The sequence below is a fragment of the Taudactylus pleione genome, unplaced genomic scaffold, assembly GCF_031769625.1.
Source record: "Taudactylus pleione unplaced genomic scaffold, aTauple2 ptg000102l, whole genome shotgun sequence".
NCBI lineage: Eukaryota > Metazoa > Chordata > Amphibia > Anura > Myobatrachidae > Taudactylus > Taudactylus pleione.
In genome coordinates this window covers 4,010,690-4,130,000 of record NW_028284504.1, presented here as the reverse complement: position 1 = coordinate 4,130,000, position 119,311 = coordinate 4,010,690, and the positions used below count along the sequence as shown (strand labels likewise).

The following is a 119,311-nucleotide window of genomic DNA, read 5'->3' as shown; positions in this document are numbered from 1 at the left end:
AAATGAAATGTGAAATAAAAGTAATAATATACTTATTCTGAAGTCTCAGTACAGTTCTACAATTTTGTTCTTTACTGTCTGGTAGCTGCCCTGATAAAAGCCAGCTTTAAGGCCAAATATTCATGAGCATGACATTATTGCAAGCTGCAGGTAACCAACTTGCACTCATACCTATTACAAAATTATATTTTTCATTGGCCTTAACTCTGCGGAGAAGCATAAAAATCACATTATTGGATCAGTGCAGCAGCTTGGGGTATTCCTAAAGGGCGGCCAGTAGGTTAAACAATGGCTGATTTAGTGATGCTGGAATAAAAACCTCACCATCCACTCAGAGTAACCTTCTGCATTATCTATGTGACTGCACTGTGTTCACTCTGATAACACCAGCCAAACTGATTTGCACTCACTCTACCACCTGAGAATAGCTAAAAGGGGATTGTTACACTCATCATGTGGGCTACAGAGACCTTTTTGGTAGATGCCAGTTGCCCATTACTGGTCAATCCTTTGTTATGGTGCTAAAAGGTTGTAAAACATTGCAGCTGGTAGGAACACAACTCCTGCATCCTAAGTTAAGTGAAATTACTAGTGAATTGATTGTCCTACATTCTCATGAATATTTGTTTAGCCCACAAAATGGCCTCCCCTGTATCTGTTTCATGTACCCAGTTTTGCATAGTCAATAATAGAGAGGGATGTACCATCATAGCTATTCTAGGACACTGAGATGGGACAGGGCAAAGTATTATCCAAACTATAAGAGGGCACTGCCTACTGTTCCTTGGATAGGGGAATAGTGTCCCTTGTGGGCATAGGTTGGTGTGCATATTATACAGGGTCTACACATTTATACACATGTCCATCGGTTATGGCTAACATTTGCTTGGTCTTAAAAGGTAACTCCACGTTTTTATTTTATAAATCTACATTCAATGTTTGAGAAGATGATTTGCTAATTATTAACTTTTACGCTGCCATCTGGTGGAAGAATAAACATTTACTTCCAACCTATTTAATTGTGAGCTGGAGATTTTTAGCTTACATTTATAAATTCAGTTTAAAACGACAGTAGTCTGCGCTCACGTTCCCCTCCCTCCCTTATTCACTGCAGTACTACTTGGCAAACGGCCAAGATCATTAGTGAAACAAAACTAATAACTTTAAATGTTTTTTTTTTTTTTTCTTTTTCAGCTATAAGACTGCAAACACATGAATAAAGAATGTTTGCAAATTATCTTATCGACTGAAGGATATGGATTCAAAAATAAGTGGATTTCACCTTTTAAGAAGACCTAAAAACATTTAGTCATTTAGCCTTTGGAGGCAATTGTGTGGCTTTCACATAATACCTTACTTTTGCCAAGCAAGAAACATGGCTGCTTCCAGACTGTTCTGCTCATGATTTACAGAACTTTTATGCAGACATAAACCTCACTTCTAAATAAAAGTCAATGTTTTAATTGTATTCTGTATCATCTTTTCTATGGTTTTCCTGTGTGTTTCTTAAACTGGGAACACACTTGGCCAATTCTCATCCAATCCGACTTGTGACCAACCAGGAAATGGACCTCAGATTGTGACCAACCAGTTCAGCAGATGCAGACTAAAGATCTGTTGCAAAATGGGACAGGTGTGTATGCATAGATTTGGTGCATCTACAACTGAGGTCTCCAGTAGGTTTGTGTCAATAGTCTGGTTGGGAGTTGCATCCCTGTAGGACTGGACGTGTGTACCCAGCTTTGCTAGCTCCATCCATATCTTAACATAATCACCCTTTTGTGTCATCATAGGCCTTGATCCAGTCACCTGGTGTTAATGCACAACCAGCTTTCAGTTGTTGTGAAAAAGGGCCTGTTTAAACTATAGCAGTTTTATTTTCTCCTCAGAGTGAGGGGCACATGTGCACTTGAGGTCTGACTTATTTTTATTAAACATTTTCCTGCTTCTACATTAAACTGTTTGAGTCGCAGTGGCTTGAACAGATTGGCTTGATCTTTATTATAGCTTCACTCTTCTACCTACTTACTACTAGTAGTTCTAACAATAAAGTGATGGCAGTCAGCGCTCTCAGAGAAGGGAAATTAATTGCCACTAGCTGCACCCCCGGGAAGTATCCCTACTTCCTTAACAAGAATAAATACAAAAACAAGAGGGGGAAAGTGCTCTGTGGTAATGGAATATGTGAATGAAATTGTAATGTATACATAGTCATGATGAACTATAGTGTCTATTATAACCTATTCGTATTTAAATCTCTAGATATTCTGTTACAAGTCCCTCTCTAGGTGAGCAGGGTGACGTCAGGTAGGCAAAACCTTGAGGCTGGGAATTGAATGCTGGTCTCTTAGATAGTCTTTTTTTTTAAACAGACGACGTATGGGGATAAGTTGGTTAAACCACAAAGGATAGGTTAGTCTTGTATAAATAAATAATGTAAGTCTCTAAATATATATCAGGTCGGCAATATCTTTAGGCTGAGTTTTCTAAGAGCAAAATGATGTGAGTCTATAATATGCAACAGGTCGGCAATAACTTCAGGCAGAGTTTTCTATGAGCAAAATGTAGATGTTGTGCAAATCAAGATGCTGTAGGTGCCGCCTTCGTCATAGCTGAGACCACCTCGGGAACAAGGAACGCAGTATCAGTATTTTTCTGACACTATATTGCAGTCTAGTTAAGGTGGAATTTACTTACCCAGTTAAGGTGTCTGCTGGTTCATCTCCTCCTTGCGTCCCAGTCAGCTGAGTGGATGTGAATGAAGGGCCCAATATGTGCAGCACGGACACTGACTCAGTGTGACTTCCTTTAAACAGTTGATTTAATGTAGATTCTAATACATAGAGAAATTCACCCCTAATCCATTGGTGACTGATTAACATAAAATTAGGATTTTGGTACTTACCGATAAATCCCTTTCTCCGATTCCACAGGGGACACTGGAGCCTCAGTACAATGGGGTATAGGAGTGTGTTAATCGGGAGATGGCACCTTTAAATAAAAAACTACTGGTAGCTAGCTCCTCCCCCTCTATACACCCCCCCAGGTCAGTCTAAAAACAACTGTGCCTGAGGGGAGCTGGAAAGTAAGGAGAAGGAGACAGAAAAGCTACATTAATCACATATACATAAGAAACCAAACATACATGAAAACAAGAACAGTTCAGTCAGACATTAAAACGCAAGCCAGCGTCTGAACCTGTAAAACAGTAACTATGCAGGTAGAACAGCGTAGGGTGGGTGTCCAGTGTCCCCTGTGGAATCGGAGAAAGGGATTTATCGGTAAGTACCAAAATCCTAATTTCTCCTTCATCCACCAGGGGACACTGGAGCCTCAGTATAATGGGGATGTCCCAGAGCTTACATCCCGGGTGGGAGATGCTGAGAGCCCTGCAACACCGCACGGCCAAACTCTGAAGCGGAGGCCGCAAAAGTATCAAAACGATAGAATTGTAGGAAGGTATGCGTGCCTGACCAAGTGGCTGCTCTATAAAGCTGGTTTAAAGAAACCCCGCAAGCAGCCGCCCCCATGAAGGACCTACCGAGCGCGTAGAATGCGCCGTAATAGGACCCAGTGGTTGTTTGGAAGCCACCACGTATGCTTGCCTGATAGTGAAGCAAATCCATCTAGAAATGGTCTGTTTGGAGGCCGGCCAACCTGGACGGGCCACATCAAACCGAATAAACAAAGCATTGGTTTTACGGAGGGAGGCAGTCCTGTCAACATAAATCCGGAGTGCTCTAACTACATCCAGGGATTTTGAATTGGAAGTCATCCTTAAAAACCAGAACCACGATAGACTGGTTTATATGAAAGGCTGTCACCACTTTGGGGAGAAAAACCCTTTGAGTACGCAGCTCCGCCCTATCTACATGGAAAATAAGGTAAGGAGGGCGGCAGGATAAAGCACTGAGTTCTGACACATGCCTTGCTGAAGCGAGTGCCAACAGCAGAACCACCTTCCAGGTTAAGTACTTTATCTCCACTCTCTGTAATGGCTCAAAAGTATCAGACTGGAGGAAGGCCAACACCAAATCTAAATCCCATGGTGCCGTGGGAGGCACAAAAGGGGGTTGAATCCTCACAACTCCTTGGAGAAAAGTCTGTATATCCGGAAGCAAAGCCATTTTTCTCTGAAAGAAAATGGACAACGCGGATACCTGTACCTTTAATGAACCAAGACGAAGACCTGCTGTGAGACCAGCCTGAAGAAAAAGGAGACGTGATACCTTAAAGACTGACAGAGGAGAATTACGTCTCTCACACCAAGCAACATATGTCTTTCATATGTGGTAGTAATGTTGAGAAGTGACTTCTTTCCTAGCCCGTATCATTGTGGGAATCACACTAGACGGAATACCCTTTTTCCTGAGGACGGCCCTTTCAGTAGCCAGGCCGTCAAATGAAGCCGCCTTAAGTCGCGATAAACAGGCCCTGAAGAAGGAGGTCGTCCTGAAAAGGCAGTGGCCACGGCTCGTCTATTAACAGATTCTGTATCTGGGAGTACCACGCTCGTCTGGGCCAATCTGGTGCTATCAAGAGCACCTTGATCCCTTCTCACTTGATTCTTTGAAGCAAGCGCGGAATGAGCGGAAACGGAGGGAATAGGTAGATGTAATGAAGCTTCCATGGAGCAGTCAGTGCGTCCACTGCAGCTGCCCGTGGGTCCCTTGTTCCGGAGTAGTAAACTGGTGGTGGTTTAACCTTGACGCCATAAGGTCGGCTTGAGGACAGCCCCACCTCAGAGTTAGTTGCTGGAACACCTGAGGATTGAGTGACCATTCCCTGGATGAACGTCCTGCCGACTGAGGTAGTCGGCCTCCCAGTTTTCTACTCCTGGGATGAAGATTGCAGAAATCGCTACTGCGAATTCCTTTGCCCAAAGCAGAATCCTGGTTACCTCCCTCATGGCGGCTCTGCTTTTTGTGCTGCCCTGCCTGTTTATATACGCCACTGCAGTGGCGTTGTCCGACTGGACTCTGAGTGCCTAACCCTCCAGCAGCGGATGCGCCAGCTGGAGAGCATAAAATACCGCTCTCAACTCTAGGATATTTATAGGCAATCTGGCTTCCTGCTGCGTCCAGTGCCCCTGAAAATGCTTTCCCAGAGTCACTGCTCCTCAGCCCCTCAGACTTGCGTCCGTGGTGAGGAGGGTCCAATCCCACACCGCAAACCTTTTCCCCGCCAGCAGGTGGGAAGGGTTCAACCACCAAATGAGAGATGTTCGAGTCTGAGGTGCCAGGAGAACTCTCTGATGGAGAAAGAGGTGGGATCCTGACCACTGGGAGAGGAGATCCAGTTGAAAAGGACGGGCGTGAAATCTTGCATACTGAATCGCCTCAAAGGCCGCTACCATCTTCCCAAGAAGGTGGATACAGAGATGTACAGACACTCGGCGATGTTGTAAGACCAGGCGCACCATATGCTGAATGGAGGCAGCTTTGTCTTAAGGCAGGAAAACTCTTTGTTGCACTGTGTCCAGTATTATTCCCAGGAATAGTAAACGCTTTATAGGGATCAGGGAGGACTTTTGAAATTTAATATCCAACCGTGTTGCAGGAGAATGCTCTGAGTTAAGCAAATGTCCCTAATCAATAGATCGTCTAAGTATGGAACAATAACGACCCCCTGACCATGCAGTAGGGCCATCATTGCCGCCATAACTTTTGTGAATACTCTTGGAGCTGATGAAAGTCTGAAAGGTAGGGCCTGGAATTGAAAATGCGAGTCTAGGACCGCAAAACGAAGGAAGGCCTGATGTGGGGGCCAGATGGGGATGTGGAGATAAGCATCCTTTATGTCTAAGGACACCAGAAACTCGTTCCTGTCGAGACCCGCTATAACGGATTGGATAGATTCCATCTTGAATTTGAAAACTCGAAGATGAGGGTTTAAATCCTTGAGATTGAGTATGGGTCTCATGGAGCCGTCCGGTTTGGGCACCACGAACAGGCTGGAATAAAACCCTTGACCTCTCTGGTGGGCGGAACATTCACCATTACCTGAGACAATAACAGCTTTTGTATTGCCTCCTGAATTTCTCATTTTTCTGCAACCAGAGGTAAACCCGTTTTGAAAAAACGAGAAGGAGGTTGGACCCTGAAGTCCAATTTCAGGCCGTGAATAATGATGTTCCTGACCCAGGCGTACTGGCAAGACTGGATCCAAATCTCCTTGAAACGTAAAAGGCGCGCCCCAACCCTGGGATCCCCCAAATGAGAAGGAAGGACGTCATGCGGCAGGCTTGGCAGCTGCCTTGTCCTGCTGAGTGTTGGAGGCGGCTGATGCCGAAGCTCTACCTCGACCTCTGGAGAAGGCCAGACCTCCTCTGGAACGCCCTCTAAATCTTCCAGAGGCACGAAAGGAGGGACCTGCTAAAGGTCTTCTAGTAGGAGGAGGAGCTGCAGATGGTAGGTAAGTGGATTTCCCACCTGTAGCTTGTGAGATCCACTTATCTAACTCCGATCCGAAAAGTACCTCCCCAGTAAAAGGAAGGGCCTTTACCGCTCTCTTGGACTCTGCATCTGCCTGCCATTGATGCAGCCACAGAGCCCTTCTAGTAGATATAGCTAATGCTGAAGATCTGGCGGATAGATTTCAAATGTCCTTAGACGCTTCTCCGAGGAATGCAGCCGACTCTGCAATCTGTTCGGCTAACTGAATTAAGTTGTCAGTTTGCGTACCTGTCTTAATCCCCTCTGTCAGCTGCAGTGCCCAGGCTTCAATGGCCTTATTTACCCAACAACTAACTAGTGCCGGACACATCAAAACCCCTGCAACTGTATATAAGGATTTTAATGTGTGTTCCATCTTCCTATCCGGGAAGCACCGTTTTCCTTTAGGGAAACCGCGCCAGGCATCGGAAGCACCGTTTTCTTGGAAAGACGGGCTACTGACTGGTCCACTGCTGGAGGAGTTTCACATATTATTATCCCTTTCCACGTGACAGTAGGAGATTAAGACAGATATTTCTTAGAAATTTGAAATTTTTTGTCTGGGTGTTTCCATGCGGAAGAAAGAATCTCATCCAGCTCTTCCGCTGCTGGAAAAGTAACAGACTGTTTAAATCTTTTACTGAAAATAGATGTTTTTTCAGTAACCTCTAAATCCTCTACATGTAACACCTGGCGTACTGCTGTAATTAAAGCATCCACACCCTGAGATGCAGGTTCGGGGTCCTCAGGAATGTAAGTTTCCTCTTCCTGAACCTCGCCCTCTTCAGTGTCCTGCAACTCCTCTTCCTCTGATTCATCCCAGCGTAAGGGGTTATGAATCAATCTCTTACTAAGGACCTGAGCAGGAGAAGAAGCAGGTGGAGCCTGGGCCATTGCTTTTGAAAGTCCCTCAACAGATCTGGCCAGAGAGCGAGCCCAATCTGGTTCAGCTGCTGTTTGTCTCAGGCTCTCCCTGTCCTTGCGAGCTGCTTCCAGCTCTGATGACAGATTTGATATAACTGAAGTCAATTGATCAGACCACATAGGCTGAACTACACGGTCAGTATTTTGAGGCATAGAGACACATTTATCACACAGTAAGGAAGTATTAGACTGTCCCTGTGTGAATTTCTCACCACAAGTCTTGCAAGAAAAAGACATTTGGGCAGCTTTAGACCCCTTGGTAGACATGTCTATAGTACAGACACCACACCCACACACACAGAGAAAAGGACAGAAAGAACTGCAATAACAGATTCTACAATCACACTACACAGAGACCCTGCTGAAAGGGGCACAGAGGGAGATAAACTATGATCTTTGCAGCGCTAACAGAATAGTGCTGATAACAAGAATAAAAGTGCAAGTGCTGATACACAGAGTACTAGCCTGACTCCTGACACAGCTCTCTCTCCACCCTGTAGTGCGTGTAAAATGGCCACCAGTGTCCTTCTGGAAGCGCTGAGGCTGCTGGGAGGCAGGAGCAGAAGGAAAAATTAGGCTCCGCCCCCCGCTATGGCGCTCTCAGCGCTAGCGGAGCGCACTGTGGATGCCTGCCTAAACACTTGTCTGCTAACCAGAGAGCCAGGGAACACTAACCTTAGCCCTGCCTGTGCTGCCGGCGGCGGGCATGTGCTACGGGGTCCCGCGACGTGCACTGCATGCATCGCGTCTTTGGGCACCCCAGAGACTGAGGTCTCTGTAGCAGGAGACCCCAGCGCAAACCGCATGCAGCAGCGGTGAGGTCTCCCCGGCAGCTCCCTCGGCGCAGACAGGCAGGGGCAGTAGGCTGCCCGTCTGTCCTCTTACTGATAGAGATAATTTTTCAGAGCCCTAAGGAGGCTTATGTCCATCTCCCAGGGCACATTTTTTAGACTGACCTGGGGGGGGGGGGGTATAGAGGGGGAGGAGCTAGCTACCAGTAGTTTTTTATTTAAAGGTGCCAGCTCCCGGTTAACACACTCCTATACCCCATTGTACTGAGGCTCCAGTGTCCCCTGGTGGATGAAAGAGAAAACATAGGCAGGTAGGTAAATGACCCAATGCGTTTTGTCCCTCCTAGGGACTTTTTCAAGGGCAAATGTTCACTGTTCTGCTCTTACCGTCTTAAATAATGGGTCTCTTCATTAATTATGCCTCAATGTGCAGTGCTGCGTCGTACTTCCGGGTTCCGTGGGACATGCATGCTCGTCTGATTGTTTTGTGCACGTCTATGTTGTAGACATCAGTGCAGATAGCGGAGCCCATATTACATTGATTAAGTGCAAGACAGCTTTGCCTGATTCACACTGGACGGGACATATGACTTATGCCCACAATGATGTCTGTACAACCCCGTGCACAAGACGATCAGATGCACGCATTGCGCATGCGCTTCCCACGGAAACCGGAAGTAAAGTAATGCTGGTATTGTTTATACATAAAATAAGTATTTGTCATTCCTTTTTGGAAATTTATCACAGCACTCATAACCAGACATCCCATGTCACTTAGCTCAATATGCTTTTTACTACCAGCCAGATTAGATTATTTGTAGGTTTATCAACTAGTCTAATCTATGTGGTCTGGACAGCGAGTTACCATTTAGTGCACAACTGGATAAAACCCAAAAGCCCTTTAGCATCTGAAATACTGAACAGAATGTGGCTTATTTCTAAAATGAATTATTTCACCAGCCTTCTAAACAAAACTGGACAAATTTTACAACGTATGAGCCCCTTGGTACATTCCTAGTGGAATAAATAAGTGTACCAGAACTATAAACTGTCGGTTCATAGTCCTTCACATTCACTGGCCCAAGGACTTACTTTCTCTCTCCTGCGCCTCAGCCATCTACAGTGAATCCGGAAAGTTTTCACAACGCTTTGCTTTTTCCGCATTTTGTTGTTACAGCCTTATTCCAAAATGGAATAAATTAAATTTTTGTCCTCTACACACAATACCCCATAATGATAACTTGTAAAAAGATTTTTTTTTTTAGATTTTTGCAAACATAATAAAAAACAACTAAGAAATCACATGTACATAAGTATTCACAGCCTTTGCGCGATACAGTTTCGCCCATTCCTCTTTGCAGCACCTCTCAAGCTCCATCAGGTTGGATTGGAAGCATCGGTGCACAGCCATTTTCAGATCTCTCCAGAGATGTTCAATCAGATATAAGGCTGGGCTCTGGCTGGGCCACTCAAGGACATTCACAGAGTTGTCCTGAAGCCACTTTTCATGCAGGTTTTCATCCAGGATGTGTCTGTACATTTCTGCATTCATCTTTCCCTCTATCCTGACTAGTCTCCCAGTTCCTGCCACTGAAAAACATCCCCACAGCATGATGCTGCCATCACCATGCTTCACTGTAGGGATGGTATTGGCCTGGTGACGAGCGGTGCCTGGTTTCCTCCAAACAACGCCTGGCATTCACGCCAAAGAGTTCAATCTTTGTCTCATCAGACCAGAGAATTTTGTTTCTTATGGTCTGAGAGTCCTTCAGGTGCATTTTGGCAAACTCCAGGCGGGCTGCCATGTGCTTTTTACTAAAGTTTGGCTTCCATCTGGCCACTCTACCATACAGGCCCGATTGGTGGATTGCTGCAGAGATGGTTGTGCTTTTGGAAGTTTCTCCTCTCTCTAAAGATGAATGCTATAGCTCTGACAGAGTGACCATCGGGTTCTTGGTCACCTCCCTGACTAAGGCCCTTCTCCCCCGATCGCTCAGTTTAGACGGCCAGCCAACTCTAGGAAGAGTCCTGGTGGTTCTGAACGTCTTCCATTTACAGATGATGGAGGCCATGTGCTCATTGGGACCTTCAAAGCAGCAGATATTTTTCTGTACCCTTCCCCAGATTTGAGCCTCGAGACAATCCTGTCTCGGAGGTCTACAGACAATTCCTTTGACTTCGTTCTTGGCTTGTGCTCTGACATGCACTGTCAAGTGTGGGACCTTATATATACTGGACATGATTTTGAAAGGCATACACCAATCAACTGAATTTACCACAGGTGGACTCCAATTAAGCTGTAGGAACATCTCAAGGATGATAAGTGGAAACAGGATGCACCAGAGCTCAATTTTGAGCTTCATGGCAAAGGCTGTGAATACTTATGTACATGTGATTTCTTAGGTTGTTTTTTTTTCATTAAATTTGAATTGATGTTCTACAATTGCAGAGTAACCAGCTCAGTTGTGCCTTCTACAGGGGATAGCATATGCTAGTTATAGATTTATGCAGTGTATATGTATGGGTTATTAGCAAGCTTAGGGAGTTGTTTACAACCTATTAGCAATTCAGCATCTCTATAGCCAACCCCCTGTAACCGCCCAAAACATTTCTAATACACTTCTTGATGCATGTGTCTTAATCCATACTGCAACTCTGTACGAACATCATCGGGATGCATGTGCAGTGTAACTCAGACACCTGCGCAGATGAAAAGCAATGCACAAGTAAAAAATAAAACGCATTGGCCCCCACAGGAAAAAAACAATCACAGTAAGCAATTAAACATTGTTCAAAATGGGAGACTCCCCCCTGCGGTGGATTCCCATGTTATGCAATTAATTAAGAGCGCTACATTGCCTATCCCTACAGTATCCTCTCTGAAGGACCCGCCTCTTGAAAAAGCCACCTAGTGCAGGGAAACGCGTCGAGGATACGGATCAGTGTCAAGCTCAATGGGGAAACCCAACCTACCTATACAGGTAATCGCACAATACATCACCGCTAGGTCTGCGGGACTTACACCTTGCGGACTGCGGCTCGTGAGCCTTGTGAGGAGAGGTATCATACCTTTGTGTTTGGGGGAATATTCACATATTTTGTTGACTCGCTGATATTCCCTGAAGGAGTTAAGTCATCTCCACGATATATCAGGATTTTGTGAGTACGGAGAGGGCTGAAGCTCTCGGAGTTATGCTGAGAACGTTATAAGCTAATACACTGTGGATAAATGTTAAAGAGCTGATTTTGTCAGAGATACGCTGAGAACAGCTGAAATTGCAACATATTGCTACACATTGTTTACTTTATATCTGGCTATTTGGATACAATTACCCATTTGAAATCAGTTGGATGTGTTAATACTGCAAAAATCACACTCACATAAGTACATCATCTCTGGAGATCTTTAGGGACAGAAATTTTTTTTCTATTTTTATTGATTGGAGATATCACCTTGATGCTTGCCATGTGTTAATTTTTTTATGTGCTCTTTATGTGTGTTTAATATATGCTCTTATTTAAAACTGTATTATTTTATCCCAAATTTGTGAATTTTATATGAGATATTGGGCATGTATTGCTGATTATGGATTATTAAAAATATCAAATCCTCTGCTGTGATCTATTAGCGCAAACTACTCTTTTGTTTTTGTTCAAAATGGGAGACTCCCCCTGCGGTGGATTCCCATGTTATGCAATTAATTAAGAGCGCTACATTGCCTATCCCTACAGTATGCTCTTTGAAGGACCCTACGGATAGAAAAGTTGAATCATACCTTAAATCGATATACTCTCTTTCAGGGGCTGTTGCTCGTCTGACCATGCTGGCTAAAGCAATAGAGAGCTGGGCTGACGCACTTGAAGATTCTTTTCCCTCAGACGCATGTAGGGATCAGATGTCTTTCATAGCTCACATACGTGATACAGCTTCCTATATTCGAGAAGCGACATTGGATGCCAGTCTCCTAACTTCTAGAGTTTCGGCCACGGCGGTGTCTGCCCACCATACCCTGTGGCTACGCTCATGGAAGGCCGATGCGGATTCTAAGAAGGGCTTAGAAGTATTTCCCTACAATGGGGAATTCTTGTTTGGCCCAGACCTTGACAAGATTATAACCACATTGGCGGCATCAAAAACCGCATTTCTGCCTTCAGCATCTACTATTACAAAGCCTTGGTCTACATCTTTTAGATCCTTTCATCCTCAAGGAAAGCCTAAAGGTCAGCCCTTTCCTAGGCAGTCTGCTTTCACTGGGGCTGCCAAGCTCAGGACCAAGCAGGCCTGGACCACCAGATGCCCTGCTTCAAAATCCGAGAACAAGCCTTCAGCCTGACTGGACGGGCCTCCACCTGGGGGACCCCAGAGTAGGAGGCCGACTTCTTCAGTCAAACCTCTCCAATCTCTTTCTGGTTCAGAAGCCGAATGGGTCTGATCGGCCTATCCTCAACCTCAAATCCCTGAACAAATTCCTCAGGGTACCCAGGTTCAGGTTGGAAAGCCTATGCTCTATCATCCTAGCTATGGACCCTGGGGACTATGTTATTTCTGGATATTCAGGATGTTTACCTACATGTACCTATAGCGCCCTCTCATCAGCGATATTTTTGGTTTGCTATACTACCAACTTCCAATTCAGGCTCTGCCCTTTGGACTAGCCACTGCTCCACGGGTATTTACCAAAATTATGGCTTTAATGGCGGCCCACCTGCATGGTCAGGGTGTCCCACCTGCATGGTCAGGGTGCTATCATATCTGGATGACCTCCTGCACTTAGCAGGATCCCCGGAGGTGCCTCAACACCATTTGCAGTTAACCATTGCTTTCCTTCAAAAGCACGGATGGTTAATCAACTGGAAAAAGTCCTCCCTGAATCCTTCACAAAGAATGATTTATCTGGGAGTTCAGCTAGATTCTCAGAATCAGAATTTTTCTGACATCAGACAAGATCTCCACACTTCAACTAAGAGTGAGCAGATTCCTCCACAGTCGCCGAGTGTCAGTCCACTCTGCAATGCAGGTGTTACGACCTGGCTAGTTTTTCACCTTTTGCCTTGAGACTTACCCCTGTCAACTGTCCCGTGGATCTGTATGTGTAATATTCCTGGGAGATCTGCTCTGAATATGCTGGCTACAACACTTCTGTGTGTGCATTTGGACTGTGCTCTCCTTTCCACATCACCTGAGTCCTTTCCTGTCTGTGAACACTGCTAGTCTTGACTGGAATCGCAGGTGTAGTTCTAACTCTCAATACTTCAGATATCCCAGACCAGTTCATCTAGTAATCCTGCTAATAGCTATACCTGGCATATCCAGAAATCCTGCTGGTTCCCAGACCAGTTAATTCAGCAATCCTGCTAATAGCAATACCTGGCATATCCAGAAATCCTGCTGGTTCCCATACCAGTTCAATCAGCAGGGTGGAGATGTGACAAACTGGTTTAATGCTCTACCTGTTCCTCACAAAATTGAGCTGACATGTTTTAAAGTGCACAGCTCAGTCTCAATTGGTCTACTAAGTAAACACTGTTTGTGAAAAACCTCTGTCATGCCTGGTGCTGTTTGCTAGTCTTGAACATCCAGACTCCTGTAATTATCGGAGGTATCTGCTTGATGTGCTCCCGATAGTGTTGCACCTGTCGCTGTGTGATTCATGCACCTCTGACAATAAAGGTCATATACATGGAAAGTCCCTGTCTCCTGCCCGCTGGAGTCCCCTTTTCTAAACAGAAACATGAAGTTAAAGCATATATAAAAAACAACCCACATTATATAGTCTTGCTTCCAAAACCAAAAATATTTAAAATGGTAATTTTTTTAAGACCAAATATTCTAAGTTATTATAATAATATTAGAATGTAAGATTAGGAATATGAGCAAAAAAGTATGAAAATCCTTAAAACAAGCAGGAAAAAAAGAGGAAAGCAAATTCTCAAATGTAAATGCTGCATATTTCCTCCTACATGTCAGCAGTTTGATGTGATAAGATGACAGTTGGAGTGGATGCCTGTGATGTCACCACACATTCTTCTGATTGTTACATCACACTGATCATTGAATGAGGAACCAGACTCATCTCATCCTATCCTCCCAGCCAGAAGTGGCCTTCTTATTCATCTCCATGCACCATCTCTAAAGAAGACACCTACCACGAGAGCTACACCTACTGTCCAAATGTTATCTAGGCCCTGGTGGTACGCATGCACCAGCCAAAACCTGGGTATTTATGTGTGAAAGTGGTATTATATACATGGTTCACTTTACTTCTGGTTAAATAAGGTCTTCCTTGCACCTCTGTGTTTGAATGGGGAAAGACTGATCACCATATAGTCCTGGGCCCCGGACCACCCACACACGCACGCGCACACTTTTTTGCAATCTGCCACTCATTTCACCCAGAATACAGTGCTCTGGTTTCCCCGGCCAAAGCATTATCCCTGACCGCTAGTCAGTCCAGGTCGGTGATCCCTGGGGAGTTGAGGACCCCCCAATAAGGGGTTCCCCTCTCCAGGGCACCTCAGGCCTAGACTGATAGCCCGGGGCTATCCCCGGCACCCTATGCCCATGGGTGCCGGGTTGATAGTGTTAGTGTAAAAATAAAGTTTGCATATTGTCTTTAGTTGTAGAACCACATGTACCAGCAAACATTCCCTGCATGCTGGTATGTGGAGAACCACAAATACATTAACGGGCATTACGGGCCCGCTGGCACTTGTAGTTCCACAACTAAAGAAATACGTAAATAAACAAACATACACCGTGAAAGTAAAATTTTAATAAAACATACATGCACACTCACACATACTCACCTAGTATCCGAAGCAATCCATAGGGGTGTACCTGAAAAAAAAACATACTCACCTCTCCTATGCGTAGATCGGTCCACTTCTCCAAGTAGGCAGTCCAGGGGTTAAAATAAGAAAACGCAAAAATCCCGATCCATGCCGGACTGAGCAAAGGTATGTATGTACACATACTTTTGCTCCGCGTAAATGACCGGGGCACACGTGTGCCCTGTCAGTGAAGGGGCCGCCAGCCAATCAGGGAGCATCTCCGTCGGAACAGCTCCCTGATTAGCTGAATGCGGCCAGCCTGTGACTCCCATAGACTTCTATGGTGGGAACCGCTACATCGTAGCCGCAAGATTAATTGAAGTTAATCTTGTGGTTACATCAATGATACAATGTCGCAAGAGTTGTGAAAAATTGCGAGTTTAGCACCAAAACAGACACCCTATTACATTTGGCCCATGGTATATATGGTGCAATTTTTCAGGGACCAAATACTAGCGTGTGTAAATTTTATAGGAATTTTCCTTAATGTTGGTATTGATGGAAGCTTTAGATACCCATTGTCTAATATCTGAGTAATGCATAAACTTTCAAATGGGTTAGGTTTCCTTAGTTTACTCGCCTCACTCTCTGACCGTATAAAGTCGGTAACTTGCAGGTACTGTACTCTAAGGGCCGAATTAAATTCTCCGGTGATAAAATTGGCTGATTTCGCAGTCAATTATCGCACCTGCGATAATTAGTGTAAATTAGGCGAAAAGTTTTCACCATCTCAGACCAGGTGAAGAAAAATGCAAAATCCTTATTTTTGCCTAAAAACTTGGGGATTTCTTTCAGAACCCTTTGGACCGCCCCAATGCTAAATTTTCCCCTCAAAAATATTAATTTGCGTAATTTGGTGAAAAACAACTGGTCTGATTTTGGGTGAAAAAAAATAAAAATATGAAAATTGGGTTTAATGTATTGGATCAGGTATTTCGGGGGGCTATATGGATGCGTCATGTGTTTTAAACATTGCACATGGTTGCAACAGACTTTTTTTAGTGTGTGCTTTTGCGACACGAAAATATACTTGCACCCATTTTAACGTACCCCCAATTTATGTGAAACCGTAATTTCCCGGAAAAAAAATAGCTTTCTATAATTTCTTCACATTTTTGTCACATACGCAAATTACTGCCAACCGACGCAATTTATGTCCCCAAAATTATTTTATTACAGCCAATCATACACTTCGATGTGTGTCAGCCATTTTTTGGGGGTACAGACACAATTTCCTGTATGTCCTGAGGGAGCTAAGTCACCAGAAATTTGTAAAAACCTGGTTATACCAGCAGCGGCACAAGGGTGAATGTATGAAGTTATACACCCTAACGAGAAATTAGTCAGTGGGGAGGGGTAGGGCGCTAGATGTAGCTTTTTATTAACTCTGTCCCAGACCTTTAGGCTAGAACACAGGGAACTTCTCTAACCGAGGCTGGCCTGAAATGTGTAAGAAGCCACAAGAGGAAACCTACCAACTGTGTGCTGACCAAGTAATTCTTGAGGGATACCCATTTTATACACCCTACGCCCATGTGCCAGCACAATATTGACTTAGTTGGGTGGCAATTAAATAACACTCGAAAATAGGAAGGCCCAGACCCCCATTAAAAGCCGATTTAGCCAAGCTAGTTCTCTGTTGTCTGGGCTTCTTATTTGACCAAATGAATGCGCAACACAGAGATTGAACTGTGCGAAAGAAGAAAACCAGGACAACTATAGGAACTGTTTGGAACAGGTAGAGCAACCTGGGCAGTATATTACTTTTGACAGAATTCATTCTACCAGTCCAACATATATAGAGGGGAGTCCATCGCAAAAAATCTTCCTTTATGCATCTGAATATGGGAATGAAACTGGCTGTATATAATTGATAATATGTTTTCATGATCTTTATTCCTAGATATCTGATTGATTGTGGAAGCCAAATTAAATGAAAATTAAGTTCCAAAAGTTTCAATGTAGAGGGGGCATGTAGTGCCACGGATTTCGATTTAGTACTGTTAACCTTATGCCCTGAGAGTCCACCATAGGCGGATAATTCAGCCTACAAATTAGGAATTAAGGCCAATGGAGGTCAATAACACATCATACGTTAAAAACAACCACCAGGTGAGGAGACAAGAGGCCAGAGAACGTCTTATAGTATGACATGGGAAATCCGTCTGGGCCTAGGGCTTTGGAAGGCTTTTGTGACTTTAACGCCAGCTGTAATTTGTTTCCGGAGATAGGTGCGTTTAATGCAATAATAGCTGGGTGAGACAATTTGGGGAATATGCAAGACTCCAAATAAGTCTGAATGACTGAGGAGGGTGAATTAGGTTCCCTACCCTTCTCCTTGAGATTGTACAGGGCTTTATAGTAATCATAAAAAATGTGGTTAATACGCACTGGGTCATATTGGAGATCACCTGTTTTGTTCCCAAGGGCATAGATAGCTTGTGCGTTTGGTCTTCCTGTTTTTGTGGCTCACCAATGGTTTACATCTTGTGGTGAACCCTCTATATTCACTCTTGTGAAGTCTTCTCTTGATTGTTGACTTTGACACATATACACCTACCTCCTGGAGAGTGTTCTTGATTTGGCCAACTGTTGTGAAGGGGTTTTTCTTCACCAGGGAAATAATTCTTCTGTCATCCACCACAGTTGTTTTCCGTGGTCTTCCGGGTCTTTTGGTGTTGCTGAGCTCTCTGGTGTGTTCTTTCTTTTTATGTTCCAAACAGTTTATTTGGCCACACCTAATGTTTTTGCTATCTCTCTGATGGGTTTGTTTTGATTTTTTAGCCTAATGATGGCTTGCTTCAATGATAGTGACAGCTCTTTGGATCTCATATTGAGAGTCGACAGCAACTTATTCCAAATGCAAATGTCACACCTAGAATCAACTTCAGACTTTTTACCTGCTTAATTGATAATGAAATAACGAGGGAATAGCCCACACCTGTCCATGAAATAGCTTTTGAGTTGATAGTCCCATTACTTTTGGCCCCTTAAAAAGTGAGAGGCACATATAGAAACCGTTGTAATTCCTATACCGTTCACCTGATTTGGATGTAATTACCCTCAAATTAAATCTGAAAGTCTGCAGTTAAAGCACATCTTGTTCATTTCATTTCAAAGCCATTGTGGTGGTGAATAGAGGCCAAAATATGAAAATTCTGTCAATGTCCCAATATTTATGCATCTGACTGTATACAGTACACACACAATTACCTACATATACATACACATACAATTACCTATATATACTCACTCACACACAATTACCTACTTGCACACAGGCTCTCTCCTCTTCTGCTCCACGGCTGGGTGACAAGCAGAAGCAGAGTAACAAGACACCTTGGAGTCTGCTCTGCCTCACGCTGTCACACACTGCAGGCAGCCTGGTCCCTGGGTTGCTACTTGGGCTCTGGTCCGACCAGCCACAGTCTCGAGATTTGGCGTCATAATCTCACAAGACTGTGACCGTAATGAAGCTCCTCGGTGGCTGCTGAAACAGTTGAGCTGCCGAGGAGTACTGCAGCGGAGACAGCTAAATGCTGTACTCCGGTTTTCAATAGAAGTAGTGGCCGGAGGTAGGGGACAGTGTGTGGGGGCCCCCTATGTGTGGGGGCCCCAGGACGACCGCCCCTGTCGCCCTGCCTATAATCCGGCCCTGAGTGTGGAGTTGGACATAAATGTGGCCTAGTATAGGGCTGGTTGGTGCAAGTGTGCACCGATGATGATGAGTAGCAAACAAAGCATATGGATAGAGGCCGGTGCATCTAAAGATGCCCTGCATACTGGAAAATATATGCATTTTTCCCATGTACACAGTGTGGCAGCACAGTCCCTGTACCAACACTGCATCATGCTCTTACAGGTTGTGGGGAAATAGGTCTTAGCACATCTTGTGAGATTTGGCAGACGCTGTGACACATTTTACACATAGGTACTTGATTATTGTATTTTATCTTTACATTGTAAAATTATCAGCACATGTTATAGAAAAACACAAAAAAGACTTTTCTAAGTACCTATTCATTAATCATTTTGTTGCGCATTGGTAGTACTTAGTGCTGTTACTCCCACTTTGAATGAAGTTTATCTTCATTACCCTGTTAAATGCACTGAAAGTCATGCAGGGAGGGGTTGGGTACATTTACTAGACAGTCAAATTCAAAACATGTACCTGTCAACATGATGGTGTCTAATATTTAGACCAGAGCAGTAACTAAACATTTTGGTGCCCTGTGCAAAAACAGCATTGGTGCTTAAATCAAAGTTGCCTACCCTCCCGAATTTAGCGGGAGTGTCCCGAATTAAGGTGGGTGCTCCCGCCACCCCGCAAAGGAGGCTGAATTCCCGGCATTCACAAAGCCCTGCATAAAAATCCGGACTGCGCATGCGCAAGTCCGGAGGTAAAGGGGGTGGGGCCTGAGCTTATGGGGGGCCTGAGCTTAGGACACCAGGGTTACTAACCGGGTGCAGGGAGTCAGGAGTGTGGCTGCTACTGGGCCAGAGGTCTCCTGGGCACGCCTTCCCCTGCACACAGACTGCTGCTGGGAGAGGCTGATGCTCCCAGCATTCCCTGGCCAGCCTGTGATAACGGAGGGGGGAGGAGCTGACGCCGGGGGACAGGCAGTGGACACTGAAGACAGAGCCGAGGAGCTGCCAGTTAGAGCTCACTGCAGCTCCTGCCAGATCTATTCATATCAGTGCTGTGGGGGAGGGAGAGAGATCTATTACTGTGTGATGTGTGTGTGTGGGAATCTATTCAAGTGATGTGTGTGTGGGGGAATCTATACATGTGAGTCATACTTGCCTACACTCCTGAAAATTGGGTGCCGCTCCCGACCTCTCGAGGAGGCAGGCAAGCCTCCCGGCTGCCGGCGACCCCTCCTATCCCCCCGCAATTACTTGCAAAGTCCCCTGCCTCACAATGCCTGTAATATCGGCAGTGTGTAGCGGGGAAGGGGCCAAAATTACATGATTGCGTGGCTCCGCCCCCCTTCCCCACCCACAAACACTCATCATCTGGCTGGCCACGCCCCCCCAGTCATACCGATCTGGCTGCTCCCTCCCGGAAGGGGCAGCCTGATAGTCGGCAAGTATGATGTAAGTGTGTGTGTGTGAATCTATTCATGTAAGTTTGTGTGTGTGAGAGACTGTGTGTGTGTGTGGGAATCTATTCATGTAAGTGTGTATGTGTGTGTGTGGGAATCTTCATGTAAGTGTGTGTGGGCAGGGCTGGTGCTAGGGTTTGCAGCGCCAAGCGCCGTCCTGTGTTGCTGCCCCTTCCCTCCTCCACTCCCTCACCCTGTGCGTATATCATCAACATAGCACCGGGAGGGTGGGAGGGCTTTTCCTGCGCCCTCTGGATCTTATGGCACTCCGGGCGACTGACTGGCTTGCCCGTGCCTGGAGCCGCTAGTGTGTGTGAGACTGTGTGTGTGTGGGAATCTATTCTTGTAAGTGTGTGTGTGTGAGACTTTGTGGGAATCTATTCATGTAAGTGTGTGTGAGTTTATAGGAATATATACACCCATAAGTGGAACTAGACACGCCCTTTGGGTGGAGCAGACCACACCCCCACAATGGCGCGCCGCGCTGCGTGCGGCGCATTCTACACCCATCTACAATCTCCCTCAAAGTCATTTTCAAAAGTAGGCAAGTATGGCTTAAATAGGGACAGAGCTAATGAAAAAGTGCTGTGGTCTTGCGGTGAAGGCGTGTGGCCACACAACCCGTATCCCCAATTCTAATTATGCAGCAGTAGTGTCCCTTATTCACGTTACGCCACACAGTTGTACCCTTTATACACATTATGCCAGACACATTAATTTCCCTTACACAGTACACCACACAGTACATTTTGCTACACATTACACTACACAGTAATGCCCCTTACACATTATGCTACACAGTAATGTCCCTTACACATTATGCTACACAGTAGTAATCCTTGCACATTATGCCACACAGTAGTGCACAACTAAGCAGGGGATTAACGCTACTGTGACAGGCATTAGTGGCCACGGCAATTTGTATGCTGCTGTGGAATTACACATGCCAGAATTCCCTGCCACAGATGAGCAGAGTTTAACAACAGCAAAACCATGATGGGGTTTAGCCATGGCAATTAGTGTATGCTACTGTGGAACTACACATGCCAGCATGCCCTGTTCCAACAGTTTAATTGCAATTAGTATTACACTGGAGAGTAGTATCATCTGAGTTGTTAATTGCAATCAGTCTGACATGACAGGCTCACTGATCACCATTACTTCTAATTTTCAATGTCAATATTTTAAGTGTCTACATTTTTGTTGTTGACCTTATGATTTGTCTATATTTTAACTGTCTCTATTTTCACCCTGTCAACATTATGACTGTCTATATTTCTTTTTTATCACTGTAGACCGGTTTGACTCAGTTGACATTTTAACTATCGACATTATGGGCAAAATTTACTAAGCGGCGGGTTCTAAACCCCGGCGGTTTGGTGGCGGGTTTGCTATCCACAGATTTACTAAGGCCAAAACCACTGCAAGACCGCCGTCAAAACACATTTTAGAATAGAACAGGGCTGTCATTTAGAAACTGCCGCAAAACCGCCACCAAACCCCCAGGGTTTAGAACCCGCCATCAAACCACCGGGGTTTAGAACCCACAGTACATTTTGCCCTAAGACCCTGTCGGCCTTTTGTCCATGTCGACAGTATAACAGTCTACATTTTGGCTCTGATTCAGCAGAGGACGGAATTGCAAAGCCGCACACAAGTGGCTGTGCAATTCTGTCCTGCAAAAATGCAAATGGAGCAGGGGGTGTCTGACACCTCCTTGCTGCATCTGCGATCCCAGCGCTGCGAATGAGGTCGCAGCATGGGATCACCATCATGACCATCGGTTGCGATGGTTGCCCCTTTGGTCAGCCTGCTGTAGCTGAAGCTTACTGCAGTCTGGCTGGATCCTGTCAGCCTACGAGGCCAGGATGTCTGCATCCATAAACATAGATCCTGGCCTTGCCACTACCGGAAAAAAGGAGGCGACACCCCCGTTTCCAGGAACTCAAATGCCTCTGCCTGTCAGTCAGGCAGAGGCATACAGGGGTCTGTGTGCAATATTGCAGGACCCATTCTGCACATGTGCAGATTCCTGATGATTGGGAATCTGCGACCAGCAGTGCACATACCTATATCCCCTTTTGGACACCAGACTCATGAAGTGTTGAATCAAATACTGTTTGTGAGAATAGTGGTTCAAGTTATACTATATGTCATCATCTTCTGCTACCTACCAGTCAAGATTCCACTTTTTCTGCAGTAATATACTGAAACTGACCGTTCCTATAGTACTATTTTTTCTTACTCTCCCTTTGTTTAGGATAAACAAGACTGGTTGGACATCAGAATATTATTGGTAGTTTCTATCACAGCTGGTGTTAATCTGGTTATGAAATTTTGCTTGGCAGCAGTAAGTAAATATTCATCTAGACAAGTCACATGTACGTGACACTAACCTCTAGTGAGGATTTATTAAACACACATACACACACATACATAAATACAAACTTACATATATTTTACCAAAATACAGCAGCTAGGGGTGGGCAATAAGCGGCCCTCCAGCTTTTGTTGAACTATAAATCCAAGCATGCCTTGCGACAGTTTTAGCATAGCCAAATAGCAAAATTGTGGCAGGGCATGCTGGGATGTGTAGTTATAGAATAGCTAGGGGCCACTTATTGCCCACCCCTAAGCTAGGCTGTTAACTAACGTCCCCATTTCTGCCACTTAACACCCATTTGGCTGTATGTTTGATGGTGAATCTATTTCAGGATTGACTCACAGACTTTCAAAGCCCTACAATACCAGGGTCCTGAGCACCTAAAGCAGCTTCTGATTCCTTAAACTCCCACTCACTTCCTTTATTTAGCAGATGAAGGACAATTAGTAGTACCTAAAATCTCCCATACTTAATTAAGCTTTTAGCTGGCAGCAAATTATGGCTGTGGGACAGTGTAGTTGGGCTGTGGGGAGGGAGAGAGCAGGTTACGGTGGCTGTGGGGCAGGTGAAGGCGGGCAGATGGCTTTGGGACTGTGGAGGTGGGCAGCAGACTTAAAGGGCTGTAGAGCAGAAGAAGACGGACAGATAATGGCTGTAAGGAGGCGTGCAGATAATGGCTGTTGGGAGGAAGCGTGCAGATAATGGCTGTGAGGAGGGAGAAGACGTGCAGATAATGGCTGTGAGGAGAGTGAAGGCGGGCAGATAATGGTTGTGGGGAGTGAAGGACTGTGGGATGGGAGAAGACGGAGAGTATGTCGGTGGGGTGGGAGAAGGCAGGCTTAGAAGTGCTGTGGTACGAGAGGAGAAGGATAGATAATGGCTGTGGGGCGGTAGAAGGCAGGCAGATAATGGCCGTGGATGGGGAGATGCCATGTGGTGACGCGCTGGGGATTGCTGGGCGCCGGCATCTTGGTTTTGGGCATGTGACCTGAATAGGCCAATCAGGTTAGAGCATCGAGTGTGAACTCTCAGCAGCCTATCATGCACATTCCCATGGTACTTAAGGGTGTTCTGCACACCCTCTAATTGCCAGTGCAACGTGTTCACAGCGCGAGCTGTGAGAGAGCTCTCTGTGCTCCTTAGCCCTGTGTGATTATTACAGTCCCAGCAGTGCTCCGTTTCCTGCTCTGTCTCCACCTCAGGTTCTTCCCAGATACCTGCATCTACCCTGCTATACCCCATTACTCACCCCACTGTTTGTGACTCCTCCAGCTCTCTGGACTCATAGCCCACTCCAGTAATACAGTCCTCTTTTCCTCAGTCACACCTCCATTGGACTTTCTTTTTCTCTGCCAGACACCTGTTCCCAGCTTCATTTTTGGACTTTGTTTTTTCCCTGCCAGACATTTGTTTTCAGTCTTACATCACTTGAACTTGTTTATTTTCTGCCAGTTTATATATCTATTACCATTTCATGGATAATAATACTCCTATAAAACCTGCTGCATTCCAATTCTACAAACCCATTCCTGTTTCTTCACCTGCATCCACCCCGCGTTCAAATGAAGTAAAAATTGTATGTTTTACTTTTAAATGAGCTGGCAAAATCACAAATGATATACAGTAGCTACAAGTGAGTAACCAAGCTGTACCATATGTATATACCAATTATTATTTTGTTCAGTTACTTTGGAAAAGATTGTCTACACAAATAAAAAAGGGTCAGCCAGCATTGGATGAGGAGGATAAAAAAGATTCAGGGTAAGTATCTGTCCTTTCAGTATGAGTGATGAGGGTGCTGTAAATTAAAAAGTTTAAATATACTCATATGGGTCTGATGCAGAGTTGCACACAAGTCCATTTTGTGGAGAGATCTTGCAGTTTTTATCGCTGTGCATGCTCTACAGCCTGCACACGGATCTATGGTCGTTCCCAAGCCACATCTCAGTCTCTGTGGTTGTAACTTGGTGGCAATGGGGCAAATTTAATGTAGGTGGAATTTGATACTATGCTGAGATCTGTCCGATTCCATATGCATCTCTTGCACCCATGATGGGTCTGGTACAAGTGGGCACTGATAATGATGGTGACCATGGAGTGGTGTGGTCAAATAGATGCGTACAACTCAGCATATTGGCAAATATCCACATTTAGGGTCTGATTCATTAGGAATCGCAACTACGAGTGCACTAGTGCAGGAATGCAGGCTGGCCATAAACTGCAGAGACATAGGCACCAGCCCAGCAGTGAATCCAGTCTGTTCAGGAGACATTTAAATCTTGGGATTCAAAATCTACCCAATTCCTGCACAGGACTGAGGGATAAAAAAGGGGCTGCAGCAGGGCCTCTGTGTACTTTGTTCCCGGTACTGGCCTGTAAGACAGTACCGACATGGAGCTGGCTGAGGCACCTACAGACCCAGCCAGGCTTGTAGACATTGCCAACTTCCAGCAACGAGACCAGGGACAGAAACGCAGCCAAGACTTATTGCTCCCTCCAGAGCTGTCTCCAGGTACGCGGTTAGTGTGCTGGGTGACTTTCCAGCATGGTCTACTCTCACGAGTAGTCTACCTCTTCAGGCCAAGTGGCTGGGACCAGCTAGTCATTCAGCAATACCTCTCCCAGCAGCAGATCACCATCCGGAGTCTCAAAGCTGTGCAGCAGTCCATGCTCACATATTCCCTGAGGTGACTATTGACTGTCTAGGGGGAAGGGTTCCTTTGTGTGGTTTTTATAATACCCTCAGTCTTTAAATGTGGTTGATGTTAATGCTACCTGTATATACTGTACATAGCGTGGTTGCGGTTTACATGTATAATTAGTGTGTATGTAATAAAGGTGCTCTTGTACCTTGCTATTGCGTGCTTATTGTGTGATCCCTGAACCCATAAAAGGCATCTGGGGTACCGGTGGCGAGGGCCAGTAGGCAAAAATAGCGCACACATAAACCCGGTGTCCTCACATCTGGTGGCAAGCAGTAGGATTACACCGTCCCGAAGGCTAGGCAGAGCTTAGGGGTCTGTATTGTTATACAACCAGGCTTTGTTGGCGCAATAGCCCGTAACCAGTAGTATAGAACCACACAGAGGAGAGCTCTTATAACCATACAGAAGGGCCAGCAAGCCGGAGCTGCATGTATTGTGCCAGTTTAAAGGCATCTCATTCATGGACTTGGACACTTGAGAGATCCTCATCGGCCGGCTCGGGGAGTGGGTGCGAACACAGGGGAAATCCAGGGGACCCCATGATGCGGCAGGAAGATGCAGCCCCTGGTCAGCTCGAAGCGGTCCTCGATATCCTGTGAAGGGGGGGGCCCCGTCTGGCAATCCCGAGATGTCCCAACATTCAGGGAGGCTGAAACGGACATTGATACCCATCTCCAAATGTTTGAGAACCTGATGGGGGTTCACCAAGTCAGCCTAGAGGATTGGCCCCAGCTTGACCGGAAAGGCTCTGGAAGCCTACCGGGGGCTCAGTATCCAGACATGCAGAGAATATACTAAGCTGAAGAAGGCACTACTTGCCTGATTCCAGGAATCCAGCAGTTCCAGGAAGCCCGGAGGAAAGAGGGGAGCTCCTATGCGGAGTACAGCTCACATCTACGATGCCTTTTGAAAAGCAGGCAATCAGTGCAGGGCAAATCATAGACTTGATGGTGCTGAAACAACTCCTAGCCCAGCTGCCCCCTGACCTCCGAGAGTGTGTGTCTAACCACAGCCCAGCCAACCCCAAAGCCACTGCCCAACTGGCAGATTACTTCCTCGCCAACTGGCCCGGATGGAGGAACTCACCCTTTGCTATCTCTGTTCGCCAGGCTGTGAAGCACCCTGCCAAGCCAACCATTCCACCATAGGAGCCCCAAAGACCCCCAGTGGCCAGCTTTTCATGAACTGGGCAGAGGTCTCGGCCCCTTGCTGGACACCGTGATTGCTACAAGTGTGGGCAGCCAGGACACATGCAGCAAAACTGCCTCAGAGCTCGGGCCCATCCTGCTCCTGTCACCTAGCTTACGGGTGGCAGCTCGACTGGCAGGATGAGGGTGAAGCCGAAAACCTTTACAACGAAGGGAATGAGGACTGCAAAGTAGTCTGTGGTGGACTCAGGAGGAACCACCCCTAGGAACATTCGGAGCCACATGCAGCCCATGTGGGTTGAGGGCCGTGAGCTAACTGGACTCAGGTGCTTCTCTGACCCTTATAAAGCCAGATATAGTTCCCCCAAGCCTTGTGCAACAGCAGCGAGTGATCATACGCACCGCTGGGGAACAGGAAAATTATATCCCTGTGGCCTGGGTCCAGATGGACTGGAAGGCAGGACAAGGAATAGTGGGAGTGCTCAGCGGTCTGCCTGCCAAAGTCATCCTGGGAAATTACCTCGGCCAAGGACTAGTGACCCACTTTGTGCAACCAGTCACACGGAGCCAAACCCAGAAACACCCAAGGAATAGAGAGGGTAATGTCAGGTCCCACAGTCCCAGGACCCCAAGCCAAAGTCCTCCTGGTGCTCTGTCCTGGAACAAGGCCATCGGTCTGAGAGGGTAAGTGAACCAAGTGACCCTGACCTGTCAACTGTATCTGACTTGGGGGAGGGAGACCGGAAAAAGTTTAGAAAGGAGCAGACAACTGACCCCTCCTTAGCAGAATTGTGCAAAGCTGCATAGAAGAGGTACCCTGACAGAGGTGGGAATCGGATAGTCTGAGTTAAGGGACTCCCGTATAGAATAATCGCAATGCGATCTATGGCCTGGGCACGTCTCTCAAACAGCTGATAGTACAAATCACCTATAGACCCGAGCTATTAGTCCTGGCACATGACATTCCCGCAGCGGACAATCTTGGTACCCGCAAGACAAAGAACTGGTTATTGAAGAACTTCTTCTGGCCAGGAGTGTCTCGTGCGGTGAAAGATTATCGAACCTCATGTGACACCTGTCAGCGTCTAGTGGGAATCCCAACCAGAGCCCCCATGCGGCCGATGCCCATCTTAGGAGAACCCTTTAGGAGGGTAGCTATAGTTATCGTGGGTCCATTGAAAGTACCCAGCAGGTCAGGCAAAAAGTATATTCTAACCCTGGTGGATGTAGCCACCCGGTACCCAGAAGCCGTGGCTCTCGTCTCCATAGATGCGGAGCACGTAGTACAGGCCCTGGTGGACATTTTCAGCATGGTAGGTTACCTCCAGGAGGTGCTCATTGACCAAGGTTCTCAATTTCAGGGGGAGTTAGTGCAAACACTGTGGGAGAAGTGGAGAGTGAGGGCCCTCTGTACGACCACTTACCACCATCAAACCAATTGGTTCTTTGAAAGATTTAATGGGACCCTCAAGGCCTTGCTCAAGGCGTATGTACACTCAGATGGGAAAGACTGGGAGAAGGCACTGCCGCAACTCCTGTTCGCCTACAGGGAAGTGAAGCAGTAGTCCACCGTATACTCCCCCTTCGAGCGGTCATACGGCCATCAGGTATGAGACCCCTACACCTGGTAAAGGAGGGATGGAAAGGTACCTTCCGGGATCCCGAACAGCCAGTCCTGTAGTACGTTGAGCAACTGCAGGCACGGATTAAGCTTGTGATGGGACTAGCTCGGGAGCACTTAGCCCAGGCCCAACATAGAATGGTACGACTAGCATGCCAGAGACCGAGAACTGGTCCCAGGGCAGAAAGTGATGGTCTTGATCCCAGTGAGGAAGAACAAACTGCAGGCCACCTGGGCGGGACCATACGTTGTTCTGGAGCGGAAGGGCCCCGTAAATGATATAGTAGCCCTTGACAGGGAAGGCCGACAGCTGCGCATCTTCCACATAAACCACCTGAAGGCATATGTGGAGAGACAAGTAGAGGCAATGGTGGTGTGCTGCCCACCTATGGGAGAGACAGAGTTATATCCCCTCCCAGACCTGTTAGAGGTCTCAAGACAGAGCCTGGGTGTAGAGGCTGTACATGTGGGAACCCAGCTGGAGCCCCAACAGCATCAGGAAATGGGGGAGGTACTCCGGGAGCATGAGCCCCAGTTCACCTGCCTGCCAGCCTGTACCCTGCTAGCCACACATCATGTGGACCCTGGGGATGCCAAGCTCTGCAGACAGGCATCATACAGGAGTATTGAGACAGGTTAAGGCTGAGATAGATGAGATGCTGCGACTCAGGGTGATAGTTCCTTCCTGTAGTCCCTGGGCGGCAGGGTTGGTACTGGTCCCAAAAAAAACGGCACCACCCGGTTCTGCGTGGACTACTGGAAGCTAAATGAGGTAACCGTGACAGATGCATAACCCATGCCCCGAATTTATGAGCTGTTGGACAGGTTGGGTGGGGACCGATACATGTCCACCTTGGATTTAAGATATGACAAAGTTTAGGTAAAGAACGAAAACTAGGAAAAGACAAATATGTCTATATGGGCGCACTCTTGTAACAATATAGATAGATCGGAATTTATTAAAACTTAACTTTTAATGAGATTTAATAATTAAAAAAAGAAAGAGAAAAGAAAAGAGAATCTCTTCACTACAAAGAATCACACTTATTAATGGATCGACATATAGATACAATGGTCAGAAATTTGTAGAAACAAATATTAAATCAAGGTGATACATACACAATAATTATTATGTTTATAGATCAACGTATAGATACAATGGTCAAAATTGTGTAGAAACAGATATTAAATCAAGGTGATACATACACAATAATTATTATGTTTCCTGCAAAAAAGGCCTAAGACATAGAAAGCACGGGGTGATATACACTATGTAGGATATGTCTATTATAATTAGCCCATGCTTGAAGGCATAATGCAAGAAGGGATAGCGAAAATAAATGCTTAAATTAGAAGGATCTCTAAAGTCCTGTTTCTGTGATTAAGGTCCACAATGGACACAGGGACACCACACACAAAAAACATCAAATATGACTGACATAGAATGAATCAATTCAATACGAGTAATATGTACAGTGTCAGTCAATATGATCGCTACTGATACCAAACACAATTGATTGATAAAGGTCCACAATGGACACAGGGACACTACACACAACAAACATCAAATACAACCGACAAAGAATAAATCAATTCAATACGTGTGATATGTACAATGTCGGTCAATATGATCGCTGCCGATGCCAATCACAGTTGGGTTCTCCCAATATTAATAAATAATTCAGAAAATGTAAAAATTACATATAATTAACAGGGTGCAAACCAGTACGGGCTTGACCTCAGAGCAAAGGGGTCTGAAACCTGAGTGTATATGTATAATACTAGGAGTCACACATAGTTAGAGGAAAACAGTAAAGTCTGAGGTGAGAGAAACGCTCTGAGTCTCTTCTACTGTTCCCAGTCAATCAAACTGGGAATGAGAGAGTGACAATGGCGTAGCCTCAGATGAAACAACAGGAAGGCACTTCTGCTTTCTGAGATGTAGCTGCGTCTGAGCCCTGATACCAGCTGGGCATTGCAGGGGGAGTCACATGCTATGGACTCAGATGAGAGAGCGTATCTGAGCGATAGTGAAAGTACCTGTGTCAGAAGCGGTTGTACTGGAGTGCAGTGTGTGTGAGATCCAAAAGCTAAATGCTGTCACAGCAGGATGCGCGTTTCGCCAGGAAGGCTTGATCATCTGGTCATTAGGCTGCACTACTGCTTCCCATAGTTAAAGGACAGGCGTCCAATCATAGCGTTCGTTAACTGAGTGACTGATACAGCAGCCAATCGTAATGGGATACTACAAATTTCTGACCATTGTATCTATACGTCGATCCATTAATAAGTGTGATTCTTTGTAGTGAAGAGATTCTCTTTTCTTTTCTCTTTCTTTTTTTAATTATTAAATCTCATTAAAAGTTAAGTTTTAATAAATTCCGATCTATCTATATTGTTACAAGAGTGCGCCCATATAGACATATTTGTCTTTTCCTAGTTTTCGTTCGTTACCTAAACTTTGTCATATGTGTATTGCACAAATTTTTTTTGGGTGCACCACCAACCTAGTGTCATCCAGAATCTATTCTATGTGATAGACCATTATGTTGGTCCATATTATTTTATTATAAAATAATTAAAATTTGCATTACTTGTGCGGACTCTCTCTCCCCTTTTTTGCACCTTGGATTTAAGCAAGGGGTATTGGCAAATACCCCCAACCAAGGAAACACAGGAGCGCTCTGCGTTCATCACCCCGAGGCCTTTTCGAATATACGAAGTTGCCATTTGGGATGAAGAATACCCCAGCCACCTTCCAGTGCACTGTGGATCACATGCTGGAGGAATGCCAGGAGTTCGCCCACGCCTACCTGGATGACATAGCTATCTTTAGTAATAACTGGGAGAAGCATCTAGCCCGTGTCAGGCAAGTGCTAAGCAGGATTCTGCGTGCAGGGTTCTGCCATTCCCATTTCGCCATGACAAGTGCCAAATGGGAGTGGCAGAGGTCCAATACCTGGGGCACAGAGTGGGAGTGGGACAGCTGCGGCCAGAGCCCGCCAAGGTAGAGGCCATTCTAAATTGGCCCAGGAAATTTGTCCTCCAATACAGTAACATCGCCCAACCCCTGACAGACCTGACAAAGAGGCATGCCAGGCAGATAGTGTGTCCTCCAGACTGTAAGCATGCTTTCACCCAGCTAAAGGCTGCTCTGTCAAACTCCCCAGTGCTAGTCACACCTGACTTTGACAAACGTTTCTTGGTTCAGACCAATGCATTTGACCACGGACTGGGTGCTGTACTAAGTTAAGTGGGGAAGGATGGCCGAGACCACCCCATACAGTACCTTTACCGGAAACTGGTGGAGCGAGAGAAGGCCTATGCCACCATCGAGAAGAAGTGTTTAGCGATTGTGTGGGCCTTAAAGAAGCTCCTGCCATATCTGTATGGGAAAGAGTTCACGGTGCTGGCTTCAGAAAACCGCTGGGGGAAACAGGAGACTATTGCAGTGGAGTCTAACCCTTCAATCTCATAACTTTTCAATCTCTCACAAAAAGGAGAAGGACCATGCCAATGGGCTATCCTGGCAGGAGGAACCTGATCCAACGCACAGGAGGTCACTGTGCCCGGTCGTACCAACTGGCCCTGATACAGGAGCCCCTTGCAGGAATTTAAGAAGGGTGCGATGACTCCTTTTTCCTGCACTTGGATCACACAGAATAGTCGCCAGGACAACTGCAGACGTCCCTCAGCAATATGTGGTACTTCTGTTAAGAGAATGTGTGGACAAAATATGTTCTTAAATTGCACCCAGTGACCAGAGGAAACTTTCCAGCCCAGCAGGGAATTCAGGCTATTCAGGAGACATTTACATCTTGGGATTCAAAATCCACCCAATCCCTGCACAGGACTGAGGGATAAAAAGGGGTTGCAGCAGGGCCTCTGAGTTCTTTGTTCTCGCTTCCTGGCCTGCGAGGCAGGACCGATGTGGAGCTGGCTGAGGAACCTCCAGACCCAGCCAAGCTGGCAGACATTTCCACCTTTCAGCAACAGACTTTCTCCGGAGGGAGACCAGGGACAGATACGCAGCCAAGACTTATTGCTCCCTCCAGAGCTGTTCCCAGGTACGCCAGCCGGAGCCGGGTGACTTTCCAGCGTGCCCTACTCTCACGAGTAGTCGACCCCTTCAGGCCAAGCGGCTGGGACCTGCAAGTCGTTCAGCTTCTGACCCCTGCAAATGACCAAACGATGGTCGAAGCTCGGCCACGTATGGTCGTTATCGACCATCGTCGGTAGTCCATGCAAACAAGCATACCTGGTCGATATTGACCAGGTTAGCCTGTTTACTACAGGGACCCGCAATCGTTAATTGCGGGTCGTTATAGCTGTAAGGGGCTTGCAGCATGTGTTGGATGTTCGATAACAATAATCCAACACATGCAGGACGATCAGATAACGGTCATTATCGTTATCTGATCGTCCCCCCGTCGTACCGTGTGTACGCACCATTAGTCTTTAAATGTGTTTGTTAATGCTACCTGTATATACTGTACATAGTGTGGTTGCGGTTTACATGTATAATTAGTGTGTATGTAATAAAGGTGCTCTTGTACCTTGCTATTGCATGCTTACTGTGCGATCCTTGAACCCATAAAGGACCCGGGGTACCGTGCAAGAGCTATACACCGTTGCCTTTCTCAAGATGGTGAGAACCAGTAGGCACAAATAACACACACATAAACCTGGTGTTCTCACATGCCCACTTTACCTTACACACATCAGCAATTCTTAGCAAGACTGCGAAACCATCGGTAACATCGAGTACCATTGCAGCCTCATGCACACTTGCACAAGCTCTGACCTTACTCAGGAATTGCTAACTTCATTGCACGCTATGAGTACTAAGGCTGCGTAGGTCATCGCAGTGGATAAGTTATGCACACCCATGCAACGGCGTTCACGCCTATGTTTTGCCAACCACCCCCCCCGTCACCACCCACAAATGGCACTTCCTGTCAATCACTCAAAAGGTCTGCATAGTCACTGCAATCACAGTGGCTGGTTATATGCATGCGCAGTACGCAATAATCAGCCGATTGCGTGCGTAATAGCAGTTGCAATCCTTGCTGAATCAGGCCCTTAGTTCCTTGCATTCAGTGTGAGTGTAAAGACAGCACACTTGTGGGCATCTCTGAATTGACCCCTATATGTACAGTATATATTTTTGTTTTATATTTACCATACTCACATTAATCAATATATTAGGCATATTTATTGTACTGCCAAAGTAAAATTAAATCTGTGCCATATAAAGAAAGAGATAAGTGTCTCTAGTCAGTGCCCGATTACAGGCAAGACAATATACATTAGGAATCTGCTTAAGCTGGCCATACATCAGACCAACTACCTGGTTGGTTGGAATGAAAAATCTGGTTATGCATGGGAGAAAATAACAATCAGCAAACACGAAAAAGGTTGTTCAGGCAAGTTGGTTAAATGTGTTTGATTTACAAAAATTGTCTGAACAACAGCTTTCGTCCATTTTTTGGTTTTTGGGAGCAAATTGCTGATTGCTCCCTGCATTACCAGTTTTCCAATCCAAATCCCCCTTCCCCACCCCCCCCCCTCAGTACCCGGGCCCATGGTCACTCTCGACCACCTTGGGTTAAATAGTGATATGACTGAAAGTGTAACATAGTTGAGCCCCACAGACATTATTTGTCTCCTCCTTTCAGAACATCCACATGCACTGCTGTTCCAAGCTCGTTCAAAACTATGGACTCCTCCCTGCTTTATACATTAAAGGAACCAGGAGGAGATATTACAAGTTGAGTCCAGACAGCAGGTTGCATGGAGGTTTTTTTTTAAACAGTAAAACAATGCCTTTCATAATATGAGATGCAGCTCCAATTTCTTCCAATAACTCAATGACCTTCCTGACTGGGAAAGTAAAATATGTGACTGACAGTGGTATAAAGTTTTGGGCTGCTGAGTGCAGAAGAGGTCTGCAGCCAGATAAGGACTTTACCCAAATCTGTCTCCAGAGGTTGTTAGCATTTTTTTTAAACAACGTTTTAGTTTTCCATGTCCTTTCCTACAATACACATTACACTTTTTTTCAATAAGCAAAATGTATGATGTTTTTTTCAAAGGGATAATCTAGGAGCAATACTACATATGTTTTCACATAAATAGGGGTAAATTCAATTACATGCAGTGTTTACCGCGTGGGTAAAGCTCTGGGTGTCATTTGCTCCCATGCATAACTGGATTTTCATTCCAACAAACCAACCAACCAACTAGTTGGATGGTTAGAGGAAAATTGGTCTGGTGTATGGCCAGCACCCTGAGGAGTGACTGATTTTGGGAAACACTGATCTATGACATCATTTGACACTGCTCCTAAATCGGTTTGACCCTGGCACGTCCGAAAAGGGGGTGTAGCCTCACAGGAAACGCTCCTCCATTTATACACTAATGTGCACATTATCATCTATGACATCATATGAGACTGCTCCTAGATTAGTTTGAACAATAGTTTCCCTGTAGTTCCCACTGGATTACATGTATAGGCTTTGGTTTTCCCCCTTTAATGCGTGGATTGTTTTTGACCTTGCTACTTTCCTGCCTGCCCTAATCTTGGACTGTCTCCAGATACTGTTCTACCTCTCCACATGGTATTCAGCTGCCATCCTGAAGGTTCTGCACAGGAGCCACAACCTGGTAGTTCACCATAGTGAAGTCAAAGTTCCCATTTCTGGAAACACTTGCCAACAACACCTGCTAAATTTTTTCCAAACACATAAATCCAATGGATCAACAATTTCCTCTAATGTAATTAACACTCCTGGTTTATCCCACTGAAAGGCCAACTCTAGTTGTTGTTTTTTTTAGAAGTTATTCTTATATATAAAATTCATTGGTCTGTTTGTTTGTCTGTTCGGATATGCATGGGCACACCCCTGCGCCGATTGGGATGAAACCAACGTAAGGTGGGTTAGGGTCATGGTCAGACCTCCCTTTGGTGTACACTGGGCAGAACTTTGACCCGGGGAGCCTGTTCTGAGCCTTCCACTGGATGGATTTGGATGAAAACTTCACAGAGTGGTAACATACAGTCAGGTGCATAAATATTGGGACATTGACAGAATTTTCATATTTTGGCCTCTATTCACCACCACAATGGCTTTGAAATGAAACAAACAAGATGTGCTTTAACTGCAGACTTTCAGATTTAATTTGAGGGTAATTACGTCCAAATCAGGTGAACGGTGTAGGAATTACAACGATTTCTATATGTGCCTCCCACTTTTTAAGGAGCCAAAAGTATTGGGACTATCAACTCAAAAGCTATTTCATGGACAGGTGTGGGCTATTCCCTCGTTATTTCATTATCAATTAAGCAGGTAAAAGGTCTGGAGTTGATTCTAGGTGTGACATTTGCATTTGGAATCAGTTGCTGTCAACTCTCAATATGAGATCCAAAGAGCTGTCACTATCAGTGAAGCAAGCCATCATTAGGCTGAAAAATCAAAACAAACCCATCAGAGAGATAGCAAAAACATTAGGTGTGACCAAATCAACTGTTGGGAACATTCTTAAAAAGAACAAACGCACCGGAGAGCTCAGCAACACCAAAAGACCCGGAAGACCACGGAAAACAACTGTGGTGGATGACAGAACAATTATTTCCCTGGTGAAGAAAAAGTCCTTCACAACAGTTGGCCAAATCAAGAACACTCTCCAGGAGGTAGGTGTATATGTGTCAAAGTCAACAATCAAGAGAAGACTTCACAAGAGTGAATATAGAGGGTTCACCGCAAGATGTAAACCATTGATGAGCCTCAAAAACAGGAAGACCAGATTAGAGTTTGCCAAACAACATCTAAAAAAAGCCATTACAGTTATGGAACAACATCCTATGGATAGATGAGTCAAAGATCAACTTGTACCAGACTGATGGGAAGAGAAGAGTATGGAGAAGGAAAGGAACTGCTCATGATCCAAAACATACCACCTCATCAGTGAAGCATGGTGGTGGTAGTGTCATGGCGTGGGCATGTATGGCTGCCAATGGAACTGGTTCCCTTGTATTTATTGATGATGTGACTGCTGACAAAAGCAGCAGAATGAATTCTGAAGTGTTTCGGGCAATATAATATGCTCATATTCCGTCAAATGCTTCAGAACTCATTGGATGGCGCTTCACAGTGCAGATGAACAATGACCCGAAGCATACTGCAAAAGCAACCAAAGAGTTTTTTTAAGGCTAAACAGTGGAATGTTATGCTATGGCCAAGTCAATCCCCTGACTTGAATCTGATTGAGCATGCATTTCACTTGATGAAGACAAAACTGAAGGGAAAATGCCTCAAGAACAAGCAGGAACTGAAGACATTTGCAGTAGAGGCCTGGCAGAGTATCACCAGGGATGAAACCCAGCATATGGTGATGTCTATGTGTTCCAGACTTCAGGCTGTAATTGCCTGCAAAGGATTTGCAACAAAGTATTAAAAAGTGAAAGTTAGATTTAGGATTGTTTAGTTTGTCCCATTACTTTTGGCCCATTAAAAAGTGGGAGGCACATATAGAAACCGTTGTAATTCCTACACCGTTCACCTGATTTGGATGTAATTACCCTCAAATTAAATCTGAAAGTCTGATTGAGGCCAAAATATGAAAATTCTGTCAATGTCCGAATATTTATGCACCTGACTGTAGGATCCCAGAAGACATACTAGGGGGTTTGAGGTCCCCATCGGACCTCCCATTGGACTGCTGGGCAGAACTTTGACCCGGGTAGCTTGCTCTGGGCCTTCCACTGGATGGATTTGGATGAAAACTTCACCGAGGGTGGCAATTGGTCTGGGATGCCTAACTTAATAACTTGAAGATGACCCAGGCAATGCCGGGTACTTTAGATAATCTATTTCCCACTGCCTGTGTGCTTTGAGAATATCAGTGGTCTGTTGTATACATTTCTGACATATATAAAAGTGTAGTCTGTTGTTCTTTCTATACCAAGACCTCCCTCTCCCCTTCCAATATTATGTCCTTTAAAACAGGAATACAATATACTTTAATCTCACAAGTGCAAGATGGCCCATCAACCGCCCTCACGTTGCTTTTTCTGAAGCAGGATCGTGAGAATATACGGGGTGCTATTACTCTTTGTGGTGGTACTCTAGGTTATTCTCTTTTTTAATCCTTAAGGTGCATACACACGTAACTATTTTTTGAACGATTTAACTATAAGGACGTCGTTATCGTTCAATCGTTAAAAAATCGTTCAGTTTCTGAGTTATAACGATGAACGATTATTGTTCATGCGGGTTCCCATTTGTAGTTTATTCTGACTGACCAACTGAACGATTTTCATTAAGGGAAGTTACAAAAATCGTTTGTAGTTAAAAAAAATCATTCATTACACTTTAAAAATCTGACAGATAATCGTTCATAAAATCGTTGGTAACAAAATCGTTGTGTGTGTATGCAGCTTCTAGGTGCGTATCCGCTAGCAGATAGAGGAACGACAGTACAATTACAAAATTGTAATCGTACAATCGTCCCTCATAATGTGCAGTGCCTACACTGAACGATGTGTCGTTCAGTGCAGGCACCCTCCCTCATCCCCGAACATGCCCAATCTGTCATTATCAGCAGATTGACCTGCATATTCAGGCGATGATTGATGTCGGAAATGACCAGTAGTAGCCAGAATAGATCCTCAATATTTATAAAGCGCTTTAAACAAGCACGTCTGTCATAGGCAGGTCTTTTTTGGGGGTGATTTTTCATTGGGTTTAAAAGCCCACTACTTCACAAATATGGAGGTTGTCAGGCTTTTAATGAGTGAAATCAGGACAGTGTTTTCTGTGTGGTTTCTCATCGTCTTTGCAGCGGGTTTGAGCTTAGTAAATCGGCAGAATAGCAAATTTGGTGAGACCAAAGTATTCCAAACGAAATAGGGCACATCAACTTAAATCACATTTTATTGGGCATACATTAAAAAGGGCACATTTACACATTTACCCAACAAGAAAACACGTTTGGAAGATTTAGAAGTGCCCTTTTTAGTATATACCCAATAAAATATGGTTTTAGTTGATATACAACATATCCACTTTCACCCAGAGTGCCCTTTCCGTGTTATATACTTTGTTCCCACCAAAATTGCAATTGAGTAATTTAATATTCCAAGATCACCTTCCTGACATACAGGATAACATTTTTATAAAACCTGATCTTTTGGTCATTTATCTGGAGACTCTGGGAATAGAAAAGTCTAGATTCCATATTTAATGTATCCATTCTTCATGCGGCTATCCAATCCGTTTTTTGCACTAAATCCCACTGGGATTTCAAACCTGACATTTAATAAATTTTCCCCAGTCACAAATTAGACCTGCTGCTCTAGAAAATAAAATACCTCTTTGTTTAAATGTTCAATTAAATGAATATCACAAACTATATCTGTATATAAAGATTTGTTATTATTATCCTATATTTATATGGCACCACAAGGGTTCCGCAGCGCATTACAAAGTACATAAACAAATGAACGAACAAGAAAACAGTGACTTACAGTACAAAACAATGCTGAACATGGACATGTGTGAATGGGGTATTAGGTGCTGCTGTTGTGGGGAGTTAGAAGTAAATGATAGTATAAGTAAAGGTAGGAGAAGCAGGAGGGAAGAGGGCCATTCTCGTAAGAGCTTACATTCTAAAGGGACAGACAGGGGTAAAACAGAATGAGCAGACAGGGAGGAATGAGCATGGAGCTGGACGTGCATATATATATATATATCCACTGAATTGAATGCACACCTCCTTTAAGCTTCCATCAGCAAGGTGCTCACTCCAGGGGCTCACAGAATGCCTGCGACCATTAATATAAGTCCAGTACAAGAGGGCACACTTTTCAAAAAGACACTTGTATTTCTCTAAAACCATGTCTTATTGGTGGAGAATGTTCTTTGGCTGCGGTGTTGTTATCTGACTGGCACTTTATCAACATGTGCCAGGAGTTAAACATTTCCTTCACTGGGTGGTGATGAAGATCTTGTTACAAAATTAAAAAGGATTGTATTTCTCTAATAAGTGTCGTTTTGAAGTGTGCCCTCTTGTACTGGACATATATATATATATATATATGGCTATTAAATTAAAGAAATCTATATCAGCCTAGAAGGGCCCTTCTAGGCTGATATAGATTCATTTAATTTAATAGCCATATATGAATATCATATATGATTTAGTATTTGGATTTGTGCAGGTAATGCTGTTACTGCATGCTGGTAGTGCCAGCATTTTATTGGTGGTGATTGTATACACGGTCACTATGGTGACCAACTTGGTCTCTCCCGGTATCCGTCTGACGCGTGACATCATGTGGTCCGCGACGGGGCACACGCTGGGACGGACCGGAGTTCAGGCATTCATGAGGTGGTATAAAAGTAAGACTGTTTTCATATTTGTATCCTGACGAAAGATGTATTAAAGACATCTGAAACGTTGATGACCTATTCAGTTGTTACAGCGTATCTGTATAGAAATCCGAGGAGTGCCGCCAATTGTGTATCTCTCTCTCTCTCTCTCTCTCTCTATATAGATAATAACTAAATGCACTTTCCCAGGTTTTAGGTGGCAGCTTAATACAAGAGGTAAAAATAACAGTGGTAATCTGTTAATGAAGAAAATTTAAAAATTGAACTTGTGAGTAGCGAAACAGTGCTTAATTGTAAATAAATAAAATAGTGTTTTAGAAGTATAACAATATCATATGGTACAATAAATATACAGTGTCTAGGTGCATGAATGGAATTAAAACATATCAATAATAATAACAGTGCAATAAATAAATGATACAAAATTCCAAATGAAACTACATGTATACCTTTTGAAAATGTTCTTTGATAATTAAATAAATGAGCTGAAAAGGTATATCTAATATAGATAGTGTTAGTGCAAATAATGCTACAAACCATGCATCTCTATAAATTGAACCCGATATATATTTTTCAAGTATAAATGATAGACCCATCAACTTTGTATATAAAAATATTAATAAGAACAGTAATATAAAAGAAAAGTGCATAAGAAACAAAAGAGCATAAAAAAAAATACATGTAATAATAATTAATCATTTTATTTATATAGTGCTTTTCTCCTAAAGGACTCAAAGTGCTTTACATTTACAGTACGAAATACATATATATATATATATATATATAATGCATGTGTGTATAAACAATAAATCATACAAAATTTTCTTTCTACATTCTAGTGGACAAATTCAGAGCTGCATCCAGGAAGGGAGAATGAGAACTTAAAAGAAACCCAGATCCTCTATTCTTAGACCATACTATCTGTATGTGCTCATATATATTATTCACATAGTAATGTTCCTGCTGAAAATCAATTTTGCTATTTAAAATCTTTGGTTTTCACGTTTCACTGTTTTTGCCTCAGATTGTATAAGCAGACCAGAGGGAAAGAAAGAATACAATATTTTTCTTAAGTTATCCAGTGGTATTTCTCCTTTATGCCACATGGTGGTGATGCTGTATTAGAAATAGATTGTGCTTTAAATCTAGGCTATGTCTAATAATGAGATCATCCTACTTCTTAATCCTATGATGAACAAAACTGCAATCTTGTAATACAACCATTTTTCAATCAAGTGATCTGCTTTTTACAAGCTCATTCCATTACAGTATATCATATTCAAAAGCAGGGACACACCCCATGTGGCTGATTGCTTGGGATACATAGGTATTAAAAATAAAAGCTCTAATATGCCAAGGAACAGGCATCTCAAAATACATCAAGCACTGCACCACTAACACATGCAACGGGTTTACATCAGGCCTACTTACACATAGAAATACCATTTGTATTGAAAGTGGAAAATGCATTCGCTATTCGGTTTGTTTAAAGAAAAAAAACCTATTAAAAAATGTATACACTGTATCTTCTTGCGTACAAATGAAAGTAGTAAAACAAAGTTAAAATATGTTAACAAAATCATATATGCACGATGAATGAAGAAATCACCTATATGCTTCTGAAGTGAAATTCTAATCGGCCAATCAGAGACGGTTAACTATTGCTGGCGCTCGTCATGATCAGCATGCACCAGTCCTCAGGCACCCGCAACTGACACAGACACTGACCGGTGTCTCCATGCAGGCCTGCCTTAGTTACCAACTATGGGTCCACACCGTTTCTGTACTCTGCATTTGTACACCCATCCCTTTCCCTGTCCCACTGCCTATCCAAGCACAAGGAGGAGCAAATCTGCATATGGACAGGCATAGTTTTTTGTGTGTGTTTTATGCTAATCATGTGAGCTTGGGGAGGTGTGTAGACTGTGGATTGGGGGGACAAAGGTTTTAGTTTTAAACATAATGAATATCAGAAAGTGCATCCAGGATGAGATATCCAAAAGACAACAAGGGAGGAGGTGCAGAAGGAGAAGACTAGAACAGATCTGTGGGAACTTCCAAAGGAAAGGGGGGGGTGTGGAATAAGTCAGGAGAGGACAGTGTCATGGAGGCCGATGGAATAGAGATTTTGCAATTCAAGAGGAGGTCAACGGTATCAAAGTCAGAGGAGAGTTCAAGAAGGTTAAGAATTGAAAAGTGACCCTCAAACTTTGATGAGGTATGTGGAGTGGAAAGAATGAAAGCCAGATTCAATTGGTCAAGGAGGGAGTGAGCTACGAAGAAGGAGGCGAGATGGTTGCAAACAACCCATTCAAGAAGCTGGAAGAAAAGGGAATGAAGGAGATAGGGCAGTACTTGGAGAGAGGCTGGGTCAAGGGAGGGTTGAGTATGAGGAGACCAGGGCATGTTTGAAGTAGGGAGGTGAATGTCCCAGAGGAAAGGGATTGCTTCAGCAGGTGAGCGCAGACTAAACAAGAGAGGGAATGGTGAGAAAAGGATTGGCAGGTGGCAGCAGAAGATGAGGTGGGGTGCAGTCTTCACCTGCAGAAACAAGGTGGAAGGAGGAGAGGAAGGGGTGGCAGTGGGGGAAAGAATGGGTAGATTGGTGGGAGATGGTGGGTTGAGGGGGGACTGATGTGAGGAAATGTCACATGTGGACTCAATTTTGGAGGTGAAGTCGGTGGCATAGGTGCCAAAATTCCACTTATAACAAGCGGAATTGGGCTTGGTTTATTTTTTATTTGTTGGTTGCTTGTTTTTGTGCTTGTTATGGTTGCAGATTGCTTGTTTTTGGGATTATTTTTGAGGAAGCTGAGGAACCGGATGAGTCAAAAGACTTTATGTGGTATTCTATATGTCAGGTATGGTTTAAGACGCTTGGATATTTGTTGCAAGGATTTTAAACCAAGTCCCAATATAGGAATGTACAACATGGAAGCTTCTTTAGACGATGGAGACAGCTAAGATAAACTTTCTTAAATCCACTTCAGTTTACACAAATCTTCTTTAACCCGCACAGAGGGTATGCGTTCAATATCCTGACCGTGGGGATTCTAGCGCAAACAATGCCAGCGCCGGAATCCCGACACTTGTCAGAATTCTGGCGCCGGCATCCTGACTGCCAGAATCTCAAAGGTATTAATAGTACAAATATCCCCTCAAAATATGGCGCTTCACCATATAAATAAGGTAAAACACAAAAAATCCTTACATCAATAATTTTCCAGTTATTTTCCGTTCCTTTAATAGGATAGTCTTTTCCATATACAATTATACTGTCTCAAGCATATGTAGGGATGGAATCCACTTGTCCAAGGGTATAATCTTCAGTCACTCAAAATAAACAAAAATACATAGTGTGATATTGTCACATAAAGAAATACACAAATTTTATTAGGATTTCAAACTCACATTTAAAAAAAATTAAATGAGCATATCACCACACAGTGGTATTAATCGGTGAAAGAATAGCTATATCTCATCCAACAAATGTTACCGTCCCGATGGTGCCAGGTAAGAGGTCAAAAAGTCCCGGAAACTTGTTTCCTCCACAAGGTAGCAGATTAGGATGATTCCAGCTAATTCACCACAAGGTACACATTAATTGTATCACCGCAGCTTAAAGCTTTTCGGACCTATAGTCCTTCATCAGAAGCCTGGTGACACAATGAACAAATAGCCATATATATACTGGTTCTAATTAGATGATCCTCCCATCTGTATTGGCGCCATTCGCGGCACATGCCGCGAGCGGAAATGACATCAACGGAGGCCGCCGGAAGTGACATCATCTGAGGCCGCCGCACCCGGAAGTACGCACTCAGGAACCGCCGGAACCGGAAGTCATGTGTTCTGCGTCGACCTTTAGGACCGGAAACCGGAACCGGAAGTAACTAGTGCGTTTCACCATGCGTTCCAACTGAATCCCGGACCGGAAGTGTATCATTTAAAAAGTTATTTACTCCATCAAATAAGAAAGGATCCATTTCAAACAAACAGGTTAAAATGTAGAGTTCACATGAAAATCCATATATAGCCAACAAAGGGGAGATAAGAAGAGAAAAAATATGTATAAATACATAATATTAATAATATAAAATAACATATAATAACATAGAAACCGAAATATAGGAAGTATATAAATACATAGAATACATTAAAAATCCTATAAAAACCATTTCATTTCAAAGTCTCCATTTAAGCCATTAGGAGTCAAAGTTTTTAATCTATATATCCATTTCATCTCAGCCTTAGATAGTCTAATTTCAAGGTCTTTGCTTTTCCATGTTGGCATGATAGCCTGGATGCCCCAAAACATTTTTATAGAGCCGGGATTTTGCTTATGAACATTTTTAAAGTGCATAGATACGGTATGAGTTTCTAGTCCTTTTTTTATGTTATATACATGTTCAGCAAGACGTGTTTTTAAGTTCCTGCTTGTTTTGCCAATGTAGACTAGATTGCATTGGCATTTCAGAGCATATATTACGTTTTTTGTATTACAAGTGATAAAGTCTCTAATTTGGAAGGTTTCGCCATTCGCTTGGAATTCCTTAATTTTACTTTGCCCTTCCGTATTACGACATATCACACAAAGACCACATCTGTGAAAGCCATGACTACGTTCACTCGTTCTCTTAGGTTCATCAATTGCACTGTGTACAAGTTTATCCCTGAGGTTTGGTACCCTTCTATAGATAAAAGTAGGTTTTACAGGGAGCAATTTACCTATAGTAGGGTCTTCTTTTAAAATACCCCAATGTTTTCTAAAAATGGACTCTATTGTCTTATATTGGGAATTAAAACTACTAATAAAGGACCATTGATGATTAGTACCCTTTTTCTCCTTATTTTTTGAATTTTATATTGATTTGAATAAATTTATCCGTAAACTTACAGTAAAAAAGTACTTCTTGAATAAAGAAAATAATGAGGGAGATACGGATAATGTAGGATTATCATCTGGTCCCACCTTTAAACCAAAATCTAAATTTTTTCCTACACATCTTAAAGGAAGTTTTTTAGAATGTTTTAGTAAAATTGTAAAGGGCACCAAACCTCAGGGATAAACTTGTACACAGTGCAATTGATGAACCTAAGAGAACGAGTGAACGTAGTCATGGCTTTCACAGATGTGGTCTTTGTGTGATATGTCGTAATACGGAAGGGCAAAGTAAAATTAAGGAATTCCAAGCGAATGGCGAAACCTTCCAAATTAGAGACTTTATCACTTGTAATACAAAAAACGTAATATATGCTCTGAAATGCCAATGCAATCTAGTCTACATTGGCAAAACAAGCAGGAACTTAAAAACACGTCTGGCTGAACATGTATATAACATAAAAAAAAGGACTAGAAACTCATACCGTATCTATGCACTTTAAAAATGTTCATAAGCAAAATCCCGGCTCTATAAAAATGTTTTGGGGCATCCAGGCTATCATGCCAACATGGAAAAGCAAAGACCTTGAAATTAGACTATCTAAGGCTGAGATGAAATGGATATATAGATTAAAAACTTTGACTCCTAATGGCTTAAATGGAGACTTTGAAATGAAATGGTTTTTATAGGATTTTTAATGTATTCTATGTATTTATATACTTCCTATATTTCGGTTTCTATGTTATTATATGTTATTTTATATTATTAATATTATGTATTTATACATATTTTTTCTCTTCTTATCTCCCCTTTGTTGGCTATATATGGATTTTCATGTGAACTCTACATTTTAACCTGTTTGTTTGAAATGGATCCTTTCTTATTGGATGGAGTAAATAACTTTTTAAATGATACACTTCCGGTCCGGGATTCAGTTGGAACGCATGGTGAAACGCACTAGGTACTTCCGGTTCCGGTTTCCGGTCCTAAAGGTCGGCGCGGAACACATGACTTCCGGTTCCGGCGGTTCCTGAGTGCGTACTTCCGGGTGCGGCGGCCTCAGATGATGTCACTTCCGGCGGCCTCCGTTGATGTCATTTCCGCTCGCGGCATGTGCCGCGAATGGCGCCAATACAGATGGGAGGATCATCTAATTAGAACCAGTATATATATGGCTATTTGTTCATTGTGTCACCAGGCTTCTGATGAAGGACTATAGGTCCGAAAAGCTTTAAGCTGCGGTGATACAATTAATGTGTACCTTGTGGTGAATTAGCTGGAATCATCCTAATCTGCTACCTTGTGGAGGAAACAAGTTTCCGGGACTTTTTGACCTCTTACCTGGCACCATCGGGACGGTAACATTTGTTGGATGAGATATAGCTATTCTTTCACCGATTAATACCACTGTGTGGTGATATGCTCATTTAATTTTTTTTAAATGTGAGTTTGAAATCCTAATAAAATTTGTGTATTTCTTTATGTGACAATATCACACTATGTATTTTTGTTTATTTTGAGTGACTGAAGATTATACCCTTGGACAAGTGGATTCCATCCCTACATATGCTTGAGACAGTATAATTGTATATGGAAAAGATTATCCTATTAAAGGAACGGAAAATAACTGGAAAATTATTGATGTAAGGATTTTTTGTGTTTTACCTTATTTATATGGTGAAGCGCCATATTTTGAGGGGATATTTGTACTATTAATTTCTGACCATTAAGATTTGTGAAGAGTCTTTGTTTTCCCCTCATTGGCTGCATCATCTGGTGTGCGCAGTCGATATCTTTTCTTTGTTAGAATCTCAAAGGTAAGTAGTGGGGTTGTGGGGAGGGTTAGGCACTAGGGGGAGGTTAGGTTTAGGCACTGGGGGGGATAGGTATGTAGAGGGTTAGAATACTCACCAACAACTGTCAGGATTCTGACTGCCGGGATCCCGAGTGCTGGCATCCCATACCCAGAGAGTGCCCTGCACTTCACTTCGCACAGTGTGCTGATAAATATCATTGTAAAGACATTAAAGGAAGATTGTATAAATCTTTATATGTATTTTAATAAAAATTAACAAAAACAACACAGTTTGTGGTATTTATTAAATTATATGTGCAAATGAAGGACACAGCCTTCAATTGCACACGTAAGTTGAGGGACACAGGACCTCATTCAGAGTCGGTCGTTGCGGCCGCACGGTGGTACGACACCGATGTTCGCTAAACTGCGCATGCGTAAAATTCGCAATAAGCGTGCGCAAACTAGCTATTACGATCAGAAATTGCTCTCTCCTTGAACACAGCCAGGTCGTTAGTTTGAGTGACAGGATGAGGCGTTTGTGGGTGGTAACAGGGGAAGGTGCTTGTGAACGGGGGAGTGGAGATCCGAACGCAGGCGTGCCTGACTATACAAACAGCGTTTTTATGGGAGTGCATAATTAACTGAGTAGTGTCATGGCACATGTGACATGGGAGGTTTTTACACTGACTTGATCGTAGTGCTTAAGAGAGGGTATGGTCAACCTTAAGCTCTATGAACAGCTCCGATGGTCTCGATTAATCCTTATATGCCCGGAGATGACGTGTAATGGGAACGAGAAGGGGGCGTATTTTTAGACTTACGGCCGCATCCTCCCCTCGCTCGTCCAGCTAACGATCCCATCTTAACGACGCAACTTGCGAGCGCTTCATTTGCATATCCGGCCCCTTTTACCTTACAACCGTGCGGCCGCAACGACCGACTCTGAATGAGGTCCACAGTCTCTTTGATGGCAAGAAAGGATGTTGATTGTCAAAGAGTTCAGGGAAGAGGAAAATGTGTTAAGACCAATGGTGTCCAGGTTATTCCTGGTGAGTGTAACTTCAGGGGAGGAGGGAGGTGAAATGTGTGGTGAAAACGTAGTTCCCCTTTCAGATCGACGACCCAGAAAATACACAGGTATATCAACCCATGAATTTTCCGGGTCTCAGTCTATAACCCTGGTACAGAGCAGGGTCATGGACCCGTGACTTCGATCTGGCTCGTATGCGTTCACCCGGGTTGAAGCTCATTCATGTGCAAAAATCTGTGTTTTTGCATTGTGTGTGAAAGGAGTATAAAAGGAGATAAGTCAGGGAAAGCACAGAGTTTGGAAAACATGAGATCAAGGGAGTCACCACCAGTCTAGCATACCTCCTAACCATCCCGCTTTTCAAGCACTGTCTCGCTGTCCCACCCACGGGACACAGTATCCCACGGAGGAGAGGGAGGTTGCAGGAATTTCTATCACCGCCATGGAGCAGCGGTGAATGTAATTCATGTACCATCCATTTTGCGCTAGGAGATGGGGGCAGCCCAGCACCTGCTGGAGTGCAGGGCTCACACCCCAGCATTACGAGATATGGGGGCGCTAGAGTCACGACCCTAAAATGTCATGCACTAGAGAGTGGCCTAGCGGGCACTAAACCATACCCCCTTTCGCATGCACAAGAAGTCCCGGGCTAGGAGGTATGCTGTAAGGTAGGACAGGAGACCCATTAAGAGAAACCAAGGGGTAGATATACAACCTTATGGCAAGATGCTCCATCATGCTGGAGAAGGCATTGTTTGTCACCAAACTGTTCTTGGATGGTTGGGAGAAGTTACTCTTGGAGGATGTTTTGGTAACATTCTGTATCCATGGCTGTGTTCTTAGGCAAAATTGTGAGTGATCCCACTCCCTTGGCTGATGAACAATGCCTTTTCCAGCATGATGGAGCACCTTGCCATAAAGGCAAAAGTGTTAACTAAGGCCCTCATTCAGAGCTGCTCGCTAGCGGCAGTACGCTCGTTCCGAGCGATGTTCGCACATCTGCGCATGCGTACGGTTTTTAGTACGCATGCGCGAACCAGTCAGTGCGGCCGAAAATCGTTTGTACGCTATATAGCGAGTGCCTGCTATTTTGAGTGACAGAATGAGGCGTATGTGGGTGGTAACAGGGGAAGGTGCTTGAAAACGGGGGAGTGGAATTCGAACGCAGGCGTGCTTAAAGGTCAAAACGGGCGTTTTAAGGGAGTGCATAATTAATACAGCAGCGTCATTGACCACGTCACTTGTTTTTTTTTAACTCAGAACTGCTCGCAAAATAGCGGTTGAAAAAACCAACCACAAGAATAGCGAGCAGTTCATACGCTGTACGATGTACTCGATTAATCTAATAAATAGCGAACATGACGTATGGTGCGAACGGCCAAGGGGCGTTTTTATCAAATAAACGAGCGTATGTTTTGCTCGCTCGTTCAGACTTAGAGGTGTGAACAGACTGCAATGTGCGAACGGATCATTTGAATAGCCACCCCTTGTTTTTGAACGAACGACCGCAAATAGCGAGCGGCTCTGAATGAGGGCCTAAGTGGCTCGGGAAACAAAACATCAAAATTTTGAGTCCATGGCCAGGAAACTCCCCAGACCTTAATCCCATTGAGAACTTGTTGTCAATCCTCAAGAGGCGGGTGGACAAACAAAAACTCACAAATTCTGACAAACTCCAAGCATTGATTAGGCAAGAATGGGCGGCCATCAGTCAGTATGTGGCCCAGAAGTTGATTGACAGCATGCCAGGGTGAATTGCAGAGGTCTTGAAAAAGAAGGGTCAACACTGCAAATATTAACTCTTTGCATAAACTTAATGTAATTGTCAATAAAAGCCTTTGACACTTATGAAATGCTTGTAATTTTACTTATACTATAGTAATAATCTGACAAAAAGGTCTAAAAACAATGAAGCAGCAAACTTTGTGAAAACCAATATTTGTGTCATTCTCAAAACTTTTGGCCATGGCTGTACTATACATCGGTTTATCAAATAGGCTGATAATCAGCAGCTTTGACCGATGGATTTAAAATAGCAACAGAAATAAATGCTAAAACAGCCCAGTTTAGCATTTCTATATTTTGCCGCTTTAAATCCATTGCTGAAAGCCACAGATAATCAGCTGCTTTAATAAACCAACAGATAATAGGATTTTTGGTCAACTTACCGTTGAATCCTTTTCTCTTAAGCAGGCTGTGGAATACTGTAGAATGGGACTGCAGGTTGGGGCCGGAGCTGTCACTTAAATTAAACTGTAACTTTAAAAAGTAAGCTCCTCCCCCATGCAATCCCACAATGCCAGTACTGCTTTAAAAGAGTCTGGAGAGGAGTAGCAGGAACCCCGTGAAACTGTCAGAACAACCAAAAAAACCAATAGGGAAAAAATACGATCAAGAACCAAAACCTTGCACGACTGAGCGTTAGAGATAGATCGCAGTGTTCCCCAGCCTGCTTAAGAGAAAAGGATTCAATGGTAAGTTGACCAAAAATCCTATTTTCTCTTGCAGCAAGGCTGGGGAACACTGGATCATGGGACATTCAAAAGCTGCCCCTAGGGGGAGGGAATGCTCAGGCTGCCTTACGGGATAACTGTACGCCCATAGCAGGTGTCGCCGGAGGAAAAAAACCTGAAACGTAAAAATGAGCAAACGTGCGGACAGGGGACTAGATAGCCATATGACAGACCTATGCTGCTGAAGTCCCTCGTCGCGCTGACCATAAGATCGCCGCCACCCTAGCTGAAGGCGCTGACACCGAGCTGGTGGTAGTCACCCTCCACCAGAATAGGCTTGAGTAATGACTGAGCAGATCCAATGCGCAAGGATCTGCTGAGTAGCCGGCCAACTATGTTTCCGCGCATCATAAAGAACCCGCAGAGAACAGTGCGGCATACTAAAGATAACGTCTAAGGAAATCAGCCCAACTAGCAGAGCCAGGTCATCCTAGTCTCGGGAAGTCACAGAATGAGGAAGACCGGAAGGACAATGGGCCTGATTCAGAGCTGAACGCTCTGACCAGAGCGCTCGCTCTGAATCAGGGCCCTCCTACCTTTTTTTGGAGCGTCCTCATGGACGCTCGCATAGCTGTGGGTTACCACGCACAGCTATAGCGAGCGTCCATGATGATGGTTGCGATGGTCTTGACCATCGGGCTTGCGACGGAGACCCTGCGGTAGAGTCTCGCTGCCGCAAGCCCTGGAGTGATTTTGGCTCTATCAGAGCCAAAATCACTCCCACTGACATCACTAGTGATGTCAGTGGGGCCGGCTTCAGACGTCTGGCAGGAACGCCCCCGGCACGCCCACCAAAGGGGGCGTGCTGTCAATCAACATCGACAACACGCACCCTTTGGTGCGAGACCCGGAGCGACAGCTTGGCTGTCGCAGTCCGGGTCTCGTGCATGAGCACGACGGAGCTCCCTCCGTCGTGCGCATGTGGAGTGGGGCAACATCGACCCGTTTGCGAGCGTCCTTTGCTCGCGAACGGGTCTGAATGACCCCCAATATCCTGTGTAAGTACAAGGCCGAAGCAAGTGTCGGCTGGAACATAAAACCTGTATGGAGCAACTGTACAATCGTTATGGAAGACAAGAAAAGGCGGCTTGCCAACCCCAAACAATGAACTATGCAGGGGAAAGGCAATAGCCCTGAGGAAGGCCAGCTTCCAAGCAACAAACTGAAGATCCATTGAATGCAACAACGCCAATGGAGCCTGGGTGAGAGCTGATAAGACTAGATTAAGATTCCACAGCTCCACCAGCAGATGAAACGGTGGCTAAATACGCAAGACACCTTGTAAAAATGATTTGGACCCTCGGAAGAAGAGCCAAATGCTGATGGAAGAAACTGAAAGGGCCAAACCTGTATTGTCACAAAACAAAGTCGTCAGCCGGCCTCAAACCCTCCAGAAGGAAGGCCAAGAAACGTGAGAGGTGTAACCTCTCGTGGTGTAACTGCCTCTTGGGGAAACACGAGGGGAAAAAAACAATAATTAACGCCCATGGAACCATGGCGAAAAATGCCAAGCACTCAGCTGTCTGAAGACATCACTTAACGGTCACTGAGCCACAGCAACCGCCCTACCACTTGCAAGCAAACTGGGTAGAGAGAGACACTTTGTTAGGCCCTAGGCTTCCTTGGAGCCATGTCCCCAGAATGGAGAGTGTTACTAAAACTGCCCCCGGACATCGGACCTATGCCGGGGAAGAATCGGCTTGTGTCAGACTGACCTTCTAAGGACACACCACCACGAAAGTGGAGTGAAAACCTGGAAATGCAGACCTGCCGTTCGGACGGCCCCCGCCAGAAAAGTGCTTTTCCGACCAATGGGGATTATACAGTTTTGGGCAAAAGAGAACGCCCTTATCCAACAGATGAAAGTGTAATGAACACCCTGATAATGAGTGCGTATGCAAAGCGCAGAGCAAAAGTGTCCTTCAAGTCAAACCAGCCGTAGCTGAAGCCCAGAAGCAACATGTGCCCAGTCTTGCCTGGCCACACACACAGAGCCTGCCACGAATCTCCCCCCAATTAAGCAGGGAATCCCAGGGCGAATAACTGTAAAGTCCCTAGACAAATTCATCAGCAGAAGAGACCACATCTCATGCCACCTATGTCGTGGCCCGACAAGGCAAGATAACGACCCTAGAAACTATCAAAATAGACCGGAGACAACCCGCCCAGGTCTAGCTAGTGGATCCCTGCCGGACGCTGAGCTCTGGACCAGAAGGGCGTATGGTGATTTAAATGGCTACCGCAGAAACTACCATGGGAGGTGTGTCCACTTGGATACTCAATCCGCTGGAAGCTAATGTGTGAGGAATGCAGCCCTCTGAATATGGCGTCTCCTAATCCTCCCTGAGGAGACTGGAGAGATACGCCGACAGGAAAGTAGCGACTTTCCATCGCAAATGCCTTGACAGACCCACAGCTACCACTTGGGAATCCATACCTAAACCACCTAGAGAGTGGCGCACAGTCGCAATGAATCGAAAAGGATAGTAGGTCCTCAACCTTCGGGACAACGCAAAGCCACGCAAGTTCCTGCGCATGCGAAATGTCTAATGGAGCCCTGGAAAGAGGAATATGCCTCCAAGACAATCCTATACCGCGCACAGCAAAGCATTCTTGAAAAAGCGCACTTGAACCTGTCGTAAATCATGCCACCGCCCATTGGCAAGCATGAGGCCAGAGCGGGACATACCGTGGCCCTGAACTTATCCCTATAGAGGGAAAGGAGCCTGCGCTAGAGACGAGGGAATACCTCAGGTTGAACTTGGGTTCCCTGTGAAGCGCAACCAGCGGCACTAGAGCGTACAGCGACCTGATTAGAGCCTGAGCCCACTTAGGTCCCCTCCGATGGACACAGCACCCCAGATGCCAGCACATCACCAGACCCATGCACAAAAGGGGGGCAACTGCCCAGTACCCAGCGCAGGAGGGGAAACTGACCATCAAACAGTCAAAAACCCTGCATACAAACTCCACACAGTTAGGGTTGTAGCAGGAAACACACCCACGACCGCCCTGCGGTGAGGCTGTAACGCTAACCATTACACCGTCTGTGCCATTACGTCCTCTTGCTAGCCATTACTTAAAGACAGCAGGTGCAATCACTTTAAAACAGGCAGCGGTGAAAACAGTGTGACAGAGCCTGCGTATACATAACACATCCACAGCTGAACACATAGGCAGCTAATACTATTCCAAGTATAAAGTACTTAGCCTTCCAGCAGCTGCAAGGGAGAAAAGTGAATTCGTCCCAGGCTCTTTGTTTGTTGAGTCAAACGTCTATCGTGGTGAGCCACAGCCATAGTCACTCCTGTGACATGCAGGAGAAGTTAGCTGTCCCAGCAGAGGCAGGACGCTCTGTGCCTATTCTGCTGAAGGCAGAGCTGGATGCTGTGCTACTGCAGGAGGGTGAGTGCAGCATTTGAAGCTCCGCCCCCTCAGTCTCCACACTCCTCAGACCTGGAGTACTTCCTAGTGCTAGGGAGAACTCATGTCATCAAGCCCTGTTCTTGACAAAAGGGCAGCCTGTCAGCATGTGCACACCCCGTTCCAAGGGAGAGGAGCCACCGCAACAAGCCTGGCAAAATGACGGCCACCATCCGCGACCGCACCCTCCGCTGGACCTTCTAAAAGGGCAACAGCGTGCGCCGGGTGTCATAAAATTTACTTACATCCACATGTAAACAAACCCCAAAGCAGTCAGTAAGATCTGTTTGTTGATGAAAACGCACTAATACTTTTCATAAAATGCATGTAGCCATAAGGATCATTGGGGTAGATGTATTATAGCGACAGTTAACGTGCCGCTATAACGCTTCCTGCTTCGCCTCTTTACCGAGGCGAAGCAGGAAGCACTAACAATAAGATGTATTAACATCTCATCAGCCGGAGTTCGGGAGTGAAAACTCCCCCCTCCGGTGATCTCTATCTGAGCACACAGCGCATCAGCTGTGTATCAGTCCCGGCCGGCTCCACTGAGCATGCGCGGGATCTCGCAAGCATTGCGAGATCCCACGTGCAGCCCTGGAGCCGGAAGCCCCATGCAGCAGGGACAACGCTGTCCCTGCTGTGGGGATAGGGCATCACCAGGCTGCAGCTGTCGATAGCAACAGCTGCAGCGGGTGTAACGGTCAGGCGAACTGACCGTTCATAGCCCTGGCAATCGACGCTGCTATATTGTCATTTACCACCCAGCCCCCCCAATCATACATGGGGGAGAAGCAGTACCAGCGCACATAACATGAACTAATGCCGATTTGGCAGTCAATACATCTCCCCCGTTGTGCCTTATACCCAATGTATTTATATAACAGCTTCATAATCGGGTAAGGTGCAATCTAGGAGATAGCTAGGGGTAAATTTACTAAGATGGGAGTTCTATTAAGAAGTGATGTTGCCCATAGTAACCAATCAAATTCCAGGTATTATCTTCTAGAAGGTGCTAGATAAATGAGAAGTAGAATCAGATTGGTTGCTATGGGCAACATCACTTCTTAACTAGAACTCACATCTTAATAAATGTGCCCCCTAGACTCGCCAGGGAGATTGCTACTATTTCAGGGAGTCTCCCTGGTAATTAGGGAAAGTTGGCAAGTATGCCATGAGTACAATACACAGCGGCATACCACAGCATAAGCACCAAACCACATTGCCATAATAGGATCTGTGAATGTGCTATCTGTCCCTGCCCAGCACTCTATAACACAAAAATCTTCATGCAAACAAAAGCAATCACCCGCCTGCTTCCCTTCACTCCGAACAAGTGCCACAAAACAAACAATGAGAGTGGCTAGGTGAGCAGCCCAGCAACAGGAGGACACACTAGCCAAACTAAACACCTCGTACTTGTGACATTTAGGAAAACTCCAACCCTGCTGCCACCCGCCTGCCTTACCAGCAGATCATCATCACTACTACTATTACTCACTAGTCACTACACTACTATCTCATTCACTTATCTTTCAACTCATCATTCAACTGCAAGCATCTGCCAAAACTACACGTCCCAGAATGCCCCGCGGCGGACCCCGGAATAGGCCGTTCACAGGGGTGACTTCCGTCGCCGCTACTTCCGGCCCGGAAGAGCTGTGTCAGGGTGCAGGGACAGGGCAAGATGGCGGCAGCGGCTGTGATTGAGTTTCAAAGAGCGCAAGAAATGCTGGTGACCGACAAGGCTGCGAGCATAGATATCCTCCAGTCCATAGGTGAGAGCACTGTAATGTGTAAAGCAAATCCGTGAGGGCAGTAACTGCTGTCTCTAGGAGGCACATGAGGATAGAGCTGGGGATAGTGTAGCCTGTAGTGGAGGGAGACCGTATGGCATTGTTATAGCTGTGTGGGGTGGTGGAGACTATATGCTTCACATGTACTTAGATGTTTATTACAAGCATGTAGGCTTTGTGTTTATATGTGTATGTATATATAACATATATATTTTGCCATATCATCCCTTTCATTTGGCACATATGAATTACACAGTTTCTGTGGCTGATTAAAACCAGGTGAAATGGAGACTTGAAGACAGCCAGCCACAGAATCTGTGTAATTCACACGTGCTCTATACTAAAGGGATGATATAGCAAGACTATATATTTTGTGTATGTTTAAAATTGCACACAAGTAGGTAGTACATATGCTTTGCTTCCTAAGTATGTGAGCTTGTGAAAGCTGTGTCTAGATGATGCTGTTTGATTTGCAGTGAAGCGAGATATCCAGGAAAGTGATGAAGAAGCCGTGCGTGTCAAGGAACAGAGTATTCTGGAGCTGGGTGGGCTCCTCGCCAAGACGGGTCAGGCTGCAGGTGAGCTCACAGGATGAAACCTCACTGAGTTATTTTGTCTTCACGTCCTGTTAGTGTGTGCTTTAACTTTCTATGGTGGATGCCTGCTGTCATATTCTCATGTATTCCTTTGATCCTCTAAGGTACTGAATATTATTGTGGAACACATTGTTTATAAACTATTATTTCACTCACTTGTGGGTGTTTGGCAAGTGTTAAAATGTTAACTACTCTCAAAGCTTGAAACTAAAGGAAGAGGAATACTAGAAGATGCTAATATCACATATTTTTTTTTTTTTTATTATGGCAGTTTTCCAGAAAGCATCAGTCATCTTACAATATTATTAGTGAAGCTAATTTATATGCTTTGGGGCAGGGAGCAATACCACTTCTTTTCAAAAATCAAATCTAAAGCTAATTGTGCTTACACACGGGCAGACTTGCTAGATCAACGATGAACGATTTTACCAACGATCTCATGAACGATTTTTGACAGTATCTAAATGAATTAAATCGTCCAAATCTGAGTGCAAACCGTCGATTTCAGATATCGTTATCTGACATGCGGGCACGCGCATCGTTCGTCGGTGCATGTCAACGATGTAACGATTTTTACAGTTATCGTTCATATCTTCCAGAAAATCTGACCGCGTGTATGCACCATAACTATCAGCATATGTCAAAACATTTGCATTTCTGGTGAAGTAATATTGCTCAAATCAGTATTTACCAAATTAATATTCCATCATTTCTGTTCCTCGGCACACAGATGGTATGTATTAAGTGCCACCTAGGATGTATAGCAGTTTGTTTGAGAGCCTTGTAATCTCTCTGTTGACCGTAATAATCTACTCATATTTTTAGATTCACAAAGATGATATGGTCAATAATTGGCATAAAGGAGAAGTCACAGCTGTTTCACTTGTGCTATCAATCTACTGGGCATCGTCTGAGATGTTGGCGATGTAGGCGGTTGATGCTATTAAGATCACACTTATTAAAGCGCCACCAAATTCCTATATTAAAGCTTTCAGACATCCCACTGCAGCTCTGTGTTACCTCCCTGTTCCATTATAACTGCAGCTTCTCCGCCATCAGTAGGATTGTGTCGATGGTAGTTGAACACAGTCTTTTCAATTGCTGTGGCACCCCCGGCCCAGTTTGCGCATATGAATACAGTACATTTCTGCAAAAGCAAATATGCTAAGCCGTCGGTCACTCTGGGGGAGAGATATCAAAGTATTTAAAGAGTGGACAAATTAAGAAGTCGCCCATAGCAACCAATCAGCTTCTACCTATCTTTATAGCATGTACTTCATCAATGCTAGCTAGAAGCTGATTGTGGTTGATATGGGAAACTTCTCCACTTTTTAGAAGCTTTGCTACATCTCCCTCTTTGTCTGTTGTGGTAGAGAAGAATCTCCCTCCTAACAATGCAACCTGCTGTAGAGGAGTGAAAGGACAAATTTAGTTATGAATAAATATTCTGGTAATTCCATGTTTAATATTCAGCTCCATAATTTCCTACTTGGCCTTTGATATAAATATCAAATAGTGGATTTGGATATATCTTAACAAAACGAAATCGTGCATTTTACATTGAGAATGTTCTTTATCTTGAGTTTAGTGACTTTGCAGGACATGTTATGTCTGGAAATGTCTTTCTATACAACACATTTCTAAAGTGTTGCACAGCCTCATGTTTATTCATATTAGCTTATTAGTTTGAAATATTACTTATTTGTATATTGGTGTCTTTCCAGTAAAATGTTGATTGGTGAAAATGATTAGGAACACTATTATTTTCCTTAATGGCACTTATAAGTAACCTGATTATAAAAAGAGCATGTCTTCAATTCATAGATATTTGCTGTTAAATGAATATTCCAATCTCTAAACAGAGATTTTAAAAATGAAATTCCTGTGCCCAGTCTTAGCTGAATAAACTTTGCTTAAGACCCCTGAAGTAGACTGTTCTTTGCAAAGAAGTAACCAAAGTGCAGAGCTGGCTGCAGCGTACAGTAATGTGTGTCCCCATGCTGTATAGTGCAGCATCTTTGGTCCACTGAGATCACAACGTCTGAGAGGTTCCGGTGGGCTGAAGTGTTTATTTATTTTATTATGTGTTCACTAGTGTGTATCTCAGATGCCTCTGTCCTGTGTTTTTATTGCAGAGCTTGGTGGGCTGCTGAAATATGTACGTCCGTTCCTGAATGCCATCAGTAAGGCAAAAGCAGCCAGACTTGTGCGATCCCTGCTGGATCTATTCTTAGACATGGAGGCAGCAACTGGACAGGAGGTGAGACAGGAGAAAGCATTATGTACTCCCATGCAAAGTAAAAGGCAGTCTAGACCTACTGTTCTTCAGCACTGTAGGTGATAGGCATTTAGTACACGTGAGTGAGGCATAAGACATCAGAATTTTATGCTACATGGTGGCAGTGCATGCTCATTTTATCTTTGAGCATGCAACACAGCTTGCTGGTATTAATAAAGGGAATAATAGTCTATCTCAAAAATTTTTTTACAATATTTGTAAAATTAGAAAACCTGGATTCTTAGAAGGCGATCTAATTGTTTGGGAATGCTTAGCTCACGTCTAAAGTGACAGGAGCTTTCAATTGTGTGCACGACCGGCCCCGCGATGGTCACAACGCCCAAATACACGGGGTTAGCCGCTTTAAAGTAGCTTCTCACACACTAATGCTGGATACAAACTAGACGATATGTTGTCCGATCCGGAGGATCAGACTGACATATCGGGCATATCGTCTAGTGGGTGCCCGCTGTGTCAACATGGGATGCCGTTAGCAAGGGCCATGCTGATGCCATTTCTCCATCGCTGCCTGCTTGCCGATGCCGAGTCTCGTTGCTGCCAAGGTCGGGCTGGGTACACATGGTCTAGTGTGTACCCAACCTAAGTACCGGACGTGCTGCAGTTAAGCTGCGCCCGGCCCCAAAGCTTTACTTAAGGCAGATTTCTGCTCGCACCTCAGGAGGGTACAAGCAGAAATCCGTGATAAGTGTAGCCTTGGGCCTGGGTGTCCAAAACAATTTAATAGCTCCTGGTCACTTTAGACAGGAGCTATTGGCACCCAAAACAATTGTCCATTGTTGTGTTGATTTATGAGGTTTTATCAGCATTAGAGGTCCCAAGGGTTTACTTTGCAGTTATAACCATTATCTTTTATCACTGTGCTAGAATATATCTTACCAAATTTGCAAAACAGATACTGTTGTGTGTATTTTGCACTTTTAAGCAATGAAAAATAATTGTCCTTTAAAATTATCCATATATTTTAATGTTGATTGCATTTTAAATTACATTTTGCAACACCTTAAAAACAGCCTACTAGACAGCATTAGGACAATGTCAGACAGATGTTTAGGAACCATAAAGCGAAGATGCACTCAGTAAGTGTAAGAGTACTCCCCTTTCACATTTCCTATGCTTTGGCTTATAGTAAGTGTGTAGCGGAGTCCTAGGGGGAGTTGTGGCCCTACGGTCATGGACCATTTTACTTCTTACTCTGGCCAGAGCGCCGGCGGCTTAAAAGCCTGAGGTGCTGTGTGTCTTGACCACATCGGGGGTACTGACCCTGCTTTGAGGATGGTTTGAAGGCTCTGGTACCTAGAACTTTTTGTACTTTATGCATTGGGTGAGATTGTTTGCATCTACTTCAGGCTCTCAGTAATAAAGAAATAGAAGTTGCCTTTGTGTCAGATGAAGCGTTCCCAACACACATTCAAGATACACTGGTTGACATAACACTTAAACTGCTTTGGGGTCCTAGCCTGAAAAATGTTCCCGTCTGACAGTGCCCTGACTCTTCTGCACCAAAGTGCGTACTCCGGCCAGTGTAATGAGTTTAACTAGTCACAATAGTGCATCGTCTATATCCATGCTCCATTTCACAAGGGTACTAGTAAAGCACTATGGAGGAAATGTATCAAACCCTGTAAAGTGAAGTTTTCCTAATGCAAACAATCAGCTTCTGGCTTGTATTCATCAAGTATATTCTATAAAATGACAGGTAGAAACTGGTTGCTTGCTTATGGGTAGCTTCTCCACTTCTATCAAACCTTCTAAAGAGTGTACATCTCCCCCTATATAAAAGAAAATAAATATGAACTCGCTCGGATTGGCCCATATTGTACATGGTACCAGCTGCGTGTCAGTATTAATGCCATATATGCATACAAATAGACTTTTGCTATCAGTGCTAACAATAATCTACTGCAAATCTGTGTGTATCTAGCAAATAAAAGTATGGGGATTTGTTCGTATTTTAATCAAAACCTTTAAGCTTGCAGCCTGTTAAGTGATTCTAATTCTCTGCAGGTTCCTAGCCCTAGCATGTATGCCCAACACACCATTAAATTGCAGTTAAATGCACTCACCTCTCAGGTACAGAGTGTAACATATAGACAAGAGCTGGCTTGTGAGTTACACCCAACTAGGCCTTATATATAGCCTTGATTGGAAGCAGCCATGATAACATTAGGCAAAATTTTGAAGCAAAACAAAATAAATATGCCCAAGCTCCTCCTACGTATCCTAGTGTAACTCTTACAGATGTGTCCTTACTTACTGGTTGTCCATACATCATATGGTGTGAGATGCCTGGCGTGACTGAGACGTCAATTTTGTATCTTTACAATCATTACAGACGCAGCGAGAAGCCACTCGCAGTGTATCAGAGAGACTAGGCTGGGACTTTAATGGCAAAGGAATTTGTTTTACACATGTAAAAAGTTGCAGATGAAGCACAAAGAAAGTTGGCGTGAGAAAGCCGCAGCTGCTCACATCAGAGCCCTTTATACACAGATTTAGGTTGTCGCACACAGATGTGCTAAACTTACACATATTGATCATTGCAAGCTAGAAATGTAGTTTTGTCGCTCCCAGTTGTTTTACTTATGAGAATAAGACACACATTTTGAGTGAGAAGTGACCGAGCCGCACGGGACCTGATGCGCTGAGAGGGGCTATTTGTCGGGACTAAAGTAACAGTAAGAAAGGACACATCTGTGCTTTATTAGGGCAACTTTTTTTATTTTATTCTTTGTTCTGATTTGAGCAGCACTCTAGACATCTAGTGCGGTATCCAATTAGCCCCGAACATTGCTTGGGTGCTAATGGATCCCCCGGGGCTATCCAATTAGCCCCGAAGTCCTGCCCAAGTCCGGCATTTATCGGGGATTTTTTTTCTGGGGCCTGATGTGTCATGAAAAGTTATCCTCGAAAAGTGCAGTTTTTTTTTTGGCAGCGCAATAGTGAAAACATGGAGGTCTGTGAACTTATCATGGATCCTATGTGTTTTCGGGCAAGTTATCCTGTTTGTTCGCCCAAAACAAATAGGATAGGGTGAAAACGAAAAAGGGGATTATCGGCGAAAAATCCCTGTTTTTCACCCCCGAAAAAATATTGGGTCTAATTGGATACCGCCCCTAGTATGTTTCAAGTATTTACATTATAATTATATTATAACTATAAAAATAACACCTATAGTGATGATTAAAAATTCAAAACTAAGTCTAAAGGGGCCTATCCATTAGCAGATGTATTTCTGAGCGTTGAAAGACAAAAGATATCCCTTGAAAATTCCGGTGGCTGCGCAGAATGATATCGGTCATGTATATGACCGATTTTGCAAACGATATAGCGAACGATGAACTATATCGTATGACATTCAGGGAGTGGATTTTTTAAATCATTGTTTAAATATTCATTAAAGAAGGAATTCGGAGCGTCCTGGGAGTGGCTTTCTAAAAAAATATAGGGCCTGATTCAGAGCCGTTCGCTATTTGCGGTCGTTCGTTCAAAAACAAGGGGTGGCTATTCAAATGTTCAATTCGCAAATTGCAGTCTGTTCACACCTCTAAGTCTGAATGAGCGAGCAAAACATACGCTCGTTTATTTGTTAAAAACGCCCCCTGGCCGCACGCACCATACGTCATGTCCGCTATTTATTAGATTAATCGAGTACATCGACCAGCGTATGAACTGCTCGCTATTCTTGTGGTTGGTTTTTGCTACCACAATCTTGCAAGCAGTTCTGGCTATAAAATAACCCAGTGACGTGGTCAATGACGCTGCTGTATTAATTATGCACACCCATAAAACGCCCGTTTTGACCTTTAAGCACGCCTGCGTTCGGATCTCCACTCCCCATTTTCAAGCACCTTCCCCTGTTACCACCCACATACGCCTCATTCTGTCACTCAAAATAGCAGGCATTCGCTATATTGCGAGCACATGAATTTCGGCCGCACTGACTGGTTCGCGCATGCGTATAACGATCCGTACGCATGCGCAGATGTGCGAACATCGCTCGGAACGAGCGTACTGCCGCTAGCGAGTGGCTCTGAATGAGGGCCATAGTTCGTCGTTTACCGCATATAAACTGCATGATGTTGCTAATATCGTACAGCTATATGTGATAATTGACCAACATGTTGGAGAGATGATAGATGCGATTTATCGGCTGCGGGAGTGCGCATCTGTCATCGTTCAGGGCCTATCCATTAGCAGATATAATGAGCGATATATCGTTCAATCGTTCATTTTATCTGCTAATGGATAAGCCCCTTTAATCTGAATATCAGTTACATTAGCCCTGCTTGGCATCTAGTTCCAGGTATATTTTGTCAGTTCCCTTGGAAAATTCAAAAACCAAAAAGATTCAAACAGATAAAAGTAACTATCACATTAGCATCAATTACCTGATATTAGTTCTTTCACTTAGTGGACATGTTTTAGTAAAGTAATAGTGTCTGACTTCTATTCTGTCATGTCCTGTTGTGTGTTAATGTAGTTCTTTTCCTTTTTTTTGTGTGTTTTTATTGGAAAACACTGATAAAGGTACATACAATAGACAATCAAAAGGAGCACCCATGGGACTCTTAAATGTTGAAGGAACATAATGGAGTATCAAGGAGATCAACAATATTAAGAAATGCCAAAACAAAGGCCACATGACCAATGAAATACAATGTTGGAACAAATTATAAAAAGGGAGAGAAAAATATATAAAAAGGAAATGAATGTGTAGGGGACCATAGCAAAGTAAAAGAATGGGCTCAATTCAATTGAACGCGAACTAAACAGCGCCAGGAGGGAGCCGGAGCTATTCAGTTCTGCACGCTGTTAGGTCGGAGAATGCCCGTTCTCCCGTCCCTCGTGCCTTAAACAGGGTGTTAAGTCGCGAGAATGGGCATTCTCCGACTAAACTTCCTGGTGCGATGCTGTTTCCGCCGCTCTAAGGGCAGAAAACAGCATTGCGTCTGTACTTTTGTCGGATTACTCTGGAGGGGTGCGAGAAGAAATCCTTAACAGCGCGCAGAACTGAATAGCTCTGGGAGCTCCCTCCTGGCGCTATTTAATTTGCGTTCAATTGAATCGAGCCCAAGGAGTTTAAGGAAAGGAAGGGAAATACACGGTAGACAGATTGTGATAATCCAAAGAAAGGAATGGTGACGGGAAACCGTACAGTAAGTAGAAGTTACATAGACGAACTCTGGGCCTGATTCAGAGCCGGACGCTATTTGCGCTCGCTCGTTCAGAAAAAGGGGCCGGCAATTTAAATTGAGTGCTCGCTCTTTGCGGTCTGTTGACACCTCTATGTCTGAGCGAACGAAACATGCGCTCGCTATTTTGTAAAGACGCCCCCTGGCCGCTCGCATCCTACGTCATCTCCGCTATTTATTAGATTAATCGAGTACATCGAAAGGCGTCGAACTGCTCGCAGTGCTTGTGGTAGGATTTTCCTACCGCAATCATGCGAACAGTTCAGGCTAAGAGACAACCAAGTGACGTGGCCGATGACGCTGCTTTGTTAATTATGCACACCCTTAAAACGCCAGTTTTGACCGTTTGGCACGCCTGCGTTCGGATCACCACTCCCCGTTTTCAAGCACCTTCCCCTGTTACCACCCACAAACGCCTCATCCTGTCACTCAAATTAGCAGGCACTCGCTATTTTGCGAGCGCTCGATTTCCGACCGCACTGACTGGTTGGCGCATGCACATTACGACCCATAAGCAAGCGCAGATGTGCGAACATCGCTCGGAGCGAACGAGCGGCCGCTTACGAGCGGCTCTGAATCAGGCCCTCAGTGCAGTGGGAGAAGAGAAGGGAGGAAGAAGCAGGGTGGACATATAATTCTTATAACTATCTGAAGCTGTATTTTCCAACCACTGAAACCAAGTCCCACAATTACTCAGTAAATTTATCTGCCTCAGAAAGGGCAAAAAGTACTCAATCCTCTGAGACCAGTCTTTACGGTTAGGACGACCTCCAAATAATCGGAATAACCGATCTCGCCGCATTACTGAGGTGCCGTAAGAATGATTGTACGCATTTCTTTATATGTGGGAGATAGAGAGGAGCTAATTATCGTCTGGCGGTGCACTTTTGTTGCCCACATATTTTGATTGGCAGGCACCAGCTCTGGTTTAGCCTACACATGGACCATAAATAATTTAATTTGGACCTGGATCATCAAACTGTGGCACCCCTGCAAGTGCCCTGCGGAAGCCAGTTTAGGAACCACTGCTTTACTGTGAAAACAATATTACAGTGCACTTTGTATGTTCTGTTTTAATGATAAAAATTATTGCTGATCAGCAGTTCATTGTCTAATTTGGATGCCATATGTCCCTATAAAAAATGGTTAGGGCCTTGGAAAGTTACGGGATAACCAGCTCAGTCAATGTATAGGACTCTACTTTTAAGTGTAACTTGGATTAAGGGTATTTGAAATAATGGATCAGACTGAATCACACAAATGTAACCATTGAGCTCTCTTGAAGGTGGAGCTGTGCTTAGAATGCATTGAGTGGGCCAAGGATGAGAAAAGGACCTTTCTACGACAGGCACTTGAGGTACGTTGGTTCATTCTGTAATAAGGTTTTTCCTTAAGGAATATTCTAATTGTATGTACGTAAACAAAGGAAAGAGTTTGGATTATTGATTCTCTTTTTATTGATCTTTTTATTTAACACTGCAATATAGAGGAGAACACATCAGGCCCGTCCTGGGACTGGTGAATTATTAAAAACCTGTACCAAGGCTCCCAAATCAGGTGATAAATAAGGAAGATGTAATTCAGAAGGGAAATGTATTTCATTGAAAATAAGCACCATATTATATTTACGGGTGCTTTGTGAGTGGAAAAAAGGTGGATGTCCATTCTCTGGCTATAAATTATTGGGTTAATTGCAGACTTGCATTATCAATTAATTCACAACTAAAGGATCAGTGGGTAGCTATTTTAGTAGATGTTCTTCCTCTTTTATCCTGTTAGTTTCTAAATGCACTATACTAGAGGTTTCCAAACGTTGTCCTCAAGGCACCCCTAGCAGTCCAGGTTTTAAGGATATCCATGCCTGACCAGGCGACTTAATTAGTACGTCAGTGATTTAACCACCTGTGCTCAATCTTGGATATCTCTAAAACCTTAATTGTTGCGTTGCCTTAAGGACCGCGTTTGGGAACCTCTGCACTGTACAACACTGTTTCTTTGTACTCTTATAGTAATACTGTACACTCTTCTTTTAGGCTCGGCTTGTGTCTCTGTACTTCGACACTAAACGTTATCAAGAGGCGTTGCAATTGGGTATGTGAGCCAGTAGTTGGCAGCCTTTGGCCCTTTTTTGGGTTGTAAAGCTGATGCTGCCGATTTCTCTGTGTTTTCAACTTTTTAGTGCTCAAGACAGGCTTTGTAAATAAGTTTAGGTTTCAAACACTTAGCAATTTAAAATTGTGACTGCAGAAGGTGTCGAGTGGCACACATGTATTTACTGTGTTATTTTGAGCACACAACCCTTTTGATAACCATTTAAGCAACTGAGCGTCAACATTTTAAGCTTCCGACCCATAGACATTTTCGATATAAGGACATTTAAGTAAAAATTAAGTATATATTTTGTAAATTGATGGATTTTAGGTTTATCTTGTATTTGTAGAAGTCCCCTTTTCTCTTCAGGGTCCATAGGGGATTCACAGGTATACCTTGGAGTGTGTGTGGTCGGAGAGGTCCGGGCACCAAACAGTTAAAGCTTTAGCTCCCAGGATGCGCTGGTACTCTTCCACATATACCCAGCCACAGGCACACAGTTTTTCGTTTGGTGCCGCCAGGACTGGTCGCACCTTTAGATGGGGACTGCTTAGGCAGCCCCAAGCTTTATTTTTGAGGGTTTTTTTTTTACTTACCTGAGCAAGCAGCAAGACATCCTAATGGGCAACTGTGTGACTGCTCCAGCTACCTCCGCCGGTGCCGCAACACCAATGAGTGGTCCGGTGATTATGGTGGACGACACCAAGACTCGGCTAGCCGCTCAACTGGGTACCCAGGACTGCGGCCGCATACACAGAGAAGTACAGGCAAGGCGATTTCCCCGCTTATGGGGAATCGCGTGTTGTGCAGTCCTTACCTCCTGCGGTGGAGACCTGCCGGAGGACGCTGCAGTGGGACGACTGGTTCGTCCGCTCCCCCACTAGACCACGGGGGTAGTATAAAGGATGACGTTGGGGACCATGTAGAGGTCAGCGGCACCCGGCGGTTGATGCAGCAGTGGCGAGGTAGGCTCTACCCCGGCAGCCCCTCCCCCGGCCCAGATCGAAAACCCTCACAAGAGGATTTCCGCCTCTGAGCTGCTCTTCCCCTCACCCTCCCTATATGAGATGCTTAGCAGTCATTAATCAGGGCTTTTGTGAAGCTACAGGTCTCAAGAGTTTCGCGTCCAGTCTCACTGTATACCTATCCCTGGGGCCAGGTTATACAGCGCACAAATTCTAGCAGCCCTGTGAGGCTTGAGTAGTTGATATAGTGCCTATTATAAGTATTTTTATATGCATTGTATGTAACTTGTGCTAGCTCTCCTGTGGGGGTGATATACTGTCTTAAAACTTTCTGACAGCTATATCTAACCTTACGTCTCTTGTTTAACCCTCAACAACCAGGTGTGTATGGGTTCAATATTCCTTCACATTTACTTGTATTTGTAAAGGGTGTGTCACTGCATTACTAGCCATACACTGATTGGGTGCTCCTGGCTGGTTATTACTATGTCTTCTAAAACTGGCCACACACATAGCGATCTGCACACGATCAGCCGATGTGTACGAATTCCCTTGAAACTCTCCCCGGCAGCTCAGCACACGATCTCCACACGATTTGGTGTCCAATCTCCATACGATCTCTCCTGCATCCAGACTTTCACAGTGCATCGCCTCCTAGATTGTCAGATCTGCCCTACCGCACGGCAGATCTGACGATGTGATGTGCGACCAGCGGGGACGCGCATCGTGATCGTGAGTGGGGACTCACAATTTACTCAGGATTTGGCCATATTTGACACGATCTGTCGTTCCAATGTGTCGGAATCAGCCAGATCGGGTAAAATATCGCTGTGTATGGCCAGCATCAGAGAAAACAGGAGCCTGAGGCCCCTGTGCTGGTTATTTGCAGATCCTGTACAGCGGGCTTGTCCTCTCAGGATTTCGTGCAGGATGGTCTGTTATTTATGTACCACCTCTCCAGCCCACTGTGCCAGCCCCTGTCCTGGAGCCACCTTGGGTGTCCTCCTTATCCCAAGTTGTGATGCAGCTAGTGAACCGCTTAGCTCCCATGCTGCCTCCCACCATGGGGTACCCACAACTATTACAGCCTAATATGTTGGTACACCCTATGTATCCTCCCTGGATGGATGTTTATGCCCACTCAGTTCAGAATATGGCTCAAACGTCTGCCACCTATCATCAAAGGTTACAGACGGACAGACCGTTAGCCACCAAGGCACATAGGCAGACTATCATCCTCTCAGTCCACCCAGCTTTCAGATTCTGATGCATCATCTAAGGAGGCAGATGGCGCACAAGGTACTCTCTCCGAGTCGCACTTATTGGATGAGGAGTACCGTCATTCAACAGTGGATGTCCCTTCTTTAGTGAGGACGGTTAAATCAATCCTGAATGTAGAAGATGATGAACCGGCCCCTAAGCTTAAAACCCCGATGTTTAAACGTCAAAAGGTGGTTAAGGCTGAATCAGAACAGCTCACTGAGCTCATGGGAGAAGCTTGGGGTACTCCTGGCAAATTGTTTCAGGTCCCAAAAAGACTAGCGTCTTTATACCCTCTCCCTACTGGTGAGTGAACTAAGTGGGAAGTCCCTCCCACTGTTGATTCGCATGTGGCACGCTTAATCAGAAGCTCAATGCTGCCTTTACCGCCTGCATCCTCCCTTTAGGATGCCACAGATATAGAAAAACTAGAAACTACTTGCTTTCTGGCGCTATCACTAGGCCGGCTATGGCTGTGGACTGAGTGGCTAAGGCTATCGAAGCATTGGAAGAGAGCCTGCCATCAGATGCTACCAGGGAACAACTGGCATACATCTCCCATACTCAGAAAGCGGCTTCTTATTTGGAAGAAACTGCGTTGGATACTGATCTCCTTTCCTCTAAGGCATCTGCAACCTTGGTAATCGCCCGCCGGGTCCTTTGGCTACGGTGCTGGAAGGCGGGCTCGGATCCAGGAAGGCACTCGAATACTTACCCTTCTCTGGAGACAAGCTGTTTGGCGCAGATTGTTGCTTCTGTGGCAGCCTCAAAATCTGCCTTTCTGCCATCAGCAGCTGCCCCTAAGCCTAGGCTGTCCTATTTTCGTCCCTTTTGGGTAAGGCAAGAGGACAGGCCTTTCCCAGGCAGTCTAGTTCTCACAAGACCACCAAGCGCGATTCAAGCAGTCTTGGGCGGCCAGACGTCCAGCTTCCAAGTCTGACTACAAACCCTCCACCTGATGGGGCGGGCCTCTTCCTGGGGGATTCCAGGGTGGGAGGCCGACCTCTTTGATTTGCCGACTATTGGCGTCAAATAGACACCTGGGTCCGAGAAGTGGTATCTTTCGGGGGTACGCCCTCACGTTCCTGAGGCGTCCTCCCCAGCAATTTTTTTGTACAGGTCCCCCATCAGACCCTATCAAGGCTCTGGCCATCCAGGAGGCCATTCACCCTGCTGCGTTTAGGTGTGATAATACCGGTAATTTGGCTCAGAGAGGAACTGTTTTTTATTTCCACTCTTTTTGATCCAGAAGCCGAATGGGTCTCGTTGGCCTATTCTGAATCTCGAACCCCTCAACAAATTTATCCGAGTGCCAAAGTTCCACATGGAAACTCTACGATCAATTGTCCTGGCATTGGAGCCTGGGGATTTCATGGTTTCTCAGGTCATACAGGATGCATAACTGCATGTACCTATTACTCCAACCCACCAACTGTTCCTACGGTTTGCTTTTCTAACAATTTCGTGTGCTGCCCTTTGGTCTATCAACGGCCCCTCGGGTCTTTACCAAAATAATGGCAGTTTTATACCTCAAGATTAAGAAGAGGTCATCTAGGTATGGCAGGATTCTGACTCCCTTACGCCTTGTAAGGGAGTCAGAATCCTGCCATACCTAGATGACCTCTTCTTAATCTTGAGGTATAAAAAGTGCTTTGCACTTGTAGTCTAGCAGCTCAAATAAAAAGGTCAACAATAAAATATAAAAATTGAGCGCTGTGATAAAACATAGAAGGCATAATAATCATATGAGCATAAATAAATCCATCAATAGTTGGATTAATGTTTATAGTCTTTTTAGACTGATATAGGAGTTGGTGGTTAAAGCAGCATAAAAAGTCTCGATGGTTACCCGCACAAGTAATAATCCATAGTGCCAGTGCCTCCTCTAACTTTCCCTACCTTCCTACCGGTGGTGTGTTCTTCCTCTCCTGGCGATTGCTTCTTTCCTGGCAGAGTCCCGGCAGCGTGTGGAGGCCGCGGCGCTGGATGATGTCAGGCGCTGGGCAGCTTCTTCGAACTTGGCTGTGGGTTTGCCACTCGCTCCTCCGTCCTTCACTCTCCAACACGTTTCGGACCTGTTTGGTCCTTTCTCAAGGAAGAAGAACCAAGCCGGTCCGAAACGCGTTGGAGAGTGGAGCAAGAACGAACAGGAGGCCGACTTCTTCCTGCTCCTCTTTCCTGCTCCTGCCTTGGTGGGGTATATGTGGAGGAGGAACAGTTCATCCTGGGAGCTAAAGCTTTAACCGTTTGGTGCCCGGACATCTCCGACCACACACACCCCATGGTATCCCTGTGGATCCTATGGACTTCGAAGAAATAGCGTTAACAAAGGTAAGTCTACCATAACTCTTAATTTACCTTTGCCTAGCCCCTTTCTTTTTGTTAGAGAGTGGACGTTTTAAGTGCCTCATCAATGACTTCTTGGTCTCTATCCAATGTTATATATGTTAACATTTTCACTAAGGTCGAAGATTTGATTTTTTTCCTAATTTCTTTATCTGTGGGCTGTCTGACCTTATATATTTGCCGGCTGACTCTATCTGATGCCAGGTTGTAAATTTACTAAAATTACAGTTTTTGGAAATGGAGATGTTGCCCATAACCAATCAGATTCTCTTTAACATTTAACTAGCACCTTTTAGAAGATAATAGCTAGAATCTGTTTGGTTGCTATGTACAACATCTCCACTTCTAAAAACTCTTAAGGCCCCCATATATGGGACGTTTTGAAAACGTACGACAGCTCGTTACGTTTTCAAGTTTCGTCCGATGCATCGCAGCAAGCTGTAAATGGTATACAATGCATCTTACAAGATGCTTCGTTTACCTATTTACAGCACGACGGATCATAGAACAAATGGTTTTTCCATCTGATATACAATGCCGATCCACGACACTGGGGATGCGCATCGCATTGGAATCATTTATGAAAACCCTATTTTTCACACGATTGGTTATGATCAGTCGAAAACTGCCAGATCGTGTGAAAAATCGCCCCGTGTATGGGGGGCCTTTACATTAGTAAAAAATACCCCCCAGAGTGTGGCAGGGAAAGGACTCCTTTAAAATTCTTCGACAGTCCACTCACAATTTAGGATCCCCTCATCAAACTGCCTTCTCCCCTCCTCCTTGAGAGTTTGTGGAGGACAAGGTGTGGAGGAAGGTCCTTTTCTGACCTTCCTTTTATTGAGCAATCTCCTCCTCCCATTACCCACACATTTTTCATGGCCGACCATGTTCAATGTTTTCACCTAGCTAACCACTGCTTAATATAGCTAACGTTTCAGTTTTGTGATATATTGGCCGGACCTGTCGGCACTGTTTTGGGGCATTTCACAGTTGTGAATGCATATTTTCAATTGCATGTTGTCATTTTAACTACACATATAGAGCTCCTGTGAGTACCCTGTGATAAGATCTTAACTTGTTCACTTTCCCACCAGGTTCACAGCTTCTACGAGAACTGAAAAAGATGGATGACAAAGCCCTTTTAGTTGAGGTTCAACTCCTGGAGAGCAAAACCTACCATGCCCTTAGCAACTTACCCAAAGCCAGAGCAGCACTGACATCTGCCCGTACCACGGCCAATGCCATCTATTGCCCACCTAAGCTTCAGGCTGCTCTGGACATGCAGTCAGGTTAGTAATAGTCTTTGGCTTCACAGTTCATAATTTTGTGGGTTGTTTATAAAAGCAGGATCAACTCTAATATAATCATCATAGTGAGTCTTTACCAGAGAAAATTTAAGGTTGACCTTTAGGGAAGGATGTAAAGATACCACTTGTGTAAAATGACTTTTTTTTTTTTTTTTTTATATCTACAAACCAATATGTTCTTAATTAAAGTGCTGAGAAATGATGTACATGCAAAGATGACAGTAAATTGATGCATCAGAACATAACATAGAATTTAACTTTCTAATTTACGGCACATATAAACCTAATTTGAGAGGATATATCTAAAAAATATTTATTACATGTGAATTCCTCTTGACAAATTTAATTATCCACTCCCTGCATCTGAATAGTATGGGTCCTTCTCATGGGATCCACTTCTTGTGCACATGGGGGACCCCTGAAAATGCTGCTTCTTTTTAAGCAGTGGCTCCTACCCTTGATGAGGAGCGCTACCCACTGTGCTGCAGTCCAGACGTACGGCGTTCCAGACTGCCTTGGTCTCGCTGCCTGCCATGTTCATCGCGCACGTGCAATGGATCTGGCAGGTGCCAGGACTGGCACATTCGCAGAAAATCCAGCAGATCACTGCATGCGCAGAAGCACCGGCCTCTAGGAGCTGCATTGGCTGTAGCCCCTAGAAGCCAGGTACGGCAGAATAAAAGATATGAGAGTGCCTTCCCACTGGAAAAACTCCTCTTTTACCCGCGTTAACACCTCCCCCTGGGACTATCTGTGTGACTAGCAGATAGTGCCAGACAAGTCACTGCCAGACAATGCAGCTAGTGCCCGGACTGCAACTGCCTCACTGGAGGTGGTGGATCTTACTGGGGGGCTGCAGCCCATAGGTACAATCTGCTATTGTTGTTAACTTTACATTTCCTGGATTGGCCCATTCCTTCATGGATTATTTTCAGCATTTTAGGCTGTACCTAATTGTAACCTGTTATTGCAGCCTATTTTAAAGGTTTATTCAACAAGTTATATTGGCACAGGTTGACTTTAAAGTGCTCCTGTTACCTGCATTCAGTGGAGGCAGACATTTTGTAGCCTGAAACATTATATGCATAAGAATGAATCTTAATGATATCATGGGGCAACCAGTGACATCCGAGAATGCCTCAGTGATATCAGTGGCTTCCTGGCATTGATAGGCTGATGTCGGTGTAGATATCTATTTCTATATTGCTCAATACAATATGCTATGCTTTCCAGGAATTATCCATGCAGCAGAGGAGAAGGACTGGAAAACGGCATACTCCTATTTCTATGAGGCTTTTGAGGGAAATGATTCCATTGACAGCCCCAGAGCTATCACAGCCCTGAAGTACATGTTGCTGTGCAAGATAATGCTGAACACGTAAGTGATTTCTCAAGACATTCTGTGTCTCTATGATGCTTAGCTTCTTCATTACATTTGTATGTATGTATAATCAAATCCTTTTGATTACAACAGTGTGTTATGATAGCTAATTACATTCTACATTACAATTTGGTGAATTATGATAGAATTATGGAGGATAATGCAAACTAAAGTTCATGTATTTCATTGTGCGGTTATCAGTACATTCACACCTGTGTCCTGCATGCTCCAAACCAAGATCTGAAGATTTGCAGCAGTTGGGACCAACAGATTTTCTGTGATTTTTATCTTGCAGTAATTATCAGTTTAAACTGTAATTAAAAGATTGAATGTTCTACAACAGACAAATGACCTCCCCAGGATTATAGAAAGTAGGTTCTGTGGAGCTTTTCTGTTTGGAAAATACTCATATATTTGTATTTCAACAGACCAGAAGATGTGCAGGCCTTAGTGAGTGGGAAGCTGGCACTCCGTTACGCTGGGCGACAGGTTGGTACTGAGTACTGTGTATAACACTGGTCATAGTTTATTTAACTGATACCATGGTTTTCTGTACCGAGTAACAGTTTTGTTGTGTCACAATCAGAAATGCTGGATGGAGTACCAGACATTTTTCGACTGCCAGAAGTTGGTCAGCTTAGGCCAATGAAAAACCTTACCTAGGTTGTTGCTTTGGTTTACTGCTAATGCATGTTTATTTACAGCCATGCTTTCTCCTTCATCCACCAGTGAACACTGGAGCTTAAGGCGCTGGGATATTGACGATGGTTAAGTGGAGCCTGGCATTTTAAATTTATTTAGAAGTGTGACTGGCTCCTACTCCTCTATGCCCAATCAGCCTCAGTTAGAGAAACTGAGCCAGATTGGAGACAGAGAACAAGACAAAAGAGAAAGGAAAAGCCGAGAAGGAGGACCATACACATGCTCCTGCACTGGCAGATTTAAAATAATTTTGTTAGTACAGAGGGAGTGAGTCCTGGGCTGGAAGGGCGGGGGGAGCATTCAGTTCTGCTACCTTGCCTTATTCTCAAGCAGCTGAACCAGCCTGGTCTCAACAGTTAACCCGCTATGTTGAAGGGTTAGTTCAGATCATGGGGGCCTCTAGCAGTAATTCAGAGAGCTCTGCAGGACGCCCATCAAAAAAAGAGACTCCTGTCAACTGTCCTTCTGTCAGAATATAAATCCGTTGTGGATTGCTCCTCCCACGAGGTAGTATGTGAGTTATTGGAGGTAGATGACGTCTCACAGGAGCCGGATTCAGGCATTCAAAGGATTGAAGCCCTCATCTAGGCAATCCGCCAGGTTCTTATGGTTTTGGTGCCTGTGGAGTTGCAGGATACCTCGTTTTTTTGGTAAGAAACAGAAACTAGCTGTTCCTTTCCCCACCTCTCTCCAATTGGATGTGCAGCTGTCTATGGCTTGGAACCATACAGACAAAAAGGTCTGGATGTCCAAGCGTTTTTTTTCCCTTTATCCATTTTCTACACCTAACAGAGTCAAATGGGAGACTCCTCCGCCAGTGGATTTATTGGTCTCAACTGTCAAAGAAGAAGACATTACCCGTCCCAGGGGCCTTAAAAGAGTGTTCGGAGCGGACATTGGGAACTACCCTCAAATCCATATACACAGCACCAGGAGTTTTACTCAGGTCGGCCTTAGTCAGCTCTTTGGTAAACAAAGCTGTTGAAAAATGGGTGTAACAGTTAATTGAGGGTGTGCTGTCTAATACTCCACGAGCTGACCGTATTCTCCTACCTGAGCAGACTCAGGAGTTTGCTATTTACCTGGGAGATGCCTCCAGGGACATTGACCATGTAGGTTCCAAAATCTCAGCTTCAGTGGTTGCAGCCCGCTGCGAGATTAATGGCTTTGAGCCTGGCAGGCCGATGCAGAATCTAAACGAGCTGTGGAAGCACTCCTGTTCACTGGGGATATCTTATTTGGTCCAGAACTGCACAAATGGATTTCTCTGGCCATAAGTGGCAAGAGTACCTCCTTGCCCTCGACCACTGCTGCCCTGCGACGTTCCTACTCGGGCACTTCCTTACTTTCGGGCCCCCACCAGATTTCGAGGAAGAGCCAGAGGTGCCTCGTCTGCAGTTAGAGGTGGAAGGACCATGTGACGACAACCCGGTACTTCCCGACGTCCAGACCCTATACCTGTCGATAAACCAGTGGCATGACAGGCTTCCAGACGTTTGGTTCTGGATTTGTTTTCCGATGTTTGGGTTCACAATCTTGTATCCCACAGATACAAGATAGTTTTGTTTTTTCACCACAGGTCTGCTGGTCGCAAAGCAGAAACAAAAAGTGTTGCAACTGGCGATCGCCAAGCTTTTGACCTCCGAGATGTTGGTGCCAGTTCCAGTGCATCAACACACTCATGGATTCTACTCAGATCTGTTTGTAGTTCCAAAGCTGGATGGTTCAGTCCGGCATATTTTGAATATCAAATCGTTAAATCTTTAACATTCCACCGGTTTAAGATGAACCCCTACACTCAGTCATTGCATGCCTGGAGTCTGTCAAATTCCTGGTGTCTTTGGACATCAAGGATGCTTACTTGCACATTCCAATCCCAGGGGAGTGACCTTTGTCCCTTACCAGGGCGACCTTCTCATCACGGCTCCGTCGGTGGACAAACTTTTGGATCAAGTGTCCTTAGCACATCAGATTCTCATCCAACATGGCTGGATCGTCAACTTCCCGAAGTCTAACCTGGTTCCATCCCAACGTCTTCAGTTTTTGGGGATGATTCTCTAGACTTCCCTTCAGCGAGTGTTCCTTCCAGCGGACAATGCACAGGCAAATCGGAAATTGGTTAGAATATGTCAGTTCACCTTTTGTATTTGTCTCCTGGGGAAGTTGGTGGCCTCTTTTGAGGCCATCCAGTTCGGCAGGTTCCATTCCGTACTGTTCCAGTTGGTTCTACTGTCTCAGTGGTCTGGGTCCCACCTGCAGATGCACCGTCTTGTGCGTCTGTTTCCACGGACTCGCATTTCTCTGCTCTGGTGGCTCCAGACTGACCATCTCTTGGCGGGACGCCGCTTCGGCATTTGGAACTGGATTCCCCTGACTACGAATGCCAGTCAGCAGAGGCAGTAAACACTGACAGGTCCATGGCGGTACCATCTGGTGTACCTCTTTTTGCCTTTTCCTCTTCTGCCGAGGGTCTATCAAGCGAGTCCTCCACAGTCATCCTGATGGCTCCGATTGTCCCCATCGGGCATGGTACTTAAACTTTTGGCTGCTTCTTGCAGATGATACTTGGCCATTACCTCTATGGTTGGATTTTCTGCAGCAGGGTCCGTTCGTGTACCACTCCTTATAGCAACTGTGTTTAACAGCGTGGCTGTTAAAACTGCAATGTTAAGACAAAAAGGTATCCTTGAATCAGTTCTTTCCAACATGCTTTCAAGCTTGGAAGCCAGTGATGTCCGTCCACTACTATCGCATTTGGAAGTCTTCCGTGGCGTGAGAGGTGTGGGTTCCCCACTTCCTACTGACTTCCCCATCTGTTACTCTTCCTACAAGCGAGGCTGGATGCCTGCCTTTGTCTGGGGTCGCTGAAGGTACAAGTGTCCATCTGCTTTCAGCGTTCCTTGGCCCTGCTTCCGGAGGTTGAGACGTTCCTTCAGGGAGTCCTTTGGTTCCAGCCGCCTTTATGTTCTGCCTACGGCTCCTTGGAATCTCAACCTTGTTTTGACCTTTTTCCAACATGCTGTATTTGAGCCTTTGGAGCAGGTGGACCTAAAGTACCTGTTCTGGAAGGCTGTCCTCCTGTTGGCTTCGGTTTGGAGTGTGTCAGAGCTTGGGGCATTATCTTGCCGCTCCCCCTACCTAATCTTCCATAATGATCAGACAGAGCTTTGCACGCGGACAGCTTTTTTGCCGAAGGTTGTATCTACTTTCCTCATCAAGTATCCGATCGTGGTCCCTGTCTTGTAAGATAACGCCAAGTCCTCTCACTCCTTCGATGTGGTTCAGTCTCTCCGAATCTGTTGCCCAAACAGCAGCATTGCGCAAATCAGATGCCAGTTTTGTACTCTATGATGCAGCATGGCATGGTTGGCTTGCTTCCAAGCAGACATTGGCCAGATGGATCTGTCTGGCTATCAGTCACGGTTACGTGGCCAGTGCTTGGCCTCCTCCAGTTGCGCACTCTGTGCGTTCAGTGGGGATGACTTGGGCTGCATGCAAAAGTGCTTCTGCGTCGCAGCTATACTGTGCAGCTACCTGGTCCACAGTTCACACATTTGTATGGTGTTACCGTTTTGACACTTTTAGGCCTCGGTTTTAAGTTTTGGCCGCAGGGTTTTGCAGGTTTCTCTGCATGCTCCCACCTGGGAGGGAACGTTTGGGAAGCTCCAGTGTCCCTTAGTGGATGAAGGAGAAAACAACAGGATTTTGGTACTTACCGTTAAATCCATTTCTCCGATTCCATAGGGGACACTGGACGCCCGCCCAGTGCTGCATTTACCTGCCTTTGTTCAGAATTTTCTGGTTGTGTCTGCATGTTGTTGTCTGCAGTTTGTTGCAAGTTTTTATTTCTGTTTTGGTCCTTAGACCTTTTTTTTCTGTGTATGTGTCTCCTCTGCTTTTCCTTTCTCTGCTTTGCTCTCTGTCTCCACTTGGGCACAGTTCCTCTAATTGGGGCTAATGGGGCATAGAGGAGGAAGAGCCAGACACACTTTTAAATTAAATTTAAATTACCAGGCTCCATTCAACCACGGTCTATACCACAGTGTCTTAAGCTCCAGTGTCCCCTATGGAATCAGAGAAATGGTTTTAACGGTAAGTACCAAAATCTTATTTTAATATACTCCTAAATATATTTATCCACCAGTAGGGAGAGAGATGGTGGCTTACAGATGTGCCCAGCTAGTTTGTTGCTCATAGAGCGCCATTCAGGCCTCCTGTGTCGCGCCATGGAAAGTTACGTGATGGCTGTACTGTGGCGTACCATTGTATTCTACAACGAAAGATAAGCCATGGTATGTAATACACTGCCTAACCTCTAGGTGGCGAGTGCCACTGATAAAATTTGTACTGCAGTGGGATGTTGAGAGAAATGCTTTCAGTTCAGTAGCGTTTTTTAAAATAACTGAACTTCAGTTGCTCCTGTCATTATGTAATGCTTGGTGTGCGTCTTCTGGTCAATGTAAGCTAATATATGGCTGCTTTATTGGGACTCTGTACAGAAATATGCATCTACTGTAGGGTCACTTTTGGGGACAGGTACTTTGCAGTACAGTAATAGAGATGCGTCCACATACATGTATTCTCTGTGCGCTACAAGTTGCTCCACACATAGCGCAGGAGTGCTGTGTGACTTGCTAGTGCCAGGCGTCTTTTATGCGTCTCTTTACCCTAAAATGCATCTTATTAGCACAAGCAGCTTCTGCTGATTAAAATGATATGCAGCATGCCTATGTTCTGTGAGCCAGTACGGGTGTATCTGCAAGCAAATCACTACGTTAAAGTGTTATAGTCGCTATTAGTGTAACGTAACGTTTCGTGTGCAGATACACCCGAACTTGCTAACAGAATATAGGCATGCTGCATATCATTTTCATCAGCAGAAGCTGCTTGTGCTATCAATTCGATTCGCAGTATGATTCAGATGCATTTGAAGGTAAAAAGTTGCAAAAAGGACACTCGCTCTACCGAGTCATCATGTCTTAGTGAAAGCTGTGCATGCCTGTGACCCCTGTCTGAGCCCATGAGACAAATAAATATATACATACATACATATACACACACACAGTCAGGTGCATAAATATTTGGACATTGACAGAATTTTCATATTTTGGCCTCTATTCACCACAATGGCTTTGAAATGAAACAAACAAGATGTGTTTTAACTGCAGACTTTCAGATTTAATTTGAGGTTAATTACATCCAAATCAGGTGAACGGTGTTGGAATTACAACGGTTTCTATATGTGCCTCCCACTTTTTAAGGGGCCAAAAGTAATGGGACAAACTAAACAATCCTAAATCTAACTTTCACTTTTTAATACTTTGTTGCAAATCCTTTGCAGGCAATTACAGCCTGAAGTCTGGAACGCATAGACATCACCAGACGCTGGGTTTCATCCCTGGTGATGCTCTGCCAGGCCTTTACTGCAAATGTCTTCAGTTCCTGCTTATTCTTGGGGCATTTTCCCTTCAGTTTTGTCTTCATCAAGTGAAATGCATGCTCAATCAGATTCAGGTCAGGGGATTGACTTGGCCATTGCATAAAATTCCACTTTTTAGCCTTAAAAACTCTTTGGTTGCTTTTGCAGTATGCTTCGGGTCATTGTCCATCTGCACTGTGAAGCGCCGTCCAATGAGTTCTGAAGCATTTGACTGAATATGAGCATATAATATTGCCCGAAACACTTCAGAATTCATTCTGCTGCTTTTGTCAGTCACATTATCAATAAATTCAAGGGAACCAGTTCCATTGGCAGCCATACATGCCCACGCCATGACTCTACCACCACCATGCTTCACTGATGAGGTGGTATGTTTTGGATCATGAGCAGTTCCTTTCCTTCTCCATACTCTTCTCTTCCCATCATTCTGGTACAAGTTGATCTTTGTCTCTTCTGTCCAGAGGATGTTGTTCCAGAACTGTAATGGCTTTTTTAGATGTTGTTTGGCAAACTCTAATCTGGTCTTCCTGTTTTTGTGGCTCACCAATGGTTTACATCTTGTGGTGAACCCTCTATAAGTCACTCTTGTGAAGTCTTCTCTTGATTGTTGACTTTGACACATATACACCTACCTCCTGGAGAGTGTTCTTGATTTGGCCAACTGTTGTGAAGGGGTTTTTCTTCACCAGGGAAATAATTCTTCTGTCATCCACCACAGTTGTTTTCCGTTGTCTTCCGGGTCTTTTGGTGTTGCTGAGCTCTCCGGTGCGTTCTTTCTTTTTAAGAATGTTCCAAACAGTTGATTTGGCCACACCTAATGTTTTTGCTATCTCTCTGATGGGTTTGTTTTGATTTTTCAGCCTAATGATAGCTTGCTTCACTGATAGTGACAGCTCTTTGGATCTCATATTGAGAGTCGACAGCAACTGATTCCAAATGCAAATGTCACACCTAGAATCATCTCCAGACCTTTTACCTGCTTAATTGATAATGAAATAACGAGGGGATAGCCCACACCTGTCCATGAAATAGCTTTTGAGTTGATAGTCCCATTACTTTTGGCCCCTTAAAGTGGGAGGCATATATAGAAACCGTTGTAATTCCTACACCGTTCACCTGATTTGGATGTAATTACCCTCAAATTAAATCTGAAAGTCTGCAGTTAAAGCACATCTTGTTGGTTTCATTTCAAAGCCACTGTGGTGGTGAATAGAGGCCAAAATATGAAAATTCTGTCAATGTCCCAATATTTATGCACCTGACTGTATATATGTGTGTGTATGTGAATATATATATTTATTTATTTTTTTAACAGTACAGGACTCGCACACATACTGTACTGTTATTATTTAATACTTTATTACACATTCTTCTACAGCCCAGATTCCATGACCAAAATGCTATACTATAGTGTATAGTGTGATTGGGTACTATAGTGTACCCAATCACAGCTTCTGTCAGTCAATCATCGGGCGGTGATACAGAAGATGCATTGGAACTCTGATGCATGTGCTGTGTAGTTTAGGAAAAGTGACACCTGGTGGACTAAAAATTGTATTACATTATATGACTTTTTATCCAGTGCTACGCTACGTTCCGAGATGCATGGCGCGCTACATGGCTGTATGGAGCAACAAACTAGCCGGGCACATCTGTATGTTTTACCCCTAATATGCAGGGTACAGGAAAAAAGAGACTGTGATTCATTCTTATTATAATAATACAGCTCCTTTCTCAAGCTGTGATTTCAGACACTCTGATTAAATTAATTAACATAAATATTTGTTTTGCAGACAGAAGCATTGAAATGTGTGGCCCAAGCCAGTAAGAACCGCTCCCTTGCCAATTTTGAGAAGGTAAGATAATACTCAGCAGACAAAGAGTTTGGTAACAAGTCTGATCTTTCATGAAAAGTTATCTTGTACATAATTTATTTTATTTTTTTTGGTTTTTACTAAGCTGGATGACTGTATACTTGAAAAATACACCTTCATAACCTTTTCATTACTGCATGGCTCCTGCTACAGGCACTGACAGATTACAAGGCAGAGTTGCGGGAGGACCCAATTATTAGCACCCACCTGGCCAAACTTTATGACAACTTGTTGGAACAGAACCTTATCCGAGTTATTGAACCCTTCTCCAGAGTACAGGTAAGAGTTGGGAGCCACAGGGAGCACAGTCTGGGGAACAGTTCCCACATGTCGTTAAGTAATGGGATTTTTTTTTTTTTAGGCTGGGGAGGGGGGGCGGGAGTAGTATTTTTCATGCATTCGTTAGAGCTGCAGCGCTCAATATGTTAGATAGTAAAAATGTTGTTCAGAAAAGGGTGGATAGCGCCAGCTTTATATATAGACTTAGTTTTCTGCATTGTAATAAAATAAGGAATACTCAATGTCTGAATATTACCATCGATAAGTTATGCTGGTAGCACTGTGGACATGGAGGGATGCGTATGCCTCACATAGTAAATATGTTCTCTATGCAATGTTTTTGTACTCAGCAGCATTCTTTTCCAAGCGTTTATTCTTTGAATGTTTCAGTATTCAGTAAAGCAATAATTAATCCATAATTACTTTGTCATTTGGGCAATACCTCTACTTCACGAATCAATGCAAAATGAATGCTCATGAAGTTGCAGGACCCCAATATCAGGTTATTTGTTTATAGGATGGCCTCTATATTTTCCTATTGGAAATGGTATACTTAAATAGCTAAAACTTCATTTAGGTCAACAGAGGAAAAAATCCATAAAAGTAAAACATGGGGTACGGCAGTGGCTCCCAAACTAGGTGCCGTGCGGCACTTGTAGTGGTGCCAAGGATTGGTGGTCCAAGACCTAATCAAATTATTTATGGTCCATGTGATAGGTAAAACCAGTGCTGGTGACTACCTATCATAAAACGTGTGGGCAAACTGAAGCATCACCCTTTCCACCCCCACATAAGTGAACCTATGTTTGACAAGTAAACACAATTTACTCAAGTTAATAATTTTTGCTGCATTTCTCAATAAGAAACATTTAAGCCTAAGGGTGCTGTGAAAAAACTGCTGATGCTCCAGGGCATAGTGACATAAGAAAGTTTGGTAACCACTGGGGTAAGGAATAAGAGGATGGTTCCCAATTGAATACTTGTGATCATGAAACCTCTTGGCGTGTTCTCTTACAGATTGAAAAGTATCCTACAGCACAAGTAGAGATACTTTACAGTGTACTGAGATAGCTAGACTTATCTGGAAGATAAACATTTTTACATTTGTTTAAATTGAACAAAAACACACAAAGCTTAACATTTCGTGGGGAATCCTCAACTTTGCTAGTTTTGTCATTTTAAGATTAAATGTAGCAATTCCTCTCATTCATCCACTTTGGGGGACTCTGCTTACCTTGATGATATTTTAAAGCTGCCCCAAGGGAAGGGTATGTTCAGAGAATACTGCAAACTCAGCATTCCACCAAAAACTGGCATCTGTGGATGCAATCTGTCAAATTTAGTAAAAGTATAGTTTGAGGACCAGGTTGCCATCTGGCACAACTGTTTTGCTGAGGCTTGAAGCAATGCTGAACAGGAGGCGCTGATCGATCTTGCAGAATGGACTCAAATGGTATGTGGAACCAGAGCTTTCTTTGAGATACATGGTGGTTGTAATCCATATTACCACCATCTATTTTCTTGCTGACCTTTGTGTGTGTGTGTGTCATAAAAACGAGGAGGCTATCAGTCTTGTAGGCCTGGAAAGCACTGATCATATCCAGGAAGCACAGAAATTCTTTACTTCCCGAGGCTAGATTATGACCAAGAGCAGGGAGAACATAACCTGGTTCAGATATAATTTTGTCTCCACAAAGGCAAAACCAGATATGATGATCTGCAAGAGAGGGCAGCCGTTTGACACCTTACTTGCATGAAGAGGCAATAGCTAGTACAAAAATAAAATAAAAAAAGACCCAGGGTAGATTTACTAAAGCTTTTTAGACAGACAAGTGGAAGTGTTTGACATAGCAACCAATCAGATTGTCCATAATTTTCTAGGATTCAATAGAGAAATGATAGCTAAAATCTGATTGGTTGGTCGGCAGCACCACCACTTTTAGTTTTTAGAAGCTTTAGTAAATCTCCCATTTTCCACAATAGGACCTTTTAAAGTCAATGGAGCAATAGGTTTAAATTATGGTTTCTGTAAAGCTGAAGAGAAAGTTTAAATGTCATGGAATAACTGGAGTAAGATGGATACGTGGAGTTTGGAGATCCCCCTGAAGAAAAGTGTGAATCTCAGGAATGTAAAGAAGAGCATGAACAACCACAATCAGACACAGTATATAGTATAGAGCAAAATAAATTAAAGGCTATGTAGCAGATTTTCCCCAGAACGCTGCACAGCTCCTGCACTGCTGAGGAATGGCTGCCTGATATTTCTATTGGATTTTCCACTCCGCAAAGCCTGCAAAGGAGAAGGTGCTGCAATCAGGAAAAAGGACATCATCCTGATGGTGTATTTAAGATATTGCGGTGTCTGTATGGCAACTTTCACTGTCGTGCCAATGCAGGGCTCTTCTCAATAATTGCCACTATCTGAACAGTGCAGCCAGTGCAGACCGCAGTAAATCCTGTCTCAACCTCACATAGGGAGATATTGGGGCTAAATAAAATAATTAATATTATACAAAAGAACACTTTTATATATAAAATATGACACAATTTAATAACAATGTATATAAATGAATAAGTGTTCATACATTCTATATATAGGCAATATTAAAGCCACTGAAAGAATGCAAAAATAAATTGTTTGCATTATTTCTGTGGCTTTAATATTTCCTATATATAGAATGTATGAACACTGTTCATTTATATACACTGTTATTCATTAATATTGCCTATACAGTATATAGAACATCGGCACAATTGCCAGTCGTTCAGTTGTGTACCCACCCTAAGTGTAGTTTCTACTTTTATTTACACCACTTTAACCAGGAATAGACCATGACGTCTTGTCCAGCAGGTTGTTGACCATATGTCTCTTATACATTCTTGCACTGGTCCAAATCTTATTACATGTGCACAAGTCATGTCTAAAAAAGATAGTGTTTAAAGAACAGTGTGACATCAGACAACCAGTGATACTGATATTTTCTCCTTCATCCATTGGGGGACACTGGGGTATAGACTGGTGATGAGTGGAGCTGGCACTTGAAATATTCTGAGGAATAGAAGTTGACTTCAGTTTAGATGAAGCGGCCGAGGGAGCCGTGTGCTTGTTAGGGCTGTCATCAGCCATTTAACTTTTTTCAATTTATTTTTACTACACTTCACTGGAGAGCTTCACCGGCAGACTTGCTATGTAGTATCGGAGTCCTGGAAGCACAGAAAGGATGCAGACTCTGCCTCTCTTCCTCTGGCGTGCGTCTGCATGCACACTACAGCAGCTCCCTGAAGACAGCGGTTTAGCTGACAGCACTCCTCCTCCCCTATAGCGGGGTCGGGGGTGGCACTATGGGGTTGTGAAGGTGCAGGAGTGCATGGGCTACAGCCTCTTCTAAATTGAGTGATGATAGCTCCCCTATGTGTCACTCATTCCTCTCTATAAGCTGCTATTGTGCCTTTTTCTCTCTGTACTGTCTGCATTTTCTCATTGACTAGACAAGAAACCTGTGTGCTCTGATTTTCATTGTTTGATTTGAAGTATGTGGAGTATCTGCAGTGTCTCTCCCCTGCTCTCCCTAGTCATTTGCCAGCTTAGTGTGCAGAACAGATGGCAGGAAATTGTACTTCAGTTCCAACCTCTTTAGATAAGGGGATTGCCTCCCAGAAGGCTTTTGCCAGCTCAAAGTGCAAAAAGATATTTCTACTTCAGGGTCCATAGGGTATCCACAGGATACCTTGGGGTATAGGTGTGACGTCAGTCATCGGGCACCATAGAGTTAAGCTTTCAGCCTCCCAGGATGCACTAGGGTCCCCCTCCTATACCCCGCCCCCGAGCCAAGGCACCTCAGTTTAGTTTGGTGCCCGGCCGGAGTCAGGTGCACCTGTTGGAGTGGGGGCTAAGAAGAGCCCCTGAAGCTTTTCTGCATGCAGCTGTGGCTGCACATCTGGATGTACAGCATGGACAGTCAGTCCTGACGTCCATGCTGTCTTCCCTACACCCCCGCCGGTACCAGAACGCTGGGATGCTGGTGAGCATCTGGGGTCACAGCTAGCGGTGACCCCAGATGTTACGGACCATGGCCGGATTCAAGGGGGACAGCAAGGTAAGCAGCGGGGTCCCGCGGTGGGTCCCCGCTGTTACATGGTCCAGAGTCCCCAGGCAGGGGGCTCCCTGGGGACTGGCTGCAGCGTGGAGCCAGGTTAGAACCTGCGCTTCCACTACCCCCCTGGGACAGCGGACCGCAGCAGAGCGGTAGCGCTGCGGCGTCCCGGGGGTTAAATGCATGCCAGGGGAGCGCGCCTTCCCTGTCTCACAGCCGGCGCCTCCCCCGCTGCACACAGCCCTCTCTGCACTCTGCCGACTGGCCCTGTGGCAGCGCTCCTCCCCCAAGCCTGCCTCCTCTCTGCTCCTCGGCGGCCATCTTCCTGAATGCATGGTGAACGCTGATGGAAGCCTGGAAGGAAGCATCTTGGTCTGGGTCCCCCCGCATACCTCTCCTCCACTGTGGTCAGGTCTGTGTATGCAGCGCTGTGTCCTACCAGACCCTGTGTCTGCGTAGTTGAGTGATCAGCGCTGGTTAGTGCAGGAATTGATTTTCTTTGCATTGTATGTGACTGTGCTAGCGCTGCTGCCTGTATCTTCTATTCTGACTGTCAGCTTTATTACTGTCCCTGTTCTTTCTGCTAAGCCCTTGCGGTGCGGTGCTGCAGGGTGGTCTCTCACCTCTTTAAAATACAATTGGTGAGAGGGGTCACATACTTAGTACCATCATGTCTGAAAGTGATTTTCCTCTCCGGCTACAGTGTACTACGTGTAAAGTACCTTTAGCGGAGGGGGAGGGTAGCGCGGAGGGCCTCTGCCGGCAGCGTTTTCAATGGCGCGGCCTATTATGGTTACAGCACCGGTACAGGAGCCACCCTGGGCTTGTTTCGCTCAGGCGCTTACAACCTTATTGGGCCAGTTAGCTCCGCAGCCCGCGTTTACACAGATGGGTTTGTCCCAGCAGTCAGTGGTGTCGTCACCCATGCAGGGTTTCCAAAGACAATTGGTGGTACCCCGCAGTCTCCCTATTTCCCCTCTCCCGGTTTCTCAGGAGCCGGCGTGGGTTAACTCCTTGACGAGTTCTGTACAGCACTTGTCGGATGTGTTGCAGGGGGAGACTGTGATGCGGCCACATAAACGGCCGGTGGCGTCTCTGTCGGCTCCTTATGAGGATGACGAAGGGACGTCTGATGATGGGGAGATTCTGGATCCTTACGATCAGGAACCTCTCCATACTAAGGACGCTGACGCTAGGTCCAAGGTATATATTCCTGGACTTATTCGGGCAGTCCGCACAGCCTTGGTGATTGAGGACGAAGTTCCCCCAGCTGCTAAATCCAAGTATGCCTTTTTTAAGGATGAGAAGGGTGACGCCACAGTCTTTCCTCTTTCGGGTCAGTTAATGGACCATTTAGAGGAGGCGTGGAAACAGCCTGGCAAGCGATACCAGCCGCAGAGGCGCCTGGCGGTGGCTTTTCCATTCGCGGATAATTATTTTGCTAAGTGGTAATCCCCTCCACAGGTGGATTCTCATGTGACACGTCTTGTCCGTAGTGCCACATTGCCGATGCCATCCATGTCCTCCCTAAGGATGCTACGGACCGCAAGGTGGAGATCTGCCTGAAGTCCGCTTATTCCCTTGCGGGGGGGGGCAGGCGGCCGGCTATGGCCATTTGCTGGGTTGCCAGAGCGATGGAGCGCTGGGCGGATTCATTGGAGGCGTCCTTTGATTCCGACTGTCCGGCCGAACAAACGGAGTTGATTGGTAATCTCCGTGATTCGGCCACTTATATCAACGAGGCGGCCTTAGACATTAGTACACTGGTGTCTCGAATTTCTTCAGCAGCGGTGGCTGCTCGTTGCACCTTGTGGTTACGATCCTGGAAGGCGGACGCTGACTCCAAAAAGGGTTTGGAGGCGTTGCTCTTTAACGGAGAAGTTCTCTTCGGTCCAGATCTGGACAAGATTGTGGCCACGCTGGCGGCAGCCAAATCGGCATGTCTCCCGTCGGCCGCGGCTCCTTCTGGTTCAGGACCATCGTCCTTTCGGTCTTATAGGGCCCAGGGCAGGCCCAAACCACAGTCTTTTCCGCGACAGGCTGGTCCCAAAAAATCGGCCAAGCCCCGGAAGCAGGCATGGAGTTCCAGACGTCCGGCCCCTAAGCCTGATGACAAGCCTGCGGCCTGATGGTCCGGGCCTCCCGTTGGGGGATCCCAAAGTGGGAGGCCGCCTGCTGCAGTTCGTCCGGTGTTGGTCGGTCACCACGACAGACACTTGGGTTCTCGAGGTGGTCTCCCACGGGTATGCCCTCTCTTTCCGGCACAGACCCCCGGCTCGAATCTTCACCACGGGTCTACCATCAGACCGGAACAAGGCCACGAAGCTGCGGAAGGTCTTGCACACTATGCTCCAGGCTGGAGTTATAGTGCCTGTTCCATTCTCCCAGAGGGGCCAGGGTTTCTATTCAAATCTTTTTTTGGTGCAGAAACCCAATGGGTCATATCGTCCGATTCTCAACCTCAAAGCTCTCAACAAGTCTTTGCGGGTGCCGAAGTTTCGGATGGAGACCCTACGGTCCATCATTCTGGCGCTGGAACCTGGGGACTACATGGTGTCATTGGACATACAGGACGCTTACCTGCATGTCCCTATTCTTTTGCGCCATCAACAGTTCCTCAGGTTTGCAATCCGCAGCGACCACTTTCAGTTTCGGACGTTACCTTTTGGCCTGGCGACAGCACCGCGTGTGTTCACCAAGGTGATGGCGGTCATGGCGGCTTCTCTGCGGCTGCAGGCAGTCCGCATGTTGCCGTACTTGGACGACCTGTTATTAGTGGCAGGATCTCCAGAGCTCCTTCTACGCCACTTGGACCTGACCATTGCGCTACTGCAACGGCACGGCTGGTTAATCAACTGGCAGAAGTCCACTCTAATCCCGTCTCTGCGGATTCTGCACCTCGGAGCCTTATTGGACTCGGGACAGCAAAGGATCTTTGTGACGGAGGAAAAGATCTCTGCTTTACAGTCGAGGGTGCGCAGTTGTCTGCAGAATTGCCGTGTGTCTCTGCACTCGGCGATGAGGTTACTGGGCTCCATGGTGTCGGTATTCGACATGGTGGAATATGCCCAGTTTCACTCCAGACCTCTGCAGCACCTGATCCTGTCCAAGTGGAACGGACTGCCTCAGTCTCTAAAGTCCCAGACCATAGTGCTCACCCCGGAGGTTCGCCTGTCCCTTGCCTGGTGGTTGCAGACGACCCATCTCAACAAGGGACGTCCGTTCTGGGTACCAAATTGGGTCCTGTTGACAACGGACGCCAGTCTTCGGGGCTGGGGGGCAGTTTCGGGTCCACACTTGTTCCAGGGCAGGTGGACGCCGACAGAAGCGGAGCTTCCAATAAATATCTTGGAACTCCGTGCGGTCTTCAATGCTCTCCAGCAGGCACATCGGGTTCTCCAGAGTCGTCCGGTGCAGGTCCAGTCGGACAACGCTACCACCGTGGCCTACATAAACAGGCAAGGAGGAACCCGAAGTCGGGCGGCTCTCGTAGAGGTGTCTCGGATCCTGGTATGGGCGGAGCGCAATCTTCCGGCCGTATCAGCGGTCTTCATCCCGGGAGTGCTAAATTGGGAGGCGGACTTTCTAAGTCGCCAGGACGTTCATCCGGGGGAATGGTCCCTGCACCCGGACGTTTTTCAACTGCTGGTGGACAGGTGGGGTCTTCCAGAGATCGACCTCATGGTGTCCCGGCACAACAACAAGTTGCCGGTGTACGGGTCTCGCACAAGAGACGAAGAGGCGTCTCTGGTGGATGCTCTGTCCGTCCGGTGGACGTTCCGGTTCGCATACCTGTTTCCTCCGGTTTCCCTTCTTCCACGGGTAATCCGCAAATTCAAACAGGAAGGAGGGACTCTCCTGTTGATAGCTCCCGCGTGGCCCAGACGGCACTGGTTCTCAGACCTTCAGGGTCTGTCCGTGGACAGTCCTCTGCGGTTGCCGCTACGACCGGACCTTCTGTCGCAGGGTCCTTGTCTTCACCCGGACCTGGCTCGGCTGTCTTTGACGGTGTGGCTGTTGAGACAGCCATGTTGAGTTCCAGGGGATTTTCCAGCTCTGTGGTGCATACCATGTTGCGAGCTCGGAAACCGTCGTCCGCGAGGATATACCATCGCGTGTGGCATACGTTCTTCCAATGGTGTCGACCGAGAGGTTATGCACTGCGGGAGTTTCGTCTGTCTAGGATACTTGCCTTCCTACAAGCGGGACTAGATCATGGGCTTCGCCTTGCTTCTTTGAAGGTACAGGTTTCGGCCCTGTCTGTCTGGTTTCACCGTAGGATTGCTACAATCCCGGATGTGCGCACCTTTATGCAAGGTGTTCTCCGCATTCAGCCGCCCTTTGTTCCACCTGTGGCGCCTTGGGATTTGGCTGTGGTCCTGAGGGCTCTCCAGGGACCGCAGTTTGAACCACTGGGCTCAGTGGATCTTAAATGGCTAACAGCTAAGACTGTTTTCCCTCTGGCCATAACTTCGGCCAGACGTGTTTCTGATTTAGGGGCTCTCTCTTGTAGACCCCCTTTCTTGATTTTTCATGGGAACAGGGCAGTGCTCCGCACTCGGCCTGAATTTCTTCCCAAAGTTGTTTCCCAGTTTCATGTTAACGAGGAAATAGTTGTTCCGGCCTTTAACTCACCTGGTCTTTCAGTGGGTGAGGCCACTTTGGATGTTGTGCGGGCATTAAGGACTTATTTTGACTGCACTTCTTCGTTTAGGAAGTCGGACGCCTTGTTTGTCCTCTATGGCTTCCGTAAAAAGGGTTGGCCTGCTTCAAAGCAAACTATGGCAGCCTGGATCCGTATGGCTATTTCTGAAGCTTATCTTCATGAAGGTCTGACGGTTCCTCCTTCTCTGAAGGCTCATTCCACTAGGTCTATGGGTCCTTCGTGGGCAGCTCGACGTGGTGCCTCTGCAGTCCAGATCTGCAAGGCTGCTACGTGGTCCTCTGTCCATACCTTCGTGAGGTATTACAGGTTTGACACCTTCGCCTCTCAGGATGCTTCCTTCGGGCGGCGGATTCTCCTTTCAGCACAGGAGCGTCCCCACCCTTAAAGGATACTGCTTTGGGACATCCCCAAGGTATCCTGTGGATACCCTATGGACCCTGAAGTAGAAAATATGAGATATGGTAAGAACTTACCTTTGTTATCTCTATTTCTACGAAGTCCATAGGGTTCCACAGGACTCCCGCCCTGTCGCACCTGTGCTGCAGATGGGCTTTGGTTTGGTCACCGGTTTTCCCGTCTCCCTCTGGTGAGAGTGTGATTCTTGTGTGTATCCAGATCTTCTTTCTCTCTCTTCCTTCTCCTCCTCCGGCCTATGGCTTGGTAACTAACTGAGGTGCCTTGGCTCGGGGGCGGGGTATAGGAGGGGGACCCTAGTGCATCCTGGGAGGCTGAAAGCTTAACTCTATGGTGCCCGATGACTGACGTCACACCTATACCCCAAGGTATCCTGTGGAACCCTATGGACTTCGTAGAAATAGAGATAACAAAGGTAAGTTCTTACCATATCTCATATTTTTCACATGCACGTTCAGATTGAGGGGTGTATGTGAATCTTTTGAGACAGAGGGACCAGCCCCAACTTTGGTCCCTACTCCTGCTGATACTCCTTCCTGGATGTCTACTTCAACTGGAGCCATGTTCTAGCAATTGGTGGCTTCCCGGCAGCTGTGACCAGGCACCTCAGGAGGGGATCTGTCTCATCTGCTCAGGTGTCGGAGCCAGCTTGGGACCAGGGTTTAGCAAACTCTGTACAGGGCTTAGTCCAGGTCTTTTCTTCCTTATTGTGGATGATGGTGTCTTCATCTAGAAGTGCAGACCGTTCTGCTAGCTGTCCATCCCATAAGAGACAACTCCCTTCGGTCCTCCAGTCAGGAGATGAATCTTACAGATTTTTCTTTTCAGGAGGAGGAAGGTGAGATTATAGAGGATTCAGATCTGGATGAGGCCTCGTCTCCAGATATTGATTTTGGGGATACCCAGGGGGTAGAGTCCCTTATTAGGGCTGTCCATCAGGTGCTACAGATCTCTGATACTGACACAGCGAAGTCGCAGGAAACTTCGCTGTTTCGGAAGAAGAAACTTTCAGTTCCTATTCCCTCTTCCCCTCAGTTAGAGGAACAGTTGTCCGTGGCCTGTAAACATCTGGATAAAAAAATTCCAGGCACTTACTTGTTCACGTCCCGTTTCAGATTATAGACAGGTCTCAGAGGGAAACTCCACCTTTGGTGTATCCGTCTGTCTCCTGGCTTTCCAATAAGACGACTATTCCAGTCCCAGGGGTTACTTCATTGAGAGATGGGTCGGATAGAAAATTAGAGACGACCCTAAAATCCATTTACATTGCGATTGGGTTTTCTCTCAGGCCGGCACTGGTGGGTGCTTAGGTGAACAAGGCTCTAGAAAAATGGGTGGAACAATTAGTTGAAGGACTCCTTTCTAATGTATAGCAGTCTGACCAACATCTTAGCTGAGTACATTAGGGAGTCAGCAGTATATCTGGGAGATTCGGCCTTGGATGCTGGCCATTCCAGGATTTTGGGTTCAGCAGTGGCCGCACGCCGTGCCCTATGGCTTAGGGCCTGGCAGGCGGACATGGAGTCAAAACGTGTCTTGGAGGCCCTTCCCCAAACTGGACAAAATGATTGCCCTTGTCACAGAGAGCCAAAGTATCTTTTTGCCTTCATCATTTATGACTCATTCGGGATCGTCTTTTCACTCCTTTCTTGCACCCTCTTTATTCCATTCTAAACCTTAGAGGTGCCTTGTCTACGGCCAGAGGAGGAAAGACCAGAGGACGTCAGTCCGATCCTAAGCCCACAAAAAAACCATCAGCATGATGGTGGGAGCTTGCTTATTTTGTTTCAAAGACATTTGGTTTCTTAATCTTGCTAGAGAAGGTTACAAGATAGTTGTTGGGTTTTTTTTTTTTTTCTTCTCCCCCAGTTCAGTGTTTCACTACCAGCCTGTCAGTCTCCTTGCAGAAGCACAGGGTGTTGCAATAGGCAAGCTTCTTGCCTCAGAAGTTTTGGTCCCTGTGCATCAGCGAGCTCAAGGTTTTAATTCCGTTCTGTTTGTCGTTCCGAAGCTGGGTGGTTCAGTTCAGCCTGTTTTGAATCTCCAATCATTAAATGATAATTTGATGTTTCACTGGTTCAAAATGGAATCCCTACACTCAGTGACCGCGGGCTTAGAGGCCGAGGAATTTCTTGTTTCCATGGACATCAGTGATGTTTACCATCACACTCTTCTAATTTGGCAACTGCAGTAGATTCCTCTGTTTTTCCATTCTGGGCTCTCACTTCCAATTTCAGCCTTCCATATTAATCAACCCATTGCAGTACCAGTTCTGTCGTCTGCAGATGCTTCTTTACCGTCTTTGGATGAGGTTTGGTCACTAGAAGTCTGTCTTTCATAAATTCTTTGTTTGTGCTCTGATGCTCAAAGACGTGGCTGTCCTGCTTCTAAGTAGACCCTTTCCAGGTGGATCCACCCAGCTTACGTAGCCAATGGTCAACCTCAGCTTGGGTCCAGTTGGGACCTCAATGACTGCAAGACAAGGTGCTTCTGTTTCTCAGCTCTGCTGTGCGTCTACTTGGTCCACAGTTCACACCTTTGTTAAGTTGTACCGTTTTGATACCTTTGCGTCCACAGAATGAGTTTGGTCACAAGGTACTGCAGGTTTCTCAGCGCCTTCCCGCCCTGGAGGACAGCTTTGGGACATCCACATTGTAAACTCCAGTGTCCCCCAGTGGATGAAGGGAAAAATAGGATTTTGGTACTTACTGCTAAATCCCTTTCTCCGATTCCATGGGGGGCATCTGACGCTCTCCCTGCGCTGTTCATTGCTGCAGTCTTCTCTGGTATGTTTGAAGCTGCATGCTGATTGTCTGCAGCGTGTCTGTTGTTTTTGGTGGTTTACTATACTTTATTACGGTACTTTGGGCTTTCTGGCTGCTTCCTCCTTCTTGTTTCCTTCTTTCCTATGTTTCTCTCTGCTCTCCGTCTCTGCTCGGGCTTGGTTAATCTGAGGCTAGTTCGGTATAGAAAGGGAGGAGCCTACTAGTATTCCTCAGAAAATGTAAAATGCCATTAATCACCTGTCTATACCCTAGTGTAAACTCCAGTTCCCCCATGGAATCTTAGAAAGGGATTTATCGGTAAGTACAGAAATCCTGTTAGACATAAATTTATTTATTTCATAGTGTTATTTCACTATTTTTCAGATATATTCATTGTCATTGATATAATGAAAATTTGTTTAAGATTAGTGATTAATATTGTAAGAAATCTCTAAACGGTAATTCTGCTTTTATTATTCTTTGTAGATTGATCATGTATCCAGTCTCATCAAGCTATCAAAGGTGAGCATTAAAAAAAGGTGCTGTCAGTCTTCTTCTTAATGTCGGTCTCCTTCTTAATGCAGACTTGTATATATCTAGAAATAGGCGGTATTGGTTATATTTTCATCATAAAATTTCAGCTTGCAACCCAACATCAAGGGTCCTCATTTTAGTAAGTGCCTACGATCGCATCAATGCGTTAAACTTCACAGAGATGTTATTAATTATTAAGCTACACTCACCTCACAGCTTAGGAGGCTAGTATGTGATTAGACTGTTATTTTTCTACACTGTCAGACAACATATGGCATTACTTGTAAATAAGGTGAGAAATGTTTGATAAATATGTAGTGTTGTAACTTCATTCTGTAAATTTAGCTGCTGCTCTGACAGTTGCTCAGCATTGTACTTTAGGTTTGATGTCCATTTGTTCACTTAGCAAACATATTTTCAATGTTGCACATTGTACCACTTCAGTGATCAGCATTGCAAATACTCAGTCAAGAGATTTTTTCTTTTTTCTTGGTTCTTAAGATAAGTTGGCTAAGGATGGTGTGATACAGGTTGTCTCCCATATCCAAATATTCCAAAATACGGAATATTTTTAGCATGACTGAGATAGTTGAAATTTTTGCTTTTTGATAGTTCAATGTATACAAACGTTGTTTAAGGCATAAAATTATTAAAAATATTGCATAAAATTATCTTCAGGCTTTGTGTATAAGGTGTATATGAAACATAAATGAATTTCATGTATGTACACAAACTTTGTTTTAGCCACAAAATTATTGAAAATATTGTACAAAATTACCTGCAGGCTGTATGTATAAGGTGTATATAAAACATAAATGCATTCTGTGTATAGATTTGGGTCCCATTCCCAAGATATTTCATTATGGTATGCAATTATTCCAAAATACAGAATATTCCTATATCCATAATACCGCTGGTCCCAAGCATTTTGGATATGGGAGACTCAACCTGTATCACTTTGCTTGTAAGGGCACATACATGTGTCAACTTTTTATCTTGCAGCATAGGTGGTGACACATTGATGGTATTGTTGTCTTCTATTACTGCACTTGTAGCCCAGCTTTAAGATGCAGGTTCTGTTTATTTGGTATTTGGCGAATACAATAGTAGTCAGCACTACTTGTGTATATAGTAGTTATTGTTGGAACCCATTTGTGTAAATATTTTTCCTTGCAGCCTGAGGTAGAACGCAAACTCTCCCAGATGATCCTAGACAAGAAATTTCACGGTAAGCTGTAGTAATAAATCCTTTGTGAATGACATTCACTTACTTTCCATGCCCCAAACCTTGCATGAAGGCTTTAAAGTGTTGGTGCATGTAGTCTGAGCAAGACATACACAGCCATCTGGGCACACTTCATTAGCAAATCAGTGCAGGGGATTAACAGAGGCTCAGTACCCAGCCTGCATGCTAGAGATAAGGGATCAAGAAGATGGCTGCTCCCTGGAGGCCATTTAAATACTTGTTACATAAAGCGCTTAAACTCCTACTTATGTGACTTTTGTGGCAGAGAATTTTTATTTAACTACAAGCTGATTCAAAGCATAGAACTAGCCAGCATTGCCATGGTTTGATGATCTCCTCTTATTACAGAGTCGCTATTAAGGTTATATATTTACATTTAACCACAGCTTTGAGGACCATATAACTGCAGTATATTTTGGAGGAATAAGACTTTGTACAACCATTTTGTTTTCTATCCTCTCTTCCTTGTTGGGGTAAACTGTCATTTGGTGTTTATGTAGACACACTTCTTTCCCCAGCTTCCATTATATAGTTGACTACATGGCAGCCAGAGCGGTAAATGCTCTTTGCACATGGATGTCCCTGTCATGTGGTGCCTTAAAACGTTATGGTTACTTTGTATGTGTGTGTAATATATATATATATATATATATATATATATATATATACACACACACACACACACACACACACACACACACACACACACACACACACACACACACACACACACACACACACACACACACACACTGTCCACGGGTGGCAGTCCCAGTACCTGATATACAATAATTCAGGTGCCCTCCAATAAGGACCAGCAGTTGACCCAAATATAAATCCAGTCAGGCGGCAAACCGATTAAATAAGATACATTTGCACAGGAATATAGAAGAATCACCGACGTTTCTGAGCCATTTATTGACCTTGATAATGGGGCAATAAATGGCTCCGAAACGTCGGTGATTCTTCTTTATCCCTGTGCAAATGTTTCATATGTAATCGGAGTGCCGCCTGACTGCATTGATTGATTTATATACAGTCTGGTGCATAAATATTGACATTGACAGAATTTTCATATTTTGGCCTCTATTCACCACCACAATGGCTTTGAAATGAAACAAACAAGATGTGCTGTAACTGCAGACTTTCAGATTTAATTTGAGGGTAATTATATCCAAATCAGGTGAACGGTGTAGGAATTACAACGGTTTCTATATGTGCCTCCCACTTTTTTAGGGGCCAAATGTAATGGGTCAAACTAAACGATCCTAAATCTAACTTTCACTTTTTAATACTTTATTGCAAATCCTTTGCAGGCAATTACAGCCTGAAGTCTGGAACGCATAGACATCACCAGACGCTGGGTTTCATCCCTGGTGATGCTCTGCCAGGCCTCTACTGCAAATGTCTTCAGTTTCTGCTTGTTCTTGGGGCATTTTCCCTTCAGTTTTGTCTTCATCAAGTGAAATGCATGCTCAATCGGATTCATGTCAGGGGATTGACTTGGCCATTGGATAACATTCCACTTTTTAGCCTTAAAAAACTCTTTGGTTGCTTTTGCAGTATGCTTCGGGTCATTGTCCATCTGCACTGTGAAGCGCCGTCCAATGAGTTCTGAAGCATTTGACTGAATATGAGCATATAATATTGCCCGAAACACTTCAGAATTCATTCTGCTGTTTTTATCAGCAGTCACATCATCAATAAATACAAGGGAACCAGTTCCATTGGCAGCCATACATGCCCACGCCATGACACTACCACCACCAGGCTTCACTGATTAGGTGGTATGTTTTGGATCATGAGCAGTTCCTTTCCTTCTCCATACTCTTCTCTTCCCATCACTCTGATACAAGTTGATCTTTGTCTCATCTGTCCATAGGATGTTGTTCCAGAACTGTAATGGCGTTTTTAGATGTTGTTTGGCAAACTCTAATCTGATCTTCCTGTTTTTGTGGCTCACCAATGGTTTACATCTTGTGCGAACCCTCTATATTCACTCTTGTGATGTCTTCTCTTGATTGTTGACTTTGACACATATACACCTACCTCCTGAAGAGTGATCTTGATTTGGCCAACTGTTGTGAAGGAGTTTTTCTTCACCAGGGAAATAATTCTTTTGTCATCCACCACAATTGTTTTCCGTTGTCTTCCGGGTCTTTTGGTGTTGCTGAGCTCTCCGGTGCGTTCTTTCTTTTTAAGAATGTTCCAAACAGTTGATTTGGCCACACCTAATGTTTTTGCTATCTCTCTGATGGGATTGTTTTGATTTTTCAGCCTAATGATAGCTTGCTTCACTGATAGTGACTGCTCTTTGGATCTCATATTGAGAGTCGACAGCAACTGATTCCAAATGCAAGTGTCACACCTAGAATGAACTCCAGACCTTTTACCTGCTTAATTGATAAATGAAATAACGAGGGGATAGCCCACACCTGGCCATGAAATAGCTTTTGAGTTGATAGTCCCATTACTTTTGGCCCCTTAAAAAGTGGGAGGCACATATAGAAACCGTTGTAATTCCTACACCGTTCACCTGATTTGGATGTAATTACCCTCAAATGAAATCTGAAAGTCTGCAATTAAAGCACATCTTGTTTGTTTCATTTCAAAGCCATTGTGGCGGAGAATAGAGGCCAAAATATGAAAATTCTGTCAATGTCCCAATATTTATGCACCCGACTGTATATATATTATTATTTCTACATCAGGGTCCATAGGGTATCCACAGGATACCATGGGGTATAGGTGATGACGTCAGGCATCGGGCACCATAGAGTTAAGTTTTCAGCCTCCCAGGATGCACTAGGGTCCCCCTCCTATACCCCGCCCCCGAGCCAAGGCATCTGTTTCATTTGGTGCCGGCCGGAGTCGGATGCACCTGTTAGAGGGGGGCTAAAGATAGCCCCTGAAGTTTTCTTCAAAGCAGCTGTGGCTGATGGACAGTCAGTACTGACGTCTATGCTGTCTTCCCTACACCCCCACCGGTACCAGAACGCCGGTACTGATCCGGGGATGCTGGTAAGTATCTGGGGTCACAGCTAGCGGTGACCCCAGATATTTGGGACCATGGCCGGATCCAAAGGGGCAGCAGGTAAGCAGCGGGGTACCGCGGTGGGACCCTGCTGACACATGGTCCAGAGTGCCCAGGCAGGGGGCTCCCTGGAGACTAGCTGCAGCGTGGAGCCAGGTACCTAACCTGCGCTTCCACTACCCCCCTGGGACAGCGGACCGCGGCTGAGCGGTAGCGCTGCGGCGTCCCAGGGGTTAAATGCATGCCAGGGGAGATCGCCTTCCCTGTAACACAGCCGGTGCCTCCCCCGCTGCACACAGCCCTCTCTGCTCTGCTGACTGGCCCTGTGGCAGCGCTCCTCCCCCAGGCCGGCCTTCTCTCTGCTCCTCGGTGGCCATCTTTCCTGGAAGCATGGTGAGCGCTGTTGGACGCTGAAGATCGGTGGCATCGCGCCATACCTCTCCTCCGTTGGCTTAAGGTCTGTGTATGCAGCGCTGTGTCCTACCAGGCTCTGTGTCTGCGTAGTTGAGAATCAGCGCTGATAGTGCAGGAATTGATTTCTTTGCATTGTATGTGACTTCTGCTAGCATCTGCTGCCTGTACTTTCACTTTCTACTGTCAGCCATTTCACTGTCCCTGATCTTTTTCTGCTAAAGCCCTTGCGGTGCGGTGATTGCAGAGTGGTCTCACACTGTACTAACAAGAATCAGTGAGAGGGGTCACATACTTATCATCATGTCTGAGAGTGACTTTCCTCTCCAGCTTATGTGTACTACATGCAAGGTACCAATAGCGGAGGGGGAGAGTAACGCAGAGGGGCTATGTCGGCAGTGTTATTTATTGGCGCGGCCAATTACTGTCAAGGCTCCAGTACAGGAGCCGCCCTGGGCTTGTTTCGCCAAAGCGCTTACAACACTCGTGGGCCAGTTAGCTCCACAGCCTGCATTCTCACAGATGGGATTGTCCCAGCAGTCAGTGGTGTCGTCACCCATTCACGGTTTCCTGAGACAATTGATGGTACCCCACAGTCCTCCCTATTTCCCCTCCCCAAGTCTCTCAGTAGCCTGCGTGGGTTAATTCACTGACAAGTTCTGTACAGCACTTGTCGGACGTGTTACAAGGGGAGTCTGTGTTGAGGCCACATAACTGGCCGATGGCGTCTCTGTCCGCTCCTTATGAGGATGACGACGTGACGTCTGTTGATGGGGAGATTCTGGATCTTTCTGACCAGGAACCTCTCCGTACTAAAGAATCGGACGCTAGGTCCAAGGTGTATATTCTTGGACTTATTTGGGCAGTCTGCACAGCTTTAGTGATTGAGGATGAATCAAGTCTAAATATGCAAGTCTAAATATTCCAAGTCTAAATATGCCTTTTTTAAGGATATTAAGGATGACGCCACAGTGTTTCCTCTTTCGGGTCAGTTAGTGGACCATTTAGAGGAGGCGTGGAAACATCCTGGCAAACGGTATCAGCCTCAGAGACGCTTGGCGGTGGCTTATCCGTTTGCGGATAATTATTTTTCTAAGTGAAAATCCCCTCCACAGGTGGATTCTCATGTGACACGCCTAGTTCGTAGTGCCACATTGCCCATGCCCTCCATGTCTTCCTTGAAGGATGCTACGGACCGCAAGGTGGAGATCTGCCTGAAGTCCATCTATTCCCTTGCAGGGGGGCAGCTAGGCCGACTATGGCCATTTGTTGGGTAGCCAGAGCTATGGAGCGCTGGGCTGATAGTTTGGAGGCGTCTTTCGATTCCGACTGTTCGGCTGAACAGACCGAGTTGATAGGCAATCTCCGGGATTCGGCCACTTATATCAATGAAGCGGCTTTGGATATCAGTACCCTGGCGTCTCGGATTTCTTCGGCAGCTGTAGCTGCTCGTCGCACCTTATGGTTGCGATCTTGGAAGGCGGACGCTAATTCCAAAGTGGGCTTGGAAGCTTTGCCTTTTAATGGAGTCCTATTTGGTCTGGATCTGGACAAAATTGTAGCCACGCTGGCGGCAGCCAAATCTGCATGTCTCCCGTCTGCTGCAGTTCCTTCCAGTTCAGGTACGTCGGCCTTACAGGGCCCAGGGTAGGCCTAAAGCACAGTCTTTTCCCCGTCAGGCTGGCCCCAAAAAATCGTCCAAGCCCCGGAAACAGGCCTAGAGTACCAGACGTCCGGCCCCTAAGCCAGATGAGCCTGCTGCCTGACGGTCCGGGCCTCCCTTTGGGGTATCCCAAAGTGGGAGGCCGCCTGCTGCAGTTCGCCCAGTGTTGGTCGGTTACCACGACAGACACTTGGGTTCTCGAGGTGGTTTCTAACGGGTACGCCCTCTCCTTACGGCACAGGCCCCCGTCTCGATTCTTCACCACGGGTCTTCCATCAGACCGGAACAAAGCCTTGGAACTGCGGAAGGTTTTTCACACTATGCTCCAGGCTGGAGTTATAGTGCCTGTTCCATTCTCCCAGAGGGGCCAGGGTTTTCTATTCCAATCTGTTTTGGTGCAGAAACCCAATGGGTCGTATCGTCCAATCATCAACCTCAAAGCACTCAACAGGTCTTTGCGGGTGCCGAGGTTTCGGATGGAGACCCTACGGTCCATCATGCTGGTGCTGGAACCTGGGGATTTACATGGTGTCGTTGGACATACAGGACGCTTACCTGCATGTCCCTATTCTTTTACGCCATCAACAGTTCCTCAGGTTTACAATCCGCAACGACCACTTCCAGTTCCGGACGTTACCTTTTGGGCTGGCGACAGCACCACGTGTATTCACCAAGGTGATGGCGGTCATGGCGGCTTCCCTGCGGCTGCAGGGAGTCCGCATGTTGCCGTTCTTGGATGACCTTCTGTTGGTGGCAGGATCTCCAGAGCTCCTTCTACGCCACTTGGACCTGACCATTGCGGTACTGCAACGGCACAGCTGGTTAATAAACTGGCAGAAGTCCACCCTGATCCCGTCTCAGCGGATTCTACACCTCGGAGCCTTATTGGACTCCGGACAGCAAAGGATCTTTGTGACAGGGGGAAAAGATCTCTGCCTTGCAGTTGAGGGTGCGCAGTTGTCTGCAGAATTGGCGTGTGTCTCTGCACTCCAGACCTCTGCAGCAATTGATCCTGTCCAAATGGAATGGACTGCCTCAGAGTCTAAAATCCCAGACGATGGTGCTCACTCCGGAGGTTCGCCTGTCCCTAGCCTGGTGGTTGCAGACGACCCATCTCAACAAGGGTCGTCCGTTCTGGGTGGCGAATTGGGTCCTGTTGACAACGGATTCCAGTCTTCGGGGCTGGGGAGCAGTCACGGGTCCACACTTGTTCCAGGGCAGGTGGACTCGGGTGGAAGCAGAGCTTCCAATAAACATCTTGGAGCTCTGCACGGTTTTCAATGCTCTCCAGCAGGCACATCGGGTTCTCCAAGGTCACCCAGTACAGGTCCAGTCGGACAACGCTACCACCGTGGCCTACATAAATCGGCAAGGAGGAACCCGAAGTCGGGCGGCTCTCGTAGAGGTGTCCCAAATCCTGGTTTGGGCAGAGCGCAATCTCCTGGCCATATCAGCAGTATTCATCCCGGGAGTCCTAAACTGGGAGGCGGACTTTCTCAGTCGCCAGGATGTTCATCCGGGGGAATGGTCTCTGCACCAGGGCATCTTTCAACTTCTGGTGGACAGGTGGGGTCTTCCAGAGATCGAGCTCATGGCGTCACGGCACAACAACAAGTTGCCAGTGTACGGGTCTCGCACAAGAGATGAAAAGGCGTCTCTGGTGGATGCTCTGTCCGTCCGGTGGACGTTCCGGTTTGCTTATCGGTTTCCTCCGTTTTTCCTTCTTCCACGGGTAATCCGGAAATTCAAACAGGAAGGAGGGACGGTCCTGTTGATAGCTCCCGCGTGGCCCCGGAGGCACTGGTTCTCAGACCTCCAGGGACTGTCCGTGGACATTCCTCTGCGGTTGCCGTTACGCCCGGACCTCCTGTCACAGGGTCCTTGTCTTCACCCGGACCAACTCGGCTGTCTTTGACGGCATGGCTGTTGAGACGGCCATGTTAAGATCCAGGGGGTTTTCCAGCTCTGTAGTGCAAACAATGCTAAGGGCTCGGAAACCATCCTCTGCAAGGATATACCATCGTGTGTGGCATACGTTCTTCCAGTGGTGTCGGCCGAGAGGTTATGCTCCTCGGGAGTTCCGTCTGTCTAGAGTGTTAGCTTTCCTACAGGCGGGACTTGACCATGGGCTTCGCCTTGCGTCTCTGGAGGTGCAGGTGTCTGCCCTGTCTGTCTGGTTCCATCGTAGGATTGCTGCAATCCCTGATGTGCGCACCTTTATGCAAGGTGTTCTCAGAATTCAGCCACCGGTGGCGCCTTGGGATTTAGCTGTGGTCCTGAGGGCTCTCCAGGGACCGCCGTTTGAACCACTGGGCTCAGTGGACCTCAAATGGCTGACAGCTATAACTATTTTCCTTCTGGCCATTGCTTCGGCCAGACGTGTTTCTGACTTAGGGGCTCTCTCATGTAGACCCCCTTTTCTGATTTTTCATAGGAACAGGGCGGTGCTGCGCACTCGTCCTGGTTTCCTTCCTAAAGTTGTTTCCAGTTTTCACATCAACGAGGAAATCGTTGTGCCGGCTTTTAACTCACCTGATCTTTCAGTGGGTGAGGCCACTTTGGACGTTGTGCGGGCCTTAAGGATTTATGTTGACCGCACTTCTTCGTTTAGGAAGTCGGATGCCTTGTTTGTCCTCTATGGCTTCCGTGAAAAGGGTTCGCCTGCTTCAAAGCAAACTTTGGCAGGCTGGATTCGTATGACCATTTCTGAAGCTTATCTTCATGAAGGCCTTCCGGTTCCTTCCTCTGTGAGGGCTCATTCCACTAGGTCTGTGGGTCCTTCGTGGGCTGCTCGAAGTGGTGCCTCTGCAGTCCAGATCTGCAAGGCTGCCACATGGTCCACGGTCCATAACTTTGTGAGGTATTACACGTTTGACACCTTTGCCTCTCAGGATGCTTCCTTCGGGCGGCGGATTCTCCTTTCAGCACAGGAGCGTCCCCACCCTTAAAGGATACTGCTTTGGGACATCCCCAAGGTATCCTGTGGCTACCCTATGGACCCTGATGTAGAAAATGAGATATGGTAAGAACTTACCTTTGTTATCTCTATTTCTACGAAGTCCATAGCGTTCCACAGGACTCCCGCCCTGTCACACTTGTGCTGCAGATGGGCTTTGCTCTGGTCACCGGTTTTTCCGTCTCCCTCTGGTGAGAATGTGATTCTTGTGTGTGTCCAGATCTTTTTTTCTCTCTTCCTTCTCCTTCGGCCTATAGCTTGGTACGTAACTGAGATGCCTTGGCTCAGGGGCGGGGTATAAGAGGGGGACCCTAGTGCATCCTGGGAGGCTGAAAACTTATCTCTATGGTGCCCGATGCCTGACGTCATCACCCATACCCCAAGGTATCCTGTGGAACCCTATGGACTTCGTAGAAATAGAGATAACAAAGGTAACTTCTTACCATATCTCATATTATATATATTTATATATATATATATATATATATATATTTATATTATATTTTATTTATTTTACACATACATATGGTATGTGTTCGGCATCCCAGCGGTCTGGATGCCAACTCTCCTATTACCGCCGACGAAATCCTGACGCTGGTCAGAAGCCTGGCACCGTCATCCTGACCACCGGGATACCGGAGGTAAGTATCGGGGTGTTAGGCACTACGAAGGGGTGGGGAGTTTGGTACCAAAAGGGGGGTTGGGGTGGGGGTAGGGAGAGGGTATGTTAACCCTTTCGAGATGCAGGCATCTCATACCGATAAACATTAGAAGAGGTATGCTGGTGGCTTGTTATGCCAGCTCTGGGCATGCAGTTAAGGCAGTAATTTGTAAGGAGCACTACTATTGTGTGGAATATGGGGAACTACTACTATATGGCATAATCTGTAAAGGGCATTACTGTGTGGCATAATGTGTAGGGGGCATTACTGGGTAGTGCAAGGGGCACTACTACTACGTGGCATAATGTATGCTGGGCACTATTACTGTGCGGCATAATGTGTATAACCGGATCAGAAGAAATTTGCCTCCTCACTAAACCATACCTGGTGTGGAAAATTAGGTTTCAGTTGAAGTAGATGAGTTGCCCAGTGTGCAAGCTCCATCCGATGGTCTGGGTCATAGTCAGTCAGGTATTGCAACATCTGAATCTTGTAGGGGTGCTATTTATGTGTAGATAAAATTCTCAGAATGACCGTATGATTATTAGGGATGAGCGGATTCGGATTTACTCTGTTCTTATCGCCACTTTCCTGCAAGTTCGGATTAGTTCGGATTTATTTTATTGGCTATCCAAAACACATGATAGCCGATAGCCAATAAAGTGCAGTTTTTAGAACCGAGTAAATTCCAACCCGCTCATCCCTAATGATTATATACCCACATTTACAAGACAGATGACAGTGCTACTTTGTGGGCTCTTTAAAATGAGGCCAGCACAGCAGTTGTTCATCTGTAACCTTTTTTTTGTCGTCCACTTTTTGGTTTATCTGCAACTGATCCTTTTCTTTAAATTTGGCAAGGAGTTTGGCAACTGCTCTATGAGTAATGGGTTGCCTATTAAGGTGACGTTGGTTGAAATCATTTGCAAGGGCATGTGTGCTTCGTTCTCCAGATATCGACAATCTCAACACATTTTGTTTGTGTTAGTACCATTGTCATTAATGGCACTACCTGCAAAGGAATACTTAGTTAAAACTTGAGAATAAATAAAAATACTTTCAAACGAAGAACCATTGTTTTGCTTATGAAATTCTACATCTGTTTGATATGTCACATGACTACCTTCCTATTTAAACAATTAGAGTTGCATTCAAGATGGCTGACTTCAAGATGGTCTCCATACTGGTGACCTACCCTAAAAAGTTTTCCTCCACTCCCATATCATATGTGTAGACAATGGATTAATATGTCCTTACTCATTTCCTTTTTATAAGGGTGTTTCCACACTTATGGACCACACTTTATATATGTATGTATGCACGTGTGTATCTGGGCCTCTTCAATGAACTCTGGGCCTGATTCAGATTCAGACTCTGGGCTGAGCGCTCGCAACCGGTCTATGGACCAGAGCGCATGCGCATGACTGAGCCGGCCGGCTCCGTTGTGCGCATGCGCAAGACCCAGATAGCGACGGGCAATCCATTGCTCCAGGTCTCGTACCAAAGGGGGCGTGCTGCTGTCGATGTTGAGTGACAGCGCGCCCCCTTTGGTCGGCAGGCTGGGGGGGCTGCCCAGATGGAGGCATTTCCATGAGAACGCCTACCGTCTGGGGGCGGCACCACTGACATCACAAGTGATGTCCGTGCGAGAGCTTTCGGCTCTGTTTGAGCCAAAAGCTCTCTGGGGCTTGCGGTCACGAGGCCACAAGGGTCTCGTCGCAAGCCCGATGGTCTTGACCATCGCGACCATCATCCTGGCCGCTCACATTAGCTGTGTCTGGCAACCCACAGCAATGCGAGCGGCCAGGAGGCCGCTCCATAAAAAAATAAGACGCCCTGATTCAGAGCATCCGGCTCTGAATCAGGGCCTCTGATCTTTAGTTCTTTCCATAGATTTTCAATTGGATTCAAGTCAGGTGACTGGCTGGGCCATTCTAGCAGCTTTATTTTCTTTCTCTGAAACCATTTGAGAGTGTCCTTGGCTGTGTGTTTGGGATCATTGTCTTGCTGAAATGTCCACCCTCGTTTCATCTCAGCATCCTGGTAGAAGGCAGCAGATTTTTATCAAGAATGTCTCAGTACATTTTTCAATTCATATTCATCCTTCCTTCACCCATATGAAGTATGCCAGTACTGTATGCTGAAAAACAGCCCCACACCATGTTGTTCCCACCTCCAACTACTGTTGGTATGGTGTTTTTGGGGTGATGTGCAGTGCCATTTTTCCTCCAAACATGGTGTGTATTATGGTAGCGTTCCCGCTAGGCTGTTTTAGCGGGGCGCTCCTTCTGGAGGGCAAAAAGCACCCTGCCCTCCAGGAGGAGGGCAAAAAGCGCCCTGCCCTCACAGCCCGCGGGAGCCGTTCTCACCCGCGGGACGCAGTGTCCCGCGGGTGGCGAAACATGCGGTGACCCGGTCACCGCCGGAGAATAGACACCGGGCGCATGCGCCCGGCATCTATTCTCCCTGTCTGCAGGGCTTGGGGGCTGCCCGGCGTGTCCGTAAGTGCCAGGCACGCCCCCAAGAGTGACGAAAAGGGGACGCGTCTTATAGACACGCCCCCTTTTCCGATGGCCACGCCCCTTCTCGGTCGCGCGCACGCCTTCGGCGCCCGCGCGTGCATGCCCTCTCTAGCTCCGGCGCCCTGCCTCCCGCCGGAGCTAGAAGGAACACTATTATGGCATCCAAAGAGTTCAATTTTGGTCTCATCTGACCAGACTATATGCTCCCAGTATTACACAGGCTTGTCCAAATGTTGTGCAGCAGACTTTAAACGAGCTTCAACCTGCTTCTTCTTCAGCAATGGATTCTTGCATGGTAAGCGTGCATACAGGCCATGGCGGTTGAGTGCGTTACTTTATTGTTTTCTTTGAAACAATTGTACCTGCTAATTCTAGGTTTTTCTGAAGCTCCCCAAAAGTGCTCCTTGGCTCTTGGACAACTCTTCTGATTCTTTGTACTCTTCTGTCAGAAATCTTGCGAGGAGCATCTGGCCGGTATATGGTGAAAGTTGTACTTTCCACTTCCGGATTATGGCCCCAACAGTGCTCATTGGAACATTCAGAAGTTTAGAAATCCTTCTGTAACCATTGCAAACTTATTGTTGCAAAACATACTGATGGCAAAGGCCTTGAGAGAGCTCTTTGCTTTTACCCATCATCTGATGTTTCTTGTGTGACACCTTGGTAATGAGAGACCTTTTTTTTTATAAGGCCATCAGTTGGGACTGAACCAGCTTATATTAATTTGCACTGACAAGGGGCAGGATTTCCATGCCTTTTTGCACATCCCTTTCTTTGTGTTCAATACTTTTCCCTGTGTCATTTCACATTATTACACATAACTTAATTTATGGACATCTATGGTTTGATTTCTTCGCATGTGTGGATTGCATGGGCTGTTGCTGACATTTGGTGAAAATGTAATTACAATAGCCCCATTACAAATCTATTTACTGAGAAAAATGTTGATGTGTTCAATACTTATTTTACCCGCTATATATATATATATATATATATATATATATATATATATATTATATATATATATATATTATATATATATGTGTATGTGTGTGTATCCACATACTGTTACATTTAACTTCCTAGTGTGTTTTGGAATATTGGGGAAAACCAGTGTACTCTGAGGAGACTCGTGCAAACACAGGGAGAACTTACAAACTCCACACAGTTAGGGCCTTGGTGGGAATTGAATATGTCAGTGCTGTGAGGCAGTGATGCTAACAATTATACCAACCGTGCTGTTACATGAAGGGGAATTGTAATACTAGCTTTACAATTGTAAGTAGGGTTCAGAAGATAATTTGTAACAATAGCTATCACCAGAGAAGAAGCTGAGGATATACCCAATTAACTGAGATGTTTTGGAGGTGAAGTATTTGTTTAAAGCAGAACTGTTACATACAAAACAGGGAGAAAAAGTGGAATTGGTGCATTATAGAGGAATAAATGTTAACTATTTTTTTCTAAAGCTTTTAAAACGTACAGTGATCGCACAGAGCAGATAAATTTGTGAGTACCAGGGACCCCTCGCTTTAAAAAATTGGGGTCCTATTCCACTGTTACAGGGTCACATTACATATTATGGGGGGGGAGGGCAAGCAGCAGTTGGGACTGTGCTGGGGGCAGGTAGCAGTTGGGGTAGAGGGGATTAAGGGCAAGCAGCAGATGGGGTAAAGACAGGGAGAAGTTGGGGTAGAGCTGGGGATATAAGGGAGTATGGGCAAACAGTTCTGGGGGTAGGGAAGGGTTAACTGCATACAGAAGTTACAACACTGCTGGGGAGCAAGGAGGGGCTATGGGTAGGTAGTTTTGGGGGTTGGGGGGCAAGGGTAGATAGCTGCGGCAGTACTGGGGGCAAGGAGAAGGTTAGGGGCAGACAGCACTGGGGGTAGGGAGGGGTAACGGTAGATAACAGATGAGACAGTCTTTGTGGGGCAAGGAGGTGGTTAGGGGCAGGCATTTCTAGGGGGAGGGAGTAAGAGTAGATAGCTTGTTCAGTACTGGGGGGCAAGGATTGGTTGGGGCTAGAAGGGGGTAAGGGTAGATAGCAGCTGGTGCAGTACTGGGGGGCAAGGAGGGGCTAGGGGTAAGGAGGTGGTCAGGGTAGATGGAAAGAAAGGTAGCTTAAAGTAGTAGTAGTAGTAGTAGCAGCAGCAGCTGACCCCTACATTGTTTGCTAAATGTACCCCTATTTGGCTGCCCACCTGCCACTATACACTGTTAGCAGCAGCAGTACCAGCAACCGCAGGAAGGTATGCTTAGCCCCCTCACCTGCCACAGCCACCCATTAACCCGCAGCACCAAACCAACCCCATCCCAATTAAATTTACTTTAATAATACTGTACAGTGTCCTCCCGCCAGGTGCCGGGGCCGTCATCGTGTCGGAGCTATCTTCCTGCCGGGTGCCACGGTCGTCGTCATGCTGCGGCTGTCCTCCCACTGGGGCCGCTTGTACTTCAGCATCAAGAGTGCCGAGGCGGTCATCCTGCCAGGTGCCGGGGTGGTCATCGTGCCGGAGCCATGTTCCTGTCGCGTGCCATGGGCGTCATCCTGCTGGGGCTGTCCTCCCGCCGGGGTCGCTTGTCCCTATAGTGCCGGGTACTGCAGCACTTTTTATATTCATCCCTGGCCGGGCCAGGGAGACATGATGATCAGGAGCCAGGGATAGGCCGTAGCAAAACGTGTCCCCGGGGACCCACCCATTCTGCAAAAGTGGATCTCCAGTCCTCCTTTTCGGGTAAAATACGAGCTATAGCTTGTATTTGCGATCACTGCATGTAGATCATAATATCTTATAAGAACAGAAAGCAAAATATGTAAAAGAATATTGTATGTGAGAAAAGAGAGGTGATAAATAAAATGAATAGCAGTAGCAGTCACACCAATAAGGTGCGCATTGGCTTGTGCGTGCCGTTTTCTGGGCAAACTCGCACTGCGGAGTGTGATTGCAATCCAATTCCAAACTCACATTGATTTTCCAGAGGAAATAATTTTTTTTGAGGCATACACAATTAGTCATTCAACAATGTTGCATGGACTGATTCTCATTCTATCTATATTGTAACACATCTTTATTGTAACTTTTTCCTGAGACGCTGGATATATTACGCACTACCATGTGTGTCTATGAAATGGTAGTAATAATTCCTAGTGTGCATTAAGTACCTACAACATAAGAGACAGCTTTAATTAGGTTGTTATACATGCAGCTACCACTAATTGGGGATGTGTTTCTAAGTAACGCTGGTAACCTTCTTTTATTTCTATACGTAATACCATTTTTTTTTTCTATGTCAGTACTGGTGTTGATGCTGTGTAACATAAGTTTTTTAATTATATGGTAAGAGATACTAGGTAGCAGTTTTTGAATGATACATGGGCATATATGTTAGGGCCCATGTTTGGTTCAGCTCTGTTGTGCACCAGAATCTGTAAATTGTAATATTCAGCAATAATTCCTTTAAATTTATAAAATTGACAAAAACATTCTTCTACCAAATCACATTTGGTGTAAGAGGTACTGACACACTCACTAAACAGACTACATGTAAATAAATCTGTTACACAGTTGTCCTTCAGGGCAGGTATAAAATGGGATAAGTGAGAAAGCACAATTGACGTACTGATGGGTGCAAGCAAATACCTTGCAAGACAATTTTCCAGTGACCTTTGTATGACAGGAAATAGGAACTTTAGAATCAACGTCTGACTCTCATTTCAATCCCTGAATCACCACTTTCCTGTGTGAGCTGTTACCAGTTTTCTTTTTCAACCTTGTGTTGCTGTCCATATAATGAGGGGTGATAAATCATTGCTAAAACTAACTTCAGTTGTATTATGACCCATTGAAAACCATTTTTCCACTCCCCCCGCCTCCACCCATGTGACTGTAACCCATTGTAATATATTACCTTCTATTTTGTGAGCAGCATTGTTACTAGTCACATGTAGGATTCAAAGATCTACTGTAAAATTATCGGTGAATATAAATCACCCCCCCCCTTTGGCTGCCTGCAGTTATTTGGTAACAGAACTCCTTTGTGACTTTTATAATAGGACTTATCATATTCACATACGCTAATTCTTATGACCGCTGTTTACAGCATTGATAATGCAAGTATAGAGTCATAAAGATAGGGGCTAATTACCTGTCTGACTGAGAAGGGAGCAAGAGGGATAGTATTGTAGACTCGGCTGTATGATCAGGTCACATAGGACACAAATAATATAAGGCCTATCACAAGGACAGTGTATCTGCAGTCTGCAGAGTTGATATCTCTCCTGAAATGATCCCATCTCGGAAGACAGTTGTACTTGTTCACCTCTTCATCTGAAATTCCAAACTTCAAACCCTTTATAGCCTGCTGGGACCATCAGTTTAATTAATGTGCCGCTGAAATAGGGCACTAATTACTGGCTGCCATTGGCATCCGGTCTAGTTAGAGTAGAGATGAGTGAGTTGGCTTTGGCTCAGATCTTCCCACCAAGGTCAGAACGATGCAAAACGTCAACTTTTACGGACATTTTATTATTATTTACCAAGTGTTACAGACAGAATTATGGGATTTAGAAGGCTTGTATATACAGGTGTGAAACTATGGAGCTTCCAATCTCTTCGGTTGGCCTGTTTACTGATGTTGCAGGAGACATCTGGATGCTGCGGTTTTTAGACAGTTTCCAGCCCTCACATCCCAAACAACCAAACCCCCCCCCCCCCCCCCCCCCACCATCAACCAACCAAAAAAACACGTACTCCATCCACAGAGCCTTTCTCCACCGGGCAGAAAGTGCTGTGCACACCATCTTACTTTGGAGTGTCCCCATTGTGTTGCAGTGCTCCCCACGTGGGCGGAAGACAATAAGGGGTTTTTATACTTCCATTCATTTTCTTTTTTTCTCCTGTGTACTTGGGGGGGATACGCTTTGCAGCATTTGTTCTCTCTTTTTATCCTTCTTCGTTTCCAGTTGTTACATTCCTCCTTATCCTGTCCTTGGGGCTTTTTTTAAAAAAATTAGACGGTACCAGCAGGCTATGGGGAGTATGGATTTTTTTGAGCCAAATACTAGCGCCCAAACTCCAGTGTTGAGCCTCCCCCAGCTCAGAGCGCGATCCCTTACAAGATGTTTCCCTCCTCTGGGATGCTCCTCCTCACCCTCCTCCCTATATAAGACACTCAGCAGCCATTAATCAGGGCTTTTCTGAAGCTACAGGTCTCGGGAGATTCTGGTCCAGTCTCCCTGATACCTCTCCCTGGGGCCAGGTCATACAGAACACAAATCCTACCAGCCCTTGGAGCTTGAGTAGTTGTTTCAGTGCCCATTATAAGTGTATTTATATGTGTTGTATGTGACTTGTGCTAGCGCTGCTGTGGTGATGTACTGTCTTAAAACTTTCTGACAGTTATATCAATCCCTGCTGTTCTAGTTTAGCCCTCAACTACCAGGTGTGTAGGGGTTCATTATGACTTCACATTTACTTGTATTTGTGAAGGGTGTCACACTGCATTACTAGGCACACACTGATTGTCCTTGTCCTCTCAGGATTTTGTGCAGGATTGTCTGTGCGCTATTTATATGCCACCTCCCCAGTCCACTGTACCAGACCCTGTCCAGGAGCCACCTTGGGTGTCCTCCTTATACCAGATTTTGACGCAGCCAGTGGACCACTTATCAACCCCCATTCTGCCTCCCACCATAGAGTACCCACAGCTATTACAGCCTATTCTGTCGGTACCCCCTATGCATCCTCTTTGGAAGGATGTTTATGACCACTCAGTTCAGAATATGGTTCAAACGTCTGCCGCCTATCAGCAAATGTTACAGGCGGACGGACCGTTAGCCATCAAAGCAGATAGGCAGACTGTGTCATCCTCTCAGTCCACCCAGCTTTCGGATTCTGACGCATCAACTGAGGAGGCAGATGAAGCACAAGGTTCTCTCCCTGGGTCACCCTCGGAAGAGGACAGTCATTCAACAGTGGATGTCCCTTCTTTAGTGAGGTTGGTTAAATCAATCCTGAATATAGAGGCTGATGAACCGGCCCCTAAGCCGATAACCCCAATGTTTAAACATCAAAAGGTTGTTGAGGCTGAATTTCCTCAATCAGAACAGCTCACTGAGCTCATGGGAGAAGCTTGGGGTACTCCTGGCAAACGGTTCCTGGTCCCAAAAAGACGTGTCTTTTTACCCTCTCCCTACTGATGAGTGTACTAAGTGGGAAGTCCCCCTCCCACTGTTGATTCACATTTGGCATACTTAGTCAGATGCTCAATGCTGCCTTTACCGTCTACATCATCCCTTAAGGATGCCACAGATAGAAAACTGGAAACTTGTCTCAAATCAGTCTACTGGCTTTCCATGGCTATTACTCGGCCGGCTATGGCCGCGTCCTGTGTAGCTAAGTCTATCGAAGGATGGACAGAAGCACTGGAAGACAGCCTGCCATCAGACGCTACCAGGGAACAACTGGCCTACATTTCCCATGTTCAGCAAGCAGCCTCTTATTTGGGAGAATCTGTGTTGGATACTGGGCTCCTTGCCTCCTAAGGCATCTGCGAACCTCCGTAGTCACCCGCCGGGTCCTTTGGGCTACGGACCTTACATTTTTCTGGACACAAGCTGTTCGGCGCAGAGTTGGACAAAATCGTGGCTACTATGGCAGCCACAAAATCTGTCTTTCTGCCATCAACAGCTGCCCCTAAGCCTAGGCCGTCCTCTTTTTGGTCCTTTCGCCCTCTGGGCAAGGCAAGGTCAGTCCTTTCCCTGACAGTCTAGTTCTCACAAGACTGCCAAGCCGCAAGCCCAAGCAGTCTTGGCCGCCCCATCAGACGGAGAATTTGTTGTCAGACTTGGAAGACGTCCAGCTTCCAAGTCTGACGACAAACTCTCCATCTGATGGGGCGGCCCTCCTGGCGGATCCCAGGGTGGGAGGCCGACTTCTTCGATTTGCAGACTCTTGGCATTAAACAAAAACAGACGCCTGGGTTGGAGACGTTATGTCTCAGGGGTACGCTCTCACCTTTCTGAAGCATCCTCCCCAGCAAATATTTTGTATAGGTCCCCCATCAGACCCTATCAAGGCCCTGGCACTCCAGGAAGCCCTTCACTCCCTGCTGAGTTCAGGTGTGATAATACCGGTTCCTTCGGTTCATCGAGGAACTGCTTTTTTTATTTCCACTCTTTTTGACTCAGAAGCGCAATGGGTCTCATCGGCCCATTCTGAATCTCAAATCCCTCAACAAATTTGTCAGAGCGCCCAAGTCCTGCATCGAAAATCTACGATCAATTGTCCTGGCATTGGAGCCTGGGGGATATCATGGTTTCTCTGGACATTCAGCTGCATGTGCCTATTACTCCAATCCACAAACAGCTCCTACGGTTTCAAAAACTTTTGGTGAATAAATCCCGTACCAGTTTCCTAAGGGCCCCAAGTATGTAAGTTGTTATATAACTATTGGTTCAATTCTCATAAATTCCATTTACCATTATATGAATAGGTATTTTATTACCTCAAATATACATTTTTTAAGGAGGTGCTACCACGATGCTATAAGTCATAGACCATTATTTTCAAGAAGAAAAGAAGAAAGCATCTTTTTTGGTGCACTCTGAACCAACTAGTTTTAAAATGTATACTTCCATTGGTATGTAGTAAAATTTTATTTTACCACATACCAATAAAAGCATACGTTTTAGAATTAGTTGGTTCAGAGTGCACCGTAAAAGATGCTTTCTTCTTGAGAATAAGTTCCTACGGTTTGCTGTTCTGCAGCAACATTACCAGTTTCGGGCCCTACCCTTTGGTCCAGCAACAGCCCCTTGGGTCTTTACCAAAATAATGGCAGGTATGGTGGCCCACCTCAGGCGTCAGTGAGTCAGTTGACAGAATCCTGCCATACCCAGACGACCTCTTAATCTTGGCACAGTCACTGGTTATGTCAATTGGAAAAAGTCCTTCCTCTCTCCGACAAAGCAAATGGTACATCTGGGGACACTCCTGGATTCTCAAATACAGAGGATCTTTCTGTCGGCAGACAAAATTTCAGCACTGCAGTTGCAACTTGCTTTACAGTCTGAGGGTATCCATTCAGTCAGCGATGCAGGTCCTGGGGTCCATGGTATCCACCTTCGATATGGTGGAATACGCTCAGTTCCACTCCAGGCCCTTTCAACAACTGATTCTCTCGGTGGAACAGGCAGTATCATCTGATCCAGTCCCAGACGATCCTCCTCTCTCTGGATGTTCAGCTTTCCCTCTCATGGTGGCTGCAGACGTCCTGGACAAGGTTCACACCTTCTGGATTCCAAATTGGGAGCTACTCACTACAGATGCCAGCCTCTGTGGATGGGGCTTGGTATCCGGTCATCATACCTTTCAGGGACGATGGACAACCAGAAAAGTCGCCTGCCCATAAATATTCTGGAGCTTCGAACAGTGTACAGAGCACTCGGGCGCAAGACCTTCTCCAGGGCAGGCTGGTACAATTCCTGTCCGACAATGCGACTGCGGTAGCCTACCTCAACCATCAGGAAGGTACGCAAAGTCGGGCAGCCATGTGGGAAGTGGAAAACATCCTGGTCTGTGCCGAATGTCATCTGCCAGCAATCTTAGCAGTGTTCATTCCCGGAGTCCTCAACTGGGAAGCGGACTTCCTAAGCCATCAGGACATACACACTGGAGAGTGTGCTCTCCACCCAGATGTCTTTCAACTCCTGGTGGACAGATGGGGCCTTCCAGAAGTAGACCTTGTGGTCTCATGTCACAACCACAAGGTCTCCAGGTATGGGGCCAGGACCAGAGACCCCTCCGCTGCCTTCGTGGACTCTCTGGCAGTGAGTTGGGACTTCAATCTCGCATATTTATTTCCTCCCATCTCCCTCCTCCCAAGGGTTCTCTGAAAGTTCAAACAAGAAGTCGGTACGGTGATACGAATAGCCCCAGCCTGGCCCAGGCGACAGTGGTTCATCGACCTACGGAGCCTCTCCATAGCCACTCCTTTTCCACTTCCTCTACGGCAGGATCTGTTGGCGCAGGGCCCTTGCCTACACCTGGACCTACCTCGTCTGTCTTTGATGGTGTGGCTCTTGAGTCATCCCTCTTAAGAGTCAAGGGTTTCTCTTGCTCTGTGGTCCAGACGATGCTCATGTCACGTAAGCCTTCCTCAGCCCACATCTATTACAGTGTTTGGCACTCTTTCAATGGTGCTCCCCCTGAGGCTATGACCCTACAGTTTTTAGGGTTTCCTGGGTGCTTGCCTTTCTCCAGGCTGGGTTAGACCTTTGCTTCCGTCTGGCCTCCCTTAGAGTTCAGGTTTTCTGCCCTATTGGTCTAGTTCCAGCGAAGGATCGCTCCCCTGTCTGATGTTAGAACATTCTTTCAGGGTGCTTTCCGTCTTCAACTGCCCTTTGTCCCTCCGGTGGTCCCTTGGGATTTGTCCTTGGTTCTCCAGGCTCTACAGGATTCCCCGTTTGAACCTCTGGACTCAGTAGACATGAAGTGGCTGACGGCAAAGACATTATTTCTTCTCGCCATCTCCTCTACCCACAGGTTATATGGTTTGGCAGAGCTCTCCTGTCGCTCCCCCTTCTTGATCTTTCAACCGGACAGAGCTGTCCTCAGTACCCGGGAGGGTTACCTTCTTAAAGTGGTATCTCTTTTAAATGAATAGATTGTGGTTCCGGCCTTCCAGTCCTCGGATCTGTCTGCAGGAGAAGCCTCTCTGAATGGGCTTTGTGCTCTACGAATCTACGTTGATCGTGCCAAATCCTTGAGGAAATCTGATTCTCTTTTGTGTTGTATGGCTTTCACAAGTGAGGCTGGCCAGCTGGCTCGTTGGCTCTGCATGACCATCTTCAATGCCTAGACGCAAGCTGGTTGTCCTGTTCCATATAGGATCACAGCACATTCTGCTTGGCCTGTGGGACACTCGTGGGCGGTTCGACATGGCGCTTCTGCTGAACAATTGTGCAAGACGGTCACGTGGTCTTCCTTTCTTAGGTTCTATGCCTTTGATACCTTTGCCTCTCGGGATGCTTCCTTTGGGCTTCAAATTCTTCTTTCTGATCAGGAGCATCCCCACCCTTAGGGGAAACTGCTTTAGACATCCCCCTGGTATCCCTGTGGATCCCTATGGACCATGAAGAAGAAATCAAGAGTTATGGTAGATTTACCTTTTTGTTAACTTTTTCTTCAAAGTCCATTGGGTCCACAGGGCGCCTACCCTGACACACCTGGCTTCATGGGTATTTTCTTCTTGGTCAATGATTCCCTCATCTTTTGTGAGTGTTTCTTGTGTACATTGTTCTTCCTTTTCCTCTCTCCTGCTCCTGCCTTGGCCTTGTTTACAAAACTGATCTGCCTCTGGCTGGGGGTGGGGTATATGTGGAGGAGTATCGGTGCATCCTGGGAGCTAAAGCTTTCACTGTTTGGTGCCCGGGTCACTCCAACCACACACACCCCATGGTATCCCTGTGGACCTTATGGACTTCAAAGAAATAGTTAACAAAGGTAAGTCTACCATAACTCTTAATTTTCTCCTTATGATTTGGCAAGAGAGCTATGCAGAAATAACACTTTTGTCTCCCTTCAGCACCTCTAAAAATGTCTTGATTTTGTGTCGTTTTTTAAATTTGCCTGTCAGAATATAAACCTATATGTCATAAGGTATTTGTGTCCCTTTACAGGAATCCTAGATCAGGGAGAGGGTGTCTTGATAATTTTTGACGAACCGCCTGTAGATAAGACATATGAAGCTGCTCTGGAAACCATTCAGAACATGAGCAAAGTGGTGGATTCTCTGTACAACAAGGCCAAGAAACTGACATAGGTAAGTGACTGTGTGTGTGGTTAGTTGATGGCTTTGTGGTTAGGTTACGAAAATGCAGCTTATTAAAGGAAAAAATACCAGAAACATGGAAGTTTACAAACTGCCAGCATACACCCCAATTTCAATTATTATAGAATAGAAACCACTGTATTTATCAAGAAAACAATCAAAAAACTGCTAGAACAAGCCGCTGTACAATGTATATGTAGTAGTGACTGGCGAGATTGCCCAAATAATGATGTTTGCGCTATGTGGCCAATCAAATTGAGGACTCCAAGTTCACTTTTAATGTAAGGAAACATTATGTATTTATGAATAAGGAAAATAACATTAATAATACTCTTAAGCGACAATATAATTTTGTTAAAATATTTGCAAAAATGTTTAATTTGATTTAAGAGCAAAATGATGTATGTATTAAATTAAAGGGACAATATTAATTTTGATTACAAAATAAATATTTGACGAGCAACATTTATTATTTTATGGAACTATAAATAATGCCCCCCGTCATAAATATATATTTTTAATCATTAATATTGCCCCTTTAAGAGCAATACTATATTACTTATATTAATCAGATTAAGGACTTATTTTTGCATCCAATGATATTAATAAAATAATATTGCCCCCATAATCTTTTAAGCATTGTTTGTTCTCTTCTTTTTACTGAAAGTGAACAAAGTGCAGACAGCATGTGCTTGCCTGTTAGGTTGCTAGGAACAAGTGATATTGTTTATTCATGGTACAGGTTTAAGGTAAATTGATATGCTGCATTCTCATGAATGTTGTTAGTCCAGGAGATGGGTCCACCTTTAAAGTGTCAGGAGAACACAAACATATATTTCCTATAGCATTTTTCACAATTTCTATCAGGTTTGTCTATTTACTTCAGTTACTAGCATAGCATGGCCAGTATGGTCATTACTACTTACAAAGCCGTAATTAGACTTTTTGGTGCCCTGTGCCAGAAAGAGCATTGGTGCCCCCCCCATTTTTCAAATAGGGACATAATGCACCCAAAAAAAGGGCCATGGCCTCATGGTGGAAGGGCCAGGGAAGAGATGGGGGAGGCCAGGAGATGCTGGGGATGAAATACTGTAAGAGGAAGTGAGAATGATGATAAACAGAAAATTGACAGGGCCAAATAGCGCCCCCTGCCCTGTGGTGCCCTGTGCCATGGCACTGGTCGCACTACCCTAGTTACAGCCCTGACTACTTAGTGTTTGAAGATAGCTTTTAGCACATTCCTAATGTAGTTTTAGTGAAACTTTTTTTAAATAAGCACAATGTTGCGAATGTACACATCCAAACTGGTCAGAGAAAATGCTTAATATGTAACTTTTTTAAACTCAACCCTAGTTACTTAATGAGAACAGGATGATATTGTATTTTAGGGTTGTAGGAAGTGGCAAGAGAAAAAGATTGCACAACAGTGTCTGGTGAGAATTGTTGCTGAGTGATAGTGAAGTTTGCAACAGCAACCAGCGTCCATATCTGCTTCTGCTTTCACATATCACACAATGTATTTTGTGGACAGTGCTGTAAACAACAAAACTGTGCATAAGTGTGCCGTTCCAGAATGTGTTCCCCTGAGGACAACTATACAATGGATAATCTTTTCACTGTCCTATATTAGTTAATTGGAGGGGAGACTGATATAGCCCCAGGGTTGTTGTAGGTACAGCTAATACTGTAGCATGAAATGTGTAGAGATATCACCCACATGGGGTAATAGCACAGGGCCTGTGTAACTCTGCACAGCACTTATTCCTTTTTATTCCACAGGTCATACAAAATAATCGGCCCTTAAAGAATCCAAGCGGCAGGAGCAGCGGACAACTCTCCCCCCTCATGTGGGATAGTGGAAAAAAAGGGGCTACTGAAGGGAATGCCTTTTTTTTTTTTTCTCACCTCCATCTCCCCATTCTTCCTAGTAACATCTTTTGTTATGAATGAATGATTTTTAAAGTTCCATTAATGGGTGATGACAGCCTGGGCCCTTACAGGTTCTGTGTTCACTGTGTGCTCTGTTTCCACTATCTCACCATTCCACATCCTGGGGGTGGGTAGAATATTTGCTTGTTTTATAGGTTTTTCTGTGTACTTACCTGGAGCAGTGATGTTGGGAGGGGTCCCTTCTGAGCTTTACCATGGTGCCCAGAACCTTTGATCTCTAGGCACATAACATAGCCAAATGCTGCTGTACATGCTGTGTACCATGTAGTGACTCCTAGGAGTCTGGAAGATGCGTGGTAGGGCCCATGGTTCAGCTTCCACGGGGAGCCCTCACTTCTGATAAATTATATAAACGGGTTTGCTGCTTGCAGGGATTTAATGAAACAAAAAATTACTGTTGCCGCTCTTGTTACCACTCCCCTGCCCCTGCTTATGTCCTTTTGGGTTTCAATGTCCCATAAGAGGTGCACAATTTCCACCCAGCTGAAACCAGAGTATATCTGATGTTCAGATGTGTTCCAATAAAGATCTTTTTTTTTTTTTTTTTCTTTCCCGTCTCTTTGCTGTTTCCAAAACATTTCTGCGTTCTAGAGGCTTTGAAATACACTTATATTGTAATACTGATGACGTAAAATGGTTCAATTGTAATGGTTGTTTCTGCATAAAACCATATTGCCAGGTCTGTATATCTGATTGTGGCTTACAGTTCACTGGTCAACCTCACAGCGAGGGGCAAGATGCTGTCTGAGCTGAGCCACCATTCATAAGGATGCCTATCAATACTTACTGCATCAGGGATGTGATTTAATGAAGATCCTCTTCGGAGAGACTAGTTCCAGGTAATTGGGCAGCCAGTAAATGATCAGTGGCATCCTGCTTGGTAAAAGAAGAGTTGGTTTGGGCTGAGCTGTGTGTAAGTCATGGGCATGCTTTATAAGCAGAACAGAAGCTTTGTAATATTTATCCTCCCAGGATCTACCCTGGACATTTTTGTTTTTAAACATTTGCATACTCTTCTTGTTTCATTTCTACACAATACAAGTGA

General features: G+C 45.3%; 2 protein-coding genes across 3 annotated transcripts in view; both read left to right on the top strand.

The window, feature by feature from the left end:
- DCAF7 (DDB1 and CUL4 associated factor 7) overlaps positions 1 to 1,468 on the top strand; it is a 27,479-nt gene extending 26,011 nt beyond the window's left edge. Inside the window, exon 8 of one of the 2 annotated variants that reach the window (XM_088470691.1) lies at positions 1,195 to 1,468. In XM_088470691.1, coding sequence (XP_088326817.1) covers positions 1,195 to 1,200 — 6 coding nt within the window. In that variant the 3' untranslated portion in view covers positions 1,201 to 1,468. Of the gene's footprint in view, positions 43 to 1,194 lie in introns of those variants that run through there. The other variant, XM_088470690.1, reaches the window with a different exon arrangement.
- A 53,129-nt stretch (positions 1,469 to 54,597) lies between these two features.
- On the top strand, positions 54,598 to 118,808 carry PSMD11 (proteasome 26S subunit, non-ATPase 11). The gene is made up of 14 exons (XM_088470688.1): positions 54,598 to 54,760; positions 55,255 to 55,356; positions 57,510 to 57,634; positions 64,151 to 64,222; positions 64,899 to 64,956; positions 70,625 to 70,819; positions 72,071 to 72,215; positions 72,647 to 72,707; positions 80,154 to 80,216; positions 80,388 to 80,513; positions 92,939 to 92,974; positions 94,163 to 94,214; positions 116,165 to 116,307; positions 118,096 to 118,808. Exons 1-13 carry the CDS (start codon positions 54,670 to 54,672, stop codon positions 116,305 to 116,307), a joined length of 1,269 nt encoding a protein of 422 aa, XP_088326814.1. The 5' UTR covers positions 54,598 to 54,669; the 3' UTR covers positions 118,096 to 118,808.
- Positions 118,809 to 119,311: the final 503 nt, after the last annotated feature.

Bases quoted from the DNA above. Each gene is read 5' to 3' on its own strand.
- PSMD11 (XM_088470688.1), top strand. From the start codon at position 54,670: ATGGCGGCAGCGGCTGTGATTGAGTTTCAAAGAGCGCAAGAAATGCTG. The intron at 55,357-57,509 runs GTGAGCTCACAG...TTTTTATTGCAG, and splicing joins CAAGACGGGTCAGGCTGCAG to AGCTTGGTGGGCTGCTGAAA. The intron at 72,216-72,646 runs GTAAGTGATTTC...GTATTTCAACAG, and splicing joins TGCAAGATAATGCTGAACAC to ACCAGAAGATGTGCAGGCCT.